At 34.3% G+C, this 144179-nt stretch overlaps 1 protein-coding gene across 1 annotated transcript; it reads right to left on the reverse strand.

The window, feature by feature from the left end:
• Nucleotides 1–2546: 2546 nt before the first annotated feature.
• Nucleotides 2547–110813, reverse strand: LOC123313030 (hemicentin-2). Its single transcript, XM_044897693.1, has 13 exons — nucleotides 110396–110813; nucleotides 47445–47619; nucleotides 37689–37963; nucleotides 25861–26043; nucleotides 10082–10245; nucleotides 8540–8832; nucleotides 8188–8432; nucleotides 7673–8125; nucleotides 6927–7495; nucleotides 5994–6405; nucleotides 5532–5909; nucleotides 5091–5441; nucleotides 2547–3791 (listed from the first exon to the last, which is right to left on the reverse strand). The coding sequence occupies exons 1-13, from the start codon at nucleotides 110511–110513 to the stop codon at nucleotides 3625–3627; spliced, it is 3783 nt and encodes a 1260-aa protein (XP_044753628.1). The 5' UTR covers nucleotides 110514–110813; the 3' UTR covers nucleotides 2547–3624.
• Nucleotides 110814–144179: the final 33366 nt, after the last annotated feature.

Consider the following 144179-nt stretch of genomic DNA (forward strand, 5'->3'; position numbering starts at 1 on the left):
GAGTCTCCTACTGTGCTGAGGTTCGGTCAGTGGGTGTATCAGGATGTTCGTATGTCCCTCGAGCCTTGCGGGGTGTTTATCGCTTTCATTCTTTATGACGTCCTTCACGTAGGGTATGTTCAAGTCGTCGTGTAGGGTCTCATTGGAAACATACCATGGTGCATCTGCTATCATCCTAAGAATTTTGGACTGACTTCTTTGGATTATTTTAATATTTGATTTGCTGGTACAACCCCATATCTCGATTCCGTAAGTCCAAATTGGCTTTATGATGGTTTTATATATCAGTAATTTGTTGTCTATTGCCAGTTTTGATCTTCTTCCCATGAGCCAGTGCAATTCTTTAACTTTGAGATCTATTTGTTTACGCTTTTTGATGACGTGTTCTTTCCATGTTAGTCTCTTGTCCATGTGCATGCCCATGTATTTTACTGTGGGAGATTCAGGTATTTGTGTATGGTTTATATGCACTGGGGGACATTTGCCCTTTACTTAATGTAAAGTTCACTTGTACAGATTTCGTCTCGTTAATCTTGATTCTCCATTTACTCAACCATTTTTGTATCTCGTCCAGGTGATTCTGCAGCATGTGATAGGCTTCTACAGGGTTTTCGTCGCTTGCTAAAACAGCGGTGTCGTCTGCAAATGTTCCCATTACAGTACGTGGATTGGTTGGTAGATCAGCTGCGTACAATAGATACAGTAAGGGACCAAGAACACTTCCGTGTGGTACTCCAGATTTTATGGGTAAATTTGTCGATATTTTGTCATTCACTCTCACTCTAAATTTTCTGCTGTTCAGATAGGATCTCAGAAGTTTGAAATACGCTATTGGAAGAAATGTTTTGATCTTGTAAAGTAAGCCAGGGTGCCAGACCTTATCAAATGCTTGGCTCACGTCCAGAAATGCGGATGTGCAGTATTTTTTCTGTTCCAATGCTTGGTTAACTACGTGGCTTAGTCTGTGTGCTTGCTGCACTGTTGAGTGAGCTGCTCGAAACCCAAATTGATGATCTGGTATCCATTGCTCTGTTGTTGGATCTGAGTTGATTCTTCCCAGTACGAGTCGTTCAAGGATTTTTGATGTGACTGGAAGCAGACTGATCGGCCGATATGAGGTAACAAGGTTTGGATCTTTTCCTGGTTTTGGGAGGAGAATGACTTCTGCTGTTTTAAACTGCTCTGGCCAGTAGTTTTGTCTAAGTATGGCGTTGTATAAATTCTTTAGTAAGATAACCCCCCTTTCTGGTAGCTCTTTCAGCATTTTTGTAGTAATTTTGTCAGATCCTGCTGCTTTTTTTATTTTGAGGTGTTTGATTTCCTCTTGAACTTCGGCTGTTCTGAGAGGTTTGATAGGTGTTGTAAAATCAGGTATATTCAGGAGTTCCCTCTCTATTTCATAATCTATGGCGTCGTCGTTGGGGGTAAACACTAGGTGTTCTGCAAATAATTTGGCCTTTTCTTCAAGAGAGGCAATTAATACAATAATAAGACTCACTATTCAGATGCATACCATCCGCCGAAGAAAAGATGCTGCTTATTTAAAGACAAATTATTGCATCACTAATTACGTCTACAAGGTGTTCAGAAATGTAGAGGAAATTTCAACTTAGTTCTACCCTGTATACCATCAAATTCAATTGAAATTCCTGCAGACTCGACATCAGGTGGCGACTAGATGAAATAATCTACAAATAGTCAACAACACCTTAAAAAGTTATATCAAAATGAATTTGATGAAAATTTTATCTGTACTGTTTTTTTTTTCAGTTACTGAGATGAATTAAGTGTAGAAAACATAACTCAATAACATTGCTTTGCAAGTGATTAGAGTGCAATTGAAAAAATTGTCACTAAGGCGGTATTCTTGTTTAAAATTCCGTAGCCCTGCTATTTAACCGATTTCTTGCTGCGGCTCCATTCTGTACCGAATAGTTGACGTTCATAGATAATTTTCCTTGTCGTTTACTCGAGGGGTAAGCACGTACATGCCGAGTACCAAAACAACCGATGCAACCGACTTCAAAGAAACGCCGTGTAATGAGTCTAGAGGTAAGCCAACTTAGCCAACACTCCATACTGTTAACTTGGAATCCGAGCTTCAACGCACCCCTGGCCCTTCTCTCCCCATTGTATTGCTGAGTTTCCACCCCATTGCTCGCTAAGTGGAAGTCTTCTTCTCGTTGCTATCTGTATATCACACCGAGAAAATCTTTTAGTTGCGTATGGTAAGACTGTTTGCCAATTCCATCTATTGTACTGTACTTTCTTTCACTTGTCTGATACTGTTATCAATACCTGTAAATCTGCGGATTTTAGAGTTGCATAAGTAATAAGAACATCGAAAAATTTTGTGAACTCGGTTTTTGATTTTCAATAGTAGTTATCGCTAACAATCTAGATAGACCATGTCTTCGACTCGAGGCAACTAGGGTAGGTTTGCTAATTCTCCTCTAAAGAATATCTGGCGCTCGAGACATCCGAGGAAACGCCGTAACACTGTTTCAATTATGATATGACTTTGCGAGATAAAAAAAAGGAAGAACTACAAAATTCATTGGACATTTATTTACAAAAAATCAATACAAATAAAATAATTATTTATTTACAATTTTAAAATTTGAGTATAGAATTCTTACATGTAGATGCTTGAACATTCACAGATCGAAGTGGTTCCTATATATACAATAGAATATACAACACACCATTCATTAGTAAAAGAAGAATAAAATTTTAGTCTTTCCACGCAGATAATTATATTTTGAGATCACTGTTTGATTGAAAATTTTGAGCAATAATTAGTGTTATTAATTTTTTTCCAATGTAGTGGAGATCAAGATTTTATTCTTCTACATAGAATTTAAAATTTCACAATATCCATATTGGTTCAATAAATAGTATTCCTTTAATTCCATAGTCGGTTCAACCAGCAAAATTTCACTTTTGCAGTTGATTGAATCAAGTGGAAATCTTATTCTTTTCAGTTCTAAATACAAAGCTTCAGAGTTTTGTATACGCAACTGATATTTTTACAAAAATATACCTTACAACATACAACAAAACTATTAAATTGTTAAGTACATCATTACATATATAAAATATGATTATTGTATTACTTTTCTTTGGCACATTTCAAATTAATTGAAAATTTCACACTCTGCAAGGAACTTTCAGATTCCTCTAGAGATGTTCATGAAAAGTAATAAAATTGTCAATATTCAAGTGAAAGAAACAACATTATAGCACAACAAATACTTATTGCAGACATAATCACATTTCAATACAATTTCTTCAGTATAATTTCGGTTCGAACTCACTGAAACACCTTGTAAAATGGCATGACATAAAAGTCTCTTAGAAAATTGTTCAGTCATATAAAAGTCACTCGTGTACACAACAATAGTTGATTCAAATGATTATGTAGATAAGTTTTAGTGTCAGGTACAAATAAATTATGGAAATATCATTAATAATTGTGAATTATGTGATGAATTGTTGATAGATAAAAAATGATGACCATCTGAAGTCTACATTTTTCCAGAGAACACACTTCAATATAAGTGGTTTTGTGATCTGCAATCCTTTTATGTGAAGTGACACGAATTTTAAGTCGAAAATGCGGGATTAAACAATTATTTCGCGGATGACCCTGCGTGTTCGTGAATTTGGTGTCGAATATCCACTTTCTAAACTTTCTTCATAGCTGAGTGACATGTGCTGTGGGGGTTTCTCATCTTCCATTGGCTCCAAATATGGATCTGGTAAACCACTCACATCGTGATAGGGGGAATCTTCAATAAAAAAGTAAAATTAGTCAATCATTCATCAACAAGTATTGTTGATTGAAAAGAAATAAGTAGGTCTCACAGTAAATTTGAGGAACTATGAACTATCCATTCGTTACAGAATCTTCATATTTTTTAGTACTTCTTTCTTTTGCATTTTTCAATGGTAGTATTTATGCAACCAAGTAAAAATGGGACATTCTCCTTCAGACGAAAATAAAACATTGTATAATAAATATCTTCAAAATTTCGCATTTCAAACACATCATCGCAATATTTTTCCCGAAAAACTTATTTCAAGTACTTAAAATGAAGTTAAATATAGGAATTTAAAATCTTCAGGGATTTGTTTCTATTTCACCATTTGGCAACATCGACAACATCTAAGAAAATGCTGACCAAGGTTTAGGTCTCATATTACCTTGTCAGAGAAACGTAACTCCACCTCCGATAGAAATCACTAATAATCGACAAACCTAGTATATTAATGGAGCTTCCGAATTTTATTCAGTACTTGAGCGCCATCTGGTATACAACGAGATCCAATTCAATTCCTCCACAAGTCAGTGGCGCACCCAGACTGATATTATGGGAGGGCACACAAAGCTGCATGCTTGATGAAAGTAACTACAGAGGCGATTTTTAAGGTTTATCCATAACAAAATCAGTTAACTTTTGGAACCTAGAGGAGGGGGGATGGCACATGTGCACTTCACCACTGTGGTTTGAAAAATACTCACTGAACATAGTTTCCTCAGAAAATTGATATGACTTTATACAAACCATCAGAAATCACAAAAAGACGAACTAAACCAACTTTTTTTAACTTATGTGCCTCAGACAAAATGACGGTCCTGTCAAAGTTATCTGATCCAAAATGTCCTATTTCTGTTATCTTCATTCACCTCAAGTGGAGCATTTTATGACAGGATTTATAATGAAAATGAGGTCGGGTTCATTGAAATCAAGTGGTTTTAAAGTGCATTTTGAACCTGCGTACCATATAATGCCAACTCTTTATTTGTTCTACAAAAATTATAACCTTTTCGCTTTTTTTTTTACTTGACAATTGTAACGCTACTTGGTGGTGCATAAATCTACACTTACTATGCCAACATCCATAAATGGGCGAAAAGTTTTTCAACACCATCACAACATCAATGCCATGCAATGTTCTATCAAATTATTTACCTCTGTTGTGCCACACCGAGCCTAACCTATACAGATGGTGCATGTAGATAAAATAAATAATATGAAAATGGCATCTCAAATAACACCAACTAGTTGAAGTGACATTGAACTTACCAATGTGCTGATCCATTCGTTTCTTTGGTTTATGTACAGATGCATAAGGGTCACTACAGTAATCTTGTCTGGAAGGATTATTGCTACTTCTCATGTAATCCTCGCCGTGATTGCTTTGAGTTGTGATATGTGGGTAAGGAGCGTAATCCTCTACTGCTCCATAGCCTCCATGAGCTATTGGATCATAGCCATATGAGTTCTGTCTGTTCACATCCATATGATGTTGCAGCTGATTAGTTGAATTGGAAGAAGCGGCAGCCATTTTCATTTGCCATAAAGAATCCTGAGAGTTCACACTTCCACCGTTGTTAGAATTGGAATAACTGTTTTCTATGTAGGCCATATTTCCCCCTAGAAGATAACCAATTTATTGAAATCGAAAAACTTCAAATTCAAAATCATGCGACATACATGTTTTAAATGAAAAAAAAAAACACTCACAATCTCCATTATTGATGTTTTGTCTTTGAGAATCTGAGCTTGGTACGTGATAACCATAGCCATTCTGAGTGGCGTACAAAGCTGTTTTGGAATCTTCCATAGCGAGAGCCAAATCTAGGGAATGTTCTAAGGCCTTATTGTCCATTCCGGATGAAGGATAATATGGCGGAGGAGCTTGGTTTTGCTGAGAAACTATTGTAGGTCGCACAGAATCGGTTTCATAATCCTTTGATTCCGATTTTTTCGATTGGTTTTTCTTGCATCGACAGAACAGGAGTAGTAGGCCAACAAAAAGAACGAAAACTATGCAAGAAATCACAATTGCAATGAGGGTAGGTGTTGCTAGTACAGATGCTTCACGTATATATGCGGATCCCACTGAAAAATTAAAAATAGAAGAATGAGGGGTAATTGCAAATTGTATAATTGGATAAAGTGTTGCATATATAGAATGAATCTTACATTCTGCCGAAATAGACTCCCCACAATGATCAGGATGTGTTTCTAAACACAGTTTAACCCTTATTTGTGGGTTGTAATCGTCCACACCTATGGGTTCGTCTACAAGTGCACCTCTTCCAGAAGATTTTTTGGTAATATAGTCCAAACTCATTTCTTTATAGGTAGGAGAAATGCCAGAGACTTGCAGAGGAATGATGTCAACCTGTTGCCACACAGTGTTAGGCCTTGATTCCGTACTTACAAGTTCAACAATAGCAACTAGAGGAAGGCAGGTTGGCGGAATGTTTATGGAAAGAGTATGAGATACTGGCTCATAGGCAACTCTTTGAGGTCCAGGTAATTTATCAACACGTGTTGAAACTCTGAGTTCTTGTGAATTATCACTGTGTCCCTTGGTGTTCAAAGCTTTCACCTAAAAACAAATATATAATGAATTGAAATTATAATGCTGAAATCTGTAAGAATAACTCGTTCCTGAGTGACTTTCAGATGGAGTGTTGGAACTGGAATTGAATTTCCTTCATCTTTCTATAATTTGATTGATTTAATTACATAAAAAAACCTAAATCGAATATATTTATCCACGAGCGATTCATGAAGTGATATTTCTTCTCTTTCTGTGATTAATGAGGCATTATTCACTGGTCTATCAAACATTATGGTCACAACCACAGACATAGGCTTTGGATATAGAGATTTTGCTTGATAGCATAACTAAAATTTCAGAAGTTGCCGTAGCGAGTATTGAGCTATTGAAATAAATATTATTGGAAATAAGGCGAGATATTTCAGAAATAATCTTTTCATCTTTTCGTCTCGTTTGGTCATTTTCCTGAATAATGGACATAATAATATGCTTGTTGAAAAATATATTATTATGAATAACATGTGTTCTTTTATCGATAATATGTTATTATCCAACTAAATACTCACTTTAAATAAATAATGTTGATGTTGTTCCAAATGGGAAATATTGCATGGGTTACTTTGTTGACAGTCTATTTCCGACCAGTCACTAGCCTTTGGAACCATTCCACATCCTTCAATCATCATTTCTTCTTCACCATTGACCTTTTTGTAGGACACAAAATATTTTGTGTTTGAAATTCCACCATTGAAACCCGCGTCCCAATTCAATGTTACAAAGTTGTGTCCAGTGTGTAGAGATGTCAACTTAGTGGGTTTCTCTGGAGGCCCCTTTGGTTGAAGCTTAATTTTGGAATCTATGGGTCCTAAACTGTTGACGATTTGGCAGTTGTATAGACCATAATCTTGCTGTTTGATATTTGATATTCTCAGAGTACTTGTGTAAATGTCGTTGTTGTCTCCATTAGTCCTTACTACATAATGACCTTCAGATGAAGAATGAAGTGGAGATATATTGTGTTCATAGAACCACTTGAACTCTGGTTTGGGGTAGGCTTGAACTTTGCATGTAACTTCTGCAGTTTCTCCAATATCATAAGCAACTTTATTGTACTGATGCAGTATGATGGGTTTATCTGTAAGGATGAATCATTTTTAATTAAATATTTGCATAAACTAATGAAATAAAAATCTTTATGATCTTTGATAACTTCAATATAAAAAAAGCGAAAATATCTTAAGAACAAAGGTAACTTGGAACTATAAGAAACTGCAATTGGCATGCAGAATGAAAATTAGAAGCGATTACTTACGTTCAATTTTAAGCATCATTGCAGATTCAGAACGCTTAACTTCATTCTCCATTACACATTTATATGTTCCTCTGTCGCTTGGTAGCAACTGATTTACGCCAGGTCTCGCTTTACCGTTGAATTTCAAGGTACTCTCTACATTGTAGGCTCCATTTGTAGATTCCATAAACTCTGTCTTAACCTCATACATATTTACATCAGCAGTTAACTCTTCGTTATCCTTGAGCCATCTAATCATCGGTTTGGGTTTCCCTTTAGCGCTACAAGTCACGTTGAAATTTTCTTCGCCAACTCTTTTCGTTTCAAGAAGCTTCAGTTTATATTTGAAACTTGGTGCTTGGTAAACTTCCAAGTTTACTGATGCCAATTCACCAGGCCCAAGTTCATTTGTTGCTTGACAGTTGTAAACTCCTTCTGTATTTAGATTCGCGTTTGATATGGTATATTTAGTTCCTGTAAAAAAATAAATTAACTTTAATCAATCCTCTTCAAATCTATGAAGAAATACTACATACCCATAGCAAGAATGGTAGGTTGACCATTACTTTCAATTCTAAACCATCGATATTGAGGTGCCGGCCATCCGGGAGGTGAAGCTGTACATGTTAAAGTAACTGTAGATCCTTCTGTTGCGATGGGTTTATCTGGCATGATTCTAGCACGACCTGGTTTATGTCTTATAAGCAGTGCTATAGATGCATTTCCGATCTTCTCTGATCTTCTGACTGGTGTTGCGCTGGGGGCAATAACATTCACAGCCCTGAAAGTAAAACGTGTTGTCAATATGGGTTATTATTATCTAATCGATGAATCTTCGTTAATTTGTGATTTGAAGATGTTAGGAGGAAAAAGGAAAAAAGGTTTCACCTGCAAATATAAGTTCCAGAGTCCTCAGCTTTTACTCTTCCCAACCTCAATACATCTCCAATCTGACGAAAATCTGGCTTGCCATCTTTAATCCATTCTATAGTTACAGGACTCGGATTGGCTGTTACATTACATTGAATGTGAACAGGTTCATCTTCCTCTGCTTCCTTCGTTTTAGCTTCCAAAGTTACTATCGGACCATAAAGGACATCGAGGATTATTTCCTTCTCACCAGCTTTCCCTAATCCATTCTCGGCGCTACATGTGTATTTTCCAGCATCCTGTATGCTTACCTGTTGAAGGTTGAGGAATAAGTAAATTTTATATGAGGGTAGAAATCCCCAGAGATAACATAATGGAGAAACAAAAGTTCATGGCACGATTACCCGTTATGCCATTGCTCGAAAATATTTGAAGCGATCTGAAGTTTTTGGACAGTGTTCGGAGGAATTTAGCAATGCTGTCCACCCCGAATATAACGTATGTGCGTTCGAAGGCGTTCAAACTTCGGTGCTGACGAGAAGTTTAATGGATTCATGTTCATATAACATGATTCCTACATGAAGCAGGACCTAGAATATAATACTCGAACGGGAAACCGTCTGATCGCCTTAGAAAATAAAACCGGAATATTTGGAAATTACAAAAAGTGGCAAGATCTGATAACTTAGAGATAAACATCGAATAAGGAATCTCTTAAGATCCAGATATTCTTCCATAAAATTGACCATAGCGATTAGATTTTGAGAAGACTACAAGTGGAGTTTCCTTTACTGATAGTGTGTCGTATGAACATCTGCCACCTTCATTACATCCACCTCCATTAAATGATATTGGGTACATGTATATCTTTTCAGAAAACTGGAATAGGGAAATTATATTTTTTTACTAAAGTGCGTTTTTACCCCTTTTGCCTGCATTAAATTCAGTTTCGAGAGTATATCTTTTCCTCACTAGTGCGGGAAAGTGATTTGTCTCCTGTCTGCATGTCATTCGGGCCAACGGTAATCGCATCAGAAAAGTATAATTATTAGGAAAATAACTAAATGCGGATTTGGCGATTTGGAGAATAATCTTCGGATCATCTGACATACAATGCATAAGAAAGAGGGCGAAAATCAGCCAGTTAGAAAGAGTAGGACAGACCGATTGAAGCTTCTCCCCTTCATCACTCGACGAAAATAAAATTATAGAATATAGACGGACTTTACTCGCTTCATTTCGGGTTTTTTTTTCGCAACCAGTACGAAAGTTGATGTACTGGAGCACGTTTGGAAATCATATCTACCTAGAAACATTCACTATTATGCTTTAGGTGTACTAAATGGAGCAGAATCTCATATGGTGGAGTGCCAATGAATGCATATTAGTTATATCTCGAAAACTTATATTCTAATTGTGTTAAACAGTAACCAAGCAAGCTACGTGAGACGTCATTCATTGAAACAATGTTTAGAATATTTCGCTCGAAATTCTGACTATTGAAAGTGTAAAACTTAGTGAAGCTAGAAAGGTGCTGCTATGCTAGAGGTTGAAACTTACTCTGTGAATAATATGGTTTGGAGAAGTACTGATAGCTCTTCCATTTCTGATCCATCTCACACTGTTGACTTGAGGTTTCGCATCTACAGAACACTGCATAGATGTCTGAGAGTCTCTCTCTACTCTCAAAGGGTTTTCTGGTCCGACTTCGACTCTAGGGAAATCTGCAATTTTTGTTTATGAGTTCAAATATTCCGGTAAAAAAAATTGATAAAACAGTACAATGAAATGAGGATTTGGGTACATCAGTTTTCAGATCATTGATCCTCAACGCAGATAAAAACGGCTAAAAATAAGAAAATCATACTTTCAACGTCAGTTGAAAAGTTCCCATGACCTATGGGAAAACAAGTGGCTGAATCATACACCATGAAATTAATGCACTTTAAATAAGGTGGAGTTATATTAAGTATACAATACTGGCTCTTGTAATTATTACGTCCATTCTTGCAAGTCTTTCATGCTATTCTGATGTATAAAGGAAGGTTCTCACAGTACAAGTTGATTTCTGTTGTATTCAACTTGTGTTTGTTATTCGAAAGAGATTTCTCATGAAGAAATAAAGACGGTAGTCAGATTCAAATCTTCAACACAAATTTGGAAAGGTTTGTATATATCATTCGTGTTATATTTCAGAAACCTTCATAACAATTTTAATAATCTGATTCGAAAATATATTTGGCTAGGAATACATTTTTATGAAAATACTGGAGATTACCGATCGAATTTATCGAAATCCTTCGCGAAACACGAGAAGGATTAACCAAAGACTAGTAAGATGTGAATTAAGGTTGATTAAATGATTCCGTCTAAATTAGAACTGTTTTTATTTCATGCACCCATTTTCAACGTAACTCATCAAGTCTGGATAAATAAAACGTAACCCAAGAACTTCATTTGGAATTATTTATATCCCCCTTTACCCTGTCATAAAAACCAGCAATCAAGAAAATTTATAGTTGCTAGTTCGTTGTAGGTGGAGTCCACTGTTCTCTTCTTATCTCTAATCATGCTGAAACGTTGTGATCAAAAAAGTAATTTACGAGAAAAAGCTCACGGAAGGTAATTCAGACATGAACGTAATGGTGTTCATTGCCAATCCAATTGCGTTTTATGGTTGGTAGCAGTAAAAAAAAGTTTGTGAATTTTGTTTGGAACAGAGATCCAACTACAGAAAAGCCTAAGGTTATTTTCATATTAATTCTTATTAATCCTCCAACAGGACTTTGTTAATTTGTAGAAATATGATGTATTTGAAGGGGTGGAAAGGACACATATGGAGTGAAATGTTGTTAAGAAAGCTTGCACTTTCTCAACAAACTGTTTCATTTTGAAACGCTGACATAATATGAAAAATGCAAAGTCGTCAGCGTATCAAAATATGTCAGACTGAAATTTCAGATTTGTCAAAAGATGGAAAAGGGACATTGACCCCGGGTTTCATAAAGCTTGATCGGGGCATCAACGCTTGATTGACGAACAGACGTCACTTTGTTTTCAATCGATAATTCAGTTATGATCATTGTGAATATTATTCTCGCATCAAATTATTATCTCCATTCAATTATTCTCAATTGCTACTTCTTCAATATATTCCAGAAATGAAAAGATAACAGTGATTTCATTTCCGAAATTGAGTGACTGTCAAATCATTGATCAGGCAATCAAAGTTTTGTGAAACTCACTGTGAATGTAGTTTTATAATGTTTAATTATTTGGAAAATAAACAAGATGCGTTTCTTATCCTGAAATAAAGTAACATTTATTCAATTTGATCAATAATACAAATTCAACTTTGGACAAAGCTGAAATGAAGAAACTACAGGGAGGATGTAAGAAAGCTTGCGCTTTCTCAACAAACTGTTTCATTTTGAAACGCTGACATAATATGAAAAGTGCAAAGTCGTCAGCGTCATGTCCGCGTATCAAAATATGTCAGACTGAAATTTCAGGTTTGTCCAAAGTTGAATTTGTATTATTGATTGAATTGAATAAATGTTACTTTATTTCAGGATAAGAAACACATTTTGTGTATTTTTCAAATAATTTAACGTATGTATATAATATACAATGGCAAGAAGTTTAAGTTTCACAATTTTCAATTATTTTGCATTTTTTCAAATCCTGGATATCGAGAAATCAGTTTGGCCAATCAAAATTGGGGGAAATTCAATTCTCTAACAATTACTGAATGAAATTTTCCTTTCGATTGGAAGCAGAGACTATCAACTTCATCGGATAATAGAGAAAGCATAGCAGAAATGGTTTTTCTATGGTTAATCATGATTTTGATGAATTTGGCTATTGTTAAACATAGTCGAAATATTGGTTGATAATTGGAAGAGTCATGAATAATCGCCCAACTACTCACTAAAATCATTTTTTATCGGAGAAATCCGATATTTATTTCGTATGCTACTAGTGTCCCTAAAACTGTAACCTATAAATTCGTTGAATCGGGAAAGGTAAGTTTTTTCAAGCCAGTTCTATCACATAATCCGAAATAAAGCATTCTTGAAAAATTTCACAGAAATGCGTAAAAGTAATGACGTCAATTGGGATCAGAATATCCCTCATGAACCCAAGCTGTTGAGGGTCCCCAATATCGCGAAGCCACAGATGGAAAACTGCTATCGAGATAATTCAAGTTTGAACAAAAGAACTGAATTCGAGTTCCGTTCATTACGAAAGATAAATGGATATCCCTTACGAAACTTGAGCCGTTCGTTAACATCATTATGGGAGACGTTCCCTATAAACAAAAACAATGAACTTTCTCCGAATCAGACTAGCGACAAGTCCACAATTCCAAGAGTAAACTTGGAGGAATTCTTGGATCGTCTGGGAATGAGGGTCATGTGTGGCATATCCGGTACATGCCACATTTTAACATTGAGAATTCGCCAGATGTGATGTTCCACATTTGGCTTGATTCAGGGGCGTGCACAGCTACAAAACTGTCGCATCAAATAGGCCCAGGAACTACGCTTTCAAGGTTCATTTCAGGAAATGATAAGATATTGAGCATTTAAAATTCTCTGAAAAATTCAGTTGGAGAGTTAAGATAAGTTCAAGGGAGATTCTGGTAGATGATATATTATTATATTCGTCGAAAAAATTCGTTTAATTTTTTCCAGATATGAGTAAAGGATTTGAGTCCTAACGAATATGTTGCAGTTCAGGTTTTGAAAAAATACTTATATTACGAACAATAATTGAAATCCGTCCGTTTGGAGTTAACAAATACATAATTGTTTTCTGAAATACAGCTTGTCTATATTTATCATTAATATAGTTGTGGGCATGATTCTAGAGGTTTAGATATCGAAAAAGTGTAATTGCATTTTTCCAAAATTTATATCAGTGACGGATATTATTTCTACAAAATAAGTACTGAGCCTTTCTAAAGAGGATACACTTGGTTAAAAGCGCCATGAACCATAATTTCCGAAAAAATGTTTGATGCATTCTTACTGAGCCCTAATGTATTGAAAAATGGGTTCATATTGTCGTATGCAATTCCAAAATTCTGAAATAAAAGTATAATATATTGTTTTTCAATTCTAACCATCCATTTTGGAACGCCACTGATTGAAATAAAACAGATATTTGCGCGAATACAAGAGCAAACTCAAATCTAATATATTACCGAAATAGAAGGCATGCTATACGGATAGGAACTTGCGAGTTTCTTCCTTTGAAGTTTCAAACTTTATTGCCAGTCTTATGGCACCCCGCAAAATAAAATTCTTGGATAATAACCATATACTTGGAGAAATATATGCTTTAGTTAGTTCAGATATGAGAATGTTGAAGTTTCGGATAGAATACAAATTTAAATCTGTAGGTATGAATACTTATTACACGTACCTTTCTTTTGCAAGCTTGATTGAATTCATAACCTGACATTGGCCAAAAAATTTTATTTAAAAACCGATATTTACAACATCACGATACCTTAGAAATAATAAGTGTCATGCGATTGAACATGTTGCTGTTGACAATTAATAAAATTGTTTGAAAAGTTGACTCGACTTTTTGGAGAGATGCACAGTATGGTCAATCAATAAAATGATGGAAATGCATGTTCACTAGGGGACATAAATTACTTAAAAACAACTCGGTAAATTGTAATAAGAGTTTTTCATTTCTAATGATGCAAATATTGATTTCCCTCAAAAAGAATTGAATATCCAACAAATGAAGTTGAGTATCAAACATTGAAAGCTTTCATTAACAATTCAAGCGGACAGGAATGCAATATCATTGAATTGGGTAACCAATCTTGATGGCCTTTATATAAGTATAGAATAAAAATAATATAGAAATTCAAAGTCCCTTCAAGGGACTTCTAATCATACAATTTTGAATAAATATTAATTTTACTATTTCACTCCATCCACTTTTGGTGAGGAAGTTTCCATAGTGACGCTCGTTTTACAGCGATAAAACTAAAGCTGTAGGTGGCCAAAATACAGCTTTAGTAAGTTAGTTTTTTAGCGACAATTTTTTGACATTTCTTAAATTCTAGATACCTTCTGAAATGAATGTTCGTCAAATATTACTGTTCGAATTATTTTCCCGTGAAATAGTCATGTCGAATACCACTCGAGATGAAATTTAAGCATTTTTTCCAGAATCCAAAATTTTGATAAAAACGTCGTTCGCGAAATTGCCAAGCAACAAACTTTTATATAACATATCTCTAGTGGTATTAAATATGAATATTTGATAATTCTCCATTATGCCTTATTTATTATCTATTTTTCGGATAGTTGTTCTGTAGTATTCTATCCCAGGTGTGTCTACCTCACAATGTTTTCCTTATAACCGAACAAAGGGCTAGAACCAGCAGCTGTTGTGAATATGACATTCGTCTGATACGCTTCACTTTGAGTATATTGCGAATTCAAGCACAGGGCCAGGTAGGTATGGTGAAAAAGAGAAATCTGCAATAGAACATTTACTCCATTTTATTCCTGGAACACGTCTAATATGAAGAGGCCATTGTTTATATTGAAAATTATGGAATGTTCTGATTGAAGAATCGAGAACTTATCCAATTTCTATTTCAGGCGAAACTTTCCTACGAAGGTTTCTCAACAAAATACTTTCTTGAGAAAATACCTTTCAAGGTGTAGTCCTATTGTTGAGGGAGAATTTTTGTCAGGTAATATTTCACATAACGATTCACCTTACAACTTAGGTAGATATTTTCGGGGATTCTGGAGCTGGCGTGGTATTTTAATGACACGTTTCTCGGAACTCGGGACAGTTTCGAACATACCCAGATCCTACGGAACGTCTACAGCAGATTTAGACGAAACTTTATCTGAAATATTGCCCAATACATCACGAACAACTAAGTCATGAATTTAGATCTTTGTTTATAGCAAGGGATTCAAACATTCAACAGTTTATTAAAAAAATGGAAACCATGGTAGATTCCCTCATATCTTTGTCAAAAGTAATTTCGGTTCAGCTTTTCGATTGGATTTTCTTCCTTTCAATACTTCAACTTTATTATTTATTGGAATACTCTAATCGTTCGTAGGGCAATCAGGTTTTGTGAAATCCGCCGTTAGTAATTCAAAAACATATTACAAATCTCCACGACATTCATTTGATTTTTGGCCAAACACATCCAGAAAAACATCATCAAGAGTATGTGTTGTTGATATTGATTAATTCATCAACAACTAGGGAATTGAAACAATAAAGCAGCTTTTCCATCTGTACCCTTTTATGGTCACTCAGAATTCATTACTAAGAAATGCATAAAATCATCACATACCTAAAAATTTTAGGTAAACTGGGATTGTTTAAATGGAACGCCCCGTGTTTTCTCTTTCTTATCGGAAGAGCTCTTTTTTCTGATTTCAAATAAATATGCTTTATTGAGGATATCTTTGGCAGTTTCCGAAAAAGATACAACTTTTCGTTTAAATCTGAGGCAATCTTAGAACACCACATGACAGTACCCAAGGATAATAAAACAATTAAATTGATTCGTTTGACATTGACATTTCTTTTTATTAATAATTAAAGTAGAGTCGTCTATACTACTTATTATTTATAAAAGCTGACACAATACCAACTTTTCCTACTTCAGAATACCTTCTCTCGAATTATAAATGAAAAGAAATGGCAATGTCAAACAAAAAACTTTAATTGTTTCATTATCCTGGCTACTGACGTATGGCCTCAGATTCAGACGAAATTATCTATATTTTTCAAAAACTGACAAAGATAACCTCAATAACGTATAAAAATTTGAAATCAGAAAAACGATTGAAAAAAATTAAAAACAGGGTGTTCCTTTTAAAAAATACCAGTTTACATAATATACGATGCTTTTCTGCATTTTCTGGTACTGAATTCCCATAAAAAGTACTTCATATTTGCTGATTTAAACGGATGGATCAAAATTCCCATAACTGTTTAAACAAATCATATATCCCACACTCGTGAAGAATATCCGGTAGCTGACTTATCCTCATCAAATGAATAGGTTTCTGGTAAGTCGCTAAGTTGACTGTAGTGTATTCTACATAAAACACAATACGACAAGGTGATGAAAAGTTTGTTTTGAATTCGTGATGTAAATTGAGTATGTAAAATATATTCATGTGGGCTTCCCAGGAGTCGAGGCATGCATCGCTCATTAAAAAGTTTCATCGAACTCCGAAGATTTTCGAAGGGAACAAGATAATCAGGGTGGTACCATGTGCAACGTGGGGTTTCTTAGAGCAGGGGTGTCAGGTAGCGTCAATCACGTTTTCTTCGGGATGTACGGCATGAGGGTAGCAAAATGACTGATATTCCTACGTAACGATGTGGGGAAAATCGCTGGCACACTTCACCCTCATTTCTTGCAACGACGGGGTTGAAATTAGGTTCCGAACTCATGCAGCATCATTCATTACTGATCGCCCTTTCATTCAGCAGACGTGACAAATGCAATGTGGAGGAAATGCTACCGTGATGAAAAGGGTTATTTTTGGTGTACGTTGTAATCGAGCAGAGCTGATCGACTTTTCTATCATTATCTACACCCAGTCAACATCAAGGCAACAATAATTATTTCACAACTATATTTTGGACTTCGGAAACAGTTTCACCAAAAATAAGGTATACAAAACTATCAAGAATACTAAACTGGAGAAATTATGGTTAAAATAGACTAAAACCTTGAATCAAAGAAAAATTTAAAGCGTGATGACTGTTGTTGTCCTGTTTTCCTTCAGAATATTGTCCCGTTCATTCATTGACAAGGTATGAGAACCAATGGCAACTGTATTTTTTTGTAACAAATACAATTTTTCTTCAAATGTTTCATTTCAATAAGTTCTCCTCTCGATAGAAAAAAGAATTACTTAGGAAAGACCAAGCATGAAAATATGTCAAAAAGTCAAAATTACAATAGGTGCTACTTGTTCGGAATTGTTATCATTCATTTAATGTCCATGCAGTCTTGCTTGACGTAAAAAACAAAAAAAAATAAATTAGCTATAGTATCATTCCACAAACTTTCTCATAATATGCACTTCAATCATTCCACCACAGATAACACATTACGCCAATAAAATGTTCAAGATGGCGGAGTTATCACCCCCTCAAGTAAAATGCGATTCCATGAAATTTTAAGTATGGGACTAGATAGAGACAGATGGAGGAGACTATGGTTCGTGTGTTCAAGACTATTTGAACTGTTCGAGGTCATATGAAAAGCTGTATCATGGAAGAGAAATGAGGTAAAAAAAGATGAAGAACAATTCAGTGAAGGTACTGAAAGTGGTGGAAAATTTGCTCGTCGTCAGAAAAATACGGACATTCTATGTTATCAGTTTCATACCCTATCACAAACTGAACAAGTGAACTTTTTCAACGAAACCAAAATTATGCCTCTGAAGTCATCGTACGAACTCAAGCTCCTATTCTGTGTGTTTCATGAAGGGCCGAAACGACATAATGGATTTTAACAACGAATTCTTCGGAAATGAGATGAGTTCAGCCCAATCGTTTCAGAATATTTTCGGTTCAACCTTTGAAAATTACAGACATTGGGCAAAATGGTAATGCCCTCTCATCTAATTTGTTTCAGAAAGGCTTGATGTTATTCCGAAATGATTGGAAACAGTTGTGTCATCTATATTTCCTTTGAAAAATGGAGAATATACTAACGTGTCTTCAATCATATTCACGGGTGAACGTCATATCGATTGGTAGGTTGATATTAGATATTGAACCATCCAGCCAACTGGGTCTATTTCAGACAAATTACATACTTCGTCGGAATGGGACAGAAGGATGGTTCACATTATTTTTTCTCTTTGATCTATGTATCCAATATTTTTATGTTTCGAAGTTCTGTAGTAGGTATATTGTGTTTTGTGTTCTGGAACGATTTTTTTCAATGATATAGAATTCTAGAATGACAATTTGTGCATGATTGACAAAAATAACCATGGTTCATTTTGGGTACACTAATTTGATATACAGCGAGCCCAAAAATAAACGCAACTAGTTCATATTTCTTGTGCGAACAATTATTAAGGAAAATCCTCGAACCCGTCGATTTTTAGTTTCAAAAGCAAGCTACCCTATGTCGTTTTGAATTTGATATTTCTCACCAGTTATGCCCTACCCCCACCAGCTTTTTCCAAATGGGAATATATGGTTTCTGATATATATGAAATAAAAGGCAAGTTCATTGGAGAGTACTGCAATCAGGCCATCATTCTTGTTTGAGGTTCATATTTTCAAACCCCTAACCCCACAAAAAAATTTTATATTGTAAAAATATTGACTCTGATATATCGCATGATCAACTCCGTTAAGTGAAGGAAAATAAAATTGGTGGTGGAGGGGTTTAGGGGTATTAAGTATTAACCTCCAACTTCATTTCATTTCGGAAAAAAATCGACGAGTGGGAGGATTTTGTTCAATAGTTATTTGTACAAAAATAATGGCCTGATTGCTGTACTCTACAATCACAAATTATTAATTTTTCCCTAATATTTCAAAAAGGTAAGAATGGGTAATAGAATGATTTTTCATTATATATTAAACTATATACAGGGTGTCCCAAGTTAGTGTGCCTATTAGACGTTTCTGGAAAACTGAACGTATTTGAAATATGGATATTGGATATTGTTCGAAATTCTCTACCGAGCTCAAATATTTTTGGAGCCTGAGCACTTCCGGTACACAAAGAGTGAAAATGAAAACTTTTTTTCTATTTTTTCGTTTCTGATATGAATCGAGTTTTCAATGCTTAATAAATTTCTGTTAAAACCATTGTATTCATTCAAATAGTTTTCAAAACATTGGAAAAAACTGAAAAAATGTAAGATATATATCTTACTTTTTTTATGCGTATTCTGTATAATGTTTGTTATTCCTATTCTAAATTTCTCAAGTACAAACCGTTTTCACATTTTCGGAGTCGAAGAATGTGGGAATATTGAAAGTACTTTTCCTGAATTTTGAGAAACTTGCCACAGGGTGTTGCAAATGTTGTGTCAAAAATTCAAGATTTGCCCATAACTTTCCTTTTTCAAATTGGAATTTTTGATGATTGCGTTGGAGTCTGCGAAGAAAAATATTGATATACAACACCGTGTTCTCGGTGTTGTTGATAATTCGCGAGTTATTTAGTATTTTCTGAATTCATGTCGTACGTAGAGTATAATTCAAAAAATCTGTTCCTTATCAAAAATCTATGTTCATAGAAGATAAACTTTCCCAATGATCCATAAGTGACAAACCTCCTTTCTGAATTCATTTATTTGAAAAAAAAATGCAAAATACAGAATTTGAATGAAGAATACAAAAATTTCAGGTAAGATTATTATACCTATATAATTGTGAATTATTGGGATAATTTATCTTCTATGCCCATAGATTATTGATATGAAGCAGATTTTATTAATTTGATTCTACGTACGACATAAATTCAAGAAATCCCAAATAACTCAGGAATTATAATAAATCATAAAAAAATAAGGTTCTCATTTGAAAAACGAAAGCAATGGGCAAATCTTGATCCTAATTTCTGACACATTAAGCAATTGTTATAATGAATTCGTTACTTTCTCGGTTAGTTTCATCATTGAACATCATCAAAAGTACAATACTGACACACTGTATATATTTAAAAAAAAAATAGTGAAGGTTGGGGCGCAAGAAGAAATATCATAGTGTAACTTTTAGCTTTTGAAATTCAAAATCAGCAAGTGAGGGGATTTTCCTGAATAATTCAAATCAAGAAAATTAAAATGAAACAGTAACCATTCACAACGTGATTGGAATATCAGCTTTTATCGCTCACTCATTACTATTCTAATTTTAAATGAATTCTAGTCATAAGATTCACCATACAGGGTATATTTGGCTAGCATATAGCTACAGGAAAAATAATTGCAAGAGCGAGAATGGAGAGAACTGTTCCAATACTTGAAACTATAATATATTTACCAAGATTCTACCAAAGGAAGAATCCTTCTGAATAGTGGGATATTTTATTACATTTCGAGAACGATTCGAGTTGCAGAGCATAAAACTTTCCAGAGAATTTCACATCATTGAAAATACGCTTAGAGATCTCCAGGAGAACTTCACTTTCAAATGAACCAGTAATTAGCAGTTTTCCTTTTCCGATTCCCCGCGAATCAACTTTATTCAAGTAAGTTCGAATCCCGCTTTATAAGTCGAGACAAATTGCCAATAATTGGAAGAATTGCAAGTGCGGAATTATTCGTTCGAGGACTTAACGAAGCCCCAAGTAATCAGGAGAATGATTTCCTTTTTCGGGCAGGACCGGTTCGAGTTACCGCAAGGATGAATATTCCGAACGAAACGAAAACATAACCCATTCGGGAGAAAACGTTCATTTCAATCCTTATCGAAGGACGATTTTGAAAAATAATAGAATTTCCACATTGGCTACGAACGAACCTGCCCTGAATATTTAGTCTCAAGTTGTGAAAAATATGGCTCACTAAATTATTCTGAATATTTGAATGAAATATGGTCCTCCGTACTAGAGCGTTGTGTAACGATATTTTCAGGTATGGATGAATCGGATGTATGGAAATCATTATATATGTTGGGTTTATGCAGAATCTCTGAATAAGACTTAAGGCTATGGTTACTATGGACACGTATACGGACGGAAATTTGACGGACAAAGTCACAGGAAGAAACAAATCCTCGATGTTAAATGGGAGTGGTTACAGTGGATGCAACCTAGACGTTCTTGCGTTCAAACTAGTTTGTTTTTTTTTGGTGCGAATTTGCAACTTATTGCGTCTCTTTGGGTGTTTCGTGAAATTAAATATGGATTTTTTAATCGATAACGAAAGACTGATCAATACGGAGTATGAGTAAAGGTGTTTGAGGGACAAAAATTACCACAACAATTCTTGGAAAAGCATCTGATATTCTCTTTATTCATCTCTATTATAAAATAACTGATTGTCATGCTATTTTTTCCCTTCAATAATGAAAGTTTCATTAGCCGAATCTCCAGAAAATGAAACTCAACGAATTCACTCATCTTTGTAGGGAAATCTGAAATCGCAGTCATAATTGCAAAGTAACCACCAACCACCACCCTGACGACCAAATCGCATTAATTGCACAAAAGCAGTTTGTCGTCAGTATACGCAGTAACCGTAGCCTAAAGATGCCTACAGATTACTCTGACGTGACGTGGGACCACCTCATAATGCGCATGACCCAAAAATCTAACTTACGATTTTGCGCACAAAACGCTATGTTAGATTTTTGAATCATGCATTATGACGTGGTCCCACGTCACGTCGGAGTAATCTGTAGGCAGCTTTGGGAGGAAATCATAACGATGACGAGCTCGCCAATAAAAATCAACAAAATTCGATCAACAAAAGATTCATTAGCCCAACAAATTTTTACTTGAAATAAATTTATTTGGCGCATAAGCATTGATGACTATTTCACAACGCTTCACTCCAACATTCTTGAATGAATTTCTGAGATCCTGATATCCTAGACTCTAGAGGGTATATATTCCATAACACGCTGGATGATTCTGGAATAGGTGGTCAAAATTTGAGAGCATAGGGCATCAAAAATATGATGAAATTCTTATTAAAATAAATGCATATACTTAACGAGTATTAACGACATTTTTGGCACATTAACAAACTTTGCTAAACAACCCTGCAAAGACTACTTTTCTTCCATATTAACCCACCATAATTAATTAACTGCAGCTATCAGCTATGATGAATAAGAGTTGAGTTTAATAGAAAATGGTGGATTCTATCCAATTGGAACTGGAGTTTCATGTCGAAGGAGCATATATACTCGATCATGTATTATACGAAAATATATATTGTTTTATGTGTTCATATCCTGATTGATACTTAATGAAATTCATGATCGAATCAATAAGAGGTACCTGACAGTGAACGAACAATCGAAACAAGTGTAGTGATTACTGATAGCAAAATGAATTGACTGTTATGAAAAATGGACGAACACTTTTCTGCAATTTCCTACATAAAAAGTTGAAATTCGCTCACTGAAAAAAACCTTAAATGTGCTCTGTTGGAAAATCTGAACATCCTGTCCTGCATCCAGATTACGACGGACGACCTATTCAATATTTAAGTTTAGTTTTCCACTTTCCGAAAGTAGGTTTCAATAGAGCGTAAAAATTACCAATTCGTTTCAGAAAGTCGTTCATTACGTATTTCTTCCCTTCATGGAACTCTAGAGTAAGAGTAACTGAATTGTCTCCTCTTTAATTATTCACATTCAACTGAATTTAGACCAGTTGGTCATGTCCCTGCACTCACTATTATTAGTACTGTGGGAATACGTTTGGAGAAATTTGATTATAACCAGTTGATTTCTTCTTTGGCGCTATGCCTCCTCGAAATGACATGAAAAAGTTTTTTTCACAGAAGAATGGGGGGTTTGAAATGGAGGATTCGCCAAGATTGAGAAGATTTTTCTCAAAAGGAACCTGCGAAGTAGGTATGTAAATGAAAATTTTGATGTCCCTCTTCTATCGATACATTTTTCTTGGAAATGATCAGTGAGCCATGGCCACACTGCATGAGTATAATGAAGTGGACCTCCATCTAGTTGGGAGGGAATCAGGTGTTCTTGTAAAAGCAATGTACTTGATGAGGATGGAAATATAATTAAAATTTTGTGAGACAATGGCTCACACATTGGTAATTCCCAAAAAACCACGCCTTAGTGAATTAGTTGCTCCCTGATACATACATGTAATGAACTAAACATCTAGTCGTGCCATGGCATTTGGATACAGAGGCATTAATTGTTATTGTAAGTGTATATCCAAATTGTTCTGTTATGCACCAAACGCTGATTTGAATAATGTGAAGAATACAATAAAAATTTCGCACTCTGCGGAACACCCTTTATTAACCATGCTAGCAAATGAATTTCCAATAAAATGATTTGGGTATTAATTAACTTCCAGCTGAAATATTGTCGGTAACTCATATTGGAGATATACTTTTATCTGAAGAATTGGCAATTGTAATCCCTCATTAAAATATTCAAAGTCGTTATATCAGCATCTGGGGTGAATACAGTGAACTCAACATTTTCACTTCAAGAATTTTGAAGGTGGAATTCGGGACAAAAGCTTCTTACTAAGTTCTAATGAGCTTACGACAACTCTTTGAAGATACAAATAATGAATCTTCCTTCAGCTCCCTTAACGAAACAAAATGTAGATAATTTGCTTTGATAATTCGACAAAGTTTTCGATACCTCTAGCAAGGGGTCCAACAACGGAACGAATCATTTTGTTTTGGAAACATCAATTTTATCAGAAGACGCATCTAGTTTCCTGAAGTTATTGGGGAGCACACATGTCTCAGTCTCAGAATTCCTGATCTGCCTTGGAATATATAATCCAGTCCCATCGAAAATGTGGAAAATGTATCACTCTAGCAATTTGAATAACGACAACAGCAGATTATATACCTAATGACGATTTTTGGGATTCCAACATAATAATTTCGGTTTATCCGAAGGCCGTATACTAATCTTCACAAATATTTGAGGTTAGGCGTATAGGGGAAGACACGAACGTCTTGTTCCTCCATGCAAATAAAAGACTCTACTACCTGTCCCGTCCACAAAGGCCACTTTTGAGACCTCCGTGCTTGCCACTCTTGCGAGTTCTATGATGGCGGATACCGGTTGGTAGCCAGTGCATTCGCCTTGTAATTATAGGTGAAAGGAGCTGGCAGTAAGGATTGAAAAAATAAATTACTGCTTTCCAGACCTTTGGGTCGGACGAAGCCAGGATTATGTTACAAACCACGTCTGAAAATCGGTCTATAAAACATGAATGTTAACTGGTATCATTGTTGCCTTTTTGGTATATTCGTTAGTTTCACATCTATCTCGTTATTAAAATTACACAAACTGAAAGAATGAATTATAATTCGCAAAAAAGAATTAGTAATATTATATGAATACAAATCAAAATATATGGAAAACTCTAAAACAAACGAAATCATCAATTCTAATTAACGACCCCTATTAATTACACTAGGATATTGTTGATTATTTATTATGAAATGACAATCCAAATTATTCAGAGTTATTTTCCTTGACAGTAACACCTTTTTAATGTAATAATTAATTTACAGGATCCTGAACTTAGTAAAAAAAAATGTATTTTTTGAATTTATAATTTTTTCTGTTCAAAAGAAAGAAATCAATCTATTTGGCAGATGCTGCCATATTTGTAAGGGCAAAATTCGACAGTTTCGCCGCACAACCTCATCCAAGGTTACAACAATGTATCTATTAAAAAAAGCTTCACCAGTCCTAACGAATGTGGAAGGAATATCATCAGAAAACAACTGAAAATTTACCCTAACTACAAGATAATCTAATTAAATGAGAGAATTAGCTCCACAAAAATGGCTGACCAGTTAATGAATCAGTGAAAGTTTGCAGGAAATAGTAAAATAACACAACACTTGTATATTTGTGTTTCTTGGTTCGTGAGTACTCAGTTTTTGCGCAATCTACATTTAACGCGTACACGCAAATTGAATATTACATGGATTGGACGCTGCCTACCCCATTTCGTTAGAATATGCTAGAGTTATTATCAGATCGAAAGAAATTTAATGGGTTAGAAATAAATAACACAGCCATAACAGGTTCCTACTATGCTATTAAGGCTGAGAGAAGTGATTTCGTTGTTCTTATGTATATTAAAGACCCTCAATGGGAATGATTACCATAATTTCTTAAGCCATCGAATGAATAAAGGATGTAGAGGTTGTATTTTGTGAATCCAGGATATTTAAAAGTTATTAATAATTTTAATATCTCAAAATATATACCTTCACAAGGATCCATAGTGATGTCAAGAATTGAGATAAACGAAGTTTTTGTTGTATCGATTTTATGTTTGTCCTTACGGAATTTCCCTTCATTTGCTTCGAATATGATAGAAATGTCAACTATTTACACGTGAAAGTCACTCTGAGCGAAGGAGCGTAATCGATGTTTTGATGAAATGTAAAATTACTTAGGAAAAATTTGAGAAGGTAAAAATAAAACTTGAACGTAAAATACCCAGATTATGCAGTGAGGAAGAAAATGATTCACAAAATATGCTTTTGTTTTCTGGTATCAATTTCCACATAATGCTTTCGGTATGAACTTTGCTTCTTGCTTCTCAAGATATTTTAAAATAATTAATGTAATACTTAATGTATACTCACAATTTACGTTGACAGTAACAGTAGACACAAGTTTCTTGTCACTCTTCAAAGCTCTATTCCATACTTCACATCTGAATACTGCACCATCGTCTTCTTTGGTAGGGACTATCAGAAGTGTGGCAGTTGTTGGTTGATCTCTTGAACCACCATTCTTCAAGGACGCTTCAAGGGGATAAAGAGAACCTGGAATCATAAGATCATGTTCATCAGTAATAGTACGGTATGTAATTAATAATGAGTAAATCGAGGAATCATCAAAAACTACCTATAACTGAGCCTATAACCTACCCCAAGGTTTGACGTATAAAAAGATATCGACATAGGTCATGAAAACTGAATTAATTATACTAAAGGTACAATAGCAAATTTTTCTATAAGTAAAATTATTTGTAACTATAGTCACTTTTATGAATGCAGTCGGTTGGACTTGGAAATTGGACACATTCCGCACAGTAGTATGAAAATGTGAGGTTATGACGCTTGTCAAAACATTTTTGGATTTGAAATAAGCGCTTTGTTGTCGCCTCTACACAAAGATCTTAATAATTAGATATTTCTCACAATTTGGATTGAAAATATATGAATTCGAAAATATGTGATAAATATAATTAACGTTTTATATAAACTGATTCAAGGGATTATTCACATTTTTTATGGTTTTTCAACAGCTTGCATCTTTTAAACCAAGCCGATTCGGAAAAAAATGGTAAAAAAAAGTGAGCCTTTGACCTCAAGAATCTACTGTTGAAATTGTATATCTGTACGAGACTCACCCTGCATTAATTTACTTACATCGAATATAATCGATGTCGTCTGATAAATCGTTGTTTTCAAAATATCAGAGTCACTATTATATCGAATGAGGAGATTTTCAAATTAGCAATACCTGATACTTTTTTCTTCGTTTTGGCAAGCATTTCTGCAGCATAAAAACTAGTAGTTGGCAAATAGATGTGTCAACGTCGTGTTGGCAATCACGCCATTTCATGTGTGCCAACCTTTTTCTTTCTAGTTACAAAAATTCAAAAAGATTATTCCATGGCCAACCGACTGCTTTTATAAAAGTGAATGGACGAGTTCAGAAACGTTTGCCAACATATTTTTCATATTCGTGCATTTTAGGCTGCCTTAATCAAATCCAAGTGATATGATACAAAATTTTTATTGTATTTTCAAGATAGGTTTTTGACATAATCTTGGATTTTGCCTAAGTTTTGTGAAAAACATTGGCGATTCCATCACAGAACAATTACTAAAGTGTCAAAATTAGTTATTTAAAACTATTGCAACTTCACACAGAGTTGATATAGAGCTTTGATAGTACCACAAGAACACTTTAGTAGATGAGGTGTTCTGTCACGAGAAACCTAAATGTAAGAACAAAATCACAAAAAACTACCAAATGATATCAGAACTTTCCTTAAAAAAACAACATGAATTTTATATCATTACTTCGATTTCAACGATTGTTGAATCATTATGACAATCGAAAGGCACAAATGTATTTCATAAAACTCAATGTAGTGAAAATCATGTAATGTCTTTGTAGGCTGATTAGCAACGGGAAATTTGAAAGAAAGGCATCAATATTTCATTTTCGAATTTCCGCACTCAATTGTGGAGAATATTTTATTATTCCTCTTTCAGTTAAATCCTGTTATTGTATGAACTGAAATCGATACTCGATAGTATTGTCCAATCCTTGAGGAATAGAAAAGTCAATCAGTGCTGTAATTTGATTTCGTTTATTCTAATAAAGGAAAATGAAGAACGAAAGGCAGAAATTATTCGGAAAGTAATTTTAAATTCAGTGGGAATAAGGGAAACTGATAATTAAGCGGTTAATGATAGATGGAGCAAAGTTTGTATTTTCAGTTAGCCGAAGCTGATAAGGCAAATTTTCTTATTAATATTCGATGGCAATAATGGAATTCTTTATTTGATTAATGGTTTGGAATAAAATATACAAAAGAACTAATGGTACATAATTTAATTGATTTCCTGGAAGTTTACTCATGATACGGAATTTATAGAAATAAGTAATTGAATATCCAATTCTTGTGCTCTTCAGATAGATCCGTTGTGCTTTGTTGGGAGGAGATTTCCAGTCTCCTATAGCATGCGAACTGAGTCATTGTGAATTTTTTGTCTCAAGAGAACGTCATCATGGGACTCTGAAGTACACTACCATTGAAGTATTTCAAGGATAAGAGTTTTCATTCGAACATGAATTTATATCCAAGTAAATAATTTCACTTGTATTTATTTGGTATGAATTTGTATTATACTTCAAACAATCCGAGAACATACCACATACTACAAAGATGAAATTGAGGAGATATTATCTTTGGAGAAATCTGAAAAATTACCAGTGTGTAAGATCTCCTCTCAGTTCAGAACCGCAAATTAGGGAGAAAAATTGATATGGAGACGAATTTTCGGTGGGCCTGTTGAAATGGAAAATATAATCCACTTATCCAGATTAATTCATGATGGAAATGAGCAGTATTCCATCAAGTATTCAGTCTTGTTTTCTGCTGAAATAATAATTCACGCCAGATTTCATTCTGTTTTAAAAGCAAAAGTGCCCAATTCGCAGATATCGGTTCAGGAGGAAAATATTGATAGTCATTTACATATAGATTGGTAGATTTGCATTTATATTTTCTTGAACATTAAAATTTTACCGATTAATTCATTTTTCTCGCCCATTGAAATCACGGAATCTTTTTCCAGCGAATTGCTAATAGCGATATGGATCGAGATTTACATACTCTAATATTCTTCGAATATTTCCCGGGTCTGGTTCATGTTTACGCTATTTTCCCACTAAATTGGTTTGTTCGATTCCATTTTATTTCTATGAATATTTAAACCCTTCTAATTTGGAGGCACTTTACTGCCTACGTAAAATTACGGACGGTATCAAATGACCCTTTTGACTGAGATACTTTATTCGGTAGTCATCGAAACATGCTTTCAAAGCCTTTTAATAGAGTTCAAAAACAAATTTCGGCACAGGAGATATAATTGGATTCTTCTAATGATCCATTACTTCCAGCACTTCATCGATCCTGTACGTAAGTGTTTTCAACGAAATGGAGTTCACATTCGCACTGAGAACATAGAAATGAAATTGTATCTATTGAAATTACAAATAGGCTGGAAATTTATTTAAATCATTCCTATTCATTATGTACTTTTCCGATGGTGATAAATGGAGAAAAAAAAATAGATAACCGTTTAAATAAAATCTGAAAATAGTGTTAAAAACATGAATTTCAACACAATTACAATAACATTATCTTGATGAGATAGACAAAGATGGCTATATATGAAGTCTGCGACGAACGAGGAAGGTCGTGAAATTTTATGGCATTTTTATGGCAGGTTGCTGTTGAGGCTGTTGATGACTGTAAATAAACAGCTGTTATTTTATAAACAAGCTGATCGGACATTGTTTCTTTCATTTTCTAGTAGGCGATGTTGCCAAATCGTAAACTTAAAACAAAGCGATTGAAATTGTAAAACCCCATATTTGAAGATTGATTTTGAATATTTTCCGTGGTGAATTTGAAAAATTCATGAATGAAATTCATAATTATTCAGTTCAAACTTTCATATGCAGTGATAACCCAAATTGAGGAGAATTCCCCATTAAATTATAGAACTATAAAGATAGAATTATATGAATGAAGTATGTTTATTTCGGCAATATGTATGTCACCTATTGGTGCAAATGGATGTTTATCAATGTTATAGCATTTATTAGTATGTTTGAAAAGGGTGGAAAAATTATCGTAATATGTTTGAAAAAATATTGAAATTTTTCGCGATTGTACAGTGCACAAATATTTTGTTTTCATGAATATAATTTTTTTATTCCTTCAAAGTTTGCACGTTCCTTATAGTGTCTAGCATTGGTGCTTTAACACACCCGAGGCAAGAATCAATTCTTCATAGAAATTCATTTTATGCACAGCAAACTTCAGAATTTCTCTCTTATTGATTGGACAGTTCTAACTTGAATTTTTAGATCTAAAAAGGTTAATGTTGACGTATCAACACGTTTTTAGAAATCATATAGTATTTCAATCGGACGTATCTTGGCAAGTGTAGCTCCATACCTAATCGATATCTCGTTTTCTGATGCAGTCCTTCAGTTGAACAAGGACCAATTCAGATTCCATCACATGGTCGGGAGATTCAAATGTGCCACCCAGATTCATTACAACTCAACCCTCTGTTTGTTTTCTTGATGGCACTTCGCAGAAGTCTTCAATATTCCGGAATGGCAGTGGCGCTGTGGCGTTTGAGAGGATTTTGGATGCAAAAATTTGCATACGCGGAATATTCATAAACGTAATGATGCGGGTCTATTCGACCAATTCCTGCAGTTGGTAAATCAAATACAGAACTCTAGTTCTTCGTTCGGTGAATTTATATCAGGAACCACCTGCCACTCAGCTCCCTAATGTTATACGAATTGACGAACAACACAAACATATAAACTCGTGATTATGTTCGTTTGCTATGCTCCATACCTAGATGAATATGTCAGAGAAAACGGTAAATTCACATTTTGAATTATTATATTGAACATCAAAGGAGATACGAAACCAGTGTAAGTAATTGATATACACGGTAACATGCTCATGCTGAGGCACATTACCCTTTATGATTTGAAATATCATGAATACGTAGTCATATTATCCATTGCAATGAATATAGCGTGAATAAAAAGCACCGCACAAAATTCATGTTTTCAGTACCTACTCGTATTTGTTATGTTGAAACAGGCCAATCTTCATTTTAAATTACGCATTCTTTCGTGTATGACTAAGAAGTTTTTCATGCACCCTCTTCATAGAGGGTGCAAGGAGGGAAATAAAATATTATTATTATTAAGACTTTAGCCTTGCGGCTTTGTCGGCTATCACACTCTTCTCCAGTAGTTAGGGAGCCGACGATGCTGAATGGGGATTTACTCGAGCGTCGTGGAAACCTAGTGGATTTTGAAGATTCGATGTTAGATAGAAAAAAAAAGGTTCTATGAAGTATGCACTTTCAGCGCTGGGGAAAGCGTATGCAGGTTCTCAAAGATGTGAAAAAATCGTCAGGTGTACATACTCGAGCGTGTTAGATTAAGATATTGTGTATGCCCTACGTGTCTCTGATAATGAATTCACGCTTATCTGACAGTTTGCGCGGTGGGGCTGGCCGTACGGAAGAGTTGAAAATGGTAAAAAAAAATTCTCGAACGTGTTAGATTTTTGGAGGATATGTTAATTGGACCCAGAGGAAGCTACTTTTCAAGGGACTGACAATTTGGACGTTACGCAAGGTCACAACGATCCTCTGAAAATGTAAAAAAAAAATCGTTACGTGTACATACTCGAGCGTGTCAGATTTCCATACAGATGGTTTATCTTGGTGTTGTAGACGTGTTGACCCATTAATCTGACACTAATCAGGCGGGGTTTTCTTAATCTGACAATCTGAAGATGATAGGAATTTTTTTGAAATATCTCCCTTCCTGTACCTCTAATCCTTTCTGTATCCATAATGAGAGTTGTAGATAATAAAATTCTATACAACTTTTGTCTGAAGCAATTTTACATACTCTGAACCGTTCTCGAGTTAGAAGGCGGTAAAGGCGAGGAGCTTAGCCACACATACGACAGGACAAGGTCAATGTAGAAACCCATTTATCGCCATATATCTCAAAAACGTCTGAACGTAGAAAAAATTGCTTGAGACAAATGTTATGCTCTACAACTTTTATAATGAATGCGGAAAAGATTTGAAGCCCAAGGGAGGAGATAATAAGAAAAAAAAGATTTTTGTGACCTTTGTGGCCAATTTTTATTGTTTCGGATTGCTGAAACTGTCAGATTATATTTTTTCCGATATTCTTGAATCATTAACTTCAAAATAAAAAAAAATGCCAACGTGCTCGAGAATGTAGACGTGACGTTTTTTTTTCAAATTTGGCGCCCTCCCACACATTCTCGTCACGCTTAAATTGTCAGATTAAGAGAATAGGTAGTTATAACTTTTCAACATGTAATTAACCACATATATGGGGGGTTCAGAACTGAAGTGAACCAAGTCCATTCAGCCTAATTTTGAGATGAATGGCTTAGAAGTTGTTTATAACCCATCAATTCAAAAGTGACTTCTTCATTTCTTATTATTCTTATGTAAGCATATACTTACATTCTAGCCTTTTAAAATCTAAAGAAGTCACTTTTGAATTAATGGGTGATTAACAACTTCTAAGCCATTCATCCCAAAACTAGGCTGAATGGACTTGGTTCACTTCAGCTCTGAACCCCTCATATCTTGATCTGACACTCTCGAGTATGCTCAATGATCGTTTTTCTTTACTATTCTGACAGGCTGTCCTAGAAAATTCCCCCTATATACAGGTCTAATTTTTGTGTAATAAAGGGATATATATGGAATGAATTAACCTCTCTGACGATCCCTTCGGCCAATTCCGATATATTGTTTCGATATATTGAAATATTGTAATTCGCAAAAGTTTCTTTATAAGACGCGAACTTATCCCTCGCCAAAAATCAAAGGGTTTATGGACTCCATGACTCAATTGAAAATTTTGCTGGAATTTAATTATTTTAATTTAAAATTTAGTGGACACACACACAATGCTCCTTGTTATCTTTCACTTACTGTGATACCATTAAATTTCGATAAATGATATTACTCAAATCAAGTTAAGAATAACAAGCAAGTATTCAGATAATTTGCCACTTTCATAATAAATGCGTTTCTCATAGCCAAAAATGAACGTATGAATGAGAAAATATTCACTTTTGCCCATTCCAGTCCCAAAACTCATTTCATGGTGAAATGAATAGGGGGAAAACTTCGGGATCGAAAATTTGTTCTGTTGTAATAACATTTATCCCGGGTTTAGCCAGAATGGAGCTGAGGTATTGTAATTACAGCCATTTCACTATTCCACACGTACGTACTTTAACCTTATAACCCTACGGTTTTATCTAGACATTATTTTTCTAATGCCACAAGACTGATACGATCTGTGATACATTTCGAACGATATTGGATGATCCAAAGTTAACTAACTATACGACTCTGGGATTTGTTCAAACTGGGAAGATCGTGCAAATGATTACATCTCATCTGAAGTTCTTTCAAGTTATCTCCTCCCTAAAGAAATTGATGAGGAATAAGATATTAAAATCGAGAAAGGTTTTGAATACAAACATCAAGAGAAACGCAAGGAATACCTTAAGGGTATCATATTTTTCACAATATTCATTTCTAATGCTAACCACAATACGACAACCCAAAAAGGTTAATATTTTTGAAAATCTGGAAAATATTCAGGCCGAAACTGTTCCAATTTTTTACCAGAGAGTCCAGAGCTCGTCGAACTTGAATTTTAACGTGTCATTCTTTTACGTAAAAATACGAACCCTACCTTCAACCCCCTTCGAAAGAAGGGTACAACCCCCAATTTTTCAAATAGGAAGTATGAACTTGTGATACATCGTTTGAAAGGTCGCGCCATTCTCTATTCAGAAATGTTATCATTTTCATATTGATTGCAAAAATAATGATGATAAATAACATCCTAATCACAAAAAAAGCCCTACTTCGCTTACGGCTTTTTTTCGGTACAAGGAATAAAATTCAATTTTTACTAAACAATCGTAAAGGCGTGTAATGAGTTTTAAGAAATAGATTGTGTTCTAAATGCGTTAGTTGGGAATTTGCATAAGTATAAGATTTGGAGACTAGCGCAAATTGCATATTTTTCATGGATTAAACAGCAATGGACGAGTTCAGGAACGAATAATAAATAAATTATTAGTCTATGGATGAAACCATTAATAAAATGCAGGAATAACGTCAAAACTCACCTTGAAAATTCAATATTAATTTTTTTTATATCACTTAGAATTTGAGTGCCGGGGACATTCCAAGGATTGTAATATGATGAAAGCAACCGAAAGGCCCATATATAATTTAAAAAAAATAGGTTTTCATTGAAAGAGTTTTTTCTATTATTTAGGTACAAGGTTGGCAAGCGTTCCTGAACTCGTCCATTGAATACTAGTAGCAATGTCAAGTACAAAGTGTCATATATTAAAAACGATTTCTCTTTTCTATCCAAAATTATCTCCGAAAGTTTCTGCGAGAACTGGCTCTGTAGAATCAGCTTGAACATATAAATTATTATCATTAAAACTGTTCGAAATTCATCGCTTCAGTAGCCACGAAATCAAAAACATTCTTTGTTTCATCGTTATGCATAATGTTGGAACAACCTCATTCGGATGCAAATTGCCGCATATATGTGAGAAACTCGTTTACAATCAACCGTTAGTCGTTAGATTGTTGCCTGTCGTAGACAACAGTTTTATTTATCTCGAGAGAGAAAAGCGAATACAGCGTTGCTTCTGGTCTGGAGAATGAAAACAACGAATTAAAATTGCTGTCAGCAATTCTGAAATCTATCATCTGAAGTGCTGCCCTCGTATGTTGGATGGGAAATACGTAGACAAACAAAATCACAAAAAAATATTTCTGATATACGGAATACTCATAGCAAGATTATGACATCTGAGAACTGCTGTACAATTGGAGAGGCTAGAAAAGATCGGAAAAAATGGACCACGATTTCCAAGATTGATAATGACCAAAACCGAATCCCTCTATATTCTTTTATTTTCAAGTTATAAATGACAACTGATTTTTCGACTCTTTGAATAAGTGCTCACATTTCGTAAATTTTCAGTCGTATAAAATTTTTTTTATACATTTTTTAGTCACTTTTAATGTGGAAATTGGTGGCGCAGTAGAAGATTTCTTTTGTAGTCGGCTCGCCCTGTATACCAAGGTACTCCCATTTAGTTGTCGTCATTACTCTGACTATCTATGTTGGCAATTAGGAAGAAAAGAATACGAAATCAAAGCGTAAAGTTATAGCCCAAAAAAATTCATTCGTCTCAGTCGAAGTAGCTCGTGGTCGAAAGCAACAAAAACGCAGAAACCACAAGACTGCAAGTGACACATCCGCCAATTAAGTTTCCAAACTCATCAGAGAACTCATTGCGGCGTGTTTATCCGAAGGGAGTTTTATCTTATAATTGTCCAATCTCGGAGAATGACACAAATATTGTAACGGATGCATTTAAAAACCCATTTCGAGATTCCAATTACCATGAGAGAAATGCCTGGGAATTGTGATTTCTTTTGTTATCGTTATGGAATGGAAATGGTGTTTCTAATAGCAGCAATATCCATAATGGGACAAAGAATAAATTTTTACTGAATTCGAAGTTGATACTATTTTGGGAAATTGATATAATTTTTATTTCGTTACTTCAATATTTCCCGATAAAGATAGGGGATAGCTGAAATCGATCTATTTTATTACTCGCTGATTTCACCTTCATTAAGTGAAATATTTCCCAAATTTCCTCCTGATTCAGACGTAGGTTATAATGATATTTCTTTTCGTATAATTCCCTTAATAACGACAGGTTTAACAATAGTAAAGGGAACTGAACTTTTAACATTCACAGAATGTTGATTGGTTGTTGAAAAACCGTATACGTATAGAGTGTGAGGCACTGAAAAGGAAATAGAGAGTACTCCGACAACTTCATTAGTCATTAATCATTAAAACTTCAAAGGCATAATATATAAGAATCTATTTTCAAAATGAATTTTTTTCGAATGACCTCACAAGAATAGGGCGAAAATCTGGAGATTCCTATGGCCACTCTATGATTTTTTCACGCTTTATGCATTCTCAATGATACTTCACATCCTTGACAATTGAACTGATCAATGCAGGATTTCTTTACTTCTGAAAGGACTTTTCCAAGCCTTTTTGTCAATTGGATATACTGTAATCTCAGTTGATCAACATCCTCAAGCATAACGTTCTAGAAAATCAAAACAAATATTCATATCGAAACACTGATAATAATTTTTTCCTTCTGATTAAAAGCTTCAATAATATAAGATTAACTGGTGGACAATATCTCAAGTAGTATCAAGGAACTTTCACATGGTGTTTAATATGGCAAGAAGATATGAAATAATCATAGACTGTAGAAGTTTTGTTTATTGATCTTTATACGAGTTGTAACAAGTAATTGAAGTATGATTTTTTAAATTATAGTGATTTCTTGCATCCCTAATTTGGCCAATTGGCATTGATTCCTTTGATGGAAGGAATCTACTGTGAAAAATGCGTAGAAGTGAACGATTCACCTCGTATAATCAAAGGACTGCTTTCCCTGGATAATACTTCTACATCGATTTTCACGTGTTATATCAGAAAAACTTGAGATTGGAAGTTGCCTCGTAACAGTAACCTCAACCTTTCATAAAATTTTATTCCCATCGTGAATCCTATGTCTTTAATGTTAAATGAAATTTCGATGGGAAATGTTCAATTATTCAGAGGCGTTTATGAGCCAATTCCAATTCCTTTGACATTTAACTGTATTATGATACTAAGGCCATTTTTATTGCAGGGACCCATAAATTTTTATGTTTTATGGTTTATCACCCATGGAATGCATTTTCTCATCAGAAATATTTTATGGGATGGCATATGAATTTGGAATGGATGATTGATATTGTACAGATTTACTATGGGGGGTTAATTTGTCGATAATAATTATTATAAAATTTGAATGTGATTAACTTTATTTGTAATAATAAAAGTTGCCGGTCTTCAAAATTTTTATTCAACTGAACACTAAAAAAAAAACCTGTTGTTTAATTCACCGAATGAAGTAGTTTTGCCTTGACCTGCTAATAACAAGAATGCTGTTTTTTAAATTAATAACAACATACATTATTATTTGTTTTCATCTTCCAATTCACTATTTCCAAAAAGACACCGAGAAGAATTTCTACCTATGCAAGGTGTTCCAAATTGCAAACTCCGTTATTATTGATGCGACGAATTCGGAGAAATGGGCAAACTAGTTGCATTTTTAATAGCCTTCTCGATGCCGAAAACAAAAAACAAATTGACAGTCGCGTTTTCAAAATATTTCATTAAATGATAATTTTTTAAATGGAAACACCCTATGTTTTATTATGCATTTCGATTCGTAATGACATTCTCAACAACAGAGCTCATATCACCTTTCTTCCTCAAGTTGAAAATAAGCGACTTATGTCGGCAAAATATTTATTTCACTCACTAGTAAAAAAAATTTTTGTTTTGGCGAATAAAACCAAGATTGTCCAAACACCCAAAAAAATTGATATTCGTATAAGTACCAAAATTAGGTGTTTGGACAATCATGAGATTTGATTCGCCAAAACGAAGAAATTTTTTGTAGTAGTGAATGAAATAAATATTCCTACATAAGTCGATCGTTTTCAACATTAGGAAGAAAAGTTATATGAGCTTTGTTGTTGAAAATGATACTACGAATCGAAATGAATGATGAAATATAGGGTTCTCCATCTAAAAAATATCATTTTGTGAAATATTTTGAGAACGCGACAGTCATTTTTTTTGTGTTCGGCACTGAAAAAGACCATTAAAAATGCTACCAGTTTGCCCATTCAAATGAACTCGTAGCATGAATAATAACATGGCATTGGTGCCGACTTAATTTGAAACACGCTGTATAATGGAAGGTGGTAATCAACAACCCTCAAATGCTCACGAGTGTGTTAAAAAACACTAATATATAATATCTTCCACTAGGATTAGTGTTTGCCTTCGGTATTACACGCAAAAACTCAATTTCAACTAATGAGGTAGTAAGTTAGGATATTAAAAAAGATGAACTCACCTTCTCTGTACCATTTGACCTGGGGATCGGGTGAACCTCCTTTGCTAGCACAAGTTAACTCTTGACGTTTTCCTTCAGTCACCGTGACTTGAGATCCAGGTGCTATTTCAGGTGTATGTGGAATCGTCAATACCGTTAAGCTATACTTTTGCGCGTGCAAATTGGTTCCTGATCCACCGGCTTTCACTTTACATTCGAATTTTCCATTATCCCTATCATAGCTGGCGTTGGAAATTAAAAGATCGTAGATTCCTCTCTCTGGATAGTAATTCAATCTGCGAACAAAATAAGCATTAGTATATCACCTTTATTTCGATGCTTCAGAGCTTTTTTTTTCAAATACCTACTGAATTATCATTCAGGCTGAAATCTCAAAGTATTTGGAAAACGTTCTTTGTAATAATCTTAGGCCCATCTCTATCTGACTTATCACTAAAGTTAACAAGATTGCGAACAATCTGGGTGACACCTTTTTATGATAAAGAAAAAACAAAATAGCGACACCGATCAGTGTTATTCAATTCATTGTTCGATTCTGATCAAAATATGAGGGATAGGTACTTGAGGTACTAATAAATAAAAATAAAAATAAAGAACATCGCATTTTGGAAAAAAGTTTCTTAAACAATTGACAATATATTTGGTAGGGGTAGGTTTACATACGTAAAAATGTGAAGTATTTCAAATACTTGTCGCTACAATGTATAGTTATAATGCAAAATATATTTCAACATGAAAATATTTAGCGATCTCAATATTGTATAAGCTGCGGAAAACAGCATTAAATAACCAAATCTTTGCAACACTGCACATGTAGGTACTGTATGTCAAATTGATAATTGGTTTCTCAATTGTCATTGTCATTCTTAAACGGATATATTCTTTTTTCTGTGAGCTTATTGGTATCGATGTCACGATGGATGAAATTTATCTGATAGTACATTTAAAAATCTAGTGTACATGAAAAGAAATTTTTCTTTTAGTGATTAGTAGGTTGAGCTGTAATAAGATCTTTTCTATTCACATAACCTTACACCTGACTGTATTTTTTAATTTATATATCTGAAATAGTGTATTTTGTACTATATAGGGTGGGCAAAATTCGTTGTCTGCTGAGGGGATCTCGATAACTACATGTAAGAGCTGGAAGAAAACGAATTCCGAGCTTTTTTTGAGGGGAATAAAGAATGGTGAAAACCGTAGTCTCCTACGATTCGTCGTTTTCGAGATTTTTACGATTTCGAAAAATTCTCATATCTTTTTTGTCTTTGAAGTTGCAGATCTTCTTCTTAGGAACTTTTATACGAGGAATCTTCTGACATTTTTTTCCAATTCAAAAATAACAAATTCAGTAAAATTTGCATTAAAAAAACGAAAGCTCGCCTAATGATTCGAAATGAAAAAAATATTTTGCGCTCGTCGATGGATTCTACGTAAAAAATTGCCTGTAGAAGTTTCAAGTTTCAGATCTGTAACTTCAAGGATAAAAAAGTTATGAGAACTTTTCGAAATCGTCAAAATCTCATTTTTTTTTCTAATAACTCAAAAACGCAGAATCCTAGGGAACTACGGTTTTCACCACTCTTTGTTTCTCTGAAAATCAGCTCGGAAATTTGTCATCCGTCGTCTTAGCTCCTTTAGTTCTCGAGATCCGCTCAGTAGACAATACACGACTGACAATATTTTGCATCTTGTATTTTGATTGCATCTGAGATAATATTTTTTAATTGGCATTATAACTGCAGCGCAATATGTATTTTTTCCAGTTCTTTGGATTTACTATCCACTAGGTATAACGTTTTCCATTTTCTGATGATGCAATTTCAACAAAAGGTTGCACAAATCTTTTTATAAATAATCTATTCATTGATTTTCTATTCCACTGCGTCAGTATTTCATCAAATATGAAAAAAATTGAAGATATCCATAACTGTGAAACCATCGGCCGAATTTCACACATTAAAACCTTATTCGGCAGCTCAGCCTATACTGAATATTTTAAGCGCCTTTCTTTCGGAAGATGCTCACAAATGAACATCAGAATTGATTTTCCTCGAATTATTTATTTATAAGTTTGTCGAGTCCTCAGTCCAGCCCAATCGGTTGAGACCATTTCCGCTCCAAATTCGTAAATTGAATACATTCGGGTAAAATAATAACGATGTCTTTCTGAGGAAAAAGCGCGCAAAATGATCAACATTTAGTGTCGATTGAAATAATAGCCATAATCCCCAGATAAATCAATTTCATCACATGTTATAACTAGGTGTAGGCGTAATTTGCATTCGAACCAATACAAGACAAAGGGTTTCAATTTTCAGTTCTATTATGCAGGGTGGCTATCTTCGGGTTCGAAATTAGGAGAATTAAGATGCCCTCCTCACTAGGGTAATTCAATCTGCAAAGGCAAATAGAGCGGATTAATGGGAGGGCAAACACTAAGTATGAATGTAACTGTGACAGTAGTTGCTTGTTTAGTCCCGTACATCGTATTCTGGAGATGGGGAATTCATAATCAGAAAAGGAGAAGGATAATTAACATTTGTTTACTCCATCAACTCCTCTTTGTGAAGACGACGCCTTTGTATGTACCTGTTAAACAGATGCAAGCGACTAACTAGTTATTGCGATGTCCACGGCGTAGTTGTGTAGTTGAATGAGTGGAATTCTGCGCGTAACATTTGAAGAATGGACCAGAATAAAATTTTCCGAGAAGTAAAATCGCTTCGGTGATTTCAGTCAACTCATACAGTTTTTTATTGATCGATCTAGTAGCTATTTTAAGTGTTCGGACCTCAGTTCTTTTCACGATTTATTTAGGTGATTATATATATTCAACAACCCGAAGATGATACTGTTACTGTGGTTCATAAAATTCGTCGTACCTAACTTGAAATAATATAATTTGGTCTTTTTAGATAGAAATAATTTTTGGGCAACACAGATTGCCTCAAAAGGGAGAGGATAATTATTCGGCATTAATGTACCCTTTTTATCCCGGTGAACATAAGTGCTCCGCGTGTATTTCAGAGTACGGAATAAAATACATGAAAATCATAGCCACGGATACGCTATTAGCTTGGTTGAAGCTGTAATTGTATGCTTTAAGTGTTCAGATATGATTAATGACTTATGCTATACCATAGAAGGACAATTTTGGAAATGAGAGCTTTTTTCCATTCGTACGATTCTTTTTCAGGTTTGTTTACCTATTTGTGCTGAACGCAAAACGATATATGCTTATAATGAAGAACAACTTCAGTATTGATCTTGATGACGGATGCCAGGATATGGTTACTCGATGAACATTTGACTTTTTACACAATTATACTCTCTGGTGCTAAATAATTCCAAAAGTTGACATATTTCCTGTTGGAAGATGAATTCCTCATCCCCCATTTGATGGATTCAATGGCACTTTTAATCCTTCAGTGATAAAAAGAAGGAAAATGCAATTCGCATAAACATAAAAAACAAAATTGGTTTCATAAAATGGTGCAAAATCAATCACATGTTCAGAATCGTCGCTGTATAACTTGGGCAAGATACTGGACCTTTTGTGCAGCTGCCTGGTCCATTAAAACACTGAACAGGTTCTTTGAGTGCTGAACAACTAACATTTGAAATTCCAACCTCAGATCATTGATTCCAACTGAACCAAAGTTGTCGGTCTTGATGCATCCGTAGGTGTCAATTTATCCAGTTGAGATTTGTGAAAATTAATCACTCCAATTTTTATTCAACAATGTTGCCATTGGGTGTCGAGAAAGGGATAAATACCATGATTGGGTGAGATCGTGATTGTGTGACAAACAGAGAATGAGAATGTCACCAAAAACCATGTTTCATTGAAACTTCTAATCTTGAATTCTTATTGAGACATCCTTCATTGATAAATTTCAACAATCTGACTGCTTACAGTTTGAAGATAAATATGTCATGATAATATTCTCGAGTAACTTCAATACATCGAAATAAGTTTTGAAGTATGTGGGCAATAACTCCCGAGCTAAAAACTCTGAAACTGCCATTATCACGGAAATAACTCCGGAATTCGATATCGGAGAAACATATAGAACACATGAGGTATAAGGTATAATATATTATGGAATGCTGAAGCTTTTACAGTGAAGTATTGGGAATCTAATGTTTGGAGAAATTTTTCATCTATTCTAAGATTTCATGGGAGAAGTATTCGTTTAATTTCAATTGGTAGAATTAAAGCACAACCATACCAACACAACAAATTTTTTAAAGATATTGTGTTAAAGCTGAATATCAAATATTGTATTTCACGACTTTTGTCAGAATGACTGAAAATTTCAAAACAACAAGCTCAGCTCATTCCCCGGAATAAACATCGGCAAAATCGATAAACTCATCTTCTTTCTACCTCGGATGAATTTATAGAATTTCATATTCAAACCCACAGGCGTTACAGATGTAGTTTCCTTGCTTTGTTGCCAATTGAGGAATCGAACCATGAAGAATATCAAACGTATGTTGGTTCTTCACCCCCAGGTATCTTCAGATTTCTCGGGATTCCAATAAAATAAACAACAAAGAATATCATGCGCTATTTTGTCTGTGAAGTAATCATTTCTGTGAAATATATCTACTTCAGAAAATCCACTAGTGAAGAAACAACAATGTAAAGGCAGAGGATTCTCATCTCAATTTCATGAGTTGCTTAGCGGAAAGGTACGAGTGATGATGTTGACTCGTCCGATTCTCCGCAGGCAAGGAATTCCGAAAAGCGCAGGAATTCCTCTCCACAAAGGTCCTTTCTATGTTTTATCAAATGCATCAGATATTTCCCTCGATATTTTCTATGAAATTTTCAGATATTGTTTCTGGTGGATTGTTGTTGTCGGGATACAAAGCAGAGTGACATCTGAAAGGTAGGAATTGATATTGAAGACCTAAGTATGGAAATGAATTATAAGTATACTTCATTCAAATTTATTTTAGCAGTCGGTTGGCCATGAAATAATTTTCTCAAGTTTTTGTAACTAGAACTAAAATCCACAATACGTCAGACGGTAGCGAACATATTCAATGTAAGAGAATTTATATACTTAATATTTCATCTGAATCTAAATGACAATCAGAAAGATTGTGAATGAAGAGGATGACAAAGAATTTCCTTCTATTGGGAGACCCAAAAAAGTGGTGGCATTTGAGAATTTTATGTTTGAGTGAATTAATGCGAAAAGTTTACTACAGGATTTTCGATAAATGTCATCGGAGAATAAGTTCCCTAATGGATTTTTCTATTTTTCATTTGACTTGTCCCATACAATGTAAATGTCTTAAGGTACTAATAAATACCTAATTATTATTATTATATCAATGCATTAAGATGAATAGCCACAAATACGCGACCTGTTACTTGTTTATTCATGTGAAATTTTTGTTCAAAGGTGAAGTTCATCTTGATTGAAACTTCTTCAATTCCTTTTACTTATATTGGTGCAAGAGGATTTTTGTTGAAGAATTTAACATTCTTGTAATTATCTGTTAATTCCTTCGGGAGATACCCATTCCCAACCACTGCATCATATGCATTTCATCTTCGGGTTAATACTTTCGAAATCTACAAATGATGTAAGCCAAAGAAGATAACGAACATCAACTCTCCTCAAGCTAGTGCATATTATGATATTATACTGATCTCTTGTATTTTCCATGCAAATAACTGGATTTGGTATGCCTTCAATCAGTTTGTATAAACTTCAAATATGTTCGTCACATGTTTTCCGAAGAGATTCGACATTGTGATAAAATAATAAAGTAATAACAGAAACTTTTACGTAGAACGGACAACATAGCGTTGATTTAAAACCCAAAAATGTTTTGACAAGCTTCATAACCCCACATTTTCGTACTATACAGAGTGAATTGTGTCAAATTTCCATGGCCAACCGACTGCTAAAATAAAAGTGAATGAAGTATAGGTAATATTTTCGTCCATTTCTGTGAATATTGATGCATTCAGTTTTCTTGAAACTTCTTATCTATGGATTTTCTGCCTGAAGATTATTAATTATTTATAGAAACATGATCCATTCTGCTTATATTCGGGTTTATATTTTCTCCTTTTTGTGTGTCTGTTTCTCTTAGTTCGGTTGTTTCTTTTTCTTTATTTTAGGGCCTGAATATGACCCCGAGTAGAGGTCGAAATATGTGGTCTTTTCATTATTAAAAGAATTTTGGAGTTGAAAAAGAGCCGACTCATTTTCATTCCTTCTTATTTATTGTAAGTAAACTGACATTACATACGTTCAAATTGTTTCAATATTATTTATGAGGCATCATTTTATCATACATTGTTTTTAACAAATGGTTTAGTACTTTGAACCCATAATTTTTCAAGTAGATTATTAATTTTATTCCACGTGTTTCAGATGTTCTGAGAGAACAACTATAAGAAATTTCAAGAAAAATTTACGGAATTAATTCAGCTATATCATTGGAACATTTCCGAAGAAATTATATCGTTTTGACACAAACATCACATCTAAAGTGGGAATAAAACATTACATATATGCTAGTCCAACCCTAGGTTTATTTTTTCGTGGCCACTTTTGTAACAAATATTTTAGCTTTCAATTCAAACAATATTTGTTCAATAAAATTGATGATTTTTTTCTTATAATTGAGGTTTTTGGAATCCCGTTCATCTGATATTTTTTGTACAAGGCGTCATAAGCACAACGCGATATGGATACAGGAATACGAAACTTTATTGAGTAAATATCGGACAACATGGCCTAACTAACTAGATTTATCACGTGACCATCAATGCAAAATATATAGGTCTGTGCATAAGGCAACTAGATCGGCGATGATTTAGTAGGATAAAGTATATCTATCTGCTCTTAACAACGTATTTTTCATTTCGATTCCGATCCATAACGAACGACTTTTTAATGTAAATTCCGCAATATCGGAGAGCTCTACAACGGCCGAATGCGAAAATCGTAATTTGTATATATGGAAGCTTGATACATGCATATTTCATAGCAGGTATCATTTACTTTTGACTTTTATATTGTTCACCAGGATAGTAGAATGGCAACTGAAATTGTGAAGGAAAGAGAATTATGAACAGAGAGCTCATAATCCCTTCATAAACATTTTAATTTTATTATATTCGATGTAGTTGGAATGCTCATCCTCCATTGTTTCAGACATACGAGTTAAAATGACAATGAATGAGACATATTCAAACTCCACAGAAGATATAACTCTCTATGGTTTACTTTTAACCTAGATCTTTGCTACTTTTATTGTATTCAACAATGATAACCATAGTGATTTTGAACATTCAAAATGAATCCAGATTTCTAATTAAATAAATACAGGGGACTTTATGACATTCGTATGTGAAGTGATTTTGAAATATCTTCATCAATTATTACTGATTGAAAAATGGATTTATTTATCGAATAAGGTAGCCCTGTACAGATCGTGTCGGTTCATGGATAGATATAAAACCAGATTCAGTGTCACCACCTTTTCATTATTGCGATTTGAGAAGGAATGAAACGAAAATAGACTAGAGAATGGATGAAAATATGTGGAATTAATCGTCAAATATCATTTGTAATTCCGAACCGAGATAAAACCTCGCATGTCACGTGAAAATGGCCGCGAATTTTATTGTCACGCTTGTCATCGTGTTTATAACTGAAATGTGTATGTTCGAATACCATATTCCGTTCTTCTGTTACTGTATACGCGGAGGATTTACTTCCAGACCAACAATTTGTCACAGGGAAATTAAAGGAAAACAGGTTTCCTGAACGCAATTTTCCGCATGTCAACCTTCTCTCTAGATGGTAGTGTGGGTGAATTTAAAAGGAATGGTAGTTTTAACAAATTAATAATATTGCCGTACTCAAGCACGCTCGAAAATTAGTGTTGAATTACTTCGATTTAAAACAAAAATTTCAGTTTGGGGCATTTCGTTTTTCCTCATCTGATGAATGAACATATTTTGTAAAAATTACATTCAGAGTCCATTACTGTCACCTCCACATTTTTATGGAAATTGGGTAAATCAAGTAGATAACGCAGATAGTTTAATATGGAATGATGATTTCGGTGCAAATGCATGGTTCACTATTTCGATTTCGATGAAAAATAGAATTTTATATCGTAATGTATTTATACTGGATAACCGAAGCTAGGAATTGAGTGGTACGGATCAAAAAACCATAGCTAATGTGCCAGCGTTTCGAAAAATATATTTGCTCCTTCAGGCTTACAAAAGCATTGAAAATTTAATCAGTATTGAAAATCTGACAACGAGCTCTACAAAGACAGCACGGTTACAACACAATATCAGAAATCAACATATCATACTTAACATCAGGCTCTGAACATTTTATCAGTAATCTACTTCTTTCTGTTAACCATCTTAATAAATATTTCAATTGATCATGAAATTTGAGAGACGTCTAAAAAAACCATTTGTTATTGTTCATTTTACTTTATTTCCTTCCTCGTTTTATTCTTCATTTCTTCCTTTTAATATTTCAAAACCATGATGGTACAGTGAATTTATCTGAAAAACGAATTCTCGAGTTCGACAGTCATTCGGTTTCTAGAATAAAATCATTGAAACTTTTAATTTCTGAATATACATTTAAAAATTATTGTAACATCGTAGTGGGCGTCAATTTAAAAATTCTGTTATATTTAGTACAAAATCCTTCAGAGAGAAGCAGCACAGGATAATTCAAAGTTCAAAGACTTGCATAGATGAAGTTCTATACATATCTATGATGTGATTGCTTATATCTTGACTGAGCTTTGTGAAAGTGTACATAAACAATGTTTACAAATCTCATTTAAGGTATACAGGGCGAGTCTTTGAATATTTGAACAGTATATTCCTGAGGTCGAAAGAAACACTTTTTTCCGAATCGGCTCAGTTTAAAAGATACATCTCGAGATACAGGCTGTGGAAATACCATAAAAAAATGTCATTTTCAGTTCCATCTTCCATCTCACAAACGGTTTTATCAAATGAAATGAATTTCGGAATATAATTTTTCATTTATTTGATTAATATTTTTCGAACACAAGATGTCACCAGTTTTCTCATTATGACTATGACGTACCATAAAAATATCAAAAATTCAAAGAACGCAACTTTTCAAACCAAGTTCGACGTTATCCGATGAATATGCGAAAGTTTTGTAAAATGAAAGCATTCTTCATATTTTGTCATAAAATGCGCATTTTAGAGTAATTCGAACAAAAATTAAACAGTATCTGTAAAATTTTAAAAATTGGGTACTTTGGCTGAATGAAACTCTGTCTAAAACTCGGTTTGATCCACATATGTTTCAGTGTAAAGGATTTAGTTAGTTATTCTGTAGGTGATTTTTTTATTCCAGGGGTGACACAGCCCATTATGAAAACTTAAAATGGCTAGGTGTATCTTTTTATCAGGACTGAATCGGAAAAAATGGTGAAGGAAAAAAGTATTTCTTTTGACCTCAAAAATCTACTGTTAAAATATTTATATGAGTCAAAGATTCACCCTGTATAGATCAGAATTCTATACATATCTAAAAATAGGATGCTGGTATCTTGAAAAACATGGTTCACAAATCTCATTTTAGGTACCTATTCGTGATAATATTTTTTCTCCCTGAACACGTAAGAATCTGTGCAGTCTGTAATTGTCGAAGAAATATACACCCACGCTGTTTCTAGAAGGGGAGCACCCCAAAGACTTACCTATAATTATTGTCTAACGGTACATTCCCTATAGCTACATTGTCGTGAGTTTGCTTGTTATTCTTCGCCCAATAGTAGGTGAGTGTCTCCCTTGACGTTTGGGGGGAAAATCGGCATTCTAGGGTTACATCCTCCCCTTCTTGTGTATCTTTGATTTGCTCGGATGAGGTTTCATCTGCAAGAAGGAGAAATTTTCATTAACTTCCTCATGTTGTACCTACTCTAAAAGTTCACGGACCCGTGAAAATATTTTGCGAATCATGTATACAGTTTTAAGCTGCTCAATACAATATAAATAGTGAGTAGGTAAAAAGTAACACACAAATTGATTGAATCAGTATATACTAATTCACTAATTCGTATAAAAATGCATCAAAAGGTTAATTTTCATTTTGAATAAAGCATCTTTTGATGACGGGTGTGAAGGCAGCAACGGTTTCCAGCAACGGTTTTTTCATTTTCGCTTTTACCATACAGATTGTAAAAATACCTGTTGTTCTTGATTTTTTGATATGAATGGGTTATTTAGAACATTATAAACACAGTCTATAGGGTGAAATAATTTGTGAATCGAAAACTACCCCCACCAACTCCCCGAAATTTAACTATCTTGATGCACAGTGAAAAAACCCCGTTGCTCGGAGTTTTTCTATGAAAATGGGTTCTTACCCCCATACTGAACACGATCTATAGGGTGAAATAATTTGTGCATCAAAAACTACCCCCCTCCAACCCTCTAATGTTGAACTATCTTGATACAGTAAAAAGTGTGAAAAAAAACCGTTGCTCGTAGTTTTTTGATGGAAATGGGTTGTTACCAACATACTAAACACGATCTATAGGGTGAAATAATTTGTGCATCAAAAACTACCCCCCTTCAACCCTCTGAAGTTGAAATATCTTGATACAGTAAAAAATGTGAAAAAAAACCGTTGCTCGTAGTTTTTTGATGGAAATGGGTTGTTACCAACATACTAAACACGATCTATAGGGTGAAATAATTTGTGCATCAAAAACTACCTCTCCTTCAACCCTCTGAAGTTGAACTCTATTGATGCAGTAACAAGTGTAAAAAAAACCGTTGCTCGTAGTTTTTTGATGGAAATGGGTTGTTACCAACATACTAAACACGATCTATAGGGTGAAATAATTTGTGCATCAAAAACTACCCCCCTCCAACCCTCTAATGTTGAACTATCTTGATACAGTAAAAAGTGTGAAAAAAAACCGTTGCTCGTAGTTTTTTGATGGAAATGGGTTGTTACCAACATACTAAACACGATCTATAGGGTGAAATAATTTGTGCATCAAAAACTACCCCCCTCCAACCCTCTGAAGTTGAACTCTATTGATGCAGTAACAAGTGTGAAAAAAACCGTTGCTCGTAGTTTTTTGATGGAAATGGGTTGTTACCAACATACTAAACACGATCTATAGGGTGAAATAATTTGTGCATCAAAAACTACCCTCCTTCAACCCTCTGAAGTTGAAATATCTTGATACAGTAAAAAGTGTGAAAAAAAAACCGTTGCTCGTAGTTTTTTGATGGAAATGGGTTGTTACCAACATACTAAACACGATCTATAGGGTGAAATAATTTGTGCATCAAAAACTAACCCTCCTTCAACCCTCTGAAGTTGAACTCTATTGATGCAGTAACAAGTGTAAAAAAAAACCGTTGCTCGTAGTTTTTTGATGGAAATGGGTTGTTACCAACATACTAAACACGATCTATAGGGTGAAATAATTTGTGCATCAAAAACTACCCCCCTCCAACCCTCTAATGTTGAACTATCTTGATACAGTAAAAAGTGTGAAAAAAAACCGTTGCTCGTAGTTTTTTGATGGAAATGGGTTGTTACCAACATACTAAACACGATCTATAGGGTGAAATAATTTGTGCATCAAAAACTACCCCCCTTCAACCCTCTGAAGTTGAAATATCTTGATACAGTAAAAAATGTGAAAAAAAAACCGTTGCTCGTAGTTTTTTGATGGAAATGGGTTGTTACCAACATACTAAACACGATCTATAGGGTGAAATAATTTGTGCATCAAAAACTACCCCTCCTTCAACCCTCTGAAGTTGAACTCTATTGATGCAGTAACAAGTGTAAAAAAAAACCGTTGCTCGTAGTTTTTTGATGGAAATGGGTTGTTACCAACATACTAAACACGATCTATAGGGTGAAATAATTTGTGCATCAAAAACTACCCCCCTCCAACCCTCTAATGTTGAACTATCTTGATACAGTAAAGAGTGTGAAAAAAAACCGTTGCTCGTAGTTTTTTGATGGAAATGGGTTGTTACCAACATACTAAACACGATCTATAGGGTGAAATAATTTGTGCATCAAAAACTACCCCCCTCCAACCCTCTGAAGTTGAACTATCTTGATGCAGTAACAAGTGTGAAAAAAAACCGTTGCTCGTAGTTTTTTGATGGAAATGGGTTGTTACCAACATACTAAACACGATCTATAGGGTGAAATAATTTGTGCATCAAAAACTACCCTCCTTCAACCCTCTGAAGTTGAAATATCTTGATACAGTAAAAAGTGTGAAAAAAAACCGTTGCTCGTAGTTTTTTGATGGAAATGGGTTGTTACCAACATACTAAACTCGATCTATAGGGTGAAATAATTTGTGCATCAAAAACTACCCCCCTCCAACCCTCTAATGTTGAACTATCTTGATACAGTAAAAAGTGTGAAAAAAAAACCGTTGCTCGTAGTTTTTTGATGGAAATGGGTTGTTACCAACATACTAAACACGATCTATAGGGTGAAATAATTTGTGCATCAAAAACTACCCCCCTCCAACCCTCTGAAGTTGAACTATCTTGATGCAGTAACAAGTGTGAAAAAAAACCGTTGCTCGTAGTTTTTTGATGGAAATGGGTTGTTACCAACATACTAAACACGATCTATAGGGTGAAATAATTTGTGCATCAAAAACTACCCCTCCTTCAACCCTCTAATGTTGAACTATCTTGATACAGTAAAAAGTGTGAAAAAAAACCGTTGCTCGTAGTTTTTTGATGGAAATGGGTTGTTACCAACATACTAAACACGATCTATAGGGTGAAATAATTTGTGCATCAAAAACTACCCCTCCTTCAACCCTCTAATGTTGAACTATCTTGATACAGTAAAAAGTGTGAAAAAAAACCGTTGCTCGTAGTTTCTTGATGGAAATGGGTTGTTACCAACATACTAAACACGACCTACAGGGTGAAATAATTTGTGCATCAAAAACTACACCCCTCCAACCCTCTGAAGTTGAAATATCTTGATACAGTAAAAAGTGTGAAAATAAACCGTTGCTCGTAGTTTTTTGATGGAAATGGGTTGTTACCAACATACTAAACACGTATTGAGGATGTTCGGAATGATTAATTCCCATAAAAAAACCCGAGCAACGGTTTTTTTTTACACTTGTTACTGCATCAATAGAGTTCAACTTCAGAGGGTTGGAGGGGGGTAGTTTTTGATGCACAAATTATTTCACCCTATAGATCGTGTTTAGTATGTTGGTAACAACCCATTTCCATCAAAAAACTACGAGCAACGGTTTTTTTTTTTCAAACTTTTCACTGTATCAAGATAGTTCAACTTCAGAGGGTTGGAGGGGGGTAGTTTTTGATGCACAAATTATTTCACCCTATAGATCGTGTTTAGTATGTTGGTAACAACCCATTTCCATCAAAAAACTAAGAGCAACGGTTTTTTTTCACACTTTTTACTGTATCAATAGAGTTCAACTTCAGAGGGTTGAAGGGGGGTAGTTTTTGATGCACAAATTATTTCACCCTATAGATCGTGTTTAGTATGTTGGTAACAACCCATTTCCATCAAAAAACTACGAGCAACGGTTTTTTTTCACACTTGTTACTGCATCAAGATAGTTCAACTTCAGAGGGTTGGAGGGGGGTAGTTTTTGATGCACAAATTATTTCACCCTATAGATCGTGTTTAGTATGTTGGTAACAACCCATTTCCATCAAAAAACTACGAGCAACGGTTTTTTTTTCACACTTTTTACTGTATCAAGATAGTTCAACATTAGAGGGTTGAAGGAGGGGTAGTTTTTGATGCACAAATTATTTCACCCTATAGATCGTGTTCAGTATGTTGGTAACAACCCATTTCCATCAAAAAACTACGAGCAACGGTTTTTTTTTTCAAACTTTTCACTGTATCAAGATAGTTCAACTTCAGAGGGTTGGAGGGGGGTAGTTTTTGATGCACAAATTATTTCACCCTATAGATCGTGTTTAGTATGTTGGTAACAACCCATTTCCATCAAAAAACTAAGAGCAACGGTTTTTTTTCACACTTTTTACTGTATCAATAGAGTTCAACTTCAGAGGGTTGGAGGGGGGTAGTTTTTGATGCACAAATTATTTCACCCTATAGATCGTGTTTAGTATGTTGGTAACAACCCATTTCCATCAAAAAACTACTAGCAACGGTTTTTTTTCACACTTGTTACTGCATCAAGATAGTTCAACTTCAGAGGGTTGGAGGGGGGTAGTTTTTGATGCACAAATTATTTCACCCTATAGATCGTGTTTAGTATGTTGGTAACAACCCATTTCCATCAAAAAACTACGAGCAACGGTTTTTTTTTCACACTTTTTACTGCATCAAGATAGTTCAACTTCAGAGGGTTGGAGGGGGGTAGTTTTTGATGCACAAATTATTTCACCCTATAGATCGTGTTTAGTATGTTGGTAACAACCCATTTCCATCAAAAAACTACGAGCAACGGTTTTTTTTTTCACACTTTTTACTGTATCAAGATAGTTCAACATTAGAGGGTTGGAGGGGGGTAGTTTTTGATGCACAAATTATTTCACCCTATAGATCGTGTTTAGTATGTTGGTAACAACCCATTTCCATCAAAAAACTACGAGCAACGGTTTTTTTTCACACTTTTTACTGTATCAAGATAGTTCAACATTAGAGGGTTGAAGGAGGGGTAGTTTTTGATGCACAAATTATTTCACCCTATAGATCGTGTTTAGTATGTTGGTAACAACCCATTTCCATCAAAAAACTACGAGCAACGGTTTTTTTTTTCAAACTTTTCACTGTATCAAGATAGTTCAACTTCAGAGGGTTGGAGGGGGGTAGTTTTTGATGCACAAATTATTTCACCCTATAGATCGTGTTTAGTATGTTGGTAACAACCCATTTCCATCAAAAAACTAAGAGCAACGGTTTTTTTTCACACTTTTTACTGTATCAATAGAGTTCAACTTTAGAGGGTTGGAGGGGGGTAGTTTTTGATGCACAAATTATTTCACCCTATAGATCGTGTTTAGTATGTTGGTAACAACCCATTTCCATCAAAAAACTACTAGCAACGGTTTTTTTTCACACTTGTTACTGCATCAAGATAGTTCAACTTCAGAGGGTTGGAGGGGGGTAGTTTTTGATGCACAAATTATTTCACCCTATAGATCGTGTTTAGTATGTTGGTAACAACCCATTTCCATCAAAAAACTACGAGCAACGGTTTTTTTTTCACACTTTTTACTGTATCAAGATAGTTCAACATTAGAGGGTTGGAGGGGGGTAGTTTTTGATGCACAAATTATTTCACCCTATAGATCGTGTTTAGTATGTTGGTAACAACCCATTTCCATCAAAAAATTACGAGCAACGGTTTTTTTTCACTGTGCATCAAGATAGTTAAATTTCGGGGGGTTGGTGGGGGTAGTTTTCGATTCACAAATTATTTCACCCTATAGACTGTGTTTATAATGTTCTAAATAACCCATTCATATCAAAAAATCCCGAACAACAGGTATTTTTACAATCTGTATGGTAAAAGCGAAAATGAAAAAACCGTTGCTGGAAACCGTTGCTGCCTTCACACCCGTCTTTTGATGTATGATTGTGGATTTCGAACAGTGAGGGTTGGAGCGAAGTTGAGTTTTTTTTTCAAATGACTCACTTTTGGTGCCAGAAATGGATAATTTTTTTTATATAACTCGTTCAACTTCTCGATGAACTTCTTGTTTCATCGAAAACTTCAGTTTTTTCCGAGGAAAGATGAAATAGCGCATCAATTACGCATTAGAGTACATTATATTAATTTTTATTTCTGATCAGTTAATACCCTCCGAAAAAGGCATATTTTCTATAACACTCAAAAACCTGAATCATTTTTGATGTGTATGTCCTTGATCTCAAAATATATAGTCGAAGAGAAAATACGAATGCAGTACCTTAAAATTTGCATCTGTGAATTATTAGGCAGAAATTAAATTTATAAGTGGGTTGAATTTCACAAAGCTCATCGCATCAAATCATTGCCAAATGAAATAGAAATACTTCACTTTGGTATCTCGTAAGAAGGAACTGGATCCAATTCCTTCTGCAAATAACCTTATATTTACATCTTCTCAATCAGCAGTAAGTTCATCAAGTCTTTTCCCGAAGAGCCTATTTCGCAGCATCCACGTAACTAACAAACTTTTCCTTCAGAGGCTGATACGAAATCTTAAGAGTTGAAACTTTAACCATGAAACTTCCAGTATAGAGGTTCTGTGTACCTACAGTGGAGAATATTCTAGCCGGAATATAGGTTTACGATATTATGCAAATTTTTACTTGTAGCACTGAATACAATCGGAAAGTTGGGTTGGTATTAAAATTTAATCTTTGATTCGACCGTCCCGTATGTTCATACCTTTGAGATGTGATATAAGTTTGTTCAATTCGGTTGTTCTGTCTGCGAAACTTCGTCTTCTTGTGAGTTCAGCTCATATCCCAAAGGACCCGAGTTCTCTCTATACGTGTTTTACACAAAAATGAAGATATTACGACGGCTGATTCAGGTGAAGCTGACAGACAATTCCATAGAAAGTTCCTGCATATGTTTATAAGAAAATCGATTTCAATAATGGAAAAGCGTTTGTGAGTTATACGCCTGAGAAACAACGACACAAGGGAATTAGTTCAATGTATACTACTGTATTCTTGAAGGTTTGGAGTAGGGGAAAGTGGGGGAATTGGGAACACTTAATTTCAAATGCTGAAAAATTATACAAAAAATCACTAAAAATATTAAACTTCCATTGAAAAAGGAACTTTGCTCATTTATGTACTAATCGGAAACAAAAAATTATAAAAAATCAACGTTTCTTAAAAAATATCAACGAAATCAAAAATTACTATCGTTTCTATTTACCCGACACCCTATGGGGTAATTGTGAACAGTCCCGGAGCAAATGAGAATAATTAGAAATGGCACATATCACACAAGTATCCACGTCTCTTTCTCTTGCAGTACATTTTTCATGTGCCCAGAGTTTACAGGTATCTCACATGATACAATCCTCCATTGGTGGAGCTTCATACCTTATATAGCAAATTATGCAGAAAAATTCTTCTTTTCTGTGTAACCTGGGTTGAATTTCTCAGTCCTTTGCTTTTGGCGCGCCTTTTAGTACCCTTTTTATGTGGGTTTTAGGTTCTTTATGTTTAATTGTGAACGCAAGGGATATAACGTACGTTCCCAATTACCCACCTGACATCGTTCCTGATTACCCCAAGTTATCGAAAGAATTAAAAAAGGCTGGCATTCATTTACCCATTTTTTTTTCAACTTCAAATCATCTAGGTTTTGGAAAAATATAGTACCAGTATGGAATCAACAAAATATGGCACCTTTAAACTTCAAAATAAGATAGTTACAAGTATTATAACACACGGAAAAATTATAGTCGAAATGCGAAATCCATTCTTTGACTCACCGTAACAGGAAATATGCAACTTATCGCCGCAACTTTTGAGTAAGCCCTGAGAATCGCCAGATGCATTCGTTGAAAATGTTGAAGACAGTGTCGCACATGAGGAAGTATTCTTTATCTAGCTGTTCCCAATTACCCGTCGTTCCCAATTACCCCACTCTCCCCTACTGTTTGTATTTTTCAGCCGATAAATATCTTTTACATATAATGATGTTGTGTCTTTCGTATCTTACTTGTGGAACTAGCTCTTTGGATAGTTCTTCTTCGAAACACGTCAAACCGAAGCAGTTTGATTAACTATGTTTGAAAGCAATACTCGAAAAATGAACGTAGAATACTTGTGAAGCCCAGAGCATTTCAATTTTCGCAACTCAGATTAAAACCCCTAACAGAGAATATTATCTTACAGAGGAGCAGTGGACTTTTTGGTAAATAAAATAGTTTTTTTATATAACGTGAGTAGAAATAGGAAAACCTCCCTTTTCTACTTTGATTTATCCAAACTTGAAACACGAAATATTATATAATTTGTATAAAGTCACTACATATTCAATAGGGAATACTCCTTCTGACGAAAATGATGTATTTTTTATGAAATATCTTTTAAACGTCACATTTTGAAATAATCATTTCAACCGTTTCCCAAAAAAATTATTGTAAGCACTTAAAAATGAAAAATAAAAATGGGTATTTAAAATTTAACGCGTTTCATTTCAATTGCACAAGTTGGCAACATCGACTCAAATATGCCTTAATAATAAAGGACAACAAATACATTATCTTGATGAGATAGACAAAGATGGCTGTCTATGAAGTCTGCGACGAACTAAGAAGGTCGTTAAATTTTATGGGATTTTTATGGCCGGTTGCAGTTGAGGTTTGCCAGTAAGTAGGCGCCTGTAAATCATTAGCTGTTATTTTATAAACAAGCTGATCGGACATTGATCTTTTTATTTTCTAGTAGGCGCTGTTGCCAAATCGTGAACTTGAAACCAAGCGATTTAAATTTTAAAACCCCATATTTCAAGAATGATTTTGTATAGTTTCCGCGGTGCACTTGAAAAAATCATGAATGAAACTGATAATTATTCAGTTTAAACTTGCATATGCAGTGATAACCCAAATTGAGAATTCCCCATTTCCCCAATTTCCATAATATAGGTAAATTCTGCTCGATTGATTTTCTTAGAATTTCAAGATTTTCTGCTACATTCATCAATAACCCTTTGGCAGTCTCTTCCAAAAACAAGAGTTGTAGGTTTTGACTTCCCATAAGTCTCGCAAAGGGCATATAAAATCTTTATTTCATAATATTTTGTTGACTACTCCATTGACCATCCCATTGGAAATATTTCGAAAATTAATAAAAAATTACAATAATTCCTCTCAAAATCGAAGAAAAAGCAGTTCTACTGCTAGTTTCAACCGAGCTCTCAATGGTTGAAGAAGCTGTATCAAGAAGGGGGATTTGAAATGATATGTTCATGTACATGTATAGGTTCAAGAATCATGTCCAACCTCAATACCCTATTGCACCCAAACAGCAAAAGAATAAATTTTTATAAAACGTGAATTAATTGGAATAATTTTCTGGGGATGTTTATTTATCATCCAAGTCAATTTGTCTCATACCTTTTATTCATAGGAGGGGGTAGGTGAACTAGAAAAATACAGCACTTTAGATATAATTCTATAACAGACAATATCATTAGTCGATTTCATTATTGTAATTTCGGCAGTGAATTGAACTAAATTCATTACTTCCATTCGGAATAATGATCCTAAAGAAAGGCAGCATTCTAATTAGATTGATCGGGGCTCCAATTGAGAAATGCACAATTATTATCGAAATTGTTATGACCCCAACAATGCTATTGGAGGCGTATCTACTTTCACTGCAAGATCAATGTTTCATTACCGGTGAGTTAATTGTCTCGAATACAAAAGTCCTATTGCTCGCTCCTTCAGAATTGTAAAGAATGGCGTCTCAAAGGTCACACGCTTTATTTTATATATAGGTGTAATTGATTGTCTGGCACGATTTATCTCCCCAATTTCATGTTCATGTTGAAACAATATTGTCCGTGCCTTGATGATATTGTGATAGATTCGAGAATATACTACACCGAAACACCTGTAGTTACTAGCAATTACTTGAATGGAGGACCCTTACATTTTTAAATAATTTCGAACTGATTTCAATATGTTAGAGTAAATCGATTTCTTGATAGTGAGTGAAAAATATGTAGTTCAGTAGTTTTATCAGAAAACACGTCTCAATACATTTAAACGTCATCGAAACTCTTTGTATTACTTCATGAGATAATATGTATATGTTACGGCTAAAGATAGGTGTGAACATAAACTTAAGATTAGCCGGCTAAACTTAGGTTTAGCTTCGGGTATTTGCTAATGTTAGTTTCTTTTATCTTTAGCCGGCTAAACTTAAGAGTAACCACATCCCATCGGCTAAATATGTAGAAGGCTTGAGGGGCGCAAATTTTCGGCAATTAAAATAATGTAAAGAAATAGTAATACGAGTATATAATCGAACTATTGTTAATGCAATGCATTTTTTGTATGGATTTCACATATTTTAAAAGCAGAAAAGCATTCTGTCAAGCAGTTGAGAAATTGAAGAATGAACATATATTTGTTTAAACTGTGTCTCAATGAATTCTTATTGACGAATCTAAAAATTTAAACCCTTGATGACAAAATTCGAGACATGCTATTTTGAGTGTGAGGGAAAACTGTAGTGTTAATGATTATTTTTCATCTTGTTATTATTCGTAATGAGGAATTCTCCTCAATTTGGGTTATCACTGCATATGCAAGTTTAAACTGAATAATTATGAGTTTCATTCATGATTTTTTCAAATTCACCGCGAAAACTATTCAAAATCATCCTTCAAATATGGGGTTTTAAAATTTAAATCGCTTGGTTTCGAGTTCACGATTTGACAACAGCGCCTACTAGACAATGAAAAGAACAATGTCCGATCAGCTTGTTCATAAAATAACAGCTGTTGATTTACAGGCTCGTACTTACTGGGGAGCTTCAACTGCAACCGGCCATGAAAATCCCATAAAATTTTACGACCTTCCTCGTTCGTGGCAGACTTCATAGGCAGCCATCTTTGTCTATCTCATCAAGATAATGCATTTGTTGTCCTTTAATATCAAGGCATATTTCAGTCGATGTTGCCAACTTGTGCAATTCTCACAAAACGCTTTGAACTTTAAATACCCATTTCTATTTTTCATTTTTAAGTGCTTAAAATAATTTTTTTTGCGAAGATGGTTATTTCAAAATGTGACGTTTCAAAGATATTTCATTAAAAATATCATTTTCGTCAGAAGGAGTATTCCTTGAGGGGAATTGCATGAGCAAAAGGAGAGAATGAAGACAAGAATGATGCCGCGAACTTCTTCATCAAAATACCAAAGAACAAATTATAGAAAAATATAAGTAGAAGTACCCAATCTTGCTCTTGCATCCCCCTATTCATCAGCTAGAAAAAGTGTTTTCAACTATGCTCATGTTCATAGTTTTTTTCATTCTTTTTTGCGAAAGAATTGGTTGGAAAGAAATTGCAACGTTAGAAACTATAGTTCCTATTTCGTTATTTTTCCATGAACCCAATTATTGGATGGTAGGGAAAATATACTTTTGTTTACAGAAAAAAAATTTTATGTCTAATATCTCATTTCCTTGTGGGGTCATATTTTGGTTTTCACAAATTAGGCTCGATTTGAAAAGCATTAATCTCCTAAACAGATGAAAATAACTCGTTAAATGTTAAATTGAAAACCTATGGGCGTTATGTAATACAACCCCAATACATCCGATGCTCTTTTACATATTTCAATTCTAAAAATTTAAACAAAAAAGAAGCCGTGTGCGTTCGTCCTCTCCCATCCGACCATCACGTCTCCGCGTGTCTATCGAATACATTTTTAGCCGTTACGTTTTGGGTAATGTGCACATTAGCCGGCTAAAGATGAAATTCCCTGACGCCGATGAATACTTTATCGAACTTTAGCCGGTCCTCGAATATAAACCTAAGTTTAGCCGGCTAATCTTAAGTTTAGGCTCACACCTATCTTTAGCCGTAACATATATACAAACATCTCGACATACATTAACTCCATTCAAGAATGATTAACGTCCAGAATGATTGGAAGTCATTGAAAATCGAATTTAGGTTGGTAATAGAGCCATAGACCAGTTAAATATAAGTCTATACACTGACGGAAGATATTTTGAATTTGGTACTCTTGTTCATATTCTTGGGTCAATCGAACATATTGAGAAAATAAAAGATTTTGTGTCTTTCTTAACATCTAGTTTATCATAGCTCTAGCTTATTTCTGATGTAGAATACGTGATTAAAATTTCTTGGTTACGATCTGGATCATCCTGTATAGTCAGAATTTATTCAAAGGTGAAAGTACCGGGCCTAAACGAGATTAATATATTAAATTACTCGTATTATTATCAGTTCGTAAGTAATAATATTCGAATAAATTGCTGATGGGGATATCAGAAAAGATATCACATGACATATCCGGACATTCCAACGTGATACTTCAAGACTCGTTTAGAAGAATGGCTAATGTTCAGCAGACGTCACTTTACTTAATTTTTTTTTTAATTTGGTTACATGAATCCAATTTTTCTCCATTGATGTTTTAAGCCATTCACTGTAGTAGAATGAAGCATGGAAAAATTGATGTTATTTTTGACAATCCCTCCACCCCATGACTTCTTTCCCCTATCCCTAGGACGCACCCTTGATATCTAGAAACGGTCGAATGAAGCCTTGGTATCAAGTAGGCTGAAAATAATTTAATGGTTCGCATACGAAGTCACTGATCGAAGCCAAGTTATTCTATGCATGAGAGAACATTATCCCCAGTTACATTAAATCTCACTTACTCGAAACTGCTTCCATCCTGAATCATGCTTTCATATTGTAATTAGTGAACTACTCGGGGCGTGTTCTACGATTTCCTTTGGTGAAAGGTGTGTCCTATTGCTCAGACTGACAAAGTCCGACAGATAGACAGCTAGAACGTGGTTCGATCAACCGAAATGACCGATGGAGCTGTTTGACCTCGAAAACGCGAGTCCTAGTTAGTGTCTTGGAAGTCATTACCTGGCCCGAACCCGATATTGCAGAGAGACAACATCCAATTCAACAGCGTTATTCGATATACATGATACAGATTAAATCTGTTAGAATGTTGTTCGAATTTCTTTCAAGGGTGTCTCAACTTTCCAGAAGGCATTCGATATAATTGGAAAAAACTGAATAGATATCGTTTCTATGTACCAGTACTAGAACTCCGCTCTAAAATAGACCTACTAAGTGTGGGATTTCAATTTCGAAATATATTTAAAAGTTTCTCTTTTATGGTCGTTCATGTCCAGATTTTTACAGAAAATTTTCCAACTTTTATAATTATGTTTGATTTGCATATTTGTACACTACAGGCTAAGCTTTTACTCATACAAATATTTCAACAGTAGATTCTTGAGGTCAAAAGCAACACTTTTTTCCTTTACCATTTTTGCCGAATCGGCTCGGTTTTAAATATACAAGCTGTTGAAAAACCATAAAAAATGTTATTTTTAGTTTTACCTCACAAAGATTTCATCGAATTTGATTCAATTTCGGAATATCTTTTTTCATTTACTTGATTAATCTTTTTCGAACACAAGATATCACCCACGTCTTCCAGTTTTCTCATTATGACCTTTACGTACCATAGAAAGACCAAAAATTCAAAGAACTCCATTCTTCAAACTAAGTTGGACGCTATCTTTTGTAAAATAAAAGTATTTTCAATATTTTCTCATATAATGGTCCGTTTTCGAATAATTTGATGTTCAAAAATAAAGTGTCTATGAAGTTTGAAAAATTAGTTACTTTGGCTTAATACAACTCTGTTTGAAAGATCCAAAGATGTGCAGTGTCACAGATTTAACTAGTTATTATGAAGGATTTTTTGTTTTTCCAGGGGTGGCACAGCTCATTACGCAAATTTAAAATGACTATATCTTTTCATCAGGGCCAAATCGGAAAAAATGGTATATGTAAAGTGTTTCTTTTGACTTTTGATTGATATATTGTTAAAATATTCGTAGGAGTCAAAGACTCACCCTGTATATTTTCTATACTATATCAACGTGGACGCAGATATAATGGTACGTGTCATTATATTTCTGGAATATTTTTATACTTGATTGGAGTGTCTGTCCTTACTTTCGAAATAACTGTTTTTCTTTGTTCATATAGTGTTACATGCACATTATCTGAAATTCAATTAATATTTCAAGTTTTTCTGCCAGCCACTGTTTCTTATTTCAAACAATGAAATACTTATGAAACTCTAATTAGTCTAATTTATTCATGAAATAGATGATAATGAAAAAAGGCTTAATATTCATATGAGAATTCGATATTATATCCCAGGATCATAATTATTCAATTAGAAATGTAGATCTATTTTTTGTTGATAACTTTTGGTTAAGGGCTTCAAACGGGTTGGATAGTTTGCCTACTCCGTTATCTACTGGCTATTTTTGTGTCACAACTGATTTCACGGAGACGTCAGATATCATATTGCAGTATTTGAGGCAAAAAAAAACTATTCTCAAGAAATTAAAAGGGGATCTCTGTAAACTGTAAAAGAGTTTTACTTCCGAATATCCACAACGTTTCATTTTATCACTAAAATAATCCGAAAATTTTGTAGTCTTTAGGGATATTTAGTGATATGCAGCCCTTTTCCATTTGAAGAATGCACATTTTAACATGTTTGTATCTATCATTTAAATAAACAAATTCGAAACTGTTTATTATAATGGAGGGGTGTTTTTTGAGACATAATTAGGATACACATAATATTGAAGAAACTTCTCCAGAAATTGTTTTTAACACAGTACTTAATTAATAAGTGATAAGAGTTCTGTTATGTCCAAGAAACAAAAATCTGAGCAAAAATAAGTTTATTTCCTAGAAATCGCAAAAGAAGTATCCGGAAGTATCATACAAAAATAATCGTTAATAATTTCCGATTCTGAAAATATTTTAGATGACTAGAGCATAATTTAAATGGAAGAACTATACGTAAAAGTTTTACCTATAATCGACCGAACACATTTTTCCCTCGATTTGTCTTTACTGCTACAATAATAATTAATGTATTCGTAGATGATAAATACGCCTTTATTACGACATGCACACGTGTAGAAATTTCATATTGAAAATGAGAAATGCCATCAAATCGATATAACCATTATAGTTAATGACTCTGTGTTTAACAGAGTTCGTCATTCTCTTCTAAAACTTTATTTTCTATCACATTCCCCAAATAAGAAATTTTATCCTGGGTTCCATTCTGAAACAAAGGCTAGCTTATTCCGCTGTCGAAATCTCTCTAACGAGAAACCTCCCAAATGAATCGCTACTTCTGCACTTGAAAGGTTTGATAAATCTCCGGATATAATAATACAATTTTATGCACCATGAAATTCATCATTGATCGTTCTTAGGAGTGTTCCGACGTACACGCTGCTGCAAACTATAAATGTCAAATTGAGTCAGACTAAAGCACTACGATTGAATGCACGCTTGACTGAAAACAAAAGACTACCTACCCACACTGGCGATAATTTTATTTCCTTTCAATTTCGTAGGAACAGTTTTATCGGTTGTACCATTTTCCACAGTTCGCTTTTCCGCACCTTTCTCCGTTCTCCGGATTTATGTGCATACATTTCCACGGAAATTGATGCCAACGATCGGACATTGGGGCACTTCACAGGATATTTACAAAAGCGTTTGATCGCATAACAAGAGCTTTGTTGTATACTTTCAAAGGATTGGTTTGTTTTCGGATTCAACAATCCAGGAGAATCCCGCTTCTCCCCGCAACAAATCTCAGGAGCGAACGCTAACGAATAACCCGGTAAGTCCAAACGAAGGAATCGAATTCAAATAGGAGTTCTTTTTCTATGCCCAATCGGATGGACGCACTAACCGTGACTAATGTCGGTTGTCAGGATAGCTTTGAAAACTTCAGTATTGCCGGTTTATCTCAGAAGGATGTCCTTTATGCAATTCAAATCTAAAGAACGTACCTGACCTGAAAATATTCCTCATGAATATACGATAACAAAGTACTAACTGAAATTCCTGATTCAAATGGAATATGATTTTCAGATATTATTTTTCAACATGAAAAATATTCCACCCATAATTCATTAAAGAAATATTATCGCGTTTGAATCTTTGACCGAAGTCGAATACGCAATAATGTGTCGTCACAATCCTTCATAAATATGACCTGATACCACAGACAAATCAGTTCAATCGCGAACGTTTTCTAGGATATTCTGTCCCCATACAGGGTGAGTCTTTGACTTGTAAAAATATTTCATCAATATATTTTTGAGGTCAAAAGAAACACTTTTTTCGTATACCATTTTTTCTGATTCGGTCCTGATAAAAAGATATAGACTTTTCGAGTTTTCATAATGAGCTGTGCCACCTCTGGAAAAACAAAATTACCTTCAGAATAACCAGCTAAATCTGTAACACTACACATCTGTGGATTTTTTAAACAGTGTTTTTTTCAGCCAAAGTACCGAATTTTTTAAGTTTCACATATACTTTTTAATTTCTGAACATCAAAATACTCAAAAACGGCGAATTATAGGAGAAAATATGAAGAATACTTTTATTTTGCAAAATTTTCGAATATTCATATGAAATCATATGATAGCGTCCAACTCAGTTTCAAGAGTTGGGTTCTTCGAATTTTTGGTATTTTTATGGTATGCAATGGTCATAATGAGAAAACAGCAAAATTTGGGTGATATCTCGGGTGATATCCTGTGTTCGAAAAATATTCATCAAATAAATGAAAAATTATATTCCGAAATTCATTTCATTCGATGAAACCGTTTGTATCTTAGAGCCGATTCGCAAAAAATGGTGAAGGAATTAAGTTTTTTTTTTTACTTCAAAAATCTACTCTTAAAATATTTGAACACTCACACGGTATAGTTATGTTAACGAGCCAGCCTATAACTAATATCACAGATGGTTCAGAATAATGTACATATATCGGTACATATAAAAGATAAAGGTACTTCTACATGTGAATCTTATGCCGAAACTGAATAATAAGGTAGATACAACCCCTAGAGGAGTGAGTAGAAAACATTATTTTCAAATACCTACCAAATAATTTATTCAAATTCAAACTATGGAATATTAAAAAAAAATGACGGTTTAATATTTCAATTCATATGGGATGGAAACGGTATGGTGACAAAATTAATTATTATCTTAATGTATTATAATCACTCTCGAAATATGAACTCTGTAATCAAAACCCCTGGGAAAATATTTAAAAAAAAGTGAAGGATTCAGTTCACTCCAAGGGTTCTATCTCCCTTATTATTTAGTTAGAAATGGGAACACAAAAAAGTACCATTAATTTATGGATATACCATCAGCTCTAGAATCTAATACATATACTCATAATTCTGAAGTGTTTTACACTCGGTTTCACACTATTCAGTATTGATACGAGGAATTGTTACTAAAAGAAGTATTAAAGGCAATCTGAGATCTATTTTTCATTATGCTAATACATAATTATTCGCAAAATATCAAATACAAAAAATTGAACCGTTTTTGAAATATTTGAGTTTTTATAGTCACATGAGCGAGATTCATCGATAACGATATTTTAGCAGGCCATGAACCATTCTGTTCTTAATATAATTTTCTTCGCTCCATCGAATGCTTCTATTGTTTTATTTTTACCAAACCCAATGCGACGAAGGAAGTTGTTGCAGAAAAATCATTACTCTTCCTAAAAACAGCCTTTATAACAATATCAGAAATTTAGAAGTATTATAAAAGATGTATTTTAACAACATACATTCATGCACTAAATTTGAATATGGTGGCATTCGCCGTTTGGAAGATATAAGGAGAAATTTTTTAAATTTTATCCACTTTGGAAGGATATATCTCCCTTAGGCTCGGTTGTTCAATTCTGGTTTAAGCCGAGATTTAAGTTAATCCTGGATTAACGTGACAGATTTGAACGGAAATGTCAAAATTAACCCAGGATTAACTTTAATCACGAATTGAACAACCGGGCCTTGATATGCATTTTGGGCAAGTTTATCTATCAAACAATACTTATCTTTCAATGTAGGTACTAACACCCCCAGAAAGCCTGGTACATATTTTTGCATACCTTGTATACAGCCTATTTTCAGCAGGCGATGATACCCGGGGAAAGAGGAGGGCATATCTTTGATAATTATTGGAAATAGTTTCGATTTGGTTCACATAATTCTGGTATTAAATATATCGATGTTATTTTGAACCCGTTTGTATGCTCATGTTTTCCATGTATGTACCTACTCAGGCAATTTCTGTTCATGAAGAGAAATGTTCTTTCCATAAAACCATTTCGAAACATGATAGGAACATAGCCAACGATTTCATATAATTTTCCCGAAAGGAGATCATCTAGGAAACCCATTTTTCTTGAAGCGATACGCCCGATATACAAATTTGTCTTTGGCACATCACACTGTTCCCGAGATATAGCCTCTCTATAGTAACAACTTCACGAATGGCGCATATATTTCATATTACTTCCGGGAGAATTGTTTTGTGGAATCGATACAAAAATGGGATTCGACTGAAATCAGATTATACGATTGGAAAATGGAAGCTTTACCGAATAAGCACTTCTGAATCATTCGGTTTTAACGTGCCGGCAAATATTTACTCGAATGTGATTTCGTTTTTAATCCTAGGAAAGCACCTACATGCGATAATATGCGGTGAACTACGAATTCATCCCATTGTGCTACCATAGGCAAAATCTGGAGTCAGGTTCCCACTTGTTCCCAAGAACAAGAAAGTCATAATTCTGTCAAAATATTTGAAGGTGTTGATTTCGAATGCGTCCCACATTTAGTTGGTTAAGAGGGGCATTCAAAGCTTCAGACCTCCTATTGATTTATAGTTTTCAAGTATATTTCAAGAAAAATTTAGTACATTTGGAAACGCCAACCATATAGCATTCGGAAGAGAAAAACAGAATTGTTTTGCACATTTTTCCGGAAAAAAATAAATCAGGCTTTGGACCAATACGTTTTCCATCTCAAGAATATTCCGGCAAAAATAATCAAATAAAAATGGACAGTAAAACCAGCACAACGAATCTTCGAAATTGAAATTCTCCATTATCTTTTTGTATAGTGTAACTCTTGATTATTTCTTCAATCACTGAAAATATGCACGTTTTGGCAACATCAACTACAAAAAGAAAAAGAAGGAATACTGTATAGTATACAGCACTCCAAGCGCCTAACCGGACGCATCGGAAGAATGAAATATTAATGGAAACAACATCAACTAGTTACATTATTTTCCTTTCCCGTATTGTGTGAAGGGAATCGGAAAAAGACCTAAGTTCCTTTCAACCGCATCTGAAAAGTCACGTGATCTAAGTCCCTTTTAATGAGTGAAATCCGGCTGATGGTTTCCGAGTTATCTTGAATTTTTTCTCAATATTCAAGAGTAACGATCCAATCGACTTGAAATTGAGTAGAAAGGTACTGCAAATACCAATATTTTTGCAAAATTTCGTGCATGAGGACTAGAAGAATTCTCTTCTCAAGAAAAATGTTAGAATATCAGGAACTATTCCTCAGATTACACTCAAATTATGAATAAGCCATAGAAACGTGATTTAGGAGCGAAGTTGTTAGTTTTCAACGTGATCAAAAAATAGTTTCATTTTTGGAAATAATATTTTACTCTATTGAAAACGAATTATCAGTATATCTTTCGAAATAGAACGAAAAAAGGAAGATTTTTCATCTTTTTACCTGCTTCTAGTTCAATTATTTCAGTCACTCCTTTCCGCATGACAAAATAGAGAGTTAATATGGAATGTCCAAAACCTTCTAATTTGAAAATAATTTGATCCCTCCGGACCTAGAATCTTCACATTCAGGAAACCTCAATTTCGTGAAAATACACAAAATGACCCTATATATAACTAAATCACCTCTAATGACTGGTAAGGTCTCCGAAAGTGGGCGGTAAAATTATATCAGGAATCTGGTACACAATTAAATTTATTTCTATACTTCTATATATCGATCGTTTTTTCGAAAGAATCCACAAAGTTATGAACTTATACAACCCAATATTATTAATAATTTCAATTTTGGGCCAAACATATTTTTATAATATATAGTTCAGATTTTGTCTTATCTTGAGAACACTTTGAAGTGTAGGTAATTTTGAATTACAATGGAGCGAATAAGAGGGTAGGTAATAAATTTTCAAATTTGACTCCCCATTCTTCGTGGTATCTATTCATTTCTTGCAAGTGATTCACATTTCTGATTAGTTTTCAGACTTTTGAGTTGCTATTTTCGATCTTTAAAGTTCAAAATTCAGGTTCGATTATTTTTTCGGAATATTTCTAGATATTCAAACTTAGATAGATTAGATTACATTCTAGATTTTTTTTTTCTTTCATGGCCAAAGGTATGCTTTTATAAGAGTGAATGGACTATATATAAAGTCTCTCAAATATTTTTCAATATCATTGGTTTAAGACGAACGGAAAATGTACAAAAAGTGAATGTATTCGCATCTGTAGGAAATTAAATAATCCCATATTCATTTCCGTTCACATTATGTCAGAGCATCACATAGCTTATCTAGGAGAATATGAATTACAGCCATGTTGAAATTGATGGTGGGAGGGAATATTTCTGCATTTTAGCGGAATCTTAAATTCGCAATATTCAGGGAGTTTATGAAATTCTTTTTCCGCATATATATAAAGTGAAGATATGTATTCCTTTGATGGGCAATACGCATAGACATAACAGTCCCAGCGTTTTCAGCATTTTTCATTTTCCTATATAAGTGAAGAGCAATATAACAAAAAGGCGGAGAAAACGGCTCGCACTTTTTCTGAGAGGATTATTATGTTTTCACTATGTAATAAAATTCGTAGTCTGGAGCAAACTATTGTATACCATATTTTATCGTAAATGGTAAATTTATTCAATATTACGTTCTCCATTTTGGTGTACCTAAAAAAAGCATAGCATTAATTTGAAAATCTTTCAAAAAAATGAAAATTGATTTTTTTCTGATCTAGCTTTTTTCTAGATTTCCCGGAAAATTCGACAAATCAGCACAAATTATTCCACTCATTTTTAGGAAGAAAAAACAAAAGTGGTTGCTTCTGTGAACGCGTTCACAAACGGTTATGACGAACGGCACAACTAAGTAGTTATAAGCACAAATTTTAAACCATAAAATCCCATTGTTTCTGAAAATGCTGGACTGGCCCATTCCCTTCATTTTGTGGAATATCTTGAGAACCATATAGAATTGAAAAAAAATTTCAACGACACAAAGAAGCACAAACCCAGCACAATTTAGCACAAAAATATTCCTACAAAAATTGAAGTGTTGGGTCAACTTCACGAACATCTTTTCTTGTCACTCATTGAGTTGGAGAGAGTTTTGCACCTTTATCGCAAAACAGACATCTGAAAATTGTATCGAATAACGGACTGCATCATACTCACTAGTCGAAATCACACGACATGTGAGATAATTCATGCGAGATAACCAAGCAAAGATTAATGCCGTATAAATTGTCGAGCTGTTTAATCGCCTTACATCTCCCTCTTGAATATATCTTATATGTCTGCAAATGAATTCTGTTATACCGCTCATATTTCCCTAGATAAAGCCCAAGAGTTTGAGCAATAAACTTGCTTTCAAAATAATCAGCGATGACAAACCTCGTACAAAATAGTTGGTGATAAATATATTCCTTCAACTCCACACTCCTATACGTAGTTTTCTTGGGGCATATATTCACGGAAGTCATGACTTTTTCAACAATAGATTGTTTTAAATAGACGTTCATTATATAGTATCCCAAGTTCGCAGCACCATTTCCACAGTCCTGTTTTGTCGATGTGTAGAAGCCTAAACAATGTAGATGTTTTTTTTTCTGTCCATAAATGAGTTTAAAAGACAGTATTGTCTGATAGAAAATTAATATTGATTTTTTTCTGCCGACGGCGATTCTGTTCAGTTTATTATTATTTGATAATTTGTCTATATTACTTACACCTGTAATTGGGCATGTGCCTCTTGGATGTAATACATTTAAATAAATAAATAAAAAAATAAATAAATAAATATCTGCAAGATATGGATCGAAAACCAAAATACAATATTTTTTAATAAATTTCTAAGTTCTACCCTTACTCAGCAATGAAAGCAAATTTCCTCCAGTTTTTGGCAACAGACAATTAGAAATAGTTTGGGTTGAATGCGAATAATATTAACATTATTAATTAAACCTGATTACAGAATTTGAGCATCAATAATAAAAAAATGAAGGATTTTTCAGAAAGCATTTCTCAAAAACAAAAAATCGCAGTTATTAGTTTGCACCATTCTGCGTTTATCGGAGAATGAGCTTCGAAACCTGTGTATGGGACACCATTCACTGTAAGATAAAAATTGATGTAAGGACTAAATAGGGAATACTCCTTCTGACGAAAATGATGTATTTTTTATAAAATATCTTTGAAACGTTACATTTTGAAATAACCATTTCCCAAAAAAAAAATTATTTTAAGTACTTAAAAATGAAAAATAAAAATGAGTATCTAAAATTTAAAGCGTATCGTTTCTATTGCACAAGTTGGCAACATCGACTGAAATATGCGTTGATGATAAAGGACAATAAATACACTATATTGATAAGATAGACAAAGATGGCTGACTATGAAGTCTGCGACGAACGAGGAAGGTCGTGAAATTTTATGAGATTTTTATGACCGGTTGCTGTTGAGGCTTGCCAGTGAGTACGCGCCTTATGATGGCTGTAAATCAACAGCTGTTATTTTATAAACAAGCCATCGTTTTTTCAATTTTCTAGTAAGCGCTGTTGCCAAATCGTAACTAGAAACGAAGCGATTTGAATTTTAAAACTTCATATTTCAAGAATGATTTTGAATAGTCTCCGCGGTGCATTTGAAAAATTTATGAATGAAACTCATAATTATTCAGTTTGAACTTGCATATGCTGTGATAACCCAAATTGAGGAGAATTCCCCATTACAAAGCACAAAACATCTGGTTCTCTAAAATGAGACTAACTCATCCAAAGAGCTACTGAGAGGTACCACTTTGGTACTCCTACGAGTGTAGGATAATAATAACACCTGATAGTCTTAGTTGAAAGCGTTTATGAGACATAGAGCAGCATTTTAGATGTGAAAACAATTTTTTTCAATACCGAAATGATATTTCGGAGGATCAATTTTTATAAAAAGGTTGCCAACATATCGTTTTTTCGAAGAAATTATAAGGAATACCTCTTCCGAAATCCGAGTCAAACTCTGAATAATAACAAGTGAAATAGTTTTTCCTTCTCATCAGAAAAGGCACATTGTACTATTGCATCAACATATCAAAAATTTTAGGTACCCAAGAAATTTACCTAATTCCTGTTGAGAATTCATGAGCGTATTCCTGAGAAATCGGAACAAAAAACTTGGTTATCTTTCGGAAGGAGATTGTTGAAGGACTCCCCGCATAAGAGCTCTTACCCGTTGTTTTCAGCTTGGGAAAACAAATTGAAAATCAAATGTTGTTTACAGTCCAGCAAAATCGGTTTCCGCCGGCATTCTTAGGAAGAGCAAGGCAAAAACAGGAGGTTGCGGCGGACTTTTGAAATCTTTCAGATTAAATTATGGTAAAGAGGAACAGTAAATTGTTATTTCAATTAACTGAAACTGAAAATGGATTAAGGCTTGGTGGAGAAGCTTTGATGAGCAGTAAATTTGAGGCAGCGAAGTTCGTTAATCGCTGTAGAGTATTCGCAAAATGAAAAAGTGAACGGATTATCCTGAGAAGACTGATCATACTCGTTGGCCCGAAACATCGTGGGTGAGAATATGAAGGTTTATCTCGGGTTCATTGAACACAAAAAAATATAATTCCTCAAAATTCCTACAGTTAACTGTTGAAATTTGTTGATCCCAGAGAATGAATATAACAGGATAATTTGGGATGGGGAAAATACTAATTGACCGTTCAAAGCTCCAAGAAAATTAAATATTCACCATTCAGCAGCTTTCGTTTGGTAACATAAATATACTCACAAAAACAAACACGAAAATGCTGCAAATTTAATATACAGGATTATTATTAACAAAAACCCGCCATATCTCTTTACATTATCATGTCTCCATAAAATCCCGGTTCAAATTTCGTTTTTTAGATTCCGGTACAGAATTGAGTCATATTAGGACAAGAACATCCCAATAAAGATTTGATTTTCTGGAATGAAACTAATAGCTTCCTGCTTGGACATTAATCTGTTATAAAGATTTTATTCCTATAAAAAGAGTAATTGTTTTGATTGCTCCAGACGTGACACTAACACTATTCCTCAGCTTTCATTTTCAGGGGAGGTTAGGTTAACTTGTAGAACAATAATGTTTGCCCATATTTTTATAGTTTCTAGGTTAAATCACCCTACTTAATCCGAATATCGATACAACCCCTATTGAAAAGTTGAAAAGCAGTGAATTCTGTGTCTAATTAGATCTATTAATATTTTTATAAGGAGCGCTGAGTCCATATTTCGAGTTTCTGGGAAGGCATAGATAGATAGATATTTATTCTATTCAAGAATTATTGTATAAATAAAATAAAATAGAGATTCGTCAAACACAGTTAGTTACATCAAGAAAAAAATTCGGACAATGAATATGGTTCTAGCCTAATAATAAACTCATACAGGGTGTTCTTGAAAATTTTAACATCTTTATAGTTTAGCAGGTACCTCCAATTAAAAAGAGAGGACTCCCACATTGTCCCTAAAAAAAGTGAGTCAATAAAAGATTTCCCTCTGCTTTATAAAAAAAATCTGTCTTGTGATATAAATCGTTTATTTGAAAGTGGCTGGACACAAAAATATGTACGAGGATATATTGAAAAATTCTTAGCCGAGTTCTTAGCCTTCTATAGGACCAAACAAAATTACAATGTCTAAATATTTTATTACTCAACATATTCTCCTCTTAATTAAATACATTTATTACAGCGAACCTGCAACGTCTCTACAACTTAAAAAAAAATTTCTTCGTGCTCTGCAACCTCTACAGCTTTTATTACCTCCTCGTTGGAAGAAAATTTACGACCTTTTAAACTTTTTTTCAATTGAGGACAGAGATGATAGTCGGATAGAGCCAAATCTGGTGAATAGAGGGGGGGAGGTTCTAGTAATTCAAACCATAAATCACAAATTTTTTGCAGGGCAACATGAGATTTGTGTGCACCTGTGGACAGCTTTCCACGTCTTTTCTCTTTAATTTTTTCCGTAGAGTGGTCAGTAATGTCGAATAGTAAACTCCGGTTATACCCTTATCAAAAAATCAATCATGATTACTCCATGGCAATCCCAAAAAACTGAAGCAAGAACTTTTCCAGCAGATTTTTGGACACGAAACTTCTTAGGTCTTGGAAAACCAGAGTGTCGCCATTCCATCGATTGTTGCTTTGTTTCTGGATCGTAGAAATGTACCCAAGTCTCATCCATAGTAACAATTCGGTTCAAGAAGTCTACATCGTTTTCAAATCGAGCACAGAGCGAACCCGATGCTTCTACCCTTGCACGCTTTTGGTCAACATTCAAACATTTTGCAGCAATTTTGCTCATGTCAAAATTGACGTGAACTATATGATGAATGCATTCGTATGAAATATTCAATGCTTCAGATAGCCGTTTTAGCCCAATTAGACGATCTAATAAAATCATGTGTTGAACTGCAAAGATATTTTCGGGGACTGACACAGAAACTGGCCTTCCCGATCGGTCATCATCTTCAATCGAAAATTTACCTCTTTTGAAACTTGCAGTCCAATTTTTCACGGTCGCATACGAAGGACATTGATCACCAAGGCTATTGAGCATATCTTCGTAAATCTGCTTACCTATTAACCCTTTTCAATGCAGGTACTTGATGTTGGCTCGATACTCCAATTTTTCGATTTTCACAATTTCGGTGGACATCTTTCTTTTAATTTATTGCGTAACTTTGGTCTAATTTTTTGACCTCAAACTTCACACTGACACTCCTAATGAGTTATTATTGTTCGTTGCTATGGTAACGCAATATTTTTTTTATGCTAGGATAACTAGATATCCTCTTAAGTCGTTCAATTCACGACGCCCCTGGCGTCAGCAAAGGTCGCTAGTATTCCATATTTCGAGTCAAAGGATTCAGATGTCCGTTAACAGTGACGCATAATATCGGAAGGTTAATAATTCCACTTCGATATTATATTGCAGCATCCCATTCATTCTCCGAACGATTAATATAATAGGAATTCCCGTTTTGGAGCCGTTACGACAAACGCCTCTACCTTTCCCTAGTCGGTTTCAGAACGGAGAAACGTCAGATATGTTTGAACTTGATTCGACTGTTCCACATGAAAGGAGGAATATTATGTGCAGGCGAAGATACTTAACGTGTTAAACCTTCTGTGATATCACTCCACCATGTTGGCTCTTCCGCAGACATTGTTCAGTTTGGTGGTAGATTTGTATGCGTCTCAGTTTCTGGGAATACGAGTACTGGTCTGATGATGAATCGCCCCAGGATTTGGTATTCAGAGTAGACAATCCTTTCATTCAGAGGATACCATGCAAGATGAGGAATTCATGCAGAATTCAACATCAGCATCCTATATGCACATGCAAAAACTAATGAATTAATTTCAGAAGGTGATATAAATCTCGGATTAATTTTCTGGATATATATATCCAGAATGATTCGACTTTTATACAGGCTGTTCCCCTGGGGGTTTCCATCAGACGTTTATTGGGAAATCTGAACATCCTTGAAATTTTGTACAGACATAAGTAAGGCAGATGAAACGTATTTTTTCTACAAGCGTGCGCGTTCAACCTTTTTCCCGCACGCATTCCAAGTTGCAAAGAGTCACTTTCCCAAAACGTGCGGGAAAAACGCCTGCTATTTCTTTCCCGCACGCATTTGCGTGCGGGAATGGATTAGCAGGGGTTTTTCCCGCACGCAAATATTATAGAGTAAATTAAATTCTATCATGTTTCTATGCATAGAACGTCAACGATGAGAAACCCATAGTAATGACATGCAGAATTACGTCTGTCATTATATATGAATTAATCAAATATGAGATATGATCTGTTTCGTGAAATGGATATATTTATATATTTCAAGCGCTTGTAGAAAAAATATTGTTCCTAACTCTTGCGTAAAGTGTCTTGCCCGCACGAAACTGCCGTTGCCCGAACGATGCGAAGCAGAGTTCGGGTAAGCAGTTGAGTGCGAAAGTATCACTTTCCGCACTTGATAGGAAAATAACTATTTCGAAATGATTGCAATGATTTATAAGTTATACCTACCGGAAATATATATATCAAGTCCTTTATTTCGTATGGAACACACTGTATATGTTTCCGAATTCTTAGTTTATTTTGTGCGGCAATACCTATCTCGAGTAATTTCAGAATTATTCACCGTTTTTTCAGAAAATCAACAGATCTGTTTATGAAATTGGTTACCCAAAAAATATTTGGTTCTGACCTGCAGGAGGTGCAAATGATAATGTCAAATTTGGTATCCCGAAAAATGCACTATGTCGAATTTTTTTGGAGGAAATGTTTCGTTTCCATATTTCAATAATGGACATATACAAATTGGAGTGTTCGAAGTGGATAGAATTTTCAGGGCGCAAAGACAATGATTTGAGCAAACACTGCACCATGTGCAGTGAACATTTTAATGCAAATCAAATAAGAACCCTTCATCCTTGAAGATTCTCAATTGCTATTTCTTCATTATATTCAGAAATGAAAAGGTTTTATTGACTTCGTTTTGGGAATAGAGTGACTTCCAAATCGTTGATAGTCAAAGTTTTATGAAACCTGTTCATGCCTCGTTTCATTCATTAATTTGTACATTGTGTCATTACGGAACCATATCATGAAGGAATCATAAAAAAATCATAAAGAAACTATTTATTGATTCCGGGCTAACATAAAGGTTTTTTATAACTCTGTAAGGTTTTTTTAATCGTGGTTCTGAAAATTCTGAAACTAATATGTGAACAACTGAAATGTGCATACTATGATGTTACCTCTATATTGAATATTGTTTCATATTAATTCCTGATATAAATTGTACAAATTCCACTAATTTTATCAATTCAAAACAATGTATAGAACAGAAGTAACCACTTTGACGTAAAACAGGCAAAATATACTTTTATCTTAATATTCAATTTCAGTCATAGTTTTTTTATGAACCAACAGCGTTTTTCATTGATAGGTATCAATAATTGTTCCAAATCAAGAAGAAGTAACAAAGGAGGTGCAATAGGAGATCATAAAATTAGGTGGTGCCATGAAATAAATTTAAATAATTTCAGTCTTCTCCACTGACTCTTGTAACTTGTGAAAGTATCTGAATCACTTCCGGTGACTTATTCATTGGATAAACAACGTTTTCGCACAAGGCGAAGGTATTTTGATAACCTTCTTTCTAACATCACCCATTGCTAATGGTACCTGTCCACCTGCGACAAAATAGTCTCGAGAGCAGTCTCAAGCACTGTCCGACACAAGTCAATACTAGTCTCTGAGACTGAACGTTTCTCAGGTGCTCACATGAACAACGCCCTGAGATTGATCTGGAAACTTTCTCTCGAGATTTTATCTCAGGTGGTCACTTACCATTCCGATACCAGTTCTGTCAATTCAGCTTGACATTGGCCTCCAATGACAAAACAAAACCCTAATTTTGTTTTGTATCTAATGTATTGTTCTTCTACAATAAATTCCTGAATTTTAATTGAATTCCAACTACTAATGATACTCCAGGTAGTTGGATGGTTCATTCAAAACGTTCAACTAAAAACGAGACTAAAAATGAGCGACAAAAACTTCTGGCTGAATGAAATTTTGCATCGAACCACTCGAATACTTCATTAGCACGAATAAAAGAGAATCTGAATTGTTGGGTAATCTCTGTGAATATTCCGACTCCCAAAGCTCCAAATCCCGTTCGGGGCCCATTAATTATAACGGTCCACTTAAAAAATTTAACTTCTTAATTTGGCACCCCTGTCTCTCTGTAAACTGAAATTTCGTTGCCCTTTATCATCTAAAAGCACAACTTCTAACTCGTCTCAGTAAATCCCTTACTAATTTCTCATCTGATTGCTTTCCTGAGGTAGTTGGCTCGCGTTAATTTAACCGTGGGTCTGCGGTGTCATCTTAAGGGCGCAGATTTCGTACTTGAGCCTCGGCGGCCCCTCGAATACACCTGAGTCTGCTTGAAGTTCGCCGCTCTTCTAATGGTTGATGATACTTATGCTATGAATTAATTTTGTGAACCATAGGAAGGTGTTGTATATCTTTCACGGATTTGGAAAATACCTTCACTCTACATTTTGATGAATCTACGTTTTTGTGGAGGCATGGAACATTGAAATAAACTCTGACGCTTAAAAATTATGCTCAAGGCAACGGTCTGTAGATTTACGTGTTGAATATGATTTTTCCGCAGTCTGCTTGAAAAAGCGTAATTAGAATTTAAATGAACTTAGATTCATTTTATATGATTCAATTCCATTGAAGTCGAAGTGATGATAGTTGTTCTTGCAGAATAATTGTGTAGTTGCGTTGGATCCACTTTCATCACAACCAATACCAATTGTAGCCTTTTAAAATGTCCAGTTCATTTATGGCCAAGTCCCCATCCCTACCCATCCATTTCAAATTGTCGTCTTCGGAGTAAGAATTTTTTTCCATAACGATGAAGTATTTTTACATCAACTGCAAATGTTTTTCCACCGAATTTTCAATCTAGAGGTTATTCATCGGTTCGGCAGTTTTAACGTCAACTGATAGCAAATATTGAAGTAATCGCAAGAGTTATTTGTCATGAAATAATATTCGAAAAGAAATAAGAATTATTCTCATCATTTCAATCATTTTATCGCTAGAACAAAAACCATCATAGAATTCCACTTTTATATTGATTTTCAAACACGTCGAAAAATAATAAGCACTTGAATTAAAGGTTCTAGATATTTGGACATCCAAATTACCCAAGCGGTTGGGTGAACAGTCGGACCCAATATCAACAGATAAAAGAGCGGACTTTTATAATCACTATTCATTAAATTTTCTCCAACTCCGGATGCTCTCGGGGTATTGATGTTCATCTCCACTTATTAGAAGCTGCAGTATAATGGGAAAGTTTCACTTAGGAGTCATAGTTTCGAAAGTTTGCATACCTTAATGATGAGAGAACTTTGTTGATTTTATTGAAGAATCCAATCAAGATCACGAAAGGCATTTTTGCTGATGAAACTTTCGAATTTTTCGATCGGGAAAAACTAACATAGAAATCGAATTAGCACTTTCAGCTAGAGAACCAGAAGTTCACTTCCTAGTTTTATATCATACGACATACGACCATAGGTCACAACACTTCTTCAAAAAATGACATATTACGTACAGTCTTGAGATTTAATGTAACCGAAACAGCATATATCCAACTCTAGTCACTTGATTTTTCAAAGGACTACACTCTAAGAAATATTGTCAAAGTGTTCACCATACAAACGTAATTAACGTGCGTTCAAAAAAATTAGTCATCAAGTAGGCTATGGAATTTCGAACTTCGATATTTCGTGTCTTAACGTAATTCTTCGCTTTTGCTGTACTATTTTCCAGGAGAACTGTCAAGTTAGAAGTTAGCATTTTCGATTGTTGTTGAATTAAAATTTTCAAGAAATTATAAAAATGGTTTTAACGGACGTGCAAAAAGCATGTATTATTGAATCCTACTTCAAAATTGGGGAGAAAATAGAAGGAGAGTGGAAATATTCTTCAATGTTCCAGCGATATTCCCAATGTTGCTGAAAGAATCAATCTTTCGTTTTGCGATGCGTTGACGGAACAAGCAAAAAAAAAAGTTGTGGTCGACCAAAGAAGAAAACCTCAGAGTTATTAAGCAATAACGAAAATATGATTACAGAATAAAGAAACTCCACGCACCTATGTTAAGATTTTTACCAAAAATTTTTCTAGGCGCCTCAGATTGTTTGGATTCTTGTGATCTGACTCAATGGAAGAAATGCTGTTCGCACTTTGGGCGAAATTTACTTTTTCTTAAAAGTGCCTTTCCATACAAAATTACGATGTATAGGTTAATGTCATCATTGTTTACATTTTGGGAAGATGAAGTAATTCAAGAGAAGACGTACGTTCAGACACAGAATATCAACGTTTAAAATTCCATAGCCTACTTGACGACGAGTTTTTTTGAACGCACGTTACTTACGAGATATCCAAACTTTATCAACACTCAAAATAAATATTATTTTGTTTTAACGACTTAAAGTCGATATTTTTTCCATTATTATCCAAAATTCAAAGGGTGCATAAGCAGGTAGGAGAGTTGGTCTTCAACCTCTAGCCAAAGAAGATAACCAACATTCTTCTCAAGCAACTGCATATTAGTGTCACTAAATAAATTTTGCGAAAATAAATATATTTAACACATTGACGGACAACGACGTCTATAGACGTTCAGGTCACTGTGCATGATGTGACGGCACAGTTTTTGGACGTTTATAGACGTCTTCCTATAAACTCGTCTAACATCGACATGACGTTCCTGGATGTTGGAAAAGCGTGATATTATGAAAAAGCGTCACATCGTTCACACATTTTGAATTTTGTGAACCCGAAAGATGACGATCTTGGTCGAATCATTCGCTTCGCCATACCGAGTATTCAGCCGCGACACAGCCACTCAGCGTGTTCAGTATTTGTTCAAATGTGAGAGTGTTACGCTCGAAAATTACGTAGTTTCCGTGTTAAACTTTCATTATAACTTTCTTACCAAATCTAATGAAGAGAAATTTTACCTTTTCTGTTGAAAAAATGAGAACGCCTTTGGACGTCCATGTCATAAAAAAATGAAGAAAAATGTTCTTGTTATGACAATGACGTCTAAAACCGTCTGTTGTTTTTTTTTCCATATTCACATCCTCTAAATGACAACTAATATTTTGATGTATATCACTCCAATTTTGAACCATATTAAATCAGTATACATGCGCGTCACATCACAAGCAACTGCCAAATAGGTACTGTCCGTCAATGTGTTAAAGACTGATCCCTAGTACTTTCCATGCAAATAACAAGATAAGAGCTCCCTTCTACCAATTCGTATAAACGTTAGTTATGTTGATCACATTTTTTCGAATTAATTTATTTTTGGAAGAAAATACGTAATTTTACGTAGAATGTACAACATAGCGCTGATTTAAAACCCACAAATGTTTTGACAAGCGTCATACATGACCCCACATTTTCGTACCATACAGAGTGGAATGTGTCATATTTCGATATCCAACCGAGTGCTAAAATAAAAGTGAATGGAATTTACATTGCAAATTACGTTCATTGTGAACGGACCCTTATGGAGAGCGACACTATTCTTTCTTTTACAATAGATGAAATGACAGAATACTCCTATGCATGACGCAACGTCTCCAAGTATGCGAAAGAATCATTTCCAACGTTTGTTTGTTAATAGTGCAACAGGAATTAGAATTTTCCTTAACAGGCTCAATTCGATATCTTTCTGTTCATTCAGTTCATGCCATGTGTGAATTTTGTTTTAATTAAGTGCGCTTTCCATGTTTTTCTTGGATAATTATCGTCCTGAAAGTTGTCCCGTCGCGAAGTTAGTGATAGTGATCAATGCCACAAGTTATTTCAGCAGGATTTGCCTGCTAGAATCCTCCAGTCTGGATAAATTGCCTTCATTATCGCCGAATTGATGACCTGGGAAAAATCCCGGGATTGAAGTTGTAATTACGTCCGATATATCATTTAACATTCCAGACTGTGCAAGTCCCGCAAAGAGGAAGTTTTGAATGTGATTAAGTGCCTGACGAGGTTCTTTCGTAATTAAAAATACGGGCTTCTGCAGAACCGACACTCGACGAATTCGCCTCTTGGTACAGGATCTTGGAAAGTGTGTCACTCGGTTTCGTCGAATGTAGCGGAGGAGCCAGCTCAAAAGGAAGAAAGTGTATGTATGCGAACATATTCTTGTAAACTGCAAAATCGCTGAATATCCGAGAAAAGTACTTGAAGCTACTTGGTGAGTAGCAATTAATTTCGAACGCTCCATTCAGCAAGTTTCGGAATACTCAACTAGAAATGAAGTCGAAAATATTATCTCTTTTTCATATGGATAGCGGCAATTAGGATGAAAAAATTAGGGGATTTGAAAAGGATGAAACCTCTTCGAGGGGATTAACAGACAACCCTTTGAAAAACGAGAAAATTCAGGCTACTGAGATATTTCGTAGTATCGAGATTTCAAATAGAGGCCCTTTACTGAAAAAATTAATTTCAAATATCGTCGACTTAACACAAGATATAGCGAAATATTTGAAGCAGTCTTTTTTTAGAAACGGCCTGTAACTCGAGAACGATAGATATCTATGATCGGCTTTCTGATATCTAATTTTTTCGAAAAAAGAGAAGATTGTTTCTCGAAGTCTTATAGTGGTCGAGAAGCTCGAATTTTGAAAACCCTGTACATAATCGTTTGAAAATTGCCAAAATTCTTTGTGACCCGTACTTGAACGAAAACAATTATCAGTTCATAAAAGCTTACGAAATTTCAATCTGGCACTTATAGAATCTAGTATATTTAATAAAATTGGGAAGAAACAGAATTTATTCCAAGACTGTCAAATGTCGGCGAATATGAGGAGTTAGTATGTTCGAAAAAAACAGTAACCAATGCATTAACTATCCATTAGCAAAAAATTTTGATTTGTAGAGAGTGTGTAATACAATACACAGCTGGATATCCAGATCTTACCCCATTCATATTTTCTTGTTTATTTTCATATAGGTTACATCCTTCTTTCTATTCGACGTAAGTAATTCAATGCACAGAAAATAATAACTTTGAAATAAAATAAAATTCACAAAAATCTCATCGAGCAATCTATCTGAATGATGTAATTTGTTTCTTGATAATACCCTAACTATAATTTTGTATTGATTACTCATTTACAGCAATTAAGGTAAATAAGTTCATATGAAAGGATTGAATGGCGTTTATGGATATAATATATGTAATATCTTCATTACAATTGAATGAAGGCGAAACTTCCACAGGGTTGTTCCCATAAACAAATACCTTGAATTATAGTCTATATAGAATTTGATGCATAGCAGATTTCTATTTGAGACCCATCTCATCAATCATCGAACTACAAATTGAGCGATCAGAATGTCGGTGATATTGGGAATGTTACTAGATTTATTTATTATTTTGAACGAAGAATACTTCCCCAAGAATATAAAGAATTCGAAGTCATATATTACGCAGTTTTTCCTCAAAGAAAATGAAAAATCCAACGATGAACACAAATTTAATCTTTGTTCTCCCCACGCATTCTCCCTTAGCGTTCCGAAATTCGAGGGATATTTTATTGGTGAACGCTAGCAAATCACAAATTATTGCAAGAAATTTTAGTATATCGCATCTCTTTGATACAGGCGGATGAAAAGAGAATAATATAACGAATACGAACATTTGGAAAACAATTAGAACGCAGAGGACCAGTTTGCTTTGTTTCTCTTAGCCATTTTCATTCATAAATGTTCAGTTGTTCTGCCTGAATGAAAGCATTCTATTAATCGATTACCTGTAAAATCCTAAAAATTTTCGGTTGAATCAGAGGAGCAGTACCTATTCAATTGTGTGGGTTACGAAGGTCGAATGAAAATGTATTCATGGATAAAGTGTCAAAACTCAAAGAACAACTTTATGAGTTTGTTTTTTGATTTCACCAGAAGCCAGAAAGAGACGAGATATCTACGTTTCAGCGAATGCTGTGATTCAAAATCCGCCAAAGGTGTAGAGCTTGTTTCTAGGAAAAAGAGCGCTCGCTATATAAAGGGTGTCTGTAAACGAATGCGAAGGACTTAGGGAGATGATTCCTCGATGAAAATAAGCAGGGGTTGTTCCTATAATTTTTTTTCGAAATCAACCTCCCTTCCAAGATACAGCCTTTAGAAGGCCATGATGAGTTGACAGTTTTTAATTTTTTTTACGGGTTCTATAAAACACATACATAATATTAAGCACTAAGTAGATGTTACTTACACAATTTTTTTAGATCTCATAACTTTATTATTAGGGGCTGAAAATAACAACGTGTATTTTAGCTGGAGGTAGTCATTTTATGGAACACTTATACGATGAAATGGAATGAACAGTGATCAGAAAAGCTTGTAAGTTTTTATTCATTCCGTGAAAAGTATCGACTGTATCGAAATTTTGCAAGAGACTTTTTTTCTCCAGAATTGAATGGTAAACCATAAGGGGTTGTTATTTTCAACCCCTAATAATAAAGTTATAAGATATAAAAAAAATGTGTGAGTAACATCAAATTAGTGCTTTATTATGTATAGTTTTATGACTCAGTGTTTTTCAGAACCCGTAAAAAAAATTAAAAACTGTCCACTCGTCATCGCCTTCCAAAGGCTGTATCTTGGAAGGGGGGTCGATTTCGAAAAAAAATTCATAGGAACTACCCCTGCTTATTTTCATCGAGGAATCATCTCCCTAAGTCCTTCGCATCTGTTTACAGACACCCCGTATACAGCTTAAAAATTTCATGGTAGGTATCGGTGTAAGTTCAAGGACCGAAAACGCCGGTGGTTAATAGGCTAAATCCGACCAATAGTTTGGGAGTTATAGACATCTGAATTTCTTAATTTTATCCAATATTAAAAATAGTGATCCGATGGAACTAAAATTCAGTAAGTAATTCAAAGGACCGTTAAGATGAAAATTTTGGTGAGGATTCTATAAGTGGAGAAAAAACTTTACAATAGAAACAAAACGCCAAAAGTTTTTTGCGAGGTTGTTTCAGAGACAAGAACCAGTTCTCAACTCGATCGGATCTGTAGTTTTATTTTGGGAATATTGGGAAAAAAGTTTACCTGCAAATTTTAAACCAAGTTTCACTTATTACTCATAATACTCATTTATTTATTCGATTTTGAATCGAGGATTGAATAGAATAATTTCTCTGAATCTCTCTCAGAATCTCTACACACAATTTTCAAGTAAGTAGTTCATATCATCAGTATTTATTAACATGACAATTCCGTCAAAGTTGGTGTTTTAGAAGTACCTACATAGTCATGAAAGTATCGTACCTAATCGTTAATGATTATAATACCATATTACTCTGAATTCAACTGAGATATCCTGAAAACAATGATAGAATAACATATCACGTATCGATTTAAATTGCTCATTCAAATCTAAACCATCCAATTTATCGGTTCTAAATCAGTTCATTTGTGATCATAATTCCGTGTTAATAATGAAAAATAGCAAATAGTTTCCAAACAATCTCATACACTGTACACTGTTTGAAGTTCCAGGAATAGGTATAGTATCCTATATACAATTTAACATCTGTGAGAATAGTTTAGTAGGAAGTCAATAAACCTATGTTATTTATACGCCATTTCGGTTATATTGAACATTTCATGTTTGATAAACCAACAGATGACTGATGTATCCAGAGTAGACTATTTTGGTGCGTTTACACTCGCGTTTACAGTGGCATCCTGTACAATTGGTTTAGGAAATCATTTTGCAGAATCGCGGCAGAAAAAGAATTGTCATGACATCTTCAACGATTTCAGTAATTTACCATTTTATAGAAATTTGCTCGAAAAGGTCAATTTTCGATTTTAAATTACTCAACTTTTATGTGAACTTTTTTTTGACAGAGATGGATAGACCTTTGATTCCTCAGGGTGATTAGGTCCAACATTTTTGAGTACAGGACTTTCATTGGGGAAGTAAAAGAGTTCAATGGATGTGGCAGTCTCAACATGAACTCTATTCACTTTAAATGATGTATGCTGATTGAACAAACGCTTATTACAAATAGTTCAACTGACTAAATACTTTCTGAAATGTTGAAAGCCGAATTTGATGCAAATTATAATTTTTTTTTTGAGTAAAATAACTTGGGGAGGGCACTCAGACTCGAAAGAAGAAGAAAATCGAACTTACTTGTGGAATTGGCAGTAGCAAAACGGTGAGAGTACTTGATCTTTCAGCATGCCTAGTGTTGCGAGCGAATACTGCCGTACGTAGGCTAGCATAACTTCCCGTCCATAAAAATATTAGGAATTATATTTTAAGTAGTGATCAACATGGATTAAAATCGTTTTATGTATGTGTTCGCATAAGACTCCATAATCTAAAAAACTATGGATTAGAACAGGTGTAGGAACACTTTTTGGCAATATTTTATGTCAACAGGAAAGCATAGAAAATTTTGGATACAATAGCTGTATTCGGGTTCGAATTTCGGACAGTGCGAGAATGGTTCTAGAACTGCGAAGTTCTAGAATGGAATCTTCAAGTAGATTTCCCGAAATTACTGAAGGATTATTACAATAAAATGCAGATGTCTCCCAATTCCTAGACACTCATGGGTAGATCCACAAAGAAGTCATGACGCATACGTTTTCACACCTGAGCAAATATATTCGAGGTGAAGCATACCAGACAATTGTGTGTGTGAGATAGGACATGTTGGAGAGGCAGTTGAAAATACGTGTTCAAATACTGTGACACGGCAGACTTCCCAAAAATATTTTCGACCAGAAATCATTCGTTTCTTTCTCATGTGATTCAGAGAATTTCATTAATAACAAGGTAATATCGTTTGTCTTGTGTGGGATGATTTTGAATTATAAAAACCATTTACATCAGAACGACCACGATTGAACTGGATATAAAGTGAGTCACTGATACCAGGAGATTATTGGAACTAACAGACATTAAAGTGAAATTCAAAAGGTATCCAATTACGAGAATGACGTAGAGTTTATTGGAATCGATTTATAACTCCGAAATTTCCCCGAATCCGATGGAGAAACTTTCCAACGAATATGTTTCTCATCAGTTCCGATTATCTACCCGAATCTGCTCTGTTAGAGGGTTCATTATACACGATGAAAAAACCGACAAGTTCATCAATCAGAGCCGGCAAATTAAGGAATATTTAAAATGGGATCCATCTATTATTCCTGTTCCGAAGTTGTTATTTTTCATTGGAAGTTGACGTAGAACGATTAAACTGATTTTATGAGTTTTGAAGCAACTAATAACGAACGCTATCGAATCGATGCTGGAGGAGCTGGTTTTATTCACAAATTAAAATGCCTCCGGAAATTGCCAACGGTTTGCGATTTGAGGACGGCTCAAGCCTCAGGGCTTCCGAGCCAGATTCCTCATTCAGGCCGCTATAATTGACTGAATAACTTCCATCATGGCCGAAGACTGTCCCAGATATTTTTATGACATTAATTAGGGAAGTCCAGAGATTTCTTTGTTGGATTCCATTTCAATACGCTTTATATTCACTAAAAAAATACAATTGTTTCACCGAGATTTGTTCAGTTCTTCATTGTTCTCGTTTCTGGTCGTTTATTCCGAGAGTGGATTATACCCATAGTCACAGCCAACTTAGAATTTATCAATAATTAAGCGAATTCGATAGATGTTGCACTATTAGTTGGGAGAAAGTTGGTTGAAAAGGAGTATTATATCAATGGTTTCCTGATGAAATTGGCCATTGCTTCGACTAATAAACAGTCCAAACTATGAAAGACTCCCATCTCTAAAAACTATCCATACAATGGGGAATTCTCCTCAATTTGGGTTAGCATAGCCTATGAAAGTTAAAACTGAATAATTAGTTTCATTCATGAATTTTTCAAATGTACCGCGGAAACTATTCAAAATCATTCTTCAAATATGAGGTTTTAGAATTTAAATCACTTCGTTTCTAGTTTACGATTTGGCAACAGCGCCTATTAGAAACTATAAAGAACAATGTTGAAATCTCGGTTGAAATGGTTATTGCAAAATGTGACGTTTGAAAGATATTTCATGAAAAATTCATCATTCTCGTCAGAAGAAGTATTCCCTGTTCATTCCTCTAAAATCCGTTAATCAATTTTTGTTTGTAGGTGGACGTCTTTGAGATTTTTTCTTTAACTTAATCCAAAACTATCTCCATAAGTTTCTAAATACGCAACCTCAAAAGTCTGTTTAATCCCAGTATGATTTAAGCACGGATTTAAGTGTATAACGGATTTGTTTGCTTGAACATCGAAAATAATATGAGTTGAGAAAGAGTTTTCATTCAATTACCTACAATAAAACTCAAAACAGATTATTCGATTATCAGAAAATGAATTTTTAAACCACGTCACCTGTTTCGCTATCGGAACAGCATCTTCAAAAGCTATTGTGATAGCGAAGATGCTATTGCGAAATCGAATAATCTAAGTTCAATTACCTATGGATTCTCATCAAGTATCAGCCACATCAATTCAGTATCTGCAATAAATCAATGTATAGTGCATTCGAGAATTATTGACATCTTAGTAGGCCTTGAAAGTCCACATGCAACCTTATAGCATCAGATAGAAAAAACACCCTCAGACAAAAATTGGGGATTCCAAAAGTTGAGACAACGGTTCAAAGGGTTGATTGCTTTGTTTGAGATACCCTGTATAAAGGTTTAACACGAACATAACGAATTTGAGGATCGAATGACCTAATTTCGTTGGGGATTGTGTAATCTATAAGAGGGAAGATGCATCATATTGTTTCTGAAATTTATCATTATATACCTACTCTGTTTTTCGTTTCTCAATGAATTGAAAGCTTTTAGCAATTCAACTTTTTGGTGAAAAATAGTGTTGCGGCTCTGAGTAAAATCATCATTTTTCTTTTATCGTCTGAAAGAATGTTTCAATAATTATTGTCAAAATAAATGTAATTTATTTTTGGGATTCTTTAGGAACATTTTTCAGCTTAATATGAAATGTGGACCAAAATAGGTCGTCTATTGTATGGTATTCGATGTCAAGACAATATCGTCAACAATATCGGACGAATAAAAGTGGAATTTTATCAACTCATTAAAAGAATACTTGTTTAAGTGGTTCTTTTCATTAGTTCAATTAACCTGTGATGTCCACAAATACGGGGGGAATGACAAAACAGCTTCAGAATTTCCCTTATCCTCTATAGGGTAGATAACTAATTATGTACTTCCGAGTGGACATATAATTTTTAACACGAGGAGCCATTTCTCAATCAATTTGCTCCTTAGTCATGAGATCTCAAAAAGATAATCAAATATTTCTCTACTTTCGAGTCTAATAAAATCCAATGGGCAACCAATCGTAATAATAAACAAATGAACATCCAAAAATGTAATTATCTGATCAAAATTAATATACCAACAGTTTCCAATAATTAATTTGCATGTCCGAACATAGTTTCGAAGCAGAAAATATTTTCTGCATCTTATGAATTTCATAATTAACAAGAAACGGAGGTCCGAGTTCATCTCTCCCAGGCTTTCGAAGTTTAGTGCTGCGAATCAGAAATTTATGGATAATTCGTTATCGTTCAAAAATTGGAATAACTCTACTTTGCAAACTAGCTGCCTGAAGTTAGAAAACTTAAATTAACCCTGAATCACACTTAAGAGTTCGAAGAATAAAACAAAATGGAAGAATGAAAGACATGTACCTATTATTTGAAACAGTAAAATAGTTTAAACGAAAACATAAGATTTCTCATGAATTTTAAATGTCGTATATCTTCCATATCTTCGGTATTTCCTATTTTGTAGAAATACTATCTAACATATGAATTTTTATTTTAAAATGAGCAACTTTTCATGTTTAATTGAGAACATTGTCATGCACCCTCGAATAGGGTAGGATGGTATTTATGGGTTTTTTTTTATCAACCTTTTTTTTATTATATGGATGAAATGTGAATTTTGTGCGTTACATCTTGCTCACTATGTACAGGGTGGGCAAATTTCGATGTTTTAGCACTACCAGAGGAGATACACAAAATCTGATACCCCATTCTCGTCCTCTTTTTCTGAGAAACTAACAATAGTAGTAGTCATTTTTGGCCACTTTCTTTTGTTTTCGAGTTATAAGCAACAATTGGAAAAATGGCGATATCGAAATAAATTTATATCTCCGCTAATACTGATGATGGAGCTCTGAAATTGAAACATTATACAGGCACTTTTTTACGTAGAATCCAGTGGCGTGCTCGCCTTTTTAGCAGGATTTTTAATTACGAAGCTATGACCCAAAGTTATGTTTTTTTAAATGGGAACATTAGATTTCTGTGCAATTTTTTGAATGCTTAATTTTTACTGATTTCAAAAATATATAACATCATATGGTTTGTAACAATATAAATAATAGAAAATGGTCAAAAACACTTTTTTCCAGTATTTCTATGGTTTCAACTTTTGACGAGCACATAAAAATAGAATTTCCTATATCAAAAGCAGTCTTCTTCCGGCAATGGCATTCTTTCTATGCTTTTTACCAATTTTCACAAAATTTGAATCAAGATATTTTTCATAATAATGAAAGGACTTATAGAAGGAGGCACTGGTAATCATACGATGCTATATTTTTCCATGCTCATCAAAAGTTGAAACCATAGAAATATTGAGAAAAAAGGTTTTTGACCATTTTCTATTATTTATATTGATACAAACCATATGATGTTATATATTTTTGAAATCAGTAAAATTTAAGCTTTCAAAAAATTGCACAGAAAACTAGTGTTCCCATTTAAAAAAACATAACTGTGGGATTCTACGTAAAAAGTGCCTGTATAATGTTTCAATTTCAGAGCTCTATCGTCAGTATTAGCGGAGATATAAATTTATTTCCATATCGCCATTTTTCCAATTTTTGCTTATAACTCGAAAACAAAAGAAAGTGGCCAAAAATGACTACTACTATTGTTAGTTTCTCAGAACGAGAATGGGGTATCAGATTTTGTTTATCTCCTCTGGTTTGAAAACTGTAGTGCTAAAACATCGAAATTTGCCCACCCTGTACAGCGTGAGTAAAATGTTCCATCTATAAGTATACCCTCAGGTATAACTATAGATGAAACGTTGGATGAGCAGAACTATACGGTTACGGACTAGAATTATTTTTTTTTTAGTCACGAATCATGAATTTGTTAGTTTTGAAAAACACAAATAGAAAACATTCCGCGTACGCTGCTTGACTCTTGTTAGTATTCCGTGCGTCAAACCGAAGGAAACAATTACATATTCTTTACATCTCCCCTCCAAGTTGGGACAAGCGTGTGACTATAATCAAATCCGAACTTCTTCAAAGTTCTACGTGCACTGTTCACCGGAACGAACAACGGATATAAAGGTTACAGCTCATCATCCTTCGCGTTCATCGTGCAACATCTTCGGAAAGGTTCTAGGCGACGATAACTGTTGAGTTGAAATATTAATCGGATACTATTTCGTCGAAAACGCGAAATATGAAGAATGAAGTCTTGTCACATATAGGTACGCTGGCCACATACCTCGCCACATACGAACGTTTTTAGACGACAAAGCCAGCTTAAATATGTCGTTTAGCAAATAAGGTAGTACATAGTAGTCCATTGACTATGTTATAATCAGCTTGGTTAATGTGTTGGATCAATTAGAAATGCATTTGAAAAAACTATTGTTGCGCAAGTGCTCAGAGATGTTCTCAATATGAGGGAATAACAAAATTTTTGTCTCCCCCATGCTCCTTCTTCATAATTAGGTCAACCTTGTTGTAAGTCTCCGAATAATTCAAAAATAAAGAAATTCAGATCTAGAAATATAACTCTGAGACCGACTCATATTTTTTATCCCAAGATTTTAGATTTGAATGACAAGTTATGTAAAAATCTAATAAACGTAGGTACATTGTTTTTAAATGGCAACCATCATTTTAGAAAAACAGGATTGATAGGAATATAAACATCAAAGCGAATGGAAAGAATTCCAAATTCCTGAAATTATTCGCATTTCCTTAGAGCTTAATGTCGTTGAAATTATTATTTCAATTAATTACAATATATTAGAACAAGGCAGACATGTTACAAGAGAACTCACAATGAAAACACATCTAGTCAAACTATACGTTTATGTTTTTTCCTTAAATATTGACAACCTACTTTCTACAAGTGCTTTCCTGATATATGACCAGAACAAACAGTTATTAATGTGTTAAAAAAAACAATAATCGATTGTTCGATCGCTGAAAGTAAGAGTAATTTTCTTATAAATCTAACAAGAAGGGCCATTCACATTCACAATTCATGGATCTGGAAAATTGGGAATGTAAAAGCGCTCAAGAATCAAAGACATAATAAATCACGATAACGTAAACATAAAGTCTGGAAAGGCATGTCTTATTTTACGATAAAAAGAACCAATGAATGGGCCTTGAAATATAGTCCACTTATGAAATAAACACGATGACAAACGCAAGGGATCGTTATAATGAAATATTGTTTTGAAGTTAATATTGCCGTTTCTTCTCAAGGTGATAAATCTCATATTAATGGTTTTCCATTTTTTTTCTTCATATATTACATCTCCAAAAGTTCATCGTATATCTCGAGAAATATGATCCAATCAGCAAAGCTGGATAAAACCAATAATTTGAAGGACGACAAGAACAGTCGATTCTGATTAGTTTTCAAAACATTGCATCATAAAAATTCACTAAATTTCAAGAAAAGTTTATAAAGGTTTCTATAAAAATATAAAAAAAGCCTTTTTTTATTATCAGAGATTTTATCAGCCAGGTATCCACCAACGAATTATTGGAAAATATGAAGAATATACTAGGAGATAATCAAATAAAAAGTTGTCCTTACTATAACCATTCAATATTATATTTCTTTGACTGCTCACAATAAAACCCACTGAGATTCCTTCCGAAGAGGCGATAGGATAAGAGAAACAAAATATTCGACTCATAAAGAGAGAACTAACGAACAATAAAAATAATCCATAGAAGTCGTTACACCATTGTTATATAACTCATACAGAACCTCAAGGCTGAAAATGCGAGAGGCCATTCAAATTCATTGCCATATCTATTCGAAGAATAAATATTCTAACAATACAGCTCAGTGAATTTTATAAAAATGCCTGTAAGCACGCAGAACATACACGGAATTTACAAAATTATTAGACGAGCTTCGAGCGTAATATAGATACAAACCACTAAATTCCCCTTTTTTATTTTCACCTCACGTGATCCCAGGTAATGAAAACTCGCCGAAGACATGTGCTTATCATGCAAGATTTATCTTGCTAGTAACCTGTTGAATACCGAGATGAGCCTTCCCCCTTTCTTCTCAAGGACTTTATAGACCTGACAGGAATTTTGGTGAATGCACGTCGATCACAAGGGACGCGCAGACAAGATAACTTTGAATTAATTTTAGATAGTTCATCAGCCTCATTCATTATTCTATTTGAATTGATTGAAGTGTAATCGTTCTTTCTATTGATTGAGAATAATAATCGGGAATGATAATTAACAATACGATGAAGAAAGACAATTGAGGGATGAATCGCGATTCTATCCAATCCGAAAGACCAAAAGTTGGTTTTCAATAATAGGACAGTCTGTCCCTGTGCAACGGTGCAGCATAAAATTTTGTATCGTGAAAAAAATGTTTGCGGAATTGATATGTATAGATTGAATTTGTATGGATAAGTATAATCGAAGAAATGTACCGAGTTCTTGTATTTGCATTAAGGGGAAGTAATACCTCAAAAATCTCCATTCAAAATCGGCATTCTCTAGTTCCTAATTTAATCTTTCTATTTCTTACGTGAAGCTTTGATTTTTTTTTTTTTTTGAAGTTGAAGGACGTCTTGATGTCATCCCATCCCTTTTTTTTCCACTTTAGTTTTTTTTATGAGAAAAAAACTGTTTTCACAATCATTTTTCGACGGTTTTTCGACATATTTCGATAAAAATAACGGGGTGACATCGACGATTCAATTGTTTATATATTGCAAGGATTTTCATAGCGATATATGCCAAAATTACGGTGTAGGTCACCGGACAACCATGAATTAGTCATGAAATCTAAATTTCGATGGAGTAGTAAGATACTTGAAAACAAGCTGAAATTCTCGACAGTCAGATAGACCTAGTCGCCATTTTGATCATACGAAACTAGCGGTGTCAATGGGTATAGTACCTATTGTTGGAGAGTTTGGGTGGTTTTATTGTCTGTCCATCAGACAATCTGGCACAAATACGTGAGTACTCAACATAAATTATATTGTACCATATATAAAAATAAAACCCAAAAAATCTTTAATATTTATTATATGGATTGAAGTTTTAGATAAGTTAATTATGAGTTTCATTCATGAATTTTGCAAATGCACCGCGGAAACTATTCAAAATCATTCTTCAAATATGAGGTTTTAAAATTTAAATCCCTTTGTTTCTAGTTTACGATTTGGCAACAGCGCCTACTAGAAAATAAAAAGAACAATGTCTTGTTTATAAAATAACAGCTGTTGATTTACAGCCATCATAAAGCGCGTACTCACTGGCGAGCCTCAACAGCAACCGGCCATAAAAATACAAAAAAATTTTACGACCTTCCTCGTTCGTCGCAGACTTCATAGACAGCCATCTTTGTCTATCTCATCAGGATAATGTATTTGTTGTCCTTTATTATCAAGGCATATTTCAGTCTATGCTGCCAGCTTGTGCAATAGAAACGAAACGCTTCAAATTTTAAATACCCATTTTTATTTTTCATTTTTGAGTACTTAAAATAATTTTTCTAGGGAAACGGTTGAAATGGTTAATTTCAAAATGTAACGTTTCGAAGATATTTCATGAAACATACATCATTTTCGTCAGAAGGAGTATTCCCTATTCCATCATGTGGATATTCAAAAGTTGACTCACCCGTTTATTCATTGAAATTTGTTTTGAACTTGATAACAATTGAATGTTTTCAACCCGGTGTTTCTTTTAATCTTTTTCCATGAGAAAAGTTCAGAGAAAATCATTTTCTGACTGAAAATTCATATAGAAGCTCAGGAATTAGAAATTGTTTCATGAAAGCCTTCCAATTATCACCATAACTGGTATTCCTTTCATCACCAAATCATTTGGTTAGTCCGAAAACCCAGAGGAAAACCCTTCTTTGGAGAACATACTGACAACTCTTATATAATGAACATCCAAATTGTGAAAAATGCATGATGAATGTTAGTTACCTACTACCTACCTATTCAAGTCCCATAACTCATGGTTGAAATGCTTACCGAATTAGATCCGTATGAACCTTTCGTGAGCTGAACAGGAGAAACTAATTTGTAGTCCGACGAGCCTGAATGAATTATCAAGATATTAAAATTTGAATATCGTCAAGACTGGAAGCAACCACCGGATTTATCAACGTCGTTCATACATATGTACATATACGCTCTAGTTACAACCATCTGCTTACACAAAACAATAAACCTCCAAACTTCAGACAAATCCTCCCTAAATTCGACTGAAACAATACACAACTGTTTGCATACGTAGGTATTACGTAATAGTTCAAAGCGAACATGGTAGCCAGAATGGATTTTACACGATCCTCAACAAGTCCACAGGATATGAAATCAGGATAGATATGACGTCGATTGTTGTTTGGTTTCAATGTCGATGCCTGGATAAAAACTGTCCAAACGTTGCTGGAACCTTCATTAGTCGTGTACCCGCCGCCCAGTTTGAACAAATGAAACATGTTTGAACGCTGAAAAAGGAGGCTTCAGCATTTTTACTCTACTGATAAACGGCAATAGCAACTCTTGAGCAAATGGAAGCTGTAGGTCTGAGCAAACGCAAATTGTTGCAATCTGGTAACTAGATGCAGCTAGATACATTTTGTACAGGTTGTCCGAGTTCAAGTGTTCCTATACCTTATTGTGAAAACTAGAGGAACTAGAAGAAAGAGTTCATTGCAAAACTGTCTGTAATCGATTGAAATTTTATTTTCTATAACCCACCTTAATACAGAGTGCTCCGTTTTTTCCCTATTGGTATCAACTTTCTTATTTTAAATGGAACACCCTGTATATTATTGCATTTTTTAATTCCTTGTCAAATTTTAAGGTAACTTTGGTATGACAACCATGGTCCTATATAGCACCGATTCTGAAATATTCGACTTTTTCCTAAAATTTTAACAGCTGTAGATGCTCACTAAAGAAGCTGACACTAGTTTTCTAATGAACGTATTAAAACCACCGAAAAATAAAGATGCTGATCGCAGAAACTTTTCAATCGAGTATATTTTTTTATTATATTTATTTCTTACATTTCGTACATTTCATTATTTACTATTTGATGCATAACTAATTGTAATATACTCAATAACATAATATTCTATGTATTCTCAATAACATAATATTCTATGATTGGTCTGTGTGCGCATGACCTGACAGGTCCAGTGACTGGAGACCGCCAGCCACACACGACATTGTAAAAGTTACCGTTGGAGTCGATTAATAAAGTCAGTTGAAAAAGCCTTACAATTCTTTTGAATACCATACTATGCAACATGGCGCAGTCGGTGAAAAACTGAAAAATATTAATAACAAATTGGTTATAATTGACAATTACGTGAAAGTAGTGAATAAGAACTATTTATGCCAGAGGATCGCAAAGAAAAATGTGAAATTAAGACTTCTGTAACCCGGAAGAACAGTGAGATCGGCATGGCGCAGTACATAAAACCAGTGGAGGCTCTGGTATTGAGTGGGAATCTCAATGCAAATTGGAAGAAATTTAGACTAAACTATGAAATATTCTCAACGGCAGCGAATTTGGATGTAAAAGAAGATAAAATTAAGAAGGCGACGTTCTTGAACGCAATTGGATCAGATGCTTTGGAATTATATTTGACCTTCAATCTCCCTGATGAAACTACGTATTTGGAAATAATTCAAGCTTTCGATAAATATTGTTCGCCGAAACAAAATGTTGTATTTGAAAGATATAAATTCTATACCAGAAATCAAGCACATGGCGAGCCCTTCGATAACTATCTCATGGACCTCAAGAAGTTGGCTAAATCATGCGAATTTGGAAATCAAGAGGCGTCGATGGTCAGGGACAGGATCGTTCTAGGCGTATGGGACAAAAATCTACAAGAAAAACTTCTTCAGATTGGGAACATGGAGTTGGACAAAGCTTCAGACCTATGCAGATCGTGGGAAGTGACGCAGGAACAAACGAAAAAATTACAAGTTGGAACGAATGTGACTGATGTTCATTTTGTGAAAAAAGATAAGTACAAATCATCAACAAACCATTTTTCGAAAAACCATAATTCAAATGCTTCTAATTCTAGAAACAAATGCTCACGATGTTTATCTCACCATAAAATTAAAGCATGTCCAGCATATAACAAAAAATGTAATAATTGTCACAAATTGAATCATTTTGCTAAAGCATGTAAATTTCGAAAAGTCAGAGCTATTATTGAAAATGATAATGATATAAATTCTGAACCTGATAATAATTGTGATGAATCTAGCTCATTCTATGTGAATACTATTTCTAATATTAGTTTTATATCTAGGAAAAGCTGGACAGAGAGAATTAGAGTTGGTGGTATTCTTGTCGACTTCAAGTTAGATAGTGGTTCAGACAGCAATATTTTACCGTTGAATATTTATAAAAAAATGGATGAGTCTTGTAAGAAGTTAAAACCTACCTCAATAATATTAGAAGCTTATGGAGGTCAGAGAATCAAACCTCTAGGAATAATTGATTTAGTCTGCGAACATAAGGGTGAGAGAGGTGTATTTCCGTTCTTGATTTTAAGTGAAAATTATATTCCAATACTTGGTAATGAAACCTGTGTTACAATGAATTTGATTAAGAAAGTAGAAAGTATTGAAAATAATGTTAGTGGTATTAGCCGAGAAGTTTTTCTAGAGAAACATAGTAGTTCGTTCAGAGGTATCGGAAAATACAGAGTTCCATATAAGATGAAATTAAAAAATGATTATAAAGCTGTTATGAATCCTCCACGAAGAATTCCTTTGAAATTAAGAAAACAATTTTCAGAAACTTTGGAAGAATTAGAAAAATTAGATATTATTGAAAAAGTGAATCAGCCTGTTGAATGGTTGAATAATATAGTTATTATTGAAAAGAAACAAGGCAATTTGAGAATTTGTCTGAGTCCCTTGGAATTAAATAAATATTTGATTAGAGAGCCTTTTGTAATGCCTACTTTAGAAGATATTTCGGAAAAATTATGTGGAATGAAGTATTTTTCGGTATTGGATTTCAGTTCGGGATTTTGGAATGTTGAGCTAGATGACTCAAGTAAATTATTGACTTGCTTTGCAACCCCTTCAGGGCAAATATATTGTTTTAAAAGATTAGCATATGGCCTATCTGTTGCACCCGAAGTTTTTATGCGATACACTTATCAAAATTTTGGAGATTTACCGGGAGTTTTTATATATGTAGACGATCTGTTGGTTATGGGTGAAACACTTGAGGAACATGATGAAAATTTACGGAAGGTATTAGAGCGTGCTAATGAAGTCAATGTAAAATTCAATCCATCAAAATTTCAGTATAGGTTAAAAGAAGTTAAATATTTGGGTCATATTTTTTCAGAAAAAGGAAGAGCAATAGATACGGACAGATTAAAAGCCTTGGAAAAATTGGAAATTCCTAGTAGTAAAAAGGAACTGATGAAGGTTCTTGGTTTTATCAATTACATGAGAAGCTACATTATTAATTTGTCCGAATTGACAGCTCCTCTACGTCAGTTGATTAAAAAGGATGTAATATTTATGTGGACAGATGAGCACACTAAAACATTTGAAAAAATTAAAAAAAGTATTTTGGAGGCCCCAATCTTACAAACATTTGATGAATCAAAAGAAATCGTCATCGAAAGCGACAGTAGTCAAAACGGATTGGGATGTTGTTTGATACAAGAAAATAAACCAGTAGCATTTGCTTCTAGAAGTCTCTCAGACACAGAAAAACAGTATTCAATGATAGAAAAGGAATTATTAGGCTTGGTTTTCGCTTGCAATAAATTTCATAATTACATTTATTCTAGAGATATCAAAATTAAAACTGATCACAAGCCACTTTTATCTATAATGTCAAAAGAAATTCATAAGATACCCTCTGCAAAGTTACAGAGAATGAGATTAAAATTACTAAATTATAATATAAAATTGGAATATGTTCCGGGAAAATATATGTATCTATCTGATTATTTATCTAGACATTTTCTTGAAAACAAGGGTGATGAAGAAAAAAACTTTGAGTGAAGTTATTCATACTATTAATGTCAGTGATGAGAGAATTAAAGAGTTCCAAAAAGAAACTAGAGAAGATGCAGTATTGAAACATTTAATCGATGCTTGTAAGAATGGTTGGCCTTCACATAAAACAAAAGTCAAGGATGAAATCAAATTTTATTATCAATTTCGAAATGATATCACATTGGATGATGGTATTTTGTATATGAATGATCGTATCATAGTTCCAAGCAATTTAAGAACACAGATGTTAGAACTTCTACATGAATCTCATTTGGGCATACAGAAATCCAAATTCAGGGCTAAACAATTATTGTATTGGCCAAATATGGACTTACATATTGAGAATTATGTTAGTAAATGTGAGATCTGTCAACTCAATCAATCTAGACTTTGTAAAGAACCGATGATCAAAACTGATTTGCCAAATATTCCTTTTAATGAGGTTTCATGTGACATTTTGGAATACAATGCAAAAAATTATTTAGTTTTAATAGATATTTATTCTAAATGGATTGAATTGATTACTCTGAAAAATAAGTCATCTAAAGAAATTATTAATGCATGGTTGCAGATATTCTCAAGATTTGGCATACCTAAAATAGTAATAAGTGATAATGTACCATTCGGTTCATATGAATGTAGAAAGTTTGCATCTGAGTTCAATTTTGCAATTGTTACTTCGAGCCCTCATTATCCAAGAGGACATGGACTAGCTGAAAAAGCGGTGCATATTTGTAAAAATATTCTTAAGAAGTCTCGGGATCATATTGATATTTATATAGGTCTTCTAGAATATCGAAACGCACCTGTAAAAGATTTGAAATTTTCTCCATCACAACTATTGCAAAGTCGAATTTCTCGAACCAAATTGCCCATTGCTGAAAAATTGTTGAAACCTAAATTGAACGCTCAAGTAGAAAAACAATTTCAAAAGAAAGTTAGTAACTATACAAAATTTTATAATCGTAGCAGTAGAATAAAACCTGATTTAGAAGAAGGAAATCGCATTATCTTTCGTAAAGATAATAGTTGGATAAAAGGTTTCATTGTCAAGATGGGGAGTACACCTCGCTCATTCATTATTAGGGCAGATAATGGTAAAATCTATAGACGCAACAGTTCACAGATAAAACTGTATAAAGAAACATATCTTGAAGTTGATGAGGATATCACCCCTAAAAATACTGATAGTCATTATGAGGTTATTCACGCACAGGAAAATGTGAAGAATGAATCAATTGTAAATGATAGTATGTTCGATTATTCCCATAGATTGAGATGTGGTAAAGAATACAAAAGCACGAATCAATTGAAAATGGTATGTTCAATTGATTCAAATAAACTGAAAAGTGATGATAGAGACAGTGATAGAAATAGACAAATGAATCAATTGAAAATGGTATGTTCAATTGATTCAAATAAACTGAAATGTGTGAAGAAGTGAAAGAGAAAATGAGAATGAGAAAATTTTAGATTAAGATTTAGGTTAAGATTTAAATTAGGTTAGGGCATAGGTAAAAAAAAAAAATAAAAAATAAAAAATAAAAAAAAAAAATGAATAGATTCTGTTATGTATCATTGCTAGTAGCTTGTAGCATCATGTATTTTTAAGAGGAAGGAGATGATGCATAACTAATTGTAATATACTCAATAACATAATATTCTATGTATTCTCAATAACATAATATTCTATGATTGGTCTGTGTGCGCATGACCTGACAGGTCCAGTGACTGGAGACCGCCAGCCACACACGACATTGTAAAAGTTACCGTTGGAGTCGATTAATAAAGTCAGTTGAAAAAGCCTTACAAATCTTTTGAATACCATACTATGCAACACTATTTTCTTGTTGTTATTGGTTAAGAAAGAACCTCTACGTTCGCAACGGTTTGCAATACTGAATAAGTTTATGACTTCACACACAGGATTTCTAAACCCATTGTGAAACCCGAGAAATTATCAAGATTATGAAGTTGAATCAGATTGTTCCGTTTATATTTCATTTGCGATATTATCGTCATTATTTGTGTTCTGAAATTGAATTATTGTTATTATTATTAGAATTATTAAATCATCTCTAGTTAAAACCATCTTAACCGTGAAATTTATTGTCTGAAAAAGTGGCCTACGTCAAAAAAGCACACAGACAGATTAGGTTAGGTTAGGTTAGGTTTAGACATTTCGAAATCAGAATTTAGCTTCAGATACAGAATGATAATATATAAGAATTGAAAAAGCAGGATGGCATCGTGGTTCACCACTTTTGAACCACCTTATAAAATAATTTTAGTTTATGCGTTTATAGTAGAGTCGTTTCCGCAGAAGTTTGAATCATTCTCCTATATATAGAAGAATGAACATACCCTTTCAACATAATTCGGAGCGTACACATTAGTTCCTGCCAACTGAAGTGTTAAATATAATTATGAAACTCGCAATCATTCCGGTAATCAGTTAAAACATCTGATGAATCTCTAATAAGGATGAAACCGAGGATAAAACATTTCCTGAATAACGGAATGAATTTTATGCGAAAGTTTTGTCGCATGACGTGTCAGAAAATAGTGGCTCTCAATTAATTATAAGCGTTATTGCATATTACTCAGTAATAAGTTCGAAATTAACATCGTAAAAGAATTTCAGTTTCGACGAAAAGATCTTGCCGAGAATTGTGCGGATACAATCGTTTCACAGTAAATTTCTCAATTCAAGTAACATTGCACAACTGCACTTTCGGCGAAATATTCGATTATCGTTCTTGTAAGGTTATTCAAGTAAGTTATATTATTATTAGTTTATTACTCACGTCATTGCAGATATTCAGGTATGCAGAAATTCAACCCGCGTGAAGTTGGCCACATCCACGCATACACTGCACGAACAAAGTGGTTCGATATATTTTCAGCTTTAGCTTGGGAATTATGCGAAAAATATTGTTCAATTCGTCTAATTTAATAATAAAAAATCGCACTCTACGAAATAACCCTTCTCTTTTTTTCTGAGAGGCCGTCAAAGGGGCAGGAGGGAGTAGTTGTCGGGGTAGTTTATGAGAAATAATTCGATAACTTTTCTAAATGAACGAGTACCGCCTTCTGCTTTTCGAATGTGTTTAAAGAATGGAAAATGATTCATCGACATCCCCCTTATAGTTTGTCAGCCCGTCAGGGGGTCAGCCATGATAAACTATAAGGGGGATGTCGTTCGATTAGTTTTTCCCTCGGTTTTTCCTTCCTCAAACACATCCTAGAAGCAGAATGCGGTACTCGTTCAATTAGAAGAGTTATCGAATTGTTTCTCATAAACAACCCCTTTCCACCTCCCTGACGGGCTGGTAAACTATAAGGGGGATGTCGTTCGATTTTTTCCTTCTTTAAACACATTCTAAAATCAGAAGGTGGTACTCCTTCATTCAAAAAAGTTATCGAATTATTTCTCATAAACTACCCCCTCCCATCCCTCTGACGGCCTGTCATACAAAAAGAGAAGGGCTATTTCGTAGAGTATGATTTTTTATGATTGAATCGCAGGAATTGAACAATATTTTCCGCATAATTTTCATGCTAAACCTGAAAATATATCGAACCAATTTTTTTTCGTGCAGTGTATGTCTATAAGTGGCCAACTTCACGCCTGTAGTAATTACGAAAGAAGTTATTTCTCACTTGTAGTTATCGAAGATCTGTTCGTGACTCACCTGTAAAGAAAAAAATCTGTAAGCAACAAGGAATTCCTCGACATATCTAAGAATAAAGTATTTCCATAAAGGAATAAAACTAATTAATGTCAGTATTCACATCCCTTCACAACATAAAAACTAACTAACTATATCACTAGATATAGGTATGTATAAATACAGATACCTAAGAGTTTCGTAAAGTATTTGGCCGAGCATATTTCAGTGCTTTGCTATATTGGGGAGAAGAGGTACTTGAAAATTGTAAGATCAATCTGTCATCATCATACTGTCTTATGAACTGCTTCACTGTTCAACTCGCTTATTTTCATTTTTCCCTCTATCGAGGGTTAATCTGAAATGATCCTCACTTTCTAGGTAGGGACTCATGTCGAGATAATTCCAAAAAATGAAATTTACTCAGAAGTATGAAGTATATGTCCAGGGACTATTCCAAGTAAATAATGAAAATTATCAACCGTAGTTGAAATATTGTACAATTTGATTTTGTCCATTAATTTGATTTTGTCCATTAATTCTATTCTCTTGAAAATTTGATAGTCAGATAGTCTCAAGTAAATGTATGTACATGTATTTGCAGAAATATGGAACAATATTCAAAATATTGAGAATAAACTGTAAAAAACGACAACGAATTCATAAATAATCATATTTACCTACTTTTATTAAACAGAAACAAAAGCACTCCTTATCCATTGAAACAAAATCAAGAAAAACATAAATCAAATAGAAAGCGCAATTGTTTCCGAGAAGGTTGATGAAATCAAGAGATAGATTAACGCGGTTGAATTGAAATAGATGGCGCAACCTACCCCGAGAGAAGGCATCGAGGCGAGCATAGGACAAGTGGTGGTGTTTATAAATGGCGCAGAAAGCAATCTGGAACACGTTCTTTCCGAATGAATCATGGCAAGTGAGAACGATTTCTCCAAATGCGGATAAATTTTTCCACGTGAAGTTCTAATGTTTGTAGCCATTTGGTCACTTTGCCCATGGAAATATATTCCTTTATTTTGATATTTTGTATACATAAAAATGAATGAATTGGAAGAATTTACAACCATATCTTCTAGTTTATTTAATGGCAACAACAAAGTTAGACAACGCCCTCCTCCTCTGATCTCAGACACATTATATTACCGTGAGGATGAGAAAAATTACGAAAAAATTTTTTTTATCTGGTTCAGAAGAAACATGAATGCAAACCTTAGGTGAATATTAAAAAAATCTTCAGAGATGTTATAGGGAGTGCGGGAAGGGAGTGTCATTGGCCACCTGCCACCTGTCGAGAGCTGAGTCCAGAGCATTGTTCAAAAGGAACAAATCGCCCCAAGTTCAAAAAATTTTTTATCACTACTATAAACATAAAAAAGACTGTGACAAAAAAGATAATGTATTCGACAAAAAAGATAATGTATTCATATCGAGATCCATATGGTAACCTAAACCGAGAAGAGATGAACAGTTCATTCAAAAAATCTAAAGATGGAGATAGCGTTAGAAAAGAGCGAAGAAATCAGCTTTTCATCAAGAATGCGTTGGCACAGCCGTTTTTACCGAGGTTTTTACCTTTCTTTTACGAATTCAATGAAATAAGTATCGGACGTTCAATTTGCTAAAAGGTTGCTGAATAAGTTATTACTGAATCTCCGAGCGATAGCTCTGTTACGGGGGATATAAATCTACATAGTTTATATTTTTGGTTACAGACACATCCGATGGAAACCTTCGGAAAAACTTCGACGAGTGAAGCTCATCAAATATTCAGCACGATAAAATCTGTATTCTATGCCTGCATTTCCGAGTGTATTTCGGCACATTCCTCGACAAAATATTCTCGAAATATGGACTTGGATTCGGAATAAGGAAGAAAGATACGGAAACGAGTGGTAATTGGTAAAATCCTATTTCATACTTATACGGGGTGCTCCTGAATTGGAGGTACAAACGAAGAGGGGAGATTTCTTAAGTAATTTTAAGAAAGAAAAAACCCCATAGACAAGGGATCACAAACGTTTCGTTTTCGAGATACAGGGTGTTGTGTTTAAGTTTAAATTTTTGGATTGGTACCAAAACAAGTTGTGAAAAATTCGTGATAAAGGGCTAAAAGCCCTGTTCAAGGGACTTTTTTCTTAAAATTATCGAAGAGTCTCCTCCTTTCGTTTGAACCTGTTTGTACGTCCAATTTAGGAACATTCTGTATTCAATTCAAGCTCGAATTCAAGTAAAAAAAAAAATCAGTTCAATTATTGGATTTATCAATTGTGTCGGTTTAGAATTTCCACAGAAGATTCAAGGGTGCGTTAAACAAGTCGAAAAAAACAACCCCCATAAACTGTGGGTTGGTTTGCCAGTTCTACCTCGAGTTCTACCTCGAGTTCTACAGACTAGTTTCGTCGAGAGTTTCGTATATTACCAAGTGTAATACGGCTTGAAGCGGCTTGAAGTATAATAATTAAAAGATTATGTGTCCCATGCATGGATAAATAAATAAATGGAAAGGCAATATAACGACGAATAGACGAGCGAATAACTGATTTCTTGACACAATCCACCTGAGATAACAAAGAGTGTGAAATTTGTAGAGTTTTCCACGAATCTTGACTGATAAAACATGAAATTAATAAAAAAGACAGAGTTTCAACGAAATTGGGTACAATGACAATCGAGGGAAAAATTTACAATTTACGTTTACAACACGTTAGGTACACCTAGTTCGAGACCTAGTTCTACTATATCTATACTTACTAGCAAGATATCTTGATGCTCGTCTTGATGCTTTGTTGTTTAGAAGCTCGATTAGAAGATAAGAACTCAGATAAGTAATACAAATACTGTATTTCCGAGTGTATTTCGATTGAGTATTTCGAAAAATATCATTATCAGAACAGGCGGTATCGAGAGCGGTATATTGTCAAAGGAAAACTCAATTTGTGAAAAAAAATTATTTCCGGAGCAATGGGGTATGAAAGTTGAGCAAACAGAAAAAATTGGCATTGACTCGGCCAGTGATAAATTACAACATCGAAATGGTGCACTCCGAGTTTGATGAGGAAGACGAAATTAAATTATTTTTCGACAAGATAAGACATTTGTTTTTTTACAGGAGAACCTATTGTGGCGAAACGAATTTTTATCCCCAGTTTTGTTTTCTTCGAGGTTTTCTTTCATCATTCCAGAGATGTGAAGAGTGAAAATTTGGATCCTTTATCCCATACTTCTTCTTTTCGTATGCATTGCTTAGTTTTTCGGATATGTTCTTTGATGAAAATATCGCATTCCTAGGGAACGAGTTGATTAGAAAGATGACTAATTCCATAATTTAGGCCTAAACTAGAAGATTTCTTCGAGTAGGAAGTTTTCGTGTCGATAAATTGGTCAAAAATCTTAAATAACATCGAAGATAAGATCATTAAATATTTACTTAATGGTTGCGTGTTTCTCGTTTATACTGTAACCGCCAATAAAGCTGAGGTTCACCATTCTGTGTTGGTGTCACGAGAAACAAATATTCATGGATCTCTAACGGTTATTAAACTACTACTTTCATGAATAACCGGCTACCGGTGATTTCAAGGATCGACAGTTATACAGATTCAAATCTGGAAATAATAACATACATTTTCCATGTAAACATTCACGGAAAATCGTAGAGGAATAATTCACAACTGAAATAAACAGCGTAGATAACGACTTGCATTGAATAAGTCATCAACACTTAATTTGGCAGATGAAATAGTGGCACTACAAAGTATGTCAATGTTTTATCGATTTCCCAAAAGGAAATAGAATGAAAACAAAAACTATATAGTCTTACAAGGATACAAGATACAATTCTTTTGTTCAGCAGTTTTTACCTTGGGTAACATGAGAAGGAGCATAAGAGTAGAAACTATTGCGGCAGAATTTCATATATGAAAAAGTTACTGTCGAGTTATTGTTGAGAAATGAACTTCAAGTTCTCATGTTACAATTGCAACAATGACTTAATTAGTGCGATTCATTTTTTCTGTAATGCACACAACAGCTTGGGTTAATTTTCATTCTCGGTGGCGCAAGATCTGAATTACGAGAATTACCGTAATCCGAGCCGGAATCTGTGCAACATATTTTCAAAAATACCTAAGTAAAATTTCCCTCGGAATTTTCACAATCAAACGAGAAAGGATTGGTTGCAGAAAAACTCCATTGTTTCACTAGTAGGTATCAGGAAAAAACTGTCGAAAGAACTATTTATAGACGAAATACGTAAAAGTCGTTTACCATTAATCCTTGAGATTAATAAAGTCCTCGGTCATTGTAATGGGTATGACGGCGAAACCATACATAAACAAATGTGTACCGATCACACCTCCAATGAGAGTTGGAGCGATACATCAGACAATGATTAATTTCCAATAATTTTTTCTTGCATTATGAATTCCGAAAGTGAAATATTCACTGCCGAGAGCTATAATGTTTTCTCAACTGGGAGAATAACCGAAATCGTTTGAGTTGAATATATGGATAAAGACTTTCTCATTTTCGTACAACATGATCCAATTTGTTGGCAGGCTGTTAATTGTGCAAGTGTCTATTATCAAGAGTGCAGAAAGACTAATCCGCTTGTTTATCGGGAAGTCAATAGAGTACGAACCTCCGTACAAACTATGTATATAAATTCACTACAAAATTATAATCTCGTCGATAACCAAAAACTGTTAATTTAATGAGGACCGGTTTCTGATAACTGAAGACCAAGCTGAATACCAGAAACAATGGACAGCGAAGAGTTTCCACGAGGCGAGAACAGAAGTTTAAGAAACGGCTAATCAAATGATGATTATGAGTAACTGATTGATTACAAAAAATTTTGGTAACGAGGTTTGGTAAATAAAGAGAAATACATATAAGGGTTATTTGGATATTTATTGTGAATTTGGTGGGTCAAATAGTATCCAGAATAGTTTTCGTCTCAGTTGCCATAATATTTAGATGAAACTTTACGCAATTATCTCGGCAATTATTTTAAACGAGATTTTTCACCTACGCTTGGGCGTTATACTCCATACAAGAGAATACTAAAGAACATGGATTATTTCGTTATTGAATAACTCATGTTAGAAAATCACTGGGAAAATCATGTTGTTCAGTTTTCAGCTTTATTATACCCCATTCATATTTATTTTAGCAGTCGGTTGGCCATGAAATAATTTTCTCAAGTTTTTGTAACTAGAACGGAGTAAGGTTGGCACTCATGAAATGTCGTTAATGTCATAACGCCGTTGCCACAACTAATATCAATTTTTATTACGAAAATGTCGAAAGTGATTGAAAAAGAGAGAAGACAGGGTTTCAGGAAATGCTATTTAGAATTCAAATACATAGTTATACCCTGATATTCTAAAATCCACAATACGTCAGACGGTAGCGAACATATTCAATATGTAAGAGAATTTATCTCGGAATTTATATAATGCTCGATATAATGTTTCATCTGAATCTGAACGACTTATATTTCAGCTGAATATTTTCACAATCAGAAATATTAAATCGAGTATTAAATGAAGAGGATGACAAATTATTTCCTTCTATTGATAGATCCAAAAAAGTGGTGGCATTTGAGAATTTTATGTTTGAGTGAATTCATGCGAAAAGTTTACTCGAGAGTTTACTACAGGATTTTCGATGAATGTCATCGTCTCGGTCATCGTAGAATAAGTTCCCGAAAATTGATTTTTCTATTTTTCATTTGACTTGTCCTATACATTGTAAATGTCTTAAATAAATACCTATTTATTATTATTTTATCAATGTATCAAGATGAGCTGCCACAAATACGCGCCAGTTGTCCTGTTAATTGTTTATTCATTTGAAATTTTTGTTCGAAGGTGAAGTTCATTTTGACTTGAAACTTCCTTCAATTCCTTTTATTTACATTGATGCAAGATGATTTTTTGTTGAAAAATTTAACATTCTTGTAATTATCTGTTAATTCCTTCGGGAGATACCCATTCCCAACCACTGCATCATATGCATTTCATCTTCGGGTTAATATTTTTGAAATCTAAAACTGATGTAACGTATTCAAACTTTAGCCAAAGAAGATAACGAACATTAACTCTCCTCAAGCTAGTGCATATTATGATATTATTCTGATCTCTTGTATTTTCCATGCAAATAACTGGATTTGGTATGCCTTCAATCAGTTTCTATAAACTTCAATTATGTTCGTCACATATTTTCCGAAGAGATTCGACATTGTGATAAAATACGTAATAACAGAACTTTTACGTAGAACGGGCAACATATCGTTGATTTAAAACCCAAAAATGTTATGAAAAGCTTCATAACCCCACATTTTCGTACTATACAGAGTGAAATGTGTCAAATTTCCATGGCCAACCGAGTGCTAAAATAAAAGTGAATGGAGTACCTATATGTATTTTCATCAAGTGTGTTATGGCTTCATAAATTCAATACAAAGGTAGTAATATACGTTTTTATTACAGAAATGGTTGAACTCTGGCCAACGTGAAGTTGTTATTGTGCAAATATAACTCGAGATATAATATTCAGGATGAATCTCTGACTGGTACAAATATGCGAACAGTAGATTCTTGAGGTCAAAAGAAACACTTTAAGGGATATATTATTATGATAAGTTTGTGAGATAATTCGAGTGAAAACGCAGTATACAAAAATCGAGAATTCGACCCTGTCAGATGCGTCAACCCTCACATCAACCTGAACTAAGATCACTTTGAGAATTGAGAGATTCCATTATGTTTCACTCTCATAAATATGCACCCTCTACGTCAACCTCTAAATGGTCGATCGATTGAATTAAACATCTTGCAGTATTAATCATTTTGCTCCCCCATTGCTGACTATTAGGAACCAGATGGCTGTGAAAATATCCGCCTGAAATCTTTATACTGGTTTATAATTTCCAAAGATGAAAGGCCACGGTGTTCGCTGAATTCTGATTCATTTTTCAGTGATATCCTTATGGAATTTTTATTGCATCACTGTATACAACTAAAATGAGTCTTAGATTCCTATATCGTGTTACGTGTTCTTTCCTATTTAAATCCGTTTGGTAAATTTCGTGATATGGAAAACGACCGCCAATTTAGAGTGTGAAAACCAAGATAGAAAATTTAAAATTTCCGGTAATACATCGAGTATTTTATACATATCGAAACATTTTTGCCAAAATATCGTAAGTGACAAGGTAAGTAATCGAGGCTTACGATCGAGCGAAAATGTATCAATATTTGCACGAGTATTTGCATACATAATTTTGAGCGTTTTCATAACTATGTAATACCTACTTCTTCTTCGATTTCTATAAACCTTCTTTCGAGCCTTCTTTGCTAATGGAGGTAATGTAAGAAAGCAAGAGGGCCACAAGGTGCCTCCAAGGTTGAAAACCTACCGAGGAATTTAAATTTATTGACAAAAAGTACGTACATTTTTGAAAATAAATGGGTTTGTAGGATATGAAGAAGAAAGCAGTTTTCAAGTTCATACCGAGTCATAGCTACATTTCCTAAAATACTGCATTCGAATTTTACTCGGAATTTTATATTGAAGATACCGAATAAACCTGTCCTGTCGTATCGGAATGAAATGGCTACGAAACGCGTGCGTGCAAATTCGAATGACCTAAAGGCGCATGCCTATATTGCTTGGCAGAAAAGAGCGCACGTGCATGCACAGTGAGATTGACGGAATTTAAAATAGCTTCAAATTACCATGCGTGGAAAGGAATTCATTAGATATGAAATACGAGCAAGAGATGCCTTTGTATTACCAGATAATGTATGTGAGCCCTTGATGTAATCGGTGTCTTTATATGGAGAGTTTTTTTTAGCATACAAACCTCAACTTATCTGAATTGGCCCTGACTTTTTTCATAAACGCAATTTTTTATTCGTGTTTCTTTGATTCGGGGCGAGATGCGGGTTGGATTCGATATATTCTGGAATTCATAAAACCAAATTCAAATAATCCAGGCAAATCTTAGTTTCTAAAAAAAGAAAGCGCATTAGTGGCGCCAACTCGGGCGCCAAGTACACGCGGTACAGTTTTCGTATGCGATAAGTTTTGTTTTGATGGTATTTTCTGATAAATGTTAAAAAGTTATGGACTCTCTTTTAATTATCAATCACAAAAATAGATCTGCTGCAGCATAAAAGTTATTGAGAAATCTCCGATGGATCTGTCACTCGATCTGTAAGTTTCTGTCCATTTGATTCAAATACTAGTGTCTATACCGAGATCTATTCACTATTATTGTCTGAAGTACAAAATGAAGGTAATTTGAGAATAGAGGGGAGCTATACCTTTACCTACACAACAAGGATTTCTAACCGGAAAGTATTCCGGGTTGAGGGCGTCCGGAAATTATTCCCCCAACATTTTCAATAAATACGGAAATCGGGGGTGAATCTTCGACCACATCAATCCTCCGTTAAATGCCGTATGAAATTATTCAACCAATATCCGACAGCCGGACAGAAGAGGAGTAAGTGGAAACCCGGAAGAAAAACGCTGTAAATTTCCCCAAACGGTTCATTTTTTCCGAGTCGATTGCCGGTTTTCAACCCCTATCAATAACCTTCTTCGATATCAATTTTATATCGTGACAGTTCGAATTAAGCGTGGAAAGAATCCCAAGGATATCAACTGAAAAGGCGCCAGAATGAAAAATAACCCTGATATTATATTCGAAGGTTTCAACCCATTCATATCTTTCCGATTCGAACGAAATATTGGGAAAAATTCATTTATTCGTCTTATTGTCAAATTGAGAGGTTTTCCCAATATCTGAAAAATATTTGAGAATCGAAATCAGTGCGAGATTGAGTGGGAAACCTCAATTCAATTTGTTTTTTCGAATGATGAAGACCTACGAAAACTAGCCAGGCGTACTATGCGCAAGATCAAATTGAATTTGAAACTTCATATCACACCGTTGTTGATATCCGAAAATTAACATACCATCTGATGTTGACGTATATCCAAAAGTGAAAAACTGCACACACAACAAAAACAAAACTGCATTCAGCGTAATCCTTTTGGACGTGCACCCGTTTACACTCGTTCCAAACATTTTCATGATTGCACACCCGCAAAATCCAGTAAACCAAGGTGTTCAATCACTAATCGCTATATCAACAGTTGAGCATGGAAAGTTCACCAGACACTCAAGAAAACACATCTCACATCAACGTTAAACACTCCAAGCGATAATCCAGGCAAGAAAACGCACGGAAAATCCAAGCTGAATGCACAGACGTATCTTCCGGTTTCTATCGCAACATCCCTTATTCGTGAGGGTGGTTGTGTTAGTCCGTTAGTTGTTGGAGGGGCTACGACACGGCTGCCTTCAAACAAACCGAACCTTGAATGCATGAGTGGCGCGGCTTAGCGACCTGGCGCGCAGCTGGCTCCAGGTGGTGGGGTAAGTGGTAACGTGGTAGAGGGGACTTAAAGCCGCGAAACAACTTTTCTCCGTCTTGATCCAGGTAGAAATTATCTGATTCTTATATTTAAAGAGCCAGACCATTTGCTAGGTCAACTGCCATCTTGTTTTGCCGAGCATATTATGATTTTTCTTAGCACAAGCACTGGTAGAATTATGAATCCATATGATCAGCTTTCATACTTAAATAGGTACCGTAAACCGGGGTCAGATTGATCAATTTCAACACTATTTTTGTCACAATTCAAACAGTTTTTTAAGGATTTAGAAATGATGAATATAGAAAACTGTTTGAATTATGACAAAAATAGTGATGGTCCTGAAAGTGCAACATTGAAACAAGTTAGTGTAAGTAAATTTGTCAAGAAAAATCTATTTACCTCCTGAAAAAAGACTGATCGTCTGGGTATGGGGTGAGATTTATCACATCAATTTTATAGCATTAAAGTAATTCTTTCAATAGAAAATGATCATTTCTACTCCGAGTGACAGTATTTTTTCCGTTATTCAAAAATGAGGGAGATTGAACTCGTAGGATTAGATCGATTCTTATTGAATAATCGTTTATTTATTAAAAAGAAAATAATTTGAATAATTACTACTATTATTTTGAACAAACTTTTTTCCGTTCTTCTCATTCTGATTGATCTTTATAGAACTTTATCATTAAAGTTATTTATATATTATGAATTGATTTTCCGAACGTAAGTTTCCTTATACAGGCTTTGATTTGATAGTGAGGCTTTTTTTAAAATCAGAAGGTAGAACTGGTCAAATTAAAGCGTTTCACTGAAAATCACCTATACAAAACTTTCAAAATGACAAAGTTGAAAAAAAAAATTGAAAATTATTTCCTACTAAAATATATCCTAATACGACCCTACATCATTGGTTATCTGAATTATCGCAAAGAAATGAAACAAACTTATCTCGTGATGACTGATTCAACCATATGGTTTCGTTTAGGATATTGGCCTGTTCGATTTTTACGCAAGAATGAAAATGGCAACTTAGGATTGCCAAATTTTTCTTATTAAATATGTATTTAGTAACTAAAACGATTTCATGAAACGGCTCATTTCGATACCAAGTGACAGGAAAAAACTCATTACAAAGTGAGAAAAAAAGAATATTTGTTCAAAGTTAAGTTTCACCAAAAAAATTCGTCTAAATCATTCACGAATTATGTCACAATGGTCATCACAATCTTCTTTCTTGCTCGAACCTTCCAGGAATCGTAGTAAAAATGGAATGAAGGAGGATAACTATAATTGCACCTTGTCAACATAAGCACTTTCAATAAACTGTCTCAATTTTCTACACCTTTTTCACCCTAAATCGCACAATAAAACAATTGTTTTATCAGATAGACTCGGAAGAACTGAACTGAATTCATTGTCCAGCCATATGTTTATATTTTGTTTCGTTTTTCCGATTCTGGAGTCACTCTCTAAAGTCCTTGAAATTTTGTCGATCTTCCAGGGGTTCTAGCTCAGTCATCTTGAATATTTTATACAGACAATTTTTGGTGTAATGACTTATTTTGATTAGTTCTATCTTCTGTCAAAAAAAAATTGCCTCACCGGGTTCCAAAACACCCGGTGTAACGTATTGGGAACGATTGATTACCTGATCAATGTCACCCCACTAAACATTTAGGGTCACCTTTAAAAAACAGTCGTTTTTTGAGGAACTAAACGCCTCAAATAACTATCACAACACCGTACAAAAAATTTCTGTGAGGCAAAAAATAACGCACCCATCTGTGTTTTATCTCTACTATCCAAAGAACTCGGACAATGAAAATAAGAAAGATATAATTATTCTTTATAACTGTCGCTATTGTATCTGCATATACGCGATTCAATGATGAAGGATCATTCTCACCCCGGCAGATCATTCTCGTATTCACGGCATCTTATGGCAGATAAGATAAGGCATGTATGTATGTATGTAAGTAACTTTACTGATCTGATTTCTACGAAGGCGTAGAAGGGCAAATGAATTATCATCTTTTCAGTCCCGACTTATGAGTCGGGATCATAACCTACATATAACTCTCGATATCAACGCAGACGTAATTTCTTCGCGGTTGTGAACACGACAAAACACCGAAAAGTTATGAAATGTCCCACTTTTTAAATCGATAGGAAAAAAAAACCAAAAAAGAATCGTAAAGAATTTTGTTGTCGAAAAGAGTTCTGGCAAATGATTATATGTTTGAAATAATTTGATTTTGAAAAAAAGGATGATGAATACATTTTCCTGAAATTCAAATGAATCAATAATAATAAATACCATGTTTGATATTATTGATGATTTCCAAGTGCGCACTTTTGCCTTTCAAGCCATACCCTGTTTCAAATGTTGAAGCTAGGAAAATTAAAACATATTCATAAGATAGAGAATTTTCTAATCTATAAGAAAACATCAAAAAGCAAACAAACAAAAACGTTTTCTTCCCGCAAAAAAGAATTTAATAGAGAAAATCGGAGTGCGTTCACATGCCCCGTATTGCGGGTAAGTGTGCGCACCCTCACAGGGTAAGTGAACGCAGTGCTTAGTGAACCACACAATCAGAACAAATTACAAAATAATGTCATCAAAATGTTACAATATTAGAGAAAACCTGTTTATTGTCAATACAGAAGCGCCTTTTTGCAAGCAGTGCATTATTGTTCGTGCCACAATTCTTGGTGAACACAACACTTGATACATTCCCCTGTTTGTGGCTCTTCATATTTTTCTGAACAAATAGGACAATATTGATCGAGTCTTAACCAAGAAAATCAACAATAATATAATGAATCTATGCGCACACTTACCCGCGCACACTTTCCCCAGTAAGCCAAAATTTGAATTGACGTTCTTACAGAGTTGAGCAGCTAAGAGAACCTAAAATGTTTTATTATACCTATATTTAGATTAATATGCCCATGATCGAATAAAATATTGTTTAACACTGAGGGACTCGGAACTTGGACCTGGCAGAATGTGCAGAGATGCTAAAAATTAACAAGAAAACTAGTGAATTTGATTGATTGCAAATAAAAAGTTAAAGAAACGTGGCACGGCGCACTCTTATGAAAAACTAATATGGCGATTCTACGCCCTTGCTTCACCCAAATGAACCCCTCCTTCATACATTGCATAGTCGAGATATACGCACTGCGCACTCTTACCCACTGCGCCCAGTTACCCCGAATGACTCTATGTCTTAATTCTGAACGGTTTTCGAGAAATTTGACGTTTTATTAATATTTTGACAGTTTGAGGTACTTACGTAAAGGACTATAGCTCCGTCCCTATTCTACGTAATTGATTCAAATTTGGACTGTGTCTAGTCAATAAATGAAACACTAAAAGTTTTCTCTGTAAATATCCATATTATATACAGGGTCCACGGAAACATAGATCCATTATCAAAACAGAAATCCATCAAAATATTAACTTTTTTAAATGGCGACCCATATTTTTTCTGTTTCTTATGTATAACAATTGAAAGCGAATAAAAATATTTAACAATATATAGGTTGCCATTTAAAAAAACGAAGATTTTGATGAATTTCTGTTTCGATAATGGATCTACGTTTTCGTGGACCCTGTATATAAGAAGAAGAATTGCTAAGAATTGTTCATAGAAATTGTTCGAAGTGATCACCATTCGTTTGATGGGCACAAAGTCTTGCCCGGCGTTATAATGAATGGTTACAGAGGAAGCAGTTATCATATCAGTGTGCCCACGAATGATTTCACAAGTATATTTTCAATGCGTTGTCTTAGTTCGTCCGCACTATCCGCCTCAACGTCACTGTACACCAATGTTTTCAAATGACCTCAAAGCAAAAAATCACAGGGGTTTAAATCCGGGGAGCGTGCAGGCCAAGAAATGGACCCATCACATCCTATCCTCCTATTTGGGAACACGTTATTTAAATAATTTCAAACATTTCTTCGGAGGGGTGCTCCATCCAGTAACAACCACATTCTCTGCCGAATATTGAAAGGAACATCTTCTAGTAATCCTTGCAAATTGTTCTGGAGAAAATGAAGAAAGTCTTCACTTTCACCTGACATTCGTGAAAAAATGGCCCAATAAGCATTCAATACAGGAGTCTGATCTAGACTCCATTTCTTGTGAAAGTGGTTTCGTCAGTGAACAGAATAGATGTTATTAGATATTGGTGATTTAAAAACCACAGGCAGAATTATTTTCTTCGAGAATGATCTTGTGGTTGGAGTGCTTGAACTCTCTCTGGAAATGGTAGGGGTACAATTGCTCTTGTCTTAGTCTATTCATTTACTGTGACTCACTTAGACGACCCTGGCTATGGATCTTGTACTTATGGTTGGTTGTTCCTCAATTAGGTTCAGAATCTGCTTCTCGATTTCTGCCATATACATTTGCTTCCCCGGATTCGTGCAAACGACCAGGGCTGATATTCTCGAGCATTCGCAATATATGCGATCGTACGCATCGAAAAACGTTGAGATGTTTCCAGAGTTTCACCAAAGCATTGTGTTAAGCCCATATGAAAGCATACAATGCTTTGATGAAACTCTGGAAACATCACAACGTTTTTCGATGCGTACGATCGCATATATTGCGAATGCTCGAGAATAGCAGCCCAGTATCACTACATCTCTGCTGTTTTGTCTATAATTAATAAATGATTTCTTTCTAGGACTAGAGTCCCGACTCGGGATCTGTGTCCAGTCCCGACTGTCGAAATCAAATGACTCAATTACCAAACAAGTCTCTTGGCTTTACTCAGGATCCTTGTCCAGTCCCGACATTATAAAAGGGTTTTGAGGTTATGTTCGAGAAACTTATAATATTATTTATGAATAGTTGCGACAACATTCAATAAGTGATTCCTTATCAAAAATAGTGTAGGCTTTTTCTAAATCAAAAGATTGAAAAGACAGGAGAAAATACTATCTTGGAATTTGAGAATGGAAGGAGCAGCAAAGTATGCAATTCTAACTGGTGAGAAAGTTGTGAATTGCTCAGTGTAAATTGATCTAGAGGAATTGCAAGACGCGGCCTTTCTTGATTGAAAAAATGTGATCGAGAAAGGAGGCTGCCAAATATATTTGTGAAATGTATGATATTTCTTACGAAATAACGACAGTGCTGCGGCACCTCCATGAAATTTATTTGAAGTGTATGAAAATTTAGCCAAAAAGGTAAAGACAGTGGTTCTGTTTAAAATGTTCACCTTAGATGTTTCATTTCAAGAATGCTCTTTTTTCTCTTTATGAATGTGATGATTTGAAAATAAAATATAATTCAAAATTCAACAACATATTTATCAATTTATCTTCAACAACTCATATCTACATGTCTGATTGAAATAAGAATCATTGTTCCTATTTGACTGGGTATAGGCTTATGATTTGTACTGAAAATTGAGTTTTTCGCTACTTCTTTCACTGCTTAATAATTTCAAAGCACCAATTCAGGGCATCGCTGAATTCGGGACCGAATATCAGTCTTTAATGACGTCACTCGGGACTGGACACGAGTCCCGAGTCGGGACTCTAGTCACAGCCTTCTTTCTAACATTGAGAAAGGAACAATTAGTTCCGAATCGTTGGCAAAGCCATAATTGAACGTTTATTTATTTTGTCCAAGTCCAAATTCCTTTGATACATTCCTTAATTGTGATTATAGTTTTAAATAAAGGTGTAATAGACAACTGCGTTAAATCACCCTGTGTAGGTTCCTATAAGAAAAAACAAAATTGAAGTTCGCCCAGTCAAAACTGAACATGCTATGTGATCGCATTTGTTTTTACTCTAATGAGCCCATGCTTTTAATAAAAAAATATCAAATTTTTACCTCTTTCCTGGAGGAAGATATGGGACGAGGCGCGGTTTTTGGAGGACCATGTGTATTGGAACTAATGCTATGATGTTGAACCTATGCAGTGAACTGGAAGTGTCCTTCCCAATTGAAAAGTGAAACCTATTTCCAAAGCAATAAATTCTGATTATCTCATTAAATGAATCCGTAATTTCATAGCAAAACTGTATTCAGAATAGATCTGAAATTCTAAACAAATGATTAATTGAAATGAATTAACTGAGGGAGACTATTCCCTTACCCAATCATGAATGCCGAATCCCTTCTTGGCCTCTCATTTTCTACATTTTCTCCGGAATGCTAAATTACACTCCTTTTTGTTTCGTCCCTATTTATTAACTCATCTTCTAACCATGAAGTCGTTCTGATGCTGAACGAAAACTAATGATGTTTTTGGAAATTTCATACAGTATCTGTTATTTAGGATTTGGATCACGAAATAAGATGGGTTTTCATCAGTCAGATATAGATAGTCTCGAATATGGAAGCATAAATTAAACGTACGAGGATGTATTGATATCTAGTGAGCCAAGCCTAAAAAAATATTGCGTTACCAAAGTAACGAACAATAATAACTCATTAGAAGTGTCAGTGTGAACTTTGAGGTCAAAAAAGTAAACCAGAGTTACACAACAAATTAAGAGAAAAAAGATGTCCATCGAAATTGTGAAAATCGATAATTTGGAATATCGAGCCATCATCAAGTACCTGTATTTAAAGCAGATTTACGAAGATATGCTTAATACCCTTGGTGATCAATGTCCTTCGTATGCGACCGTGAAAAATTGGACTGCAAGCTTCAGAAGAGGTAAATTTTCCATTGAAGATGATGACCGATCGGGAAGGCCAGTTTCTGTGCCAGTCCCCGAAAATATCGATGCAGTTCATGACATGATTTTATCAGACCATCGAATTGGGCTAAAACGGATATCTGAAGCACTGAATATTTCATACGAACGCGTTCATCCTATAAGTAGTTCACGTCAATTTGCACATGAGAAAAATTGCCTCAAAATGGATCCCCAAATGTTTGAATGTTGTCCAAAAGCGTACAAGGGTAGAAGCATCGCGTTCGATCTGTGCTCGACTTGAAAACAATGTAGACTTCTTAAGCCGAATTGTTACTATGGATGAGACTTGGGAACATTTCTAAGATCCAGAAACAAAGCAACAATCGATGGAATAGCGACACTCTGGTTCTCCAAGACCTAAGAAGTTTCGTGTCCAAAAATCTTCTAGAAAAGTGACTGCTTCCGTTTTTTGGGTTTGCCATGGAGTAATCATAATTGATTTTTTGGGTAAGGGTACAACAATAACCGGAGATTACTATTCGATATCACTGACTACTGTACGAGAAAAAATTAGAGAGAAAAGACGCGGAGAGCTATCCAAAAGTGTTTTGCTTTTGCAGGACAAAGCCCCTGCACACAAATCTAATGTTGCCATGCAAAAAATTCGAAATTTAGGGTTTGAAGAACACCCCCCTTATTCACTAGACTTGGCTCCATCCGACTATCATCTCTTTCCTCAACTGAAAAAAAAAATTTTTAAATGTCGTGAATTTTCTTCCAATGAGGACGTAATAGCTGTGGACTTTGAATTTATTTATGTATTTTATACTGACTAAAAATTTTCCGCTTGAAGAGAGTCGATTTTAACAAATTTGTTGGTATTTGTTGTCGTTTTCGAAATTTTCATTCAAAATTAGAGTTATTTTCTGTTCAGTTACAATACCACACGCAGAGGCGTAGCAAGCTCTTGTGTCACCCGGGGCGGAATTTCAACATGTCGCCCCCCAACCTTACATAACATTGTTGAACCTTTATTGTTTGTTAACAAAATTACAAGTTTTTATTTGAAGTGTTTGAAACATGGGCATAGAGGTGTGAAGGGCAACACGTAAAATATTATATTTGAATGAAAAAAATCAGTTTTTTGCACAAATTCAATAACTTATCAGCATCTTTTCTTTCAGAACTTCTTTTTTCTGACTTTGCTCTCTGCAAACTGAGAAATAGTCTCATCAAAGTCGATCCCTCTGGCTACACCATGCTCATTGGATAACATAGCCAAGCAAGATAGTCGAGCTTGGCTCATAGTAGATCTGAGATAACTTTGGATAAGCTTAGTTTTGATAAAACTCAGAAACACATAATGTAAGGTAAACTCCAAGTGCTAACGTTAAATTTGGAACAGAATCTGGAAGCTCATACTCGACATTAAACTGCAATAGTCTCAAAGAACTCCACTTCAGAGCTTCTTCTTCAGGAACGCTAGCCGAACTTTTGAAAACCTCCTCAGACGTGGGATTTCTTTCAAAATGTCTTCTGAAGACATTTCTTCATAACTCCAAACTAAACTGCCAACTAATTCTAGCAATTCAGTTTCTGAACTCTTCAGCAAGTTCTTGGTCTGCAAGATAGCACACCTGAGTGATATCACTTCCATGCCTTGGCAACGAGTGTTTATTTTTTGTTGAAACGTGTCAATGCACCCTAACATCGATCGTCCGATATCTTTTTCTCCGGCATAGATTTCCTTCTTCTGAAGGTTCTTCTTTTGGCGGTAGGAATTTTTATCTCGTCACAAATACCTTTCGCAAATTCCATTGCCTTTTCCACAAGAATTTCCCTGTTTTCAATCAAAAAGGCCATTAAACTTCTCATTCTGATGAGGCACTTTTCGACACTGTAGGAATAAGTGTCGAAAAGTTCCTCATAAGAATGAGAAGTTTAAAAGCCTTTTTTCTTCTAGTGCACTATTCCATAGACTCAAATAGCACAAGAATGAGAAATCACCTTCTGCAGTTAATAAAGTTTGAGCTGCTCTTCAAGTGTGGATAGTTTCTGAAGGGGTCACAAAGTTCCTCAATGCTATATCGGCAATCTTCTTGGAACTTTGGAATGCAGTCTTAACAGCTTCATTCTGAGCACTCCACCTTGTCAGTCCTCCTGCTACTTCTCAACAGATCGACCTTCACTAAATTGCGAAAGTGTGCATATGTAGATTACCTAACTCTGCTCCTCATCCTATCACATTTCGAACTATCAAAACGCATGGGAAAACAAAACTCACCCAAATTGAGCTGCCAGCTGCCAGATCGAAGAGGTTGAATAATCTGGACCACTGATTCAATATTTTATTTCTGTACGATTATACGTACACCACGGCACCAATAACACAGCTAGTCTAGATTACCACAAAGAAGCACAAGCAATAAACGAGTAAACGGCGCTTGCGTATTATTGCAGTCGAATTTAGGTACTGACGCAGACGCACTGAGGATGAATGACGAAATTAAACTACTGGAAGAGGCAGGCGCAGTGGAAACATAATGGGTCATAAATCACTCCACCCGGACACTCGCTGCTCCTACTCTATTCAGCCCTGACTACAAGTTTCCTTCTCGACGCCATCGTACTCTTTGCTCACTGTTCCGCTCCTCGCTTAGTAGCCATTTTCAAAGATTAACCTTCCTCTTTGCCATTATACGATATCTATCCTAATAGATAATTGTACTTCACCCACAATTTTAGCGATCGTACGTAAACTATATCTAAAATCGATCCGACTTAGATGTACTTCTTTATTCTTTGCTAGGAAAATAAGCTCTAATCAAATATAAGCCTCTCAAGATACATTTTTGTCACCCCCACAGGGCTGGCACCCGGGGCGGTCCGCCCCCTCCGCACCCCCCTTCCTACGCCTCTGACCACACGCACTTGTACGTGCAATAATAGGTAGATATATTCCAATATTCAATAAAAATATTCTTTGAGAACGTTCCTGGATGTTTCATTTATAATTTATTCGTTAGTTAACAGTGCCATGAGTGATTAAAAGTGTATTTAAGGTGTACAAATCTAGAGGTGCTACAATTAAGTAGCCAAAAGTTCAAGTTCAATTTATTTCCACGAAGTTTCACATTGTTTTAGCAATGAAGTACGTAAGTATTTCCCATTCTTATGAATTTCGATATACAAGGTGTTTCATGCCCATATTTTAGTTCATTCAAATTTTAGGTTCTGCTGGATCCATTGAGGATATCCACTTAGAATATTCTTCTAAAAATTGAATAAAATATACCGAGGGGTTCGATGGGATTGAATGGGAGCTCTGTAACCGCAAGAGCTAAGGAAAAAATTGGATGGCACGTTTCCGACAATGAGTTTCAAAAGGTGGATAATGGCCATAACCGCATCCCTCTTCTATCTTTTTTTTCCAACTCATAAGTGGAAACCCATTTACCTATATCTTCAAATTGGTTACTCTATATCGAATAGTTTCAGTACTATCGAAAAACAAATGTTATCTTCTACACTTTTTTACGTAGAATGCAGAGGCGTAGCCAAAGAATTTTTCAGTCCGCACTTCAGTGATATGCAGGTCATTTTCATTGTTAATATAATAGTGCGAATAGAACTTCATGCTTCTATGTTGTCTCAGGTTGTGAGAGACTTTGAAGATCACTTTCATTCCAGATATTTGAAAAGATGGAGAGTTTTCCAATATGGAATGCACCACTTTCAGGAGATTTTGTAAACCTGAATTCAATGAATATGTTCCGGAACCTTTTCAACTAGTAAATAATCTATATACTAGTACCACAGCCTACTCAAACAACTTCACAAAAAAAAATCTGTGCTAGTACTAGAGTATAGTTTGTGAATATGAAGTAGTCATGGAAATTCCCGTTTTTTCCTCATTTTCCAAGCATGTTCTCAAATATCTAGCATGACAGTGATTTTCAAAGTCTGACACAACATGGAAGCATAAAGTTCATTATCATATTATCAATAAAAATAACCTGCCAACTTGACAAAACTAGTTTTTGAGTTTTTTTTTTCATTGCAAGAACCATTAGAGATACGACTTATATATTCTGAATAAAAAAAAATAGAACTAGACTAAGTGATAAAACATGTCGTTTATATTTAAAAAAAGGAAGTTAATATTATATACCACTCAAGTGGCGGACAGAAAAAAAATCTTCGACTACGCCACTACATTCTACATGAAAAAGTGTCTGTAGAATGTTATATTTGTTTTTCAGTATTACTAGACTACTAGAACTTTACGAAATAGATGTCCCAACTCAAAGAGCCCAACTCAAAGAGCTGGACCTATCTGAAATCTGAAAATTTGGATTATGATATTGTTCGACATTATCTACTGAGCTAAAATATTCTTGAAGCCTAAGCACTTTCAGTTATGCAGTAAATGGAAGTGAGTTAAAAAAAAATTTATTTTTACTTTTTCATTCCAGATATGACGGAATATTCAATTCAGAATATATTTCTGTTCGAATCGTTTCATTTGGTTTCCAAAATATTGAGGAAAAACTGAAAGAAAAGGAGATATGCGTATTCAGTATTATGTTCGATATTCCTATTCTAAATATCTTAAGCACAAACCTTTTTCACATTTTGGAAGTAGAAGAATGTGGGAATATTGTACATTTCCTGACTTTCGAAAAACTTGCCACAGGGTGTTTCAAATGTTTTGTCAAAAATGGGAATGAAGATTTGCCCATAACTTTGCTGTTTCAAATTAGAACCTTAATTTTTTATGATTGCATTGGGTTCTGCGAAGAAAAATAATGATAGTGTTCTAACATGTTACTGCTCCTAAAATAAATAATTCCTGAGTTATTTAGGATTTTCTGAATTTATGTCGTACGTAAAGTAAAATTAATAAAATATGTTTCATATCAATAATCTATGGTCACAGAAAATAAATTCTTGTGAATTATTGGGAAAATTTATCTTCTATGATCATGGATTATTGATATGAAACAGATTTCATTAATTTTACTCTATGTACGACATAAATTCAGAAAATCCTAAATACCTCAGGAATTATTTATTTTTAGAGCAGCGACATCTTAGAATACTGTCATTATTTTTTTTCGCAGAATTAATCGCCATCATAAAATTTAGGCTGTAATGATAGTTTTTGTCTGAAAATATAATGAAATTGAAAGTTTTTAGCGTCCTGTCTGTCATGCCGCTAAAAACTTTCAATTTCATAAAATTTAGGGTTCTAATTCGAAAAACGAAAGTTATGGGCAACTCTTGATCCCCATTTTTGACACAGCATTTGTAACACTCTGTGGCAAGTTTTTCGAAATTCAGAAAATGTGCAATATTCCCACATTCCTCGAACGTCGAATAGGCCCTCGAACTTGGTACACCCTGTAGAGGAATGCGGTTTTGGCCATTATCCATCTTTTGAATATCGAGGTAGGAAACGTGCCACCCATTTTTTCTATCTGTTATAGTTCCAGAGAGGCCATTCAATCCCATCGAATTTTGCCCACTCTGTACACTTAAGTATGAAACACCCTGTATATGTACAAATTAACTGTATAATATAAACGAATATAAAATTGAATTAGGTAAGTACCTATATGATGCTTACTGCACTGCCATAGATGAAGAGAGGCGAGTATGCAGCTGCGAGGTCGACAACGCATTATTAATTTTAAAAGCATTTCTCGCAAATGTCGCTGAGTGCATTGAATTATAATTCAATTGAATACCATTTGAAATAAATATTTCCTTGCATAACATCAGGAAAAAATGAGACTTCACAATTTCAGCTAATGGAAATATTCATTCATTCGATGGGTAGCATATAGTGAGCACAATAATAAGGGGGATATGATTGATATGAAAGATGACATAACTCAGCCGTATCACGGAGGTTCGAAAATTTCTTTCTCCTAATTGTCCGCACGGGAAATCTTATCATATGAACACTAAAGAACACTCAGAATTTCACACTTCTGTTGTTGTCTACACGGATATAAGTGACCCGCCGTTTTTTTGTCGCAGTTAATGCAACAAAGGACGAGAGGCAAAATGGGGAGGAATGTGTGAAATGACAGATAAAGGTGTAAGGAAACTCCGACGGTGAGCAATTAATTTTGAACTATCATCTCGACACCCATTGTCAACCCCTCATCAGGTACATACCCGGAGCAGTTTTTCGCCTGAACTCGTATAATCTGCTAACTGAATATTCTCCTTCATTGCGCAAATTTGCGAACAGATATATTTACTTTAAGAGGGGTCTACACCGTTTCAGTGGTCAGTTCAAAAAGAGAAAATGAATATCTTACGTCAGAAACAACTAATTCATATTGGGTTTTCATTATAATTCAATTCAGTCAGTTGGTCATCTCGGAAAGTCAGAATTTTTTTTCATTGAAGAACAAATAATATTCTTTTATGTTATTAACTTCCCGAGGTGGAAGTATCTCTTCTGAATTTCCATATAAAGAAATTTCTCGAAAAGTCTCGCCATTGGCTACAATTCGTATCTTGGTGAAATTGAAAAAAGACGTTCGTTAAGTGCTGCCATCTTTTCGATGAAAGTGAAAACTATTGTAATATTCGTAACTTCTGCTAATCGTTCAAGTTTTCGGACAACACCTCACGACCTCATATTCTGGTAGTCTTTCTCCCTTTACGCCTTCTACGGATGGAAAATTGAATTTCTTAGAACAAAGTATGTAGTTTTTCATGGCAATAACGAAATTTCTGTGAGCAACTTTTCTGAAAAGCCTGGATGACCTGCATTCACCATTAGGCTATGCTATGGCCAACGACTCATGAAACACCCTGTATATCGACTTAAGTTTTACCATTGCCTCGTCGCATTAATTTCGGCTTTAATCACCAATCATAGTGGTTTCATGCCACTTGTCGGAAATAAACTATATTGTTCGTCTTCTGCAAGTGATAAGACACATTTCGAGTGATCACTTTCTGATGAACGGAATAGGCAGCCGAAGAATTATCCGTGCTGGACAACGGCCAAGGTCCCTTTGACTATCTTCGATGACACCAGGATGACCTTTTGGTAAGTCCTTGATGGAATTTGGCGGTTTTTCACAATCATTACGCATTAAGCTCTTCCCTTTGAAATCTAGAAGTGAATTTACATCACTTTCCAACCAATTATAGAGCTATCAAACACAGAACAACCTTTGACTATCTTCGATGACACCAGGATGACCTTTTGGTAAGTCCTTGATGGAATTTGGCGGTTTTTCACAATCATTACGCATTAAGCTCTTCCCTTTGAAATCTAGAAGTGAATTTACATCACTTTCCAACCAATTATAGAGCTATCAAACACAGAACAATATGACTGTATTGTTCAAATGTACAGTTTTCGAATAATACCTCCGCATTCGGCAATGCTGAAATTTTCTTATCAGTGAAAATGAAATAGTCTAAGTGACCTAGAAAACACCCAGTATTAATGAATTGATATGAAAGAAGTTCTAGCTCTAGCTCTTCCCTTTGAAATCTAGAAGTGAATTTACATCAATTTCCAACCAATTATAGAGCTATCAAACACAGAACAATATGACTGTATTGTTCAAATGTACAGTTTTCGAATAATACCTCTGTATTCGGCAATGCTGAAATTTTCTTATCAGTGAAAATGAAATAGTCTAAGTGACCTAGAAAACACCCAGTATTAATGAATTGATATGAAAGAAGTTCTAGGAATATACATATAGAGTATGGTGTAAATTCATTTTCTCTCAAAATAAGTACAGTTTCTTTAAATCATAGACATAGAGACATGGACTGAGCAATGCCAGCATGAAATTGGCTATTTTATAGAAAGAGAAAAATTTACGCCGGCCATTACCTGTCTCTTTTGTGTTCACATAGAGGTGAGTCCGGACCAATCAAAATTCTAGAAAAGACAACTGCATGCCCGATGTTCAGTTTCTCTTTGTCACTTTTTTTGACCGTATTTCATGCATATATAGAAAATCCATATCTCTATGTCTATGCTGCAACACGTCGATTTCTCCTTCTTCTTCTCAAACTGTTTCAGTTCTCTCATTTGCTGTCCTCCAATAGAAAGAAGCTGGAAACCCCTCGGCTATGTTTCCAGTCTCTTCATATTCGTCTTGGTTCAGCATACTGATTCGCAGGGGCGTATTCTTCTTATATCCCAATTTTTCACATTTGACGCGAAAGAGATAACTTCATTGTTATGGCCGCCATGACGCCATCGATTTTTTTGGTTGGGGAACTTGAAGATCTTTCAATTACCTATTCAACAATGGTATGAGCTACTATAGGATATATTTGTACGGGGTGAACCCAAACATCTTTATATATTTGTTTTAGTCTCATATTTTTTTGATACACTTCTATTATTAATCATTGCTGTTGATTGCAATAAATGTTCGAACTCAAAGACGGCAATTAATTTTTTTAAATGTTTTTCAAGACTCAAGTTACTTGTGTAATCTTATGTCGGATACGCCGGTCTATATTCATGCACTTTTCAAACCCCCCCTAGAAAAAATCCAACGGAGTCCAGTCGGGCGGTCTTAGAGGCCATTCAATAACTATGGTAAATAAACGTACTGCTATGAAAAAATATGTCTTGAACAAATAAACATGATTATGTTTACCCTGTATGAATTTATCCTAACATTTTTGACTAATTTAAGTTTAAAGATAGCGCTGATCGTCTTTCTAAATAATAACACATTGAACTCTAAAAGAAGTTTTTTTAGAGTTAAATGTTATAACATCAGCAAGGTGAACCAAAATTATACTTCTTAACGGTATTACTTGAATCTCTAGAAAAATAGTTTCTATAGAGAAATGTTGATTCAATGTATGTCTGAATATTTAATTTCATAAAAACACAACCTACTGATATCTATGAACGCATGTAATTTTCCTGCATATTATACAGGTTGTCCCAAGGTAGGTGGCCTATTAAACGTTTACGTTTACGGATCATAGGATTATTCTGAAAACTTGGGACCTAGATTCTCAGGTATATGCTTCTTTCTGACTAAAATGCATATTTTCAAAGTTGCGACGTTGCCGCTTATACGAAAAAATACTATGAACTTCGTGTTTCAAATGAGATCCTAATTATTATAAATTTTTTCGCTTCTCTATCCCCATCTGAGGAGGATGTCTAGTGCTTTCCTATCCCTATTTCAGATGCTTTCAGAGAAACAAACAGTTGATAAGAACATGGATCCAATGTAATAGGCATAGAAAAGACATTTCATATTTTAGGAAACTGAATGAAAACTGAAATTCTGAAAATAGGTCACCGAAATTCCGACGATGAATTCAATGTAGAAACACTCGATTTGCTATATATAGGAGTTTCAAAATTTTCCCGTCTTGTCACTCGATACAAATACGGCAAAATTTGTGTTTTTTGAATGGAACACTCTACATTTTTTCTGACATTTTCAGAGAAAATCAAAATACTCTCCTAATGATGTAATCATGTTTGTATACGAAAACCTCATTGTTTTAGAAAAAAGTGAAATGTCTATGAGAGACTGAAGATTTTTATCTCATTCACAGCTTTGATTGCCCGATCAACGATTTGACAGTCACTCGATTTCCAGAACGAAATAACTGAAACCTTTTCATTTCTGAGTACCCATATTGAAGAAGTGACGGTTGGGAATCATTAAGTGGACATATACAGATCATAATTTTATGATGAGACAATGATATTTTGAAAGTTCATAACTGAATGATTGATTCGAAACAAATTGATGTTTATTCGTTAATCAACGTTGATTCCCTGATCAAGATTTGTGAAAGCGGGGATCACATAAGGAGCTGTGTTTGTTTTGGATTAAGTAAGCAGTGCTTTTTGAAAACCCTCACTTACATAGAAATTTCATTTTTTTTTCTGAAACCATGACATGAGGTTTTCGTATAGAAACATCAAACATGATACTTCATTAGATGCATATTTATATATTTATATAGATATATATATATATTAGACTGATTCAAAAAAATCGACTTTCTTTTTTTTCGAGAAACACACCCCTTATTATCTTCAGGGCACTGAAAAATGACGTCTGTGAAAATATTAGTCAAAAATCTTATTATTTAGAGGTCGCTCATCGAGGATTTCTATTTTCCCTACTAATAGCAGGGGAAAAAAATGTATTTCTAGTTAAAAAATTCCAGTTCGCAAACCAATGGACGGATTCCATTGAGCGATATATTTTCATGTAGGGAGTTAGGTGCTCTACAAAAACTATCTCATATAATTTTTCCATAAAACGGCTTTTCGAAAAGTTATTAGAACTTGAAATGAAATTTTTGACGAAGTAGCTGTTTTTACTCATATATTGGGGAGAAATTATTGGAATTTACTTTGAAAATCAGAATATAGTTCTGGAAAGATACAATCAATATGATTCTATGTAGATTCAAATAATTTATGACATCCTGAAATGGTCAACCTCAACAATTGTTAGAGAGTTAGAAATTTATACTCTTCAGAATCAAATTATTCAGCATCTATTATTTCTCATTCACTTGGGTCAGAAAGAATGATTGGTTTTGTGCCCTCTTTCAGATTAGTGTTTGTTCTTAAACCCAGTTCTTGTCTTCAGTTTCAGTCATAATACAATTTTGTGTATTCATTATTTTTATAAATCCAAAATAGCCGCTGTCAAAAAATAGGTAGTGAACTATCAATTTTTCAACAAATGTCTCGATATTTGTGGGATTGGTAGATTAAATGATATTAGAAATAAGTCGCATATAGAAAGCATTTATTCGGTTGTGAAAAATAATATTGGTGTTGGTATATTCAACATCTATAATACATAATATGTTCTAAACAGATAATTTCAATGTTTTTTGTTGCAATCCGGAAAACGATGACGATGTTCGTTTATCAATTGTAAAAGAAACTGTAACTGTTTATTCTTCATTCTTCTTTTAGTAGTTATTGCATTCTTCAATTAAACCAATAACTCGCTCCGCTGAATTGTTAACAACAGAAAGATCCTATCATCTATATGTTACTTTCACTACATAATGTCTTTTCCAATGAAATCATATAGCGAGAATTTTGTGAATGCGGCCATTTTGGGTTTGCAAAAATAATGAATACACAAAATTGTATTATGAATGAAACTGAAGACAAGTACCGAGTTTAAGATCAAACACTAATCTGAAAGAGGGCACAAAACCAATCATTCTTTCTGACCCAAGAGAATGAGAAATAAGAGATGCTAAATAATTTGATTCTGAAGAGTATGAAACACTAACTCCCTAACAATTGTTGAGGTTGACAATTTGGGGATGTCATAAATGATTTAAATCTAAATAAAATCATATCAATTGTAACGAGAACGATTTCCTGATTTTCAAAGTAAATTCCAATAATTTCTTCCCGATATCCGAGTAAAAAGAGCTACTTCGACAAAAATTTAATTTCAAGCTCTAATATCTTTTCGAAAAGCCGTTTTATGGAAAAATTGTAAGTGGCAGTTTTTGTAGAGCACCTAACTCTCTACATAAAAATATATCGCTCAATGGAATCCGTCCATTGGTTTGCGAACTGGAATTTTTTAACTAGAAATAAATTTTTTTCCCCTGCTATTAGTAGGGAAAATAGAAATCCTCGATGAGCGACCTCTAAATAATATGATTTTTGACTAATATTTTCACAGACGTCATTTTTCAGTGCCCTGAAGATAATAAGGGGTGTGTTTCTCGAAAAAAAAGAGAGTCGATTTTTTTGAATCAGTCTAATATATATATATGTATAATTTCAACATTATCGAGATTGAAATCGAACATGTGTCTTGTACTAAGATGATGATAGACTAGGGCCGTTTTGTTGTCAAAGTAATCATCATCTTAGTACAGGACACATGTTCGATTTTAATCTCGATAATCTTGAAATTTTGCACAAAGAGAAATATTATGTTGAAAGATCTTTTGCCGAAATGTTTTATATCAAGAAGTATAACTCTGTAAATTATAGGACCGACATTGATAATTTGAGCCAGATTTATTGTAATTTAATTAAGATACATAGTTGATGTGAACACAATAAATTGGATTAAAACAGCTAACTTCGTCGTTGGAACATGAACATGTTTGATTAAATTTTTATATTCAGAATTCTAGAAGGTTCCATCTAATCCAGTTTTTAGTGCCTGTGTGATGTCGAAACATTTGAATTACCAATATTATTGTAAAAGTATTTATTTCGGTAAGCTTTATTACGTGTAGTTTGTCATCTTGTTTTACAATGTCTTGTAAATTTTTTTTTTAGTCTGAAAAAGAGATAAATCCCATCTCGAAACTGTCGCGATGTAAATAGTTTGCAAATATAAATTTTGCCAATTCACCATTTTTATGATTTCTGTTGTATATCACAATCCGAGTTTTTACTTAAAAAAAGTCATCCTCAGAATCTCAGTGACCTAATTTAAAATTCTAAAACATGAAATATATTTCCTATGCCTATTTTGGTCTGAAACCAATTTCTCTGAAAGTGTAAGGAATAGGGATAAGGGAGTATCAGACAAAAATAAGTAGATGAGAATAGATTAGCGATAAAAGTTATAATAAATTTGGTACTCCTCGAAGTTTGTAGCACTCTTTCTTATAACAGCAGCGTGGAACGTTGAAAATTTAGTTAGATTAATCAGAAGTGTGAAACCTAGTACCCTATATAGTACAGAACAATTCTATGATCTGCAAACGTCTAATAGGCCATCCACCCTTTATATCATATAGGTAAAATACACTATGCAGCATTGTTTGCTGAAATAGACACTAACGCTCGGTTTTACAATCGAAGGTTAGCCTTTGGTTAGGGAAATTTCACAGGTAATTCGTTTTACAATCACACAAAAGTGGTTGACTATCAATAAACTTAACCAAAACCTGAAGTTGGGGTAAACCTGAAGTAAAATCACAAAATTTTTTTGTTATGAATTGTATTCAAACTCCATCATAATCGCTTTTTGAAGAATACTGTTTTATTAATTCAAGAATTGTTAGATTGTTAATATGTAGATACATAAAGGATTTCGATATTAACGCATATATAGTCCATTCAACAATGATTTACATATCGAGTGGCTATGGAAAATCGAATTTAAGTTGGTAATTTTAATAGTTGAGATATTGCGTTTTTCGGAATTGAGTTTGGTATTGTGAATAAACAGTGGTATATAGACCTATTGAATGTAAATATATGCACTGACCAACGATAATTTCAATTTTGTACAGCTGTTTATGTTCTTAATTTGATCGTACAAATTGAAAACATAATTGTATCAATTTTGAATGATGATTAATACACTCTGAATTTGAATATATCTTCCTTTCAAATATTTTTCTACGTTACCTATATTCATCTACATATTCCAGTTCTGTGATTAAAACTGAAGAAATTATTGAAGATCTTTTCTGACCATTCTTGAATGAAGTATTGCAGTGATGAAGGGGGAACCTCAACGAACTGAAGTGATCCTTCATAGACCGAGTTATTTCGAAGTCTAGGACAAATTTGATTTTTTTAAAGGATTCGAACTATCGAAAATATGCTTTTCCAGTATTTTAGATGAAAAAGAGCTCATTCAACAAAAAGGTTCAATCAAAAAGTTGTACGAGAGTGTTTCCAAACTGCTCCGAACTGTAAAGATTATTTATTTCTTACTATGTGTACACGAACATTAGGTTCTCTCAGGATTTTCATCCAATGGCAAAATTTGAACTGGTTAGTAACGACAGGATTCGATTTTATTTTGAAACTTTTCCGATTCAACTACATATAATGCATTCACATTTATTTTAGCAGTCGGTTGGCCATGGAAATTTGACACATTTCACTCTGTATAGTACGAAAATGTGGGGTTATGAAGCTTGTCAAAACATTTTTGGGTTTTAAACTTTTAAATCAACGCTATGTTGCCCGTTCTACGTAAAAGTTTCTGTTATTACGTTTTTATCACAATGTCGAATCTCTTCGGAAAATATGTGACGAACATAATTGAAGTTTATAAAAACTGATTGAAGGCATACCAAATCCAGTTATTCGCATAGAAAATACAAGAAATCAGTATAATATCATAATATGCACTAGCTCGAGGAGAGGTAATGTTCGTTATCTTCTTTGGCTATTGAATACGTTACATCAGTTGTAGATCTCAAAAATTTTAACCCGAAGATGAAATGCATATGATGCAGTGGTTGGGAATGGGCATCATCATGGGAATTAACGGATAATCACAAAAATGTTAAATTCTTCAACAAAAATCATCTTGCATCAGTTGAAGTAAAAGGAATTGAAGGAAGTTTCAAGTCAAGATGAACTTGACCTTTGAACAAAAATTTCACATGAAAAAAAAATTAGCAGGATAACTGGCTCGTATTTGTGGCTGTTCATCTTAATACATTGATATTATAATAATAATTAGGTATTTATTGGTACCTTAAGACATTTACAATGTATGGGACAAGTCGAATGAAAAATAGAAAAATCAATTTTCGGAAACTTATTCTACGATGACATTAATCGAAAATCCTGTAGTAACGTTTCGCATCAATTCACCCAAACATAAAATTCTCAAATGCCACCACTTTTTTGGGTCTTCCAATAAAAGGAAATCTTTGTCATCCTCTTCATTCACAATCTTTCTGATTGTGGAAATATTCAGCTGAAATATAAGTCGTTTAGATTCAGATGAAGCATTATATAAATTCTCTTACATTGAATATGTTCGCTACCGTCTGACGTATTGTGGATCTTAGAATGTCAGGCTATAACTATTTGAATGAGCGGAATTGAATTCTAAGTAGCACTTCCTGAAACCCTGTCTTCTCTCATTCAAACACTTTCGGCATTTTCGTAATGAAAATTGATATAAGTTGTGGCAACGGCGTTATGACATTAACGACATTTCATGAGTGCCAACCTTACTCCGTTCTAGTTACAAAAACTTGAGAAAATTATTTCATGGCCAACCGACTGCTAAAATAAATGTCAATACAGTATATGTTCTGTTTATATGCACGAATTCAGACAAATGTCACATCTTCCACATAGGAACTGATCAAATAACCTACTTTCAGGTAAAATCAATTATTCATTTCTACCAACATTAGAAAATACAAATCGAACCGAAGTTTACGGAACCCTTCATATTAATTGTTGTAAAACGCAAGGTATACGTTAACCATTGAGTAGTGATAACCTAACCTAACTGAAATCCTTAACCATCGATTGTAAAACGTTAAAGAGTTTAATCAATTGACAGAATTCAACATTCTGCCACGTTCAATAGATATAGAGCAATTTTGAATGTACGTAACGATAGCACATCACGTTTTATGTTCTGTAAAGATGAAAGATAAAAGCCTGAAAGTCTATAATATTTCAATTCACAAAAACCAGACGGTAACTTTCCGTTGTTGCACGTCCAAACTTTCACCTACCGCCGCCGTTCTAAGTACCTATGTCTGGAGACTCCAACGGTGGATTAAGACACGAACACGAACATGTAACAATCGACCGTGGTCGTGGGCGACAAAACTCGGCTGGCAAGAAACGTGACTCCGGAACACCCACGCTTGGGCCAGTTTAACAACTTCGAATTTTTTTCCACAAAAAGACGTTGTGGACTTGGGCTTAATATATAAGGAAATATGAATGATGTAGGTGGGTTGTTAACTAAATATTTATCTCTATAATGCACATTGAGCTTGAAAGAATTTCGATGTGAACTCTAAGAACCCAATGAATTTTGTTCAATGTACGAAATAATTTCAAAATCACTAGAAATTTCAGAAGATAGAAATTTCTATTGATTTTGAAATTATTCAAATATTCAACTACATTGAACAATGTACGTTGAACAAAATTCATTTGGTTCTTAGAGTCCACATCGAAATTCTTTCAAGCTCAATGTGCATTATAGAGATAAATATTTAGTTAACAACCCACCTACATCATTCATATTTCCTTGTATATTAAGCCGAAGTCCACAACCTACCTATAGGTAGGTACTCTCTCTTGCTATGAATTAATACTCATTCATTTATTGTTTCCCAAAAGTAACGGATGAATCAAATAAAAAGATTTCGAGAGTTTTTATTAGTGAATGCGCAGCTCATTATCTATCCACCACTCTATTTTATAATGCAAGAGACAAATGGTCTTCTTATACCTATCTAGCTTACTAGAAAACATGCTGTCAGATAGAAGGTGTCGTGTTTTTGTTGATGAAAACAGTATACTATAGAAGAAGTACTAGTTCTATATAGATATGTTACTCAACTTATTAGTATCTGTTTTTTATTGATAATGTGTTTTTGTTCATTGATTTCTATCATTTCCAAGATAAATCTTTTCTTTTAATTTCCTTCTGTTTTTAATACATTCGCGTTTTTCACATTCGACTTCATAAACAAAACGTGAGATTTTAGCGCTAAAAGCTAAACAAAAATGTATAGATACCGAGTAAAAATGATTTGAGTTGTAATCGATAGTTATTATAATATTGAATCACTCGAATGTTTCAAAGGCTGGAATTATCTTTTAACTAAATTATTCACTAAATCGACCGTGATGTGGAAAGCTCATGGAAGGTGGTTTCTCAAAACCATATTTCATCTGAATAGAAAAAGAAATTTCTGGTGGGAATTCTATATGTATCCATATGACATATGGGTAACAAGATTGCTCCCATTAGTCCCATTACTATAAAAATCTCTCCAAAATATTTCTTACTATGAGTAAAACCAAAGTTGAATCTAATGATTTATAATAGAACATAATTTGTGCGTTTCCTTTTCAAATGAATCAAAATATTTTCCTTCGATATTGCTCACTTCAAGATACTTACTTCAAAGGAAATGACAAAGTACAGCTCTCAGCCTTAATGACTTCATTATCGTTTGTTTCTCTTTCCCATCATAATATATAAAAGCATTGTGTCGAATGATCTATATAAAACTATGATTCAATAATGCAAAATTAAAGTCTCATTATGAAACTCAATGACAGAAAATATGGTATTTCGTTATACAGGGTGATTCATAACTATTGGTATATAGGTAGGCTAAGGGCAGATTGTTTGGGCCAAAATATGGCAATAGGACCAAATATACCTCAATAAAATATTGCTGTGGAAAAAGATAGAGGGCGTTCAAGTTGAATTTTTTTCTTTCGTTTTTTGCTAATAATTTCACTGTAGATTTTTTCATCCGTTTTTAAGAAAAACACAATTGAACAGGAAGGGGATTTGAAGAAACGATTTATTTATTTCGACGATAAAGCCTAATTAAAAACAATGTTACATAAAAAGAATAAACTTATATTAAATGTTCTACGTGGCCTCCTCCGCCTTTTCTAATTCTCTTAATAAAGGACGTTCGAACTTCGAAGAAAATATTATTCTGCCCCCTTATAAAAAATTCAATTTGAACGCCCTCCATCTTTTTTCACAGGAATATTTTATTGAGGTATATTTGGTCCTATCGCCATATTTTGATCCAAACAATCTTCCCGTCTTCTCCATTGTTATTAATCACCCTGTATATCTTCATTCATTGCGGATTTAAGCTGAAGGTCATCTCTTTAGATGATATTCGATTATTTTCACAAATTCGAGAAATAAAAAATTGGAAGTGAAAAAGAGCATACACCGTCTCCATATATAGGTACATATACCCAACGAAAGACGTGTCGTAGTTTTACAACTCGGTTTAGTGAAAATCATAGGAAAAATTCGTCGTCAAGTATACTGTGGAGGTTGATGTTCTGGGACTGAACGTATATCTTTTCTTTAATTACTTTATCTACCCAAAAATGTCAGCAATGATGACATTAACCTATATGTAATTTTTGTATGAAAAGTGGAAAGGCACTATTCAGGAAAAAGTTACTATTAGATTTTCCACAATGTGCAAAAAACATTTCTTTCATTGAGTCAGATCACAAGAATCCAAATAATCTGAGACGGTTGAAAAAAAGTTCACAATTCTCATATTTTAGTAATATGAATAAATCACAGTAAGAAAGTCAATATGTATAATTCTCTATAAATATTCAATCAATTAATGTGATCGATACTGCAATCCACAACTAAACTAAAGGAACTGAAATACATGATTTTCATTATTAGAATGAGCTTCGGGTTTCAGTATCCTCTATAATAGTACGAGGGGTGTTCTAGTAATCAAACCCTAAATCAGGAATTTTTTGCATGCCAACATGAGATTTGTATGCAGGGGCGTTGTTCTGCGAAAACAAAACACCTTTGGATAGCTTTCCGCTTTCCGCGTCTTTTCTTTTTAATTTTTTCCCGTAGTTTGGTCAGTAATGTCGAATAGTAATCTCCGGTTATTGTTCCACCCTCATCCGAAAAATCAATCATGATTACTCCATGGCAATCCCAAAAAACGGAAGCAAGAACTTTTCCAGCAGATTTTTGGACACGAAACTTCTTAGGTCTTGGAGAACCAGAGTGTAGCCACTCCATCGATTGTTGCTTTGTTTCTAGATCGTAGAAATGTACCCAAGTCTCATCCATAGTAACAATTCGGTTTAAAAGAAGTCTACATCGTTTTCAAATCGAGCACAGATCGAACGCGATGCTTCTACCCTTGCACGCTTTTGGTCAACATTTGTTCGTTACTATGGTAACGCAATATTTTTTTTATGCATGGAACTGGTATAGGCTATCTAGATATCAATACATCCCCTTAGTTGCTAGAAATGTCCCCTTGATTCTAATACTTCTCACATTTTCTGATATATTCGAAACGTTATAGAAAATGGAAAGACTTATTTCTAATTTGATGAATGTTCATTAATTATTCTAGTCTAGATATTTGAAAAATAGAATTCTTCAAATGAGGTCTAGGAAAAAATCACAGAGTGGAATATATCAAGGCCAATGAGCTAATCCTGAAACACATTCCTTAGAGTAGCTAGGATTTCTACAGCTGTTGAAAATAACTATTGGCGATTCATCAAAATTCAATTTAGCTGTAAAAAGGCATAACATTCTGCTATTCAAGGCCCATCGTAGAAAATAGGTCCAAAAATTTGCCTTCGATTGATGCATACTAAACTCTAATGTTTTAGGATGCTACAAGGGTAGGTAATCAATATTTTCAATTTCTTAAAACATGACAATCTTTATGGAAACAAATTGATGTCTTTAATTCAAAATCGTGTTGCATATATGCCAACGAAGACTCCAGCCACTTGAGATGAAATCCGTACAATGGTTCGTGGAGCTGCTGTCATCAAATTTTTATTATTGCTGAATAAATCTTAGGTTTTATACATACCTCTTCTATGGATAACGTCAACAAATCGCGAAACAGGACTTTGGAAAGATTGATATGTAATAATCTACAGCACCTCTATGAAGTAGATGCAACATTCAAGAATAGAATATTTCCACTTCTTCGATTTTCTCCCTAATTTGAAGTACGATTCAATAGTAGATAGGGATAGGAATGATTTTTCCTCGTCCGTAAAAACCATCCTTATCATTTGAATACAACAATTCAAAATGCTAACTTAACAGTTCATCTGAAAAATAGTACAGCAGACGCTAAGAATTATGTTTAGATTCAGAATATAGACATTCAAAATTCCTTAGCCAACTTGACGACGAATTTTTTTGAATACATGTTATATTCCAGTTCTGTGATCGAAATTTCATAATTTATTGAAGATCTTAAGATGAGTCTGGACTTTAAAGGCCTACAGGGAGGTCAATCCTTCTGAAATGGACTATAGCAGTTTTTTTGAAATTCGTTTTATTCTCGTAGCCATGGTAACTACGTTAGAATTACCGTAATGAAGAATGTAGCCAATTCGAAAGTAAATTTATTTCCAGTGAAAAAACTATGTGCTTCTCTTTGAAATTCCGAAGTTGATAGACATTTGGCTCTAACTGTTACTGTTGTTTTGATGAAAATATTTCAGAAATTTGATAACTATTTTGAGGGTCCTTATTGGTCTGGGTTAAACAAGTTAAAGATACTCAATTTAACGAAATGCCAACGTTTCGAATTATTTAAAATCGTCTTCAGGGCTTTACAATAGATGGTACAACATTAAAAAGTTATTTAAAGAAGATGGCGTTATAAATCAACAAGAAAAGTTTTACAACAAATTGGAAGAAAACACATATAAAAAGTTTTTATATATGAACAATGAAGATGTAAAGAATAGTATATAACATTACTAGCAAGGTAAGAGGGTTTTTACTGGCCAATGGAGGATATAACTGACGAGCCGCAGGCGAAAATTGTAACAATATTTGGGATTTTTGGATGTTGTCGATGTGACGAAATTCTCTCTTTAAACATGAATGATGTAGAAGATATGGGAAAATACGTTATTGTGACATTGCGGCAAACAAAAAATTTTACAACAAGAAGATTCATCATAACCGATGATGGCTGCAGCTTCAAGCCCTGCATGTTATACAGAAAATATGTAAATCTTCGGCCTCCTGAAACAGAAAGCCTAAGATTTTTTTTAACATATCGACATGGAAAGTGCATTTCCCTTAATGCTGGCCAGCACGCTATTGGTGGTGTCCCAAAGCAAATAGCGAAATATTTAGGTTTAAAAGACCCAGAGTTATACACCGGCCACTCTTTTCGCAGAACTGGAGCCACTATTGTTGCGGATTCGGGTGGAGATATTTTAGCACTAAAGCGTGCAGGAGGGTGGAAGAGCACCGAAATTGCGATGAGTTATGTCGATGATTCGGTCAACAAAAAAATCGAAATATTTAGCAAATTATTTGGTAGTAAGGAGAGTACAAATGTGCTGCAGTCGTCGAGTTCAGCAGTTTGTGAGTCAACAGATGGTTCATCATCATCAGTATCAACTCTTTCATCATAAAAAATCTGTGTTACTGGAAATAACAATTGTACCATGATTTTCAACATATATGACGATAAAACAAAATTTTCTAATGTAAATAATACTACTAACTTGTAAAAATTTTGCAAGTTAACTGTCAGTTTTACAAGTTAGTGACTTGATAAAATGAACTTTCTTGATTAATATTGTGTTTTTGGAAACTGTGTGTTTACAAATGAGAAACAAATAAAAGCGTTATAATCTCAGAGCTTTTCTTCAATATTATATTCGCGTTACCTGGAATGGCAGAACTGACACTTTATAATAAATTTTGAAGTTTTTTCCAAGAAAAATCAATTGATATTTCATTTTACGTTTCAAATTAGTTACTCGGAACATTAAATAAAATAGATCAATCAGCTTGTAAAATTTCCCAAAATTGATTTATCACCCCATATAAATTGTGTGCTGCTGAGCTGATAGCAGGTATAATAATAGGGCTTCCAAAGTATGACAAAATGAAAACACTGAAACTGACACTGATCTCATTTTGGCCCTTAGAGTATGAATACTCGGAATCTCAAACTGAATAATATGCTAAACCTTGCTATGACTTGAAACATGACCTTGAAAGTGAAATTTGACTCAATTAAAAAAAGCGGAACAAGAAATTGTGATGCGAAAAATTGAACATACAGAAATCATTATCTGGGGTGGGTTGTTATGAGAGTGCAACTAAAGTATATTTATATCCATTCTTTAGTTTTATCTCTGGTATTGTTCTAAGTCTAAGAGCTATTTGACAGTGACATGTGAAACTCAAGTTTTCTCATAAACGTTGGAGATATAAATACATCAAATTTGGTTCGTAGAAAAATGGGGTGATGTGCGGAACAAACCAGTATAGAAACGCAGAACTGTGATCAGAAGATAAAAGTCTGTCATAATGACCCAGATTGACACCGCATTGCTTGTTTCCAGTGAGATAGTGGCTGAATGATAGATTGCCCTGCTAGAAGAGATGGATTAGTCGAAGGGGAGCTGAATTGCTGCTACAAAGTTCACCCTACTGCACAAACGGATGATTGAAAAAACATAGTTTTAGAAGTTTAAAGGGGGACATTGGGAATGTTGAAGAGGAGATCTGTCTATTGCTTATGTAATAAACCAAAGCATACCTTTTATTATGCAAAATACTTATTTCTACTCATGTGCGTTTTTTTTCCCGTTTCCGTTGGGAAAATAGCTCAATTTTTTTAATTTTGCCACTATAAAATTGAGAGTAAAGAATAATGTATACAGAAGGAGGAATCATCAATGGCATCTCTCGTAAAATAGAAATATCTCATTATCTCAGCATTAGGGAAGCTGTAGTGCAATTACAGTCAAGGTTTGAAAATTCACCTCGGGAATTGAATTGTTATGAGTTTTTCTTGGTTCTAGAATTCTGAGAGGTGAATTTCTTGATAAAAAATAGTATATATCATTGTGCGGTGAATAAATGAGAGAAATATAAAGTGGAACTTTGTCATATAGTTTTAATTTTTTGATGTTCGAAAAAAATTCTTTTTGCTGCATTCCGTCTACAGCGGAATGAAGCTAGAGGCTTAAATCATGATTTACCATTTTCATATACCCAAAAACGAAGGGAAAATAGAATACTGATCAATTAGCGTTGTTTTCATTCCGTCGGAATATCCTTGCGCCGAAGGGCTGAAATACCATTCACACATATTACGGTATTCGACTCCTATTAGGGTCATTGTAGGCCTTTGTTTTTATATAATTATGAGTTTCGGCTTTTGTTGAATTCACATTTGTCACGACAAATGGAAATAAAATGATAACATAGCAGCGTATTGCGAAATAAATATCGGAAACAAAAGCGGCAGTCCTCTTCCATGGGAATACCGCTGTTTGTTTCACTTCGGGTTCATCAGTAGAATTTTATGAAGAAGGCTTCAGAAATAGGTGTCTGACCTGTGGTTCTGTTGAAGGACTTCATTACACTATATGTATAGTAGTAGTATAGATATAGTAGTTTCAAAAAATACATCATAAATACAATATAGAGTTATATCGATTTCACATCAACAAAATTTCATGGATTGAAAAAAAATACTGTCACAGGCAGAGAGAAAATACACACACAGGCAAATTTAAAGGAACGGAGATATACTTTCGTAAATGAAAGGTATTTTTGCTTTATTTGGTTTTTGTGCCTTCTAATGTCTAGAAGCTGTGCCATTCTTACACAATTGTAATTCATTTTGCACATGTTTATCAATTTAGTCAACGTCGAAGCCAAATCAAAGCGAAAATATCTGTCGATTGATACATTACATTTGAAATGCATATATTCTCCAAGTAGAATTTCCTAGTTTTTCCGTAAGTAATTGTTTGAGTTTAGTTGGTTTTTGTTTACTATCATTACTTTGATTGTGAAACTGTAAATAACACGACTCTACAAAAAATTTTTCGTTCTTTGTCCTAACGTTTATACTAGGATTTTCCGGTTAATTATCCAAAAAAACGAAAAGAAAATACCTTTTTTTGCTATAAAGTTTGCTTTTGTGATAGTTATAGTATTAATACTCATTCTTCATGTTTTTTTATAATTTTTAATAATTCAAAAAGCGCGCGATGAGAGTGGGGTGTTTACCCTTACAAAGTGTCTCTAGTGAGCACTCGCGTCATAAACAACAGCTGTATTCGGGTTCGGCTTTCGGACGTTCCGAGAATGGTTCTAGAACTGCGCAGAGGATTTAATACTAGGGCGCAACAGTTTTGCTCAGTCCTAGAACAATTCTCGGACTGTCAGAAAGCCGAACCCGAATACAGCCAAGGATAAGGTGTTGTTTACAAGCCCAGACAAACATCAAATGTCGTCAAGAAAGTGTAAATACGATGCTGATGCATTTTGTTTTATATGTGGTCAATTTATTATAATTCGTGACGTGAAATACGAATGAAAGATATTTCACGTTCTCTCTGAAGCCTATAAAGCATATTTTGACTTTCCTGTTTGGAATCAAGACAAGCCATGGGCTCTACATGTTGCTTGTAGTTATTGTAAATGATATCGTTGAATCAGTCTCCTAAACACAGAAGCGAACTTTTTCATGCCATATATTTTTTTTTCGTCTAATTAGGAACTGAACTATTGAAATTTTATACTTTGCAGTCAAAGTCAAATTTGGTGTTGACCCGTGTAATGAGTGATTCAGCACCCACTGAAATCGCTAGGGCAGTACCAATGATCGAAAATGGTCGATCTTACAATGATGTTGCCAACATGTTTGGGGAATCAAAATCGACGATCCATCGTAGTGTTATGCGATGGAGGCAATCTGGAGAGTATGTGGGGTCACGAAGTCAAGGCACTAAACGCTCAATCACTGCCATAGATGACCGATTTATCACATTGCAAACACTCCGCAATAGGCCTCGAACCGCTGTTCAAACAAGAAACGAATTGGAAGAAGTTCGTGGAACCACCATAAGTGAGCCTACAGTGAGTCAAAGAAGTTGATTTGATGGCATATAGGTCAAAAAAAGCACCACAACTCCAGAGACGTCATCGAGTAGTGCGACTAACTTTTGTGCGAGAACACCAAAATTGGAATGATCTCTGGGATAAAGTTTTGTTCACGGATGAGAGCCGTTTCTGTGTAAATTCAATAGATAGGAGGAAAAGATTGTATTGTCATCCAGGAGAACAAAATGAACAATTTAATTTTACTCCTACTGTCTCTTTCGGTGGAGGCTCAATTATGCTGTGGGGTTGCGTATGTTTAGGGGCACGCACAGAGTTGGTGGTTATTGATGGCGGTGCTTTAACGGCAGATATGTACATAAGGGATATTCTGCAAGATCATGTGATACCTTTTTTCCCCATTTATCCGGGCAGATTTTCCCTTGATGCAAGACAATGCTCGCCCGCACGCAGCTCGTTGTGTAACTGAATATTTAAATCAGGTTCAAATACCGACAATGAATTGGCCTGTATGTTTTCCAGACATGAATCCAATTGAACATGTCTGGGACATGCTAGGTAGACGACTTAAATCAATAATTCCTGCTGTTCGAAACTTGGAAGAAGCAAGAGCTGCTTTGATGGAAATATGGGAGAATTTGCCTCAAGAAATGATCAACTTATAAAGACTTGTGGAGGAAACACACGTTATTAAAAAAAATGCTCCTTGTTATTTTGTGTTACCATTAAATGTTTAAGACGACAATAAGTACCTATACAATTAAGTTTTCAATTTTTAGACAGGCTCCAACAGCACATGAAGCAGTGTAAAACAAATTGAAATCAACTAAACCATTCGTTGAATTTCCCTGTTGAATGATTCTTTTCAAATGTGCCGCAAAAAAAAGTTACGAGGAAAAATAATACTATTCATCTCCGTTCCTTTAAATTTGCCGGTGTGTCTATATTGGAGGTTTTATGAGGTGAAAGTTTCATTTCATTATTTCAGCAGTGGCCTAATTATGGATTTGTTAGGCAGTATTTTTCTTCAAAATTTCTACACAACGCATGACTGGTTACACTGGCCACAAGTTAGTCTTATTTTTTTTGAGACGAAAAACCTTATATCAGCGTCAATATTAGTGCCGTGAGGATAATACTGTTAACTCCTCTTGAATAGTTGAGGGTTTTCTATGCTGTAAAGATATCGAATCGAAGTATGTCCTATTTCCTCTGTGAAATGAAAGTTTTCAGTCACTTGAACAGCAAGAGAATGTCATCGATTTGAAGGGTTTCGAGCAAACATAGCTGCAGGCACACATATTTTCAGCAGCTCAGGTCAGTTTCCATAAATATATCACCAGAATAAAAATATATCTAGTATTTTTTCTGTTTCTGCTGTACGGTAATTGTGTATCGTTTTTTATTATTTACTCTATTTTGAATCGCGTTCTTAATGGCTCATAGTTGGGGAGCCCAAGAGGGAAATTCAAGATTTACTCGAGCGTGACAATAAGGGGAGATACCTTGGGCTTTGCGTACCTCTACCAAAAATTAGACCTGTATACAGAGGGAATTGTCTAGGACATCCTGTCAGAGTAGTGAAAACAAACGATTATTGTACATACTCGGGCGGGTCAGATTGAGATATATGTGGTTGATTACCTGTTGAAAACTATATATATATATATATATATATATATATATATATATATATATATATATATATATATATATATATATATATATATATATATATATATATATATATATATATATATATATATATATATATATATATATATATATATATATATATATATATATATATATTCTCTCAATCTGACAATTTAGGCGTGACGAAAATATGCGGTAGGGCGCCAAACTTGCACCAAAAAAGTAACTTCGTTTGAAGCTAATAATTCAAGAATAACGAAAAAAATATAATCAGACAGTTTCAGCAAACCGAAACAATAAAAATTGGCCATAAAAGTCACAAAAATCAGTTTTTTTGAAGTATCTACTCTCCTGGGCTTTAAATTGTTTCCGCATTCATAATAGAAGTTGTAGAGCATAACATTTTCTACAAATTTTGTCCGAAGCAATTTTTCCTACGTAAGAACGTTTTCGAGATATATGGCGATGAATGTACATTAGATTGGGTTTCCACATTGACCTTGGTCTTTCACATGTGTGGCTAAGCTCTTAGCACTTATCGCGCTCTAGTTCGAAAACGTTTAATGGTATTAAAAATTGCTTCGGACCCAAGTTG

The sequence above is a fragment of the Coccinella septempunctata genome, chromosome 5 (genome assembly GCF_907165205.1).
Source record: "Coccinella septempunctata chromosome 5, icCocSept1.1, whole genome shotgun sequence".
Lineage (NCBI taxonomy): Eukaryota > Metazoa > Arthropoda > Insecta > Coleoptera > Coccinellidae > Coccinella > Coccinella septempunctata.

What these genes read in the sequence shown, in the direction of transcription:
- LOC123313030 (XM_044897693.1), bottom strand. Translation starts at nt 110,513, where the DNA reads ATGAAAATGTTTGGAACGAGTGTAAACGGGTGCACGTCCAAAAGGATT. An exon ending in TGTTACTGTCAACGTAAATT is followed by an intron (nt 10,246 to 25,860) that starts GTGAGTATACAT and finishes CAAAAATTGCAG; the next exon opens with ATTTCCCTAGAGTCGAAGTC. An exon ending in CAAACCATATTATTCACAGA is followed by an intron (nt 8,833 to 10,081) that starts GTAAGTTTCAAC and finishes AACCTTCAACAG; the next exon opens with GTAAGCATACAGGATGCTGG.